At 46.5% G+C, this 103884-nt stretch overlaps 1 protein-coding gene across 1 annotated transcript; it reads right to left on the reverse strand.

Annotated features, from left to right (window-relative positions):
- Nucleotides 1–4864: 4864 nt before the first annotated feature.
- Nucleotides 4865–67709, reverse strand: podxl2 (podocalyxin-like 2). Its single transcript, XM_070894944.1, has 8 exons — nucleotides 67674–67709; nucleotides 57568–57847; nucleotides 42392–43038; nucleotides 38044–38121; nucleotides 21707–21863; nucleotides 9915–9976; nucleotides 7960–8139; nucleotides 4865–5071 (listed from the first exon to the last, which is right to left on the reverse strand). Exons 1-8 carry the CDS (start codon nucleotides 67707–67709, stop codon nucleotides 4865–4867), a joined length of 1647 nt encoding a protein of 548 aa, XP_070751045.1.
- Nucleotides 67710–103884: the final 36175 nt, after the last annotated feature.

Consider the following 103884-nt stretch of genomic DNA (forward strand, 5'->3'; position numbering starts at 1 on the left):
GGTTCCAGTCCCACTCCAGAGACTTGAGCACTTAAATCTAGGCTGACACTCCAGTGCAGTGCTGAAGGAGTGCTGCACTGTTGGAGATGCCGTCTTTTGGATGAGACGTTAAACTGAGGCCCCGTCTGCCCTCTTAGATGGATGTAAAACATTCCATGGCACTATTTCGAAGAACAGCATGGGTGTTATCCCGGTATCTTGGCCGTCACAAAAACAGATTATCACATTGTTGTTTGGGGGAGCTTGGTGTGCACAAATTGGCTGCTGCATTTTCCCACTGTATAACAGTGACTACATTTCAAAAGTACTTCAATGGCTGTAAAGCACTTTGAGGTCATGAAATGCGCTATAGAAATGCAGGTCTTTCTTTTTTTTCAGACTCATTTTACACCCAGAGGAAAAACAACTGTGTCTTAAAATCCCGGTGTCATCTTTCCTGGACAAAGGGATCAGTTGCTCCACTAATAGAACAATCTCCATCTGATCATTCTGTCTTTTTAACAATACTACAAAGCAATTGCACATGCTCAGCAGATGCTAATTTGGCATCAATAATCAAAAAGGTCAATGGAATGCTGGCCTTTATATCTAGAGGACTAGAGCACAAGAGGGTAGACGTTATGCTGCAGCTGTACAAAACCCTGGTTTGACCACACCTGAAGCAGTATGAGCAGTTTGTGGCACCACACCTTAGGATGAATAAATTGGCCATGGAGGGAGTGCAGTGTAGGTTTACCAGAAAGATACCCGGACTTCGTGTTAAGTTACGAGGAGAAATTATATAAATTCGGGTAATATTCTCTGGGATTTAGGTTATGGGGTAATCTGAATTAAATATTCAAGATATTAAGGGGAACTGATAGGGTAGATAGAGAAACTATTTCCGCTGGTTAACGAGTCTAGGACTAGGGGGCATAGTTTAAAAATTAGAGCCAGACCTTTCAGGAGTGAAATTCGGAAGCACTTCTACACACAAAGGGTGGTAGAAGGTTGGAACTCTCTTCCACAAATGGCAATTGATGCTGGATCAATTATTAATTTTAAATCGGAGATTGACAGATTTTTGTCTGTCACTAAAGGTATTAAGGGATATGGGGCAAAGGCAGTTATATCGAGTTAGGTCACAGATCAGCCACGATCGCATTAAATGGCAGAACAGGCTCAAGGAACTCAGTGGCCTGCTCCTGTTCTTGTGTTAGTGACATGAAAACAATTGTCATTTCTTCCCCCCACCCTCCCGTCTCACATTTAATTGCAAATACAACACGTATCTTCTGGCCTTCCATTTACATCCGCCTCTGTGCCACGCTGGGGCTGCTGCACTTGCTCAAAGCCGCCCTTCTCTTGGGCATGCCGTGCGTAATTTCCACGCTGTTTGCTTTGAATGTGGTGGAACTATAAGGGTGTATATTTTAGTTTGTACATTTGTACCAGCCCAGTTGTGAGCAGAGCAGCGTCATGGTGCTTCGCTGGGACTAATTCCTTCGGACAATATTTATCTTAAAGTGAATCACAGCCCCGTGCCCACTCTTCTACCCTGGCTCGTGCAGCTACTAAATCTACCATCGACATCTAGTGGGAGGCATCGGTATGGCACCAAGTTTATTTCAATTGAAGTGATTGACTCCAATAGGAACATAGGAATTGCTGCACCTTCTACCATCCTGGTAGTCGCATGATACAACGATAATGGAGTTGTTGACTGATCACAGCGATCAATCTCTATCAACAATTCTACAACAGACCCAGACATGAGGCGAGGAAAACCCCCAGTGATGGAAGAGCTTTGGAGAACTTTTGACCCTATTTGAACATCAGTGCTCCATTTGAAACTGGCCAAATCATAACATTTGCCCGTGAGCTTCCATCGACCATAATTATTAATTATGCAGGTCTGGAAAAATCCAATAAATGTAAATTACACAAGACACAGAAAAAAAAATCTAGCAGCAAAAGTCATCATAAAACAGAGTCCAAACGAATGATTGATAACCAGCTCGAGAAACCCAATGATGCAGACCTCCAGGTCTCAACTCCATAAAGAAAATTGATCTGTGCTATCAATGCAACACTTTGATTACAAATTCCTACCCTGAATGGGTGCAGCATACACAGTTTCATAAATCCAAACCCATTTAGCAAACATTGGGACTGTGCACAATAGACAATTGATTAACTGTCGATTAACTGTGATCAGCAATCTATCAAGATCTTTTTTCGGAAAGGGTAATGAATGTTGCTACTTTTCAATTGCTCCAGTGTCAGCTGTGGCTCAGTAGGTAGCACTCTTGCCTCTGGGTTTGAAGATTGTGAGTTCACTCCAGGGACTTGAGCGCAAAAAAAAAATCTAAGCTGACACTCCCAGTGCAGTGCTGAGTGAGTGCCACACTGTCGGATGTTAAACCGAGGCCCTGTCTACCCTCTCAGGTGGATGTAAAAGATCCCATGGCACTATTTTGAAAAAGAGCAGAGGGGTTCTCCCTGGTATCCTGGCCAATATTTATCCCTCTATCAAAAAAACAGATTATCTGGTCATTATCACTTTAATGTTTGGGGGAGCTTGCTGTGTGCAAATTGGCTGCCGTGTTTCCTACATTACAACGGTGACTACACTCCAAAAGTACTTCATTGGCTGTAAAGCGCTTTGGGACGTCCAGTGGTGGTGAAAGGCGCTATATAAATCCAAGTCTTTATTTCTTTCTTTTCTATTTTATCCATCTTTCCCCAATGGAGTCGTATCTCGCCCCACACTCTGCCCAGTCTGTAACCAAGAGACTAGGCGTCAACTGCGCCCGTTCGTCTGTCTTTGCAGGTGTGAAATCAATCAATCATTGGGAGGTCCACTGGAGCAGATGTGTGAGGACTCTTCCATCTAATCCAACCTGGAGGAGAACAGTTGGCCTCCGCTCAGTACTTTCCCCCAGGAGTGGCCTGGTCGAAATTGGGAAGAGGGTGAGCAGACGCTCGTAAATCCGCGTCTGTCTGGTCTGTTCCACCATGCAACATCGCTCCATCTATCTCACCAGAGGTTTAAGGCTACAATAACTACAGTCAGATTTTGGACCACATCAGGCATCCATTTTTCACCATAAAAACTGAGCTTTAATAAACTTCTTAAACTGCGGTGTACTGTTATTTTATGCCCGCTAACTGCTGCTTACTGGCTTTTGTATATATGCTACCCCAACCAATGTTATAAATCTCTCAGTTACACTAACTCTGCTAAAAGGCAAAAAGGGACCATGAATCCCACCCACTGATGTGTGCACCTCGTTATCACATTTGGATGTTGCTACTTTGACTTTGCAGTTTCTTTTTTTTCCGTTCCTTTTGTGGTGAGAATTGTGTTGGCCAAGGAGAGGGATTGGAGAATGGGCTGATTTCCCAATGGAAGAGCCCACTGTCAGCTGCAAACATGCTCATGGTCAGGTACCGCACTGGTGAGAAAAAGAATCAACCTCTCTGAGCACCGAACGGCCAACAATGGCCTAAGTCTCCCAATTGTCATGCCGACGGTGACCCATTCACCTTGATGGGCAACACTGGGAAAACCCAGGCCAATATGTGTTAACTTCAACTTTAACAAAGTACTAACCCCTCCCCGCAACCCTCCCCCACTCCTTACCCCTCCAACTCCTTGTAGCCTTGGTATAGGCCAGTTGATATGCAGCCAGTTAAGAACATTAGAATTAGGAACTGGAGTAGGCCATAAGGCCTCTCAAGATCAATAAGATCATCACGCATCTTCAACCTCAACTCCACTTTCCCGCCCGATCCCCAGTTATGAGCAATTTTGCGCTGTGTGCTGGGAAATAGATCAAAACTACCCTTAATGTTACACTAATGGAGCCTTGCAACTCAACAATGGATTGGACTCAAACTTGGGTCGCAGCAGTGAAAAGGGGCCCTGTCTACGATCTACTGTGCCAGTTCATCGCCGTATGATACATGGAAAGTGATCTGTCACTGGGCGAGCCCCACTTTATTTTCTGATGGTTCTACCCGTGATATGTACCAAACAAATTCGGCCGGCCCGTTTTTATTGTACGTGTGGGGCTTTTCTTCTTGTTTTGTTGAACCGTGGTCCGATGGTACTATCATGGGCTGGATTTTCCGGTATTTTGCACTTGTGTTTTCTGCCCCGGAGCGGCAGCTAATGGCGGCGGTGAGGTCTTCTGGGCAGGCGGTCAGCCTCCAGCGCCCCGTGGGGGTTGTCGGGGCCGGTTTTGTGGCAGCGCGAAGCATTACCGCTCGGAAGTGGCGAGCCGTTGTGCAATGCCCCTGGTCGCGACACCGACGTGCTTTTTGAGACCTTCCTGACCTGTACGCCCTGCAGCACGCCCTGCTGGGACCGCCTTGGAAAAAGGGTGGTTCAACTTATACTGACTGCAGTGAGGTAAGTAATGTCCACCTCAGGTAAGTGTGATTGTTTCTCTTTTAATTTTTTTTTTGCGATTTATGATGTGGTGGCATGGGCTATGTTTTGGGTGTTTTTTTCAGTGTTTTATTTTCTCCCCAGACCTCCCTTAGAGCGCTTCCAGGCCGGCTGTTTAGTTCGGAATTTTCACTTTCTCAGCTGGCCTGTCACCCTAAGAGAGGTGTGCAACACCTCCCTCAGTGCCCCGCCCCACACTCAGGGCCCAGCTGCCCAATTTTGATGACTGAGGCGCAAACTGTTGCTGGACGCAAACTTTACTGTCCCACCGCCATTACTGCCCCGAAAGCCAAAAATCTAGCCCATTTTAGCTTTAGAATGCAGCATTAGGTCATTCCTTATGAAGCAACGATGCCTCTGCGCAAAGTACAGGGGTCCATCAAAAAATATATCCTCTATTCTAAATCAAAAAACAAGTGGTGAAGAATCTTAAAGGTGGGTGTCTTCTTCAAAACTATCCGGCTCGTCTTTCGACCCTTTGGTGATGAGCGCGTTCCAGCCTCCGGAACGTTCCATGGCATCACCGTTCACGCTGGGCTTCTTCTCCTGCATCTCCGACGTGCTGTCGATCGTTATGTCTAAGGTGGGGTTGTCGTGGCAACCGTTCTCAACAAAATGGAGTTCCTCGCCGTGAGACTGGTGGGGGAGAAATTAAATAATTAGCGTGCTTGTTACCGGTATTAAAAAGAACATAAGAACATGAGAAATAGGAGTAGGAGTAGGTCATTTGGCCCCTCGAGCCTGCTCCGCCATTCAATAAGATTATGGCTGATCTGATCTTGGTCTCAACTCCACTTCCCTGCACGCTCCCCATAACCCTTGACTCCCTTATACTTCAAAAATCTGTTAATCTCCACCTTAAATATATGACATTACACATAGTGACTAGGTATTCTGTTTAGTGATGTTGATTGAGGCTTTGAAAGAGCTATCCAATTAGTCCCACTCTCCCTGCTCCATAGCCCTGCAAATTCTTCCTTTTCAAGTATTTATCCAATTCCCCATTGAAAATTATTATTGAATCTGCTTACAACAACAACTTATATTTATACAGTTCCTCTACCATAGTAAAACGTCCAAAGGCATTTCACTGGAACAGTAGGGAAATAACATTTGACATGAAGCCTCACATGGAAATATTGGGGCAGGTGACCAAAAGCTTGTTCAAAAAGGTAGGTTTTAAGGAGGGTCTTAAAGGAGAAAAGGGAGGTGGAGAGATTTAGTGAGGGAATTCCAGGGCTTGGGGCCGAGGCAACTGAAGGCACGGCCGCCAATGATTGAGCGATTATAAACAGAGATGCTCAAGAATCTAGAATTGGAGGAGCGCAGAGATCTCGGAGGGTTGTGGGGCTGGAGGAGATTACAGAGATAGGGAAAGACGAGGCCATAGAAGGATTTGAAAACAAGGATGAGAATTTTAAAATCGAGGCGCTGCTTAACCAGGAGCCAATGCTGCACCGCCCTTTCAGGTAGTGCATTCCAGATCATAACAGCTCGCTGTGTAACTAAATTCTCCTCATTATCCCTATGGTTCTTTTAGTTTAATTGTCCTAAAGCTGTCACCTCTGGTTACCGACCCTCCTTTCTAACCTTCAGGCAGCAAATATTTGGAACTTGTGGACTTTACAGAGAATTGTACAACACAGAAACAGGCCATTCGGCCCACCTGCTCCGTGCCGGTGTTTATGCTCCACACGAGCCTCCTCCCACCCTACCTCATCTCACCCCATCAACATATCCTTCTGTTCCTTTCTCCATTGTGTGTTTATCCGGCTTCCCTTTAAATGCATCTGTGCTGCTCGCTTCAACCACTCCCTGTGGTAGCGAGTTCCACATCCGACATGATTTCTTGTTAAGTTGCTGATTTTCTATTTTCTGTGAAGCACCTTGGGACATTGTTTTTTGTTAAATGTGCTATATAAATGCAAGTGGTTGTTCTTGCATATGTGCTTTGAGACTTCGTCATGCCTTTTTGTCATGATTTAGTGACACTTTTGTGACATGGGTAAAACCTCTTTCAATTCAATCCAAATGCAATCCCTGCCATTTAGTCTTCCCACCACTAGTGGCACTGTGGGTGAGTCATAAAAACATAAGAATTAGGAGCAGGAGTAGGCCATTCAACTCCTCGAGCCTGCTCCGCCATTCAATAAGATCATGGCTGATCTTCGACCTCAACGCCACTTTCCTGCACTGTCCCCATATCCCTTGATTCCTTTAATATCCAAAAATCTATCGATCTCTGTCTTGAATATACTCAGAAGACTGAGCCTCCACAACCCTCTGGAGTAGAGAATTCCAAAGATTCGCCACCTTCTGAGTGAAGATGTTTCTCCTCATCTCAGTCCTAAATGGCCGATCCTTTATTCTGAGACTGTGGCCCATGGTTCTAGACTCCCCAGACAGAGGAAACATCCTCCCTGCACCTACCCTGTCAAGTCCCGTAAGAATTTGGTATGTTTCAATGAGATCACCTCTCATTCTTCCAAACTCCAGAGAATATAGGCCTAGTCTGCTCAATCTCTCCTCATAGGACAATCCCCCCGTCCCAGGAATCAGTCTAGTGAACCTTCGTTGCACTCCCTCGATGGCAAGTATATCCTTCCTTAGGTAAGGAGACCAAAAATGTACACAATACTCCAGGTGCGGTCTCACCAGGGCCCGATATAATTACAGTAAGACATCTTTACTCATATACTCAAATCCTCTTGTAATAAAGGCCAACATAGCATTTGCATGCTTTAATGCTTGCTGTACCTGCATGTTAACTTTCAGTTGCCCACCATTCTGTCCTATTCTGACAAGCACGGCTAAAAGAAAGAAATAGCATTTTCTTCCGATTACCCGTGAGCGAAGCCAAGGGAAAGTTACTAGTTTATAGAAATTATCTTTCTTTCAACACATTGGAAACGTAGGGGAAGGGCTATGACCCATTGTGTAGCACAGGGCCAAGGTTACAAAGAGCAGGAGAGCAGGCAAGATTAACTGAGTAGGTGTGATTAGGTGAAAGAAAGACTTGCATTTATACAGAGCCTTTCACAACCTCAGGATGTCCCACAGTGCTTTACAGCCAATGAAATACTTTTGAAGTGTAGTCACTGTTGTAATGTAGAGAAACGCGGCAGCCCCCATTTGTGCACAGTAAGCTCCCACAATCAGTAATGTAATAAATGGCCAGATCATATGTTTTAGGTGTTGGGTGAAGGATAAATATTGGCCAGGACACCAGGAGAACTCAACTGCTCTTCTTTAAATAGTTCCATGGAATCTTTTGCAACAACCTGGGAATGACGGCCTAGATTACATGCTCAAGTGTCTGGAGTGGGGCTCGAGCACGCGACTTTGAATGGCATCAAGCTTAGGATTCAAACTTCCTCCCCTTGTAAATGTTTCGAACTGGTCTCCTCGAAGTTTCTTTGCCTAAAAACGAGAAAAAGCTGGACTTCCCCCTAACCTTTCCTCGTAACTTGGGTTCGTAATACCTGCTACCATTTACTACCGTGAGGTTTTGGCACAGCGCTGACCATGTTCTTTAGCTTTGGGAGCCGCCGCTGCCAGCAGATGTAGACCAGGCCCGAGACAATGATGACGGCGCAGATTGAGCCGATGATGACCAGCACGATGAACAGCTTCCCGTAATCTCCACGGGGCTGGCTGGGCCTCCCTTGGCAACCCGTGGCAGACGTGACGTTGTGGATCCCAATCTGCAAAGAGACTGTCATTAGGAATGTAATGTATGCGCCCGTGAGTATGCTCACAACTTGGTAGAGATGTTGAGTTGGGAGTGGCTTAGGCAGTCATGTGATGTTCACAAGACTCAATAAAACCCCAGCCAGTTGGATTCAGGTGGATGAACTGTAATGTGTCGTGTGATGGTTAAACCTTTGCTAATAAATCAACTAGTTCTTAATAGCAATGCGTTGCCTTTGGCCCATATACCTTAATACCTTTGGTTAACAAAAATCTATCAATCTCAGATTTAGAATTAACAATTGATCCAGCATCAATTACCATTTGCAGAAGAGAATTGCAAAATTATATCACCCTTTGTGTGTAGAAGTGTTTCCTAACTTCACCCCTGAAAGACCTGGCTCTAATTTTTAGACTATGCCTAGACTCCCCAACCAGCGGAAAAAGTTGTTTCTATCTACCCTATCTGTTCCCGTTAAGATCTTGAAAACGTCAATCAAATCAACAACAACAACTTTTATTTATACTACGCCTTTAACATAGTAAAACGTCCCAAGTGCTTCACAGCAGTGTTATAAGACACCGAGCCACATAAGAAGACATTACAGCAGATGACAAAACTTGGTCAAAGAGGTAGGTTTTAAGGAGTGTCTTCAAAGAGAAAAGATAGGTAGAGAGGCGGAGAGATTCAGGGAGGAGAGATTTAGGGCCCAAGCAGCTGAAGGCATGGCCACCACTGATTATAATCAGGGATGCTCACGAGGGCAGAATTAGAGGAGTGCAGACATCTCAGGGGGTTGTGGGGCTGGAGGAGATTGCAGAGATAGGGAGGGGCGAGGCCATGGAGAGATTTGAAAATAAGGAGGAGAATTCTGAAATTGTGGCGTTGCTTAACTGGGAGCCAATGTAGGTCAGCGAGCACAGGGGTGATGGGTGATCGGGACTTAGTGCAAGTGAGGACACGGGCAGCCGAGTTTTGGATGACCTCAAGTTTACGTAGGGTAGAATGTGGGAGACCAGCCAGGAGTGTGTTGGAGTAGTGAAGTCTAGAGGTAACAAAGGCATGCATGAGGGCTTCAGCAGCAGATGAGGTGAGGCAGGGGCAGAAACAGGCAATGTTACGGAGATGGAAATAGGCAGTTAGAAATAAGTAGAATTACATGGAATATACAGCACAGAAACAGACCATTCGGCCCATCAAGCCTGTGCTGGCTCTCAGCTAGTCCCACTCCCCCGCCCTTTCCCCTTGGCCATGCAATTTTTTTTTCTTTCAGGTACTTATCCAATTCCCTTTTGAAAGCTGTGATTGAGTCTGATTCGACCACCCTTTCCGGCAGTGCATTCCAGATCCTAACCACTCGCTGTGTAAAAAAGTTTTTTCTTATGTCGCCTTTGCTTCTTTTGCCAATCACCTTAGATCTGCGACCTCTGATTCTCGACCCTTCCACCAATGAGTCTCCACTCATTCCATCTGGCACTTCTCAGACTTTCAGGCTATCTTTCTCTCTTGTACTCGTCTAGTTTTCCTTTTGAAAGTACCTAAGCTATTTTCCTCAACCACTCCCTGTGGTAGCGAGTTCCACATTCTACATAAGAACATAAGAAATAGGAGGAGGAGTAGGCCATACGGCCCCCTGAGCCTGCTCCGCCATTCAATAAGATCATGGCTGATCATTGACCACAACTCCACTTTCCCACCGATTTCCGTATCCCTAGACCCCAAAAATCTAACCGCTCTCTGAGTAAAGACATTTCCCTGTTAAAGGCAGTTGAGTATGTGAAGACTCACCTCTTTCAAACTTTCCTTGACGTCTCCCAGCATCGCAAGGACCTCCTTTGCTGGTATTGTACCTGGATTACCAAAATAAAGATGTATTATTTAGGACATGAATATTACATAGAATCACACAGAATGTACAGCACAGAAACGGGCCATTCAGACCAACTGGTCCGTGCCGGTGTTTATGCACCTCTCAAGCCTCCTCCCACCCATATCATCTCACTCCATCCTTCTATTCCTTTCTCTCTCATGTGTTTATCCAGCTTCCCCTTAAATGCATCTGTGCTGTTTGCTTCAACCCCTCCCTGTGGTCGCGAATTCCACATTCTCACCACTCTCTGGGTAAAGAAGTTTCTTCTGAATTCCCTGTTGGATTTATTAGAGACTATCTTATATTGATGGCCCCTAGTTTTGGACTCCTCAGAAATGGAAGCATCTTCTCTACATCAACCCGATCGAACCCTTTCATAATCTTAAAGACCTCTATCAGGTAACCCCTGAGCCTTCTCTTTTCTAGAGAAAATAGCTCCAGCCTGTTGTCTTTCCTGATAGTTATAGCCTCTCAGTCATGGTATCATCCTTGTAAATCTTTCTTGGCATTTACTCCCGTTCATCTATTTTTTTTGTAATATGGAGACACAACTGCGCACGGCACTCCATGTGGAGCTTCTTTGGGCCTCCCGTGTGGTGATGAGGAGGGTCAATTTAAAATTGTCACTGCGAGTGTGAGGAGGGGGTTTAGGAGAAATTGCTTTACACAGGGTTGATGGAGCTTGAAGTGCATTGCCACAGCAAGTGCTTGAAGCAGAGACCACTACATCTTTTAAGGGAAAACTGGATACATATTTGAAGCAGAGAAAGATACAGGGCTATGGGATGAGAGTGGGGCAGATGGATTAATTCTGGATTGCTCTAGCAAGGACCCAGCAAAGAGATGGGCCGAATGGCCTCCTTCTGTGCTGTACGCTTCGATTGTCCGACATCTATTATACGTCTTTCGTATGAGATGTCAAACTGAGTTCCACATTCTCACCACTCTCTGGGTAAAGACGTTTCTCCTGAATTCCCTATGGATTTATTTAAGCAGTAAAGCCATCTGTTCTCTCAGGAGAACATAAAAGATCCCATGGCACTATTTCGAAAAGGAACAGGGGAGTTATCCCCAGTGTCCTGGCCAATACTTATCCTTCAAATCAACATAACAAAAACAGATTATTTGGTCATTATCACATTGTTGTTTGTGGGAGCTTGCTGTGCGCAAATTGGCTGCCGCATTTCCCACATTACAACAGTGACTGTGCTTCAAAATTACTTCATTGGATCTAAAGCGCTTTGAGACATCCGGTGGTCATGAAAGGCGCTATAGAAATGCAAGTTTGTTCTTTCTTCTTTACAACCCTTCTCCTGCGACGAAAACATGCAGAGGAGCCTGCTCCCGGTCCCCTGTAGACTTGCTAACTTTTGCCAACGTAAGAATTAGGAGCAGGAGTAGGCCATTCGGCCCCTCAAGCCTGCTCAGCCACTCAAGATCAGGCTCATTTCCTACCTCAATTCCACTTTCCTGCACTATCCCCATATCCCTTAATTCCTCCAAATTTATCAACCCGTCTTGAATATACTCAACAACTGAGCCTCCACAGTCCTCTAGGGTAGAGAATTCCAAAGATTCACCACCCTTAGTGAAGAAATTCCTCCTCATCTCAGTCCTAAATGGCCAACCCCTTATTCTGAGACAGTGCCTCCTGGTTCTAGGCTTCTCAACCTGGCGTTAGCAGGAACCTTGATGCAGCTCTCATTTTTTGTTAGAAAGGGACATTTCAAAGAAGTTCAAGGTTGTTGTAAGTTGCTAACCTTCAGCAGCCGGTCACAAGACACGTGTGATTACAGTAGTGCAGTAGTTACAGTACTGGACTAGCAACCCAGGGATCGGGAGTTCAAATCATATCATATGCTGGCAAGGCCGGCATCTATTGCCCATCCCTAGTTGCCCTGAGAAGGTGGTGGTGGGCCTTCCTCTTGAGCAGCTTGATTACAACTCTGACTTCCTAGGTCACCCCGGACGCAATTATCTTGGTGTGGGATTGGAGTCACATATAGGCCCAGACGGCAGGTTTCGTTCCCTAAGGGACACTGGTGAACCAGTTGGGTTTTTAACAATTCAACAGCGTCAGGGTCACTAGGTGTCAGCAGCACAGTTGCCTCTGAGTCAGAAGGTTGTGGGTTCCGTCTCACTCCAGGGAATTGAGCACAAAAATCTCGGCTGACACTCCAGTGCAGTGCTGAGGGAGCGCTGCACTGTCGGAGATTCTGTCTTTCGGATGAGATGTTAAACCGAGGCCCCAACTGCCCTTTCAAGTGGATGTAAAAGATCCCATGGCACTATTTCGAAGAAGAGCAGGGGAATTATCCCTGGTGTCTTGGCCAATATTTATCCCTCAATCAATATCATTTAAAAAAAAGATTATCTGGTCATTATCACATTGCTGTTTGTGGGAGCTTGCTGTGCGCAATTTGGCTGCCGCATTTCCTACATAACAGTGATTACACTCTAAAAGTATTTCATTGGCTGTAAAACACTTTGAGACGTTCAGTGGCCGTGAAAGGCGCTATATAAATGTAAGTCTTTCTTTCTTCACTGAGACCAGCTTTGTATTTACATTTTTTTTTTCATATTCTGAATTCAAATTCTCAAACTCACACTTTCCCTGGGTCACTATTCCAGTAACATAACCACTGTGTTATTGGTCTAGTAACCTTCTGGACCTTCTGATGAAGGATCACCGACCTGAAATATTAACTTGGGCCACAACTTTCCCAACCTGGGCGGGTCCGATGGTGTCACGACCCGTGGCGGGTGCGAGGCCGCTGCTGCCGTCATCCCGCGGCAAGAGAAATCTTTCCCTTAATGGGCCTTATTAAGCCCACCCAGCGCATGACCCGGCCCCAATTAGAAGGAGCGGGTCTGGTGACGTCAGCACTGACGCGTTTGGTGCCGGTATATTTAAAGGGACCATGGGCCACATTGAATTTGAAGCTGAATCTAGAATCCTATTCAGGACAGTGGAGATTTGTAATGCTTTTGGGCTACAGTGATGGCTGGAACAACGCAGAGGACTGCACCCAGGCTGCATAAGAACATAAGAATTAAGAGCAGGAGTAGGCCATACGGCCCCTCGAGCCTGCTCCGCCATTTAATACGATCATGGCTGATCCGATCATGGACTCAAGTCCACTTCCCTGCCCGCTCCCCACAACCTCTTATTCCCTTATCAGTTCTCCGATCACTCCCTCCATGTGCTTGTCGAGGGAGTCTAGGCATGCAGGGAGGTTCTCTTCCCTGCCAGTGAGTGGAAGAGACCTCCCCAGGACACCAAGAGCATCTGGTTAGAGATTTCAGAGGAAATTAATAGCAGGGCTGTTGTAAGGAGGACCTGGGTGCAGGGCCAAAAACGTTTTAATGATCTTCTGAGATCAGGAAAGGTGAGCACAAAGCCACACTTACATTCATCCTGCTGTGCCTCTCGTCACATCCACATCACTCTGCCTTCCCAGCCCTACTCCTGCACATCCTTCCTCACACCAACATTCCTTGCACCTCCACCCATCCCTCTCTCTCTATCTACATCCCCATCTCACAAGCCACCCCTCATGCTCACTCTCATCCTAGTGCTATCATATCAACACACAAGGAGGCCACTTCGTACTACCACCCCACTTCCTCATCGTCACATTCTACACATGTAACCCTTCCAGTTCTTGCACTCATTCCATCAATCTCACTCAACCTTCTCTTCTTTCCCAACTGTCAGCTGTGGCTCAGTGGGTAGCACCCTCTCCTCTAAGTCAGAAGTTTGTGGGTTCATAATCCCACTCCAGGGATTTGAACACAAAAAAATCCAGGCTGACACTCCAATGCAGTACTGAAGGAATGCTGCACTGTCGGAGGTGCCGTCTTTCAGATGAGATGTTACTCAGATGGATGTAAAAGATCTCCTGGCTCTCTTTTGAAGAGCAGGGGAGTTATCCCCGGTGTCCTTGGGCCAATATTTATCCCTCAATTAACATAACACAAAAAAACAGATTATCTGCTCATTATCACATTGCTGTTTGTGGGAGCTTGCTGTGTGCAAATTGGCTGCCGCGCTTCCCACATTACAACAGGAACTCCAAAAAGTACTTCATTGAGTGTAAAGCGCTTTGAGATGTCCGGTGGTCGTGAAAGGCGCTATATAAATATAAGTCTTTCTTTCTTTCACCTTGCAGGAGAAGGGAGCCCACATTGACAGAGAGACAAACATCGGGAGGAGGCTGCATTAACAAGTGCGGGGGAGAATGCCTTGGAAGTTTCAGGAGCGGGCGAGCGGATGGAAGTGGGGGATGGAGAGAGGGGCTCAGCAGACCAACACGACTGAATCAGTTACCATTCAGCTACATGACATTCATCACTCACTCATATGGAGGCTGATGTTAGATTACATTGAATGGTCAAAATATGTACATAATGGTATCTGTACGCAATGTGCAGTGATGTATCGAACTGATCTCTTTACTCTCCCACAGGTCCATCAAGAGCTCGCCCCCACTTTCGAGACCCAAGAGGAGGACGACTCCCCAGAGGTGCCTCCAGCCCCTGAGGGTGCAGCGGCACCAGGGAGGTGCCTCCAGCCCCTGAGAGTGCAGCGGCACCAGGGAGGTGCCTCCAGCCCCTGAGAGTGCAGCGGCACCAGGGAGGTGCCTCCAGCCCCTGAGAGTGCAGCGGCACCAGGGAGGGGCCTCCAGCCCCTGAGGGTGCAGCGGCACCAGGGAGGTGGCTCCAGCCCCTGAGAGTGCAGCGGCACCAGGGAGGTGCCTCCAGCCCCTGAGGGCGCAGCGGCACCAGGGAGGTGCCTCCAGCCCCTGAGAGTGCAGCGGCACCAGGGAGGTGCCTCCAGCCCCTGAGGGCGCAGCGGCACCAGGGAGGTGCCTCCAGCCCCTGAGAGCGCAGCGGCACCAGGGAGGTGCCTCCAGCCCCTGAGAGTGCAGCGGCACCAGGGAGGTGCCTCCAGCCCCTGAGAGTGCAGCGGCACCAGGGAGGAGCCTCCAGCCTGAGGGCGCAGCGGCACCAGGGAGGTGCCTCCAGCCCCTGAGAATGCAGCGGCACCAGGGAGGTGCCTCCAGCCCCTGAGAGTGCAGCGGCACCAGGGAGGTGCCTCCAGCCCCTGAGAGTGCAGCGGCACCAGGGAGGAGCCTCCAGCCTGAGGGCGCAGCGGCACCAGGGAAGGGCCTCCAGCCCCTGAGAATGCAGCGGCACCAGGGAGGTGCCTCCAGCCCCTGAGAGTGCAGCGGCACCAGGGAGGTGCCTCCAGCCCCTGAGAGTGCAGCGGCACCAAGGAGGTGCCTCCAGCCTGAGGGCGCAGCGGCACCAGGGAGGGGCCTCCAGCCCCTGAGGGTGCAGCGGCACCAAGGATGAGCACACCCAGCACCAGTGTAGAGACCCGCACCTCGGCGGCTCCTTCGTGAGATAAAGTACTGTTGTCACCTGCTATCTCACAAATCACAATCGAGCAAGAGAAGATGGTAGAGACAGGGACAGCAGTGGAAACTTCTCGCTGGAGGGCGAAGGACGCTCCTAGCTCTGCTCAGCTGCATGCAGACGCTGAGCTCGTGGGCCATCCCGAAAGAGGGCGATCCTGGAGCTGCAGGAACAAGTTTAGGAGACTCTGACAGGTTTCGCAACCGCGGTGAGTACTAGTGTGCAGATAATGGAGGAGGCCTTCTCCAACATGACCACCACCTTGGTGCATGCACTCACGGCTGGAGGTTCCTCCATGGATAGGATGGCCACGTGCAGGGAGGATCTAATGTGCCTGTTGCAGCAGCACATGGTGTCAATGCAAAATAGATTGCCATCTATGGATGATAAATGGCCATCTATGGAGAATAGATGGCAGAGACTCAGAGACCTCCTGTCTAGGAGGGATCTCAGGGTAGGCTTGGGTCCTCATGGCCCCAATGATGTGCAGCCAGGTGCTCTCCAGCCCCTTGCTAGCAGGGAGGTGCAGGTGGCCCATGGGAGGGATGATGGAAGTGAGGGCTCCTCTGCAAACACACACGCTTCTTCCCCTTTGCTAACCCCTCGCTCAGAGCCCCAGATACCTCCCTGGACAGCGATGGCGGAGTCTGCCCCCGCACAGTCGCAGGAGGAGCAGACTTTGGTGGAGCCCTCAGAGCCTCCAAAACCCAAAGGCGTCAAAGCAGGCGCAGTTGGGAAGTGGAGTCTGCCTCCACCTCTGCTGAAGCCAAAGGGGTAACACTTCGTAGAAGCATGCGGAAAAGAAAGAAGCCTCACAAGTAATTTCACAAGGGTATTCAGTTGGACAAGATAATGTCAAGCTTGTCTTCATTTAATTTGTTGTATAAAGTTATTTATTTTTGGAACCTTTCCAGTCTTGGAGATATGTGTGTGCACAATGGGAAGGTGGTTTAGATAGTTGGAGTGAAGTGTCAGACCCAGCGGTTCCTGCAGCAATGGTGCTGACTGTGAAAGGAATGGATTGCTGAATGCAGGGATGCTTGATGGTGTTTCTGTGGGGTGTTGGAAACCTGGTGAGGTATGTGGCAGCCACATGGGTATAGTGAGTTAGCTTAAGTGAATCTGACCATGATGAGACCACCCCTGGCCTCATGGGCAGCAACGTGTTCGCGTGGTGGTGGGATATGGGCTGTAGCTTCCTCCATGTCCTCCTCCTCCTTTTCTTTCACCTCATGCTGCTCCTCCTCCGAAGAGGCTGTGCGCTCTGTTCTTCATTAAGAACTAATCCCCGTTGCTGTGCCATGTTGGGGAGACACAGCACACCACGACGATGCTGGAGATCCAGGCTGGTGCGTATTGCAGGGCTCCTCCAGACCCATCAAGGCATCGAAAGCGCATTTTCAGGATGCCTATTGTCTGTTCAATGAGACTTCTGGTGGAGATGTGGCTTTGATTGTAGCGCTCCTTGGCCTCAGTACTTGGCCTCCTCAAGGGTGTCATGAGTGGATAGCCCTTAGTTCCAAGCAGCCAGCCGGAAAATCTGTTTGGAGGGGTGAAGAGCTGAGGGAGGGTTCACTGGTGCAAGATGAAAGAGTCATGGCAGCTGCCAGGGAATCCGGCACATACATGCATGATGATCTTACTATGGTTGGAGAAGAGCTGGACATTGAGGGAGTTAGAGTCCTTGCGGTTGATGAAGACTGCTGGGTGATGATGGGGTGCCCTGATGGCCATATATGTGCAGTCGATGATGCACTGCATCATGAGATTGATCTTCAATTCCTGGAGGGTTGGCAACCCTCAACTGCAAGGGCCATTAATATTCAGACTAACAAATGTGACCATTTATAATTCAACATCATAGCTGCAGCTGTCAGTTACAGAAGTTTCAGTGTAACAGCCACTTTGTGCCACCAGAACAATGTATTTCCATTCCTCAGCAGCTTTTACAGAAATCTATGATCCTGTATTTCTTTTAATTGCCAGTGTACTGTAGTTTGCTATGTTGGTAAGTTTATATATTTACTATATCTGAAAGTCTTATTTTTCCCTCTCCCTTCCTCTCCTGAAGGCTGGAGTATGGTTCGCAGTCTGTTGCTCTCCAGGCTGGTGCGTATTGCAGGGCTAGACCCATCAAGGCATCGGTTCCTGCCAGAAACCAGAATAGAGGGTGGGACTTTTTAAAATGTGACTTTTTGATGACTTAGATCATCCGGAAGTAACTCAAGGGTCGGTACTTGTTAAAAGTGTTACAGGTCTGATCTACAATGCTACTAACATCTTGCTCCTGTTCAATGCCCATAGAATTCTTTTATAGAGAGGGAACCATGAAACAAGAACACCTGACCATGATCTCTTATCCCAGGATACAATAAAGTCAAACTGCATCAATTAACACAATTGTTGCTCGTCGCCAAGAGCATGCAGAAACCAAGCGCAGGCAGCGGAAGGAGCGTGCGGCAAACCAGTCCCACCCACCCTTTCCTTGAACCATTGTCTGTCCCACCTGTGACACAGACTGTTATTCCCGTATTGGACTGTTCAGTCACCTAAGAACTCACTTTTAGAGTGGAAGCGAGCCTTCCTCAATTTCGAGGGGCTGCCTATGATGGTGATGATGATGATAATGCACCCATGGGGAACCAGCCAGAGCAGCAAAGCCAAGCGCCTGCTCAGTAACACTGGCTTCATCAGTGGCAAAGTTGATGTAATTGCCAGACTTGTCAAACAGGGCATCAGTGACCTGCCTGATACATACATGGGCGGCCGACTGCGAGATGCCACAAATGCCTGCTGCACATCCCTGGATGGAGCCTGAGGTGAAGAAGTTGTTTGACAGCCACTGGTAAGCGTGGTCACCCGCTCCTCTGGGCTGCAGGTCTTGCTCTAGCAATCTGCAAATGTCTGCAACGATCTGGCTGGATAGCCTGAGCCTCCTTTGGCACTGCTGCTCCGTCATGTTGAGGAGGTTGACCCTCTGCCTGTATACCCTGTGTTTCGGGTATCGCCTCCGTGCAGCCCTGTGCTGATGGCCTCTGCCCTGTGGGGCATCAAGTGGTTGAGGAGAAAGTTGGTAGTATTGTTGTTGTCGCTGCTGATGTTGGGGTTCATCATAGTCAACGTCTGAGGACCAACGTGACAGAGTGTAAATGGTACCTGTAATGTATGCACCTGTGAGTACGCTCAGAGGTCAGTAGAACAGTTGACAAAAAAAATAGTTGTAGAGCAGTTGAGTTGTGAGTGGCTTAGCCAGTCATGTGATGTTCACAAGACTCAATAAAACCCCAGCCAGTTGGGTTCAGGTGATGAGGCAGGTGGTTGTGAGCCTGGTGAATGAACTGGTAATGTGTAGTGTGATTGTTAAACCTTTTCTAATAAACTAACTAGTTCTTAATAGCAATGGTTTGCTGTGAATTCTCCATGATCCATGAAGCAAATACATTACAGCTGGCACCCATGCTGATGGGGGTAGATAGCAGTTGAAGTTAAGATGACAGATGCGATCTGCCGATGGTGAGAGAGGTTGTTGCAATCAGGTGACACTGGATAGAGCTTGCTCCAAACACAATGCAGCCTGCATAAAGCTCAATCTGTGTCCCAAAGGGAGAAAGCAACAGCCTCTGCTTGGAACGTGAACAGGTGTGAAGTGGGAGCTTTTATACTAGATTTCAAGCTGTCACTCATCAGCTGATTCAATGGCCAACAACTTCCACCTCAGAGTAACAGACAGGGTCCAGGAGCATCGTGGAAGCCGTGGGCGAGCTGTTACATTGAACGGTGAGGTTAAATTCAACCAGCCAATAATTGTTTAAATGAGGTCTCCCTCCGCTGACTCTTGGGTCTGCTCAGCACTGGCAGACCCGACATTGGGAAAGTCCAGGGTTCCCAACTCGCTGTCAATCATTTTAAGTTTTAACAGCTGACCCGCCACCCAAGCCGTCTGCTAAGCGCCGGCAAAATTCCGACCTCGGTTTTTTCCTCTCTCTCCGCAGATGCTGTCTGACATGCTGAGTATTTCCAGCATTTTCTGTTTTTATTTCAGATTTCCAGCATCTGCAGTATTTTCCCTTTGTAACATAACCGGTTCACTACCGTACCCTAAGGCAAAAACGTTGACCATGAAATCTGTCGGATTGTCGTAAAACCCCAACAACAACAACTTGTATTTATATAGCGCCTTTAAAAGTAGTAAAATGTCCCAAGGCGCTTCTCAGGCATGTCATACAACAAAAAATTTGACACCGAGCCACATAAGGAGAAATTAGCACAGGTGACCAAAACTTGGTCAATGAGGTAGGTTTTATGGAGCATCTTTAAGGAGGAAAGAGAGGTAGAGAGGTGGAGAGGTTTAGGCAGGGAATTCCAGAGCTTACAACCTGGGCAGCTGAAGACATGGCCACCAATTATGGAGTGATTATAACTAGGGATGCTCAACAGGGCAGAATTAGAGAAGCGCAGACATCTTGCGGGGGGGGGGGGGGTGGGGACTGGAGGAGAATACAGAGATAGCGAGGGGTGAGGCCATGGAAGGATTTGAAAACAAGGATGAGAATTGTGAAGTTGAGGCATTGCTTAACCGGGAGCCAATTTGGTCAGCGAGCACAGGTGGGTGAGCAGGACTTGGTGCGAGTTAGGACACGGGCAGCCGAGTTTTGGATTACCTTAAGTTTATGTAGGGTAGAATGTGGGAGGCCAGCCAGGAGTGCGTTGGAATAATCAAGTTTAGAGGTAACAAAAGCATGATGGATGAGGGCTTCAGCAGCGGATGAGCTGAGGCAGGGGCGGAGACAGGCGATGTTACGGAGGTGGAAATAGGCGGTTAGTTATGCGGGAAGGGACCAGCTAGTCCGAAAGTGGCTTGGTGTTTCACATGACTCTAGTCCTACATTATATTGCTCAGTATCACTGCCCTCTTAAGTGGCCTAACAAACCATTCAGTTGTGTAAAAGTAATCATTGGAACACATGTAAAGAGCCCAACACCACCCCTTCGCAGGGCAACTCATGCAGGGCCAGCAATGTGGTCTTCTTAGCATCACCCAGGTGCCAGGAGAACAAATAATTTAAAAATCAGATTATCCCATACACTCCGAGGTAGCACAAGGATCTCAGGTACCATGGTCCAAAAGAAGTGGAAGAAACAGCCTTCCCTTTTCTACTCTGGATGTCTTTCTTCAACAAAAAACAGACTGTCCACAACCAGATGGGGGTGGCAACAGTGCCACTTACCTGAAGTTGGCCTGGAGGAGGGGGAGGGGGGCAGGGGGAAGAGAGGGTGGAACTTCACCCTCTTGACTGCTCCTCACTTACTGGCCGTTGCTTTATGTGCCTCCCCCACCGCCCCCCACCGGAGGAAGGTCTGATATCATCTTCACATTGGGGAATCACAATGGGGGCGGGCCAAGAGACAGAGGTTGAAAACCACAGGTACACCATCTCTGGTTGGACGTATTCCTGGAGGTTTCATCACATGACCTCCCGCCTCCAACTGCTCCATCTCCACCATTGGTTGACCAACACTTCCCACCGCATTCCCAAGCCAATTGAGAAGCAAACAGACTCTTCATTACCCGATTCAATGATTCCCAACTTCAGTCAAACAACCCTATTTCCCATCTCCAACTGTTCCTTCATACCTAACAAGCAAAAGCGTTTAAATAAATTTAAAAACCACAATTTTTTTTAATGTCCCGATGATTTTTCTCCCGGGTGTGTCCAGGAGATTAATCTTCAATTCCTGGAGAATCCGGAGCAACCCTGGAGGGTTGGCGACCCTATGGAAACCTAGTGGTACCATGGGTGTGGGATTAGTTACGTGGAGTGTCTGGAGTTCTTCTTGGAGCAGAGAAAGAGAAGGAGGTTTTATAGAGGTGTTCAAAATGATGAAGGATTTAGATAGAGTAAATAAGGAGAAACTGATTCCAGTGGCTGAAGAGTCGGTAACCAGAGGACACAGATTTAAGGTGTTTGGCAAAAGAACCAGAGGTGACACGAGGAAAAACCTTTTCACATAATGAGTGGTTAGGATTTGGAATGCACTGCCTGAAAGTGTGATGGAAACAGATTCAATCGTAGCCTTCGAACGGGAATTAGATCACCATGTGAAGGAGAAAAAAATTGCAGGATATGGGGAAAGAGCGGGGTGGGTGGGACTAACTGGATTGCTCTTCGAAGGAGCTGACACAGACTCAATGGGACGAATGGCCTCCTTCTGTGCTGTACTATTCTACGATTCAATGATTCGCGTGCCCTATCAAACCAGAGTGTTGACAGTGTCACTGAACAATCACCTCGATCGCTCGCCAGCATCATCAGCAGATGCTTGTCGTCCTCACTGGGCTTGCTGAGTGATATTCGCCAGGAATCGGCGGGGGTGCTAAGTTTGCTGGAGAAAGACTCAGCCACCATCTCCAGCAGCTGCAGTCCTTTGTGAGATCGGAACACTTCCTGAAAAACACAGTTTGTAAAAATCAAAAAGATCACTGTTAATCTCAAGTGTCCTTGGACAGAGAGGAAGACAACAAGAAGTTGCATTTACACAGCACTTGTAATGTATTTGCTTCATGGGTTCTTGGCTTAAGAATTCATAGCAACACATTGCTATTAAGAACCAGTTGGTTTATAAGCAAAAGTTTAACAATCACACTACACATTACCAGTTCATCCACCAAGTTCACAAGCACCTGCCTCATTGTGGATCCCCCAAACCCAACTGGCTGGGGTTTTGTTGAATTTTGTAAACATCACATGACTGGCTAAGCCACTCACAACACTACAACTATTTTAATTAACAGATAAAGCCGAGTGCCCCTTATTAAAGGGACACTAGAACCCACAAATTAACAATAAAGTTTTAAAGGAACCTTAACCGATTCAACAGCTCCACAACTATTTGTGTAAAACTTTAAAATCAAGTGCCCCTTTTTTAAGGACACAATCAATAGGTCTACACTACAGCTATTTTTTGTAGACAATAAACAAGTGTCCCCTGATTAAAGGAGGGGGTCACACTCCAAAAACATTTCAAGTGTCCCCTTGGTTTTTTTTGAGGGCACCAAAAACACAAATTATACAAGTGCCCCCTGGCTAAAAGAGGGGGTGGGGGGAACCAAAACCGACAAACTTAAGACAAATAAAACTTTAGACATGTGGTTCAAATTAAAATTTGGCTCTGGCGCCCACCTCTCGCGGAAGGCCGCGAGCGTACCAGTGGACACCGCGTGCTCCATCTCCAGGGACACCCTGGCTCAGATGTAACCGCGGAAGAGAGGCAGGCAGTCAGGCTGAACGACCCCCTCAGCCACCTGCTGCCTAGACCGGTTGATGGCCACCTTGGCCATGCCCAGGAGCAGTCCTACGAGGAGGCCCTCGGACCTACCTGCTCCCCTCCGCACAGGGTGCCCAAAGATCAGGAGTGTGGGACTGAATTTGAGGAGCAGCCCCTTCAAATAATGGAACAGGGGCTGCAACCTCACACAAACAACATAAACATGGAACATGGACTCCTCTAGACCATAGAAATTGCAGGTGGCTTGTGAGTCCATGAACCGACTTAAAAACTTATTGCACGGGACTGCTCCGTGCAACACCCTCCAGGCCAAGTCCCCAATAAATAAAGGGAGGACTCCCACGTAGAGTGCATTCCATTGGGGACTCCCGCCTCCTCCAGATGGCAACATAGGGCGCCATGGCGTATCCGGACGGCAGATGAGGATGGCAACATGGAGAGTGTGCAAGAACAGCGCGTACAGGAATCCCCTCCACGCAGAACTGAAAGGCACGGAGGGGATTTCCCGGAGGAGGCTCAAGTTGTGAGGTGCCGGCTCCCGAGGGAGGTTTCGGGGCTTGGCGCCGATGAGGAATTCCGTCTGGACAGGGTTCAGTTCGGACGGGATCACCCCACGTGCTTGAGCCTCCTCGACACATCCAACGGAGTCAGGGCCCAGCGCTGATTTTAGCGACTCAATGGCATTGGCCGCGCGGCGGATGTCGGGCCGGGATAGGCGCCGTGCCAGCTCCTCTGATGCCATCCAGCCCGCTCCTCCGCCATCGAGCAGGTCCCTGACCCTGGTCACCTTGCCAAACATAGCCCTCTCGTCCGCCTGCCACCTAAAAGCTCGGTCGTGGAGGTACGGATTCCTGAGCAGCGGCTCCCGAAGGTCAGACGCCACTCCAGATGGGGGAGAGCTGCGCTTGGTGGTGACTTTGATCCAGACCCTGATGAGTTCCTGGTAAAAGACAGGCAGCCCCCGCACGGCGGTCCTGACGCACCCCAGGCTCACAAATAGGAGCTGCGTGTCATAATTAAGGCAGCGTTGTTGGCGGACAACATCCAGGAGGGTGCTTGGTATACAGGTATCTCTGCAGGGTCTGAAGACGGAAAGTCTCAGCCTGGGTGCTCACACACACCAACGGCTGACCGCCCTCCCTAAGCGAGAGACTCAGAACCGCAACAGAGACCCAGTGCTTCCTGTTGTTCCAGAAGAAGTCAACCAGCTTCTTCTGTATCTTGGTGACAAACGCAGGGGGAGGGGTCAAAGTGACCAGCCGGTACCACAGTATAGCGCCCACCAGCTGGTTTATGACTAGCGCTTGACCTCTATAGGACAGCACTTGGAGCAGTCCTGTCCAGTGCCCGAGGCGAGCGGCGACTTTGGCCTCCAGCTCCTGTCAGTTCGCTGGCCAAGCTTCCTCGTCAGGGCTAAGGTAGACTCCCAGATAGAGGAGATGGGTCGTGCTCAACAGCTCTATGAACCTGTGAGCATACTCACAGGTGCACAGATTACAGCGCCTTTAACATAGGAAAACATCTAAAGGAGCTTCACCGAGCCATAGGGGAATGGATACCAAGATAAAGGAGAGATTAGGAGGGCTTGGTCAAAGCGGTTGGCCTTAAACGAGGAGAGGAAGATAGAGAAACAGAGGGGTTTAAGGAATTCTAGACTGTGGGCTGAAGATGCCTGAAGGAATGGCTACCAATGGAGGGAGGCAGGGTGGTGGAGGGGGGCTGGAGTCAGAGGCAGAGGGACCTTGTGGGCATGGGGGATGTTGTACGACTGGAAGAGGTTACAGTGACAGGGATGGGAGAGGCCGCGGAGGGAATTTTAAAGGTATTGGAGGATCAGGAGGCAATATAGGGCAGTGAGAACGGGATTGGTGATTGATAGCGTGGGACTGGACACAGAAATGGAAAGAGCACAATAAATCAGGATTCATGCATTGCTGGCAAGATCAGGGATCTGCTGAACATAAGATTCATGAACAAAAAGATCTAAGATCTCCATAAACTTGAGCTCATCCAAAACTCTGTTGCCCATATCTTAACTTGCACCAAGTCCCGCTCAACCATCACTCCTGTGCTCGCTGACCTACATTGGCTCCCGGTACAGCAACGCCTCAAATTTAAAATTCTCATCCTTGTTTCCAAATCCCTCCATGGCCTCGCCCCCTCCCGATCTCTGTAACCTCCTCCAACCCTCCGAGATAAGAATATAAGAATTAGGAGTAGGCCATTCAGCCACTCCAGCCTGCTCCGCCATTCAATATGATCATGGCTGATCTTCTACCTCAACTCCACTTTCCTGAACCATCCCCATAATCCCTTGATTCCCTTAACATCCAAAAATTGTATCGATCTCTGCGCTCCTCCAATTCTGGCCTCTTGAGCATTCCCCGCTCCCTTTGCTCCACCTTCGGCTGCCTGAGCCCTAAGCTCAGGAATTCCCTCCTTAAACCTCCCCACCTCTCTACCTCTCTCTCCTCCTTGAAGACCATCCTTACAACCTACATCGTTGGCCAAACATTTGGTCACCTGATGTCTCTTTCTTTGGCTCGGTGTCAAGTTTTGTCTGATTTACGTTCCTGTGAAGCACTATGGAACGTTTTACTAGGTTAAAGGTGCTATATAAATGCAAGATGCTGTTTAGACAGGTTTAAACAGAATGCTGTTTCTTTTTCAGGCTGAGAGACGAGTGTGGCTTGGCAGGTACATTCCTGCTCACGGCTCAGTGACGATGAATTGTCTGGGAGACTCCAGTGACGTTAGGATCTAGTTTGGAAATGACAGACCTTAGAGACCGGAATTTGCGCTTGGGTAATAACGGCGAACAAACAGCGCTTGCTGTTATTTCCCCTGTGAAACTAACCGGGACTTGAGCGCATAAATCTAGGTTGAAACTCCAGTGCAGTACTGAGGGAGCGCTGCACTGTTGAAGGGGCAGTACTGATGGAGCGCTGCACTGTCAGAGGGGCAGTACTGAGGGAGTGCTGCACTGTCGGAGGGGCGGTATTGAGGGAACCGCTGCACTGTTGGAGGGGCAGTACTGAGGGAGCCACTGCACTGTTGGAGGGGCAGTACTGAGGGAGTGCTGCACTGTTGGAGGGGCAGTACTAAGGGAGTGCTGCACTGTTGGAGGGGCAGTACTGAGGGAGCCACTGCACTGTTGGAGGGGCAGTACTGAGGGAGCCGCACTGTTGGAGATACCGTCTTTTGGATGAGACGTTAAACCGAGGCCCCGTCTGTTCTCTCAGGTGGACATACAAGATCCTAAGGCACTATTTCAAAGAAGAGCAGGAGAGTTCTTCCCGGTGTCCTGGACAATATTTATCCCTCAATCAACATCACTAAAAACAGATTATCTGGTCATGATCACTGCTGTTTGTGGGAGCTTGCTGGGTGCAAATTGGCTGCCGTGTTTCCTACATTACAACAGTGACTACACTCCCACAATATTTCATTGGCTGTAAAGTGCTTTGGGACATCCAGTGGTCGTGAAAGGCGCTTTATAAATGTAAGTCTTTTAATCGCAACTTCAGGATGTAGCGCTTGTGCCTCCTAACGTGGAAATCCTGAAGTTGCATTCAGTCATTCACTGGTCCGACACTGGCTGGGATTTGAAGCCCCCATAGCTAGCAATCAGTGAAACTTGCGAAACCTTGGGCTTTTCCATGCTAATATCACCTTGTTGGATTAGCTGTAACGGGGGTTTTAACAGCGTATTGACTGCCAAACAAACGTTATGGACCTGAGAGACTAATTATAATTTTGTGGAGTGTCAAATTTTAAATTTTTTTACACAAATCACAATTTTTAAGAAACTTTTAAAAGTATATATATATTTTTAAAGTTTGTTTATCTTTATTTCATGTTTGCTTTTTCCGCATGTGGTAGCCCCAATCTTGGTTTTGCTCTCTGTAACATTTTTTAAAAGTCAGAATAAAAGGAGCTTCTTCACTTCCTCGTTCGCGGTCTGTGGGAATCCTGCATTTGATTGGGTGCGGAGACGGCGTGTTGATGTCACGTAGCTCGTGCTGTAGGATTCCCCACAACACTGTGCTGATCTGACTTACTTAAGAACATAAGAAATAGGAGCAGGAGTAGGCCATATGGCCCCTCGAGCCTGTTCCGCCATTTAATAAGATCATGGCTGATCTGATCATGGACTCAGCTCTACTTCCCCGCCCGCTCCCCATAACCTCTTATCGTTTAAGAAACTGTCTATTTCTGTCAAATTTATTCAATGTCCCAGCTTCCACAACTCTCTGAGGCAGCGAATTCCACAGATTTACAACCCTCTGAGAGAAGAAATTTCTCCTCATCTCTGTTTTAAACGAGTGGCCCCTTATTCTAAGATCATGCTCTCTAGTTCTAGTCTCCCCCATCAGTGGAAACATCCTCTCTGCATCCATTTTATCAAGCCCCCTCATAATCTTATATGTTTCGATAAGATCACCTCTCATTCTTCTGAATTCCAATGAGTAGAGGCCCAACCTACTCAACCTTTCCTCATAAGTCAACCTCCTCATCCCCGGAATCAACCTAGTGAACCTTCTTTGAACTGCCTCCAAAACAAGTATATCCTTTCGTAAATATGGAAACTAAAACTGCACACAGTATTCCAGGTGTGGCCTCACCAATACCTTATATAGCTGTAGTAAGACTTCCCTGCTTTTATCATCCATCCCCTTTGCAATAAAGGCCAAGATACCATCAAGCAAGCCAAACTTCTCACTGCAGAGGTCACGGGGGCTCTACGGGCGGCTTTCTTCGGGGCTGCCAGTGAACATCTTTGCTTCGCCACTGACCGCAAATTCCGGCCCATTTGCGATGGTGTAACTGCATTGTAGTACCACTTAAGACCTGCTGGTGGCGCTACACATCAGTGCAGCTGATAATACCAATGGCGCCACTTGTGGGTGGTTAACAGGACTGCAGCTTATTGTCACAACATTCAACACAATGAATCATGATAGAACTCGCACAGACATTTGCGGTCAAATTAGTAACTTTATTGCAACAGTACTTGCTTGGACTGTTAACACCTTTGTCTATAGAATCAACGCTGATGCCCTCCCTTTCTCTCCCTCCCACCTTCTCCCTCCTTCCCTCCCTCCCTCTCCCTCCTTCCCTCCCTCCCTCTCCCTCCAAACTCCTCCCACCCTCTCCCTCCAACTCTCTCTCACTCTCCCTCCCTCTTCCTCCTATCCTCTCCCTCCCTCCCTCTCCCTCCGACACTCTCCCTTACTCTCTCTCTCCCCCTTCCCCCATTGCTCCCCGCCCTGATTGCTCATTGGTCGGTGCAACTGTCACTACTCAACCTTTCCTCATAAGACAACCCCTTCATGTCAGGAATCAACCTAGTGAACCTTCTCTGCACTGCCTCCAATGCAAGTATTGTTTCTCTCTATCTACGTGGTCCAGACCCCTCGTGATTTTGAACACCTCTATCAATATCCCTCTCTTCCTTTCTCTCTCATGTGTTCGAGAGCTTCCCCTTAAATGCGTCTATGCTATTCACCTAAACCATTTCCTGTGGTAGCGAGTTTCACATTCTCACCACTCTCTGGGTAAAGAAGTTTCTCCTGATTTCCCGATTGGATTTATTTGGTGACCACCTTATTTTTATGGCCCCTAGTTCTGATCTCGCTCGCAAGTGGAAGAAACATCTCAACGTCCATCCTGTCAAACCCTTTCATAATCTTAAAGACCTCTATCAGGTCGCCCCTACCTTCCCTTTTCTAGAGAAAAGAGCGACAGCCTGTTCAATCTTTCCTGATACTTACAGCTTCTCAGTTCTGACAGGAAATAGGAGCAGGAGTCGGCCACACAGCCCCCGGAAGAATTTTAATTCAAAAATCAGCGATATAGACCCTAACTGTGAAGAGTGAAGTGAACGCTGCCTTGAGCTGCTGCTAGAAATTGTTCCAAGAAACCATCCCGCATACACTCTATCAACTCTTCCTCAAGGCTAGCTTTGCCAATTTGATTTGTCCAATCAATAGGAAGACTAAAATTGCCCATGATTATTGCTGTAGGCTTGTAAGAAAGGTACAGCAATAATCATGGGTGATTTTAATCTTCATATTGATTGGACAAATCAAATTGGCAAAGGTAGCCTTGAGGAAGAGTTCATAGAGTGTATGCGGGATGGTTTCTTAGAACAACACGCTGTGGAACCAACCAGTGAGCAGGCTATTTTAGGTCTGGTAATGTGTACAAGTCTGGATTAATTAATGATCTTGTAATGAAGGATCCTCTTGGGAAGAATGATCATAGCATGGTAGAATTTCAAATTAAGTTTGAGGATGAGAAAGCTAGGTATCAAACTTGTGTCCTGAAAAATAAAGGTAATTACAAAAATATGAAGACAGCGTTGGTTAAAGTGGACTGGGAAAATAAATTAAAGGGTAAGACTGTAGAAAAGTAGTGGCAAACATTTAAGGAGATATTTCATAACTCTCAGCAAAGATTTATTCCAGTGAGGAAAAAAGATGCTAAGAGAAGGATGAACCATTCCTGGCTAACTAAGGAAGTAAAGGATGGTGTCAAATTGAAAACAAAGGCATACAATGTTGCAAAGAAGAGTGTAAGGCCAGAGGATTGGAACATTTTTCAGAAACCAGCACTAAAAAAATGATAGAGAAGATAGCATTTGAGAGCAAATTAGCAAGAAATCTAAAAACAGACAATAAGAGCATCTATAAGTATATAAAAAGGAAGTGAGTAGCTAAAGTAAACGTTGGTCCCTTAGAGGATGAGACTGGAGAATTAATAATGGGAAACAGGGAAATGGCAGAGACTTTGAACAAATACTTTGTATCGGTCTTCACGGTAGAAGATACTAAAAGCATCCCAATAATTGATAATCAAGGGGCTATTGGGGGCGGGGGGGGGGGGGAATCTTCAAACAATCACTATCAATAGAGAAAAAGTACTAGGCAAACTAATGGGACTAAAGGCAGACAAGTCCCCTTGACCTGATGGCCTGCATCTTAGGGTCTTAAAAGAAGTGGATGCATTGGTTGTAATCTCCCAAAATTCCTTGAATTCTGGAGAGATCCCAGCAGACTGGAAAACCGCAAATGTAACACCTCTATTTAAGAAAGGAGTCAGACAGAAAGCAGGAAACTATAGACCAGTTAGCTTAACATCTGTCATTGGAAAATTGCTGGAGTCCATCATTAAGGAAGTAGCAGCAGGACATTTAGAAAATCATAAGGCAGTCAAACAGAGTCAGCATGATTTTATGAAAGGGAAATCATGTTTGACAAATTTGCTGGAGTTCTTTGAGGATGTAACAAGCAGAAAGGATAAAGAGGAACCAGTAGATGTTGTATATTTGGATTTGCAGAAAGCATGCGATAAGGTGTCACACAAAAGGTTACTGCACAAGATAAGAGCTCACAGGGTTGGGAGTAATATATTAGCGTGGATAGAGGATTAGCTAACTAACAGAAAACAGAGAGTCGGGATAAATGGGTCATTTTCAGGTTGGCAAATTGTAACTAGCAGGGTGCCACAGGGATCAGTGCAGGGGCCTAAACTATTAACAATTTATATTAATGACTTGGATGAAGGGACTGAGTGTAACGTAGGCAAATTTGCTGATGATACAAAGATAGGTGGGAAAGCAAGTTGTGAGGAGGACGCAAAGAGATATGATAGCATCCGTGAGTGGGCAAAAATTTGTCAGATAGAAACATAGAAACATAGAAAATAGGTGGAGGAGTAGGCCATTCGGCCCTTCGAGCCTGCACCACCATTCAATATCATCATGGCTGATCATGCAACTTCAGTACCCCATTCCTGCTTTCTCTCCATACCCCTTGATCCCTTTAGCCAGAAGGGCCACATCTAACTCCCTTTTGAATATATCTAACAAACTGGCCTCAACAACTTTCTGTGATAGAGAATTCCACAGATTCACAATTCTCTGAGTGAAGAAGTTTTTCCTCATCTCGGTCCTCAATGACTTACCCCTTATCCTTAGACTGTGACCCCCTGGTTCTGGACTTCTCCAACATCGGGAACATTCTTCCTGCATCTAACCTATCAAATCCCTTCAGAATTTTATATATTTCTATGAGATCCCCTCTCATTCTTCTAAATTCCAGTGAATATAAGCCAAGTCGATCCAGTCTTTCTTCATATGTCAGTCCAACCATCCCGGGAATCAGTCTGCTGAACCTTCGCTGCACTCCCTCAATAACAAGGATGTCCTTCCTCAGATTAGGAGACCAAAACTGTACACAATACTCAAGGTGTGGTCTCACCAAGGCCCTGTACAACTGCAGTAATAACTCCCTGCTCCTATACTCAAATCCTTTCGCTTTGAAGGCCAGCATGCATTTTGTTTTCTTTACTACCTGCTGTACCTGCATGCCTACCTTCAGTGACTGATGTACCATGACACCCAGGTCTCGTTGTACCTCGCCTTTTACTAATCTGTCACCATTCAGATAATAATCTGCCTTCCTGTTTTTGTCACCAAAGTGGATAACCTCATACTTATCCACATTATACTGCATCTGCCATGCATTTGCCCATTCACCTAACCTGTCCAAGTCCCCCTGCAGTCTCCTAGCATCCTCCTCGCAACTTGCACTGCCACCCAGCTTAGTGTCATCTGCAAACTTGGAGATATTACAGTCAATTCCTTCGTCTAAATCATTAATGTATATTATAAATAGTTGGGTCCCAGCAGTGAACTCTGCGGCACCCCACTAGTCACTGCCTGCCATTCTGAAAAGGACCCGTTTATTCCCACTCTTTGCTTTCTGTCTGCCAACTAGTTCTCTATCCATGTCAATACATTACCCCCAATACCATGTGCCTTAATTTTGCACACTAATTTCTTGTGTGGGACCTTGTCAAAAGCCTTTTGAAAGTCCAAATACACCACATCCACTGGTTCTCCCTTGTCCACTCTACTAGTTACATTCTCAAAACACTCTAGAAGATTTGTCAAGCATGATTTCCCTTTCATAAATCCATGCTGACTTGGACCGATCCTGTCACTGCTTTCCCAATGCACTGCTATTACATCTTTAATAAATTGATTCCAGCATTTTCCCCACCACCGATGTCAGGCTAACCGGTCTATAATTACCTGTTTTCTCTCTTCCTCCTTTTTTAAAAAGTGGGGTTACATTTGCTACCCTCCAATCCATAGGAACTGAACCAGAGTCCATGGAATGTTGGAAAATGACCACCAATGCATCCACTATTTCAAGGGCCACTTCCTTAAGTACTCTGGGATGCAGACTATCAGGCCCTGGGGATTTATCGGCCTTCAATCCCATCAATTTCCCTAACACCATTTCCTGACTAATAAGGATTTCCCTCAGTTCCCCCTTCTTACTAGACCCTCGGTCCCCTAGTATTTTCGGGAGGTTATTCATGTCTTCCTTAGTGAAGACAGAACCAAAGTATTTGTTCAGTTGGTCTGCCATTTCTTTGTTCCCCATTATGAATTCACCTGATTCTGACTGCAAGGGACCTACATTAGTCTTCACTAATCTTTTTCTCTTCACATATCTATAGAAGCTTTTGCAGTCAGTTTTTATGTTCCCTGCAAGCTTACTCTCATACTCTATTTCCCCCTCCTTATTAAACCCTCAGTCTTCCTCTGCTGAATTCTAAATTTCTCCTAGTCTTCAGGTTTGCCGCTTTTTCTGGCCAATTTAGATGCCTCTTCCTTGGATTTAACACTTTCCCTAATTTCCCTTGTTAGCCACAGTTGAGCCACCGTCCCTTTTTTATTCTTACGACTATCGACTATAATGTGGAAAAATGTGAGGTTATCCACTTTGGTAGGAAAAATAAAAAAGCGAATTATTATTTACTTGGGGACAAAATGCTGCAGTAAAGAGGGATCTGGGGGTTCTTGTACATGAAACGCAAAAAGTTAGTATGCAGGTACATCAAGTAATCAGGAACCAAATGGAATGTTGGCCTTTATTGCAAGGGGAATGGAGTATAAAAGTAGGGAAGTCCTGCTCCAACTGTACAGGGCATTGGTAAGACCACACCTGGAGTACTGCGTACAGTTTTGGTCTCCTTATTTAAGGTGGGATATACTTGGATTGGAGGCAGTTCAGAGAAGGTTGATTCCTGAGATGAAGGTGGTTGTCTTATGAAGAAATGTTGAGTAGGTTGGGCCTGTACACATTGGAGTTTAGAAAAACGAGAGGTGATCTTATCGAAACATATAAGCTTCTGAGGGGGCTTGACAGGGTAGATGCAGAGAGGATGTTTCCCCTCGTAGGGGAATCTAGAACTAGGGGGCATAGTTTCAGAATAAGGGGCTGCCCATTTAAAACAGAAATGAGAAGGAATTTCTTCTCAGAGGGTTGTGAATCTTTGGAATTCTCTGCCCCAGAGAGCTGAAGAGGCTGGGTCATTGAATATATTTAAGGTGGAGACAGACAGATTTTTGAATGATAAGGGAGTCAAGGGTTATGGGGAGCGGGCGGGAAAGTGGAGTTGAGGCCAGGATCAGTTCAGCCATGATCTTATTGAATGGCGGAGCAGGCGCGAGGGACCAAATGGCCTACTCCTGCTCCTATTTCTTATATTCTTATGTAAGAAAAGGCACCAGGAATGCTCCGTCTGTATGCCCACCGATTGCCTGGTTGGACATCCAGTGACGTTCAAACAAAAACCTCCCCAAACCCCTTTCTTGTGGCCCTCCCGTCCACAACCATCTCCACTTTTCCGAGACAATGTTTATCCCTCGGCCAACAGCAATGAAACAGATTATCAGGTCACATTGCTGTTTGTGGGAGCTTGCTGTGCTTGCCGGGTTTCCTACATTATAATTTCAAAAGTACTTCATTGGCTGTGAAGTGCTTTGGGACAGCCTGAGGTCATGAAAGGTGCTGTGTGGACGCAAGTTCATGCTTTCTCTTTTTTGAAACACATGCTGAAAATGCGTGCAATTCGCAACAAGTTTACAAGATGATATTTATGAGAAATTAAAAATCTTGGGCATTGCATGCACTTCCTGTAAGTGTCTTGCTAACTTCCTGTAACACTTGTCACACATTGTTGACAGCTGCCCCATTGCTACAAATCATGACTCTCTGAGATCAGGGCCATGTAGGATCTGCTCGTACAGACGCAAAGAAAGACTTGCATTTGTCTAGCACTGTTCACGACCACGGGATGTCTCAAAGCACTTTACAGCCAATTAAGTACTTTTTGGAGTGTAGTCACTGTTGTAATGTGGAAAACTTGGCAGCCAATTTGCACACAGCAAGCTCCCACAAACAGCAATGTGATAATGACCACATAATCTGTTCTGGTGATGTTGATTGAAGGATATATAGAACTCCCTGCTCTTCTTCAAAATAGTGCCATGGGATCTTTTACCTGAGAGAGCAGACAGGGCCTTGGTTTAACATCTGATCTGAAAGATGGCACCTCCAACAGTGCAGCATTCCCTTGGTACTACACTGGAGTGTTCGCCTAGCACTATGTGCTCAGGTCCCTGGTGTGGGATTTGAACCCACAACCTACATGACTCAGAGGCGAGTGTTCTACCCACTGAGCCACAGCTGACAGCTGGCCCAGAAATTCCGACATCCCGGGCCCATACGAAATTTCGATGGATCTGGGAAGGCATCGGAAAAGCCGGTTTTCAGCGCGCATTACGCATGCGCTGAAAACCAGCTTTTCCGATCTGTCACGCTGGAGCTTGACAGATCATCCGCAGATCGGGAGCGAGGACATTTGCACGGGCAAGATTGTGGTATTTATGCATATCTTGCCCAGCAAATGTCCTCAAAACTCTTGTACCTGATAAAAGCAAGCGCATAGCCTACTTTTACAGGCGCAAGTGTTTTAAAAGACACTTAAAACATTAAAAATTACATTTAAAATACACATTATTTTTAAAAACCCTGCCCAATGCATTACATTTATTTTTAACCAGAATTAAAACTTTTATTAAAAATCGGCAATTTTTTTCATTGAAAAACATTTCTAACAACGTTAATTTCTATTCGTGTATTTATGTGAGGTGTTTTTTTTAATGTTTTACGTAGTGTTTGTGTGTTTTGGGGTGTTTCTCATTCATTGTAATAGGAGCTTCAGATCTACGAAACTCCTATTACTATGAATGAGAAAATACTTACCTGTGATTGGATGTCCAGGTGCACGTGACTCCTGCGCACGTCCCGACGTGCACGTGCTGCGACACGCAGTTAGGAGAGGCCTTCGGACCGGGATCTCGAGCGGGCCCAGCAGCTTCAGGTAAGTGCGCATTTTCTGTCCTGAAGTCAGTGGTTTGCCCCCGGGAAGACCTCGATCGGGATTTCTAGGCCATTGTATCTAGCGGGGTTTTACGTCCATCACACTTTGTTGCAGATGCAAAGCAATCTTAAAAAAGAGAGTCACTTGATGCTGGGCACGGCTAACCCGGGACCTGAGATTTACCAGGGTTTCCCAATCTGCAACATTTCCCCACCAAACAACTATGTAAAACATTCCACGGCACTTCACAGGAGCGTTGTCAAATTCTCAAGGTGCCGTGATGGATTTTGAAATCACATCCTCTGGATTATTAGTCCTATAACATAACCATTACACCAGTAAAAATTGAATTAACTGAATTTAAATTCTCCAGTTACCGTGGTGAGATTTGAACACATGTCCCTAGGTTACTCATCCAGGAACATAACCACTATGCTACCATACAACTCTTTTGGGTGGGAACAAAATAAACGTTAGATCAAGTGCCCCCGATCTGGGGGACACTCCTATGCTACCATACAAACAAGATTTGATATAACCACCTGATTGTGATGATTGCCTTAAATGCTTAACATAACAACACCTTGTACTTATATAGCGCCTTTAACGTAGTGAGCTGTCCCAACCCCTTCACAATATTATGAGAGTTTAAAAAATTGACACCGAGCCACATAAGGAGAAATTAGGGCAAGTGACCACAAGCTTGGTCAAAGAGGTAGGTTTTAATCGGCGTCTTGAGGGAGGAAAGAGAGGTAAAAAGGTTTAGGCAGGGAGTTCCAGAGCTTAGGGCCGAGGCCACCGATGGTTGAGCAATTATAATCAGGGATTGTCAAGAGGGCCGAATTAGAGGAGCGCAGACATCCCGCGGATTGTGGGGCTGGAGGTGATTACAGAGATAGCGAGGGGTGAGGCCCATGGAGGGATTTGGAAACAAGGATGGGAATTTTGAAATCACGGCGTTGCTTAACCGGGAGCCAATGTAGGTCAGACATTGGACTTTGCATCAGCGCTCTTATCTCGAAGACAAACGTTTGGGGGTTCAAGCACAGAATTGAGGCTGATACTTCATTGCAGTACTGAGGGAATGCTGCATTGTCAGAGGCGCCGTCTTTCAAGTGAGATATTTTGTTGTCTGCTCAGGTGGATGTAAAAGATCCCACGGCAATACTGGACAAAGAGTATCAGAGTTCTCTCTAGTAACCTGCCTAATTGTCAGCTGTGGCTCAGTCAGAAGGTTCTGGGTTCAGGTTCCACTCCAGGGACATCAGCGCATAAATCCAGGTTGCACTTCCAGTGCCAGTACTGAGGGAGCGCTGCACTGTCAGAGATGCCATCTTTCAGATGGGATGTTAAACTGAGGCTCTGTCTGCTCTCTCAGGTGGATATAAAAGATCCTACTGCATTTTTTTCGAAGAAGAGCGGGGGAGTTATTCCTGGTGTCCTGGCCAATATTTATCCCTCAATCAACATCAAAAAACACAGATTATCTGGTCATTATCACATAGCTGTTTGTGGAAGCTTGCTGTGCGTTAATGGATATCTAGCTGGCTGCAAGACAGAAAGTTAAGAGAGGGGGGAAAAGGTGGCAGAAGGTGGGTAGTGGTGTTCCACAAGGATCAGTGGTGGGACCACTGTTCTTCACAATTTATATTAACGATTTAGACTTTGGAATTAAAAACACAATTTCTAAATTTGTGGACGACACCAAATTGTGGGGGGCGGGGGGGGAAGGGGTGGATAGTCAATACTGAGGAGGACTGCAACAAATTACAGGAGGACATGAATAAGCTTATAATTTGCTAATGAAATTCAACACCGATAAGCGTGAGTTATTATATTTTGGTTAAAAAAAATAAGGAGGTCACAAATTACTTGGAAAATAAGATCCTAAATGGGGTAAAGGAGCAAAGGGATCTTGGAGTACAAATACGCAAATCACTAGAAGTTGCGACACAGGTTAGCAAGGCCAAAACAAAAGCAAACCAAGCACTAGGGTTTATTTCTAGAGGATAGAATTGAAAAGTAGGGAAGTTATGCTAAACCTGAATCGAACCTTGGAGCACTGAGTACAATTCTGGTCGCCATATTAGAAAAAGGATATAGAAGCACTGGGGAGGGTGCAGAGAAGATTTATATACCTATCATGAAAGAACTGGCCTGTTTCTGTGCTGTATATTCTGGCTAATTCTAAGTAAAATTGGCTGCCACATTTCCTACATCATAACGCTTCAAAAGTGTTTCATTGGCTGTAAAGCGCTTTGGGATATCCTGAGGACGTGAAAGGCGTTATAGAAATGCAACTTCTTTCTTGCTTTGTGGTGTTAAAGGAACACAGCTTCCACCGTAGCAAAAAAATAATAAGAACATAAGAACATAAGAAATAGGAGCAGGAGTAGGCTATATGGCCTATCGAGCCTGCTTCACCATTCAATAAGATCATGGCTGATCATATACATTATGCCCTTCATGATATAATCATCCTTGTAAAATATCATCTGAAGAAAAGAAAGACTTTTCTATAGCACCTATCATGACCTCAGGATGTCGCAAAATGCTTCTGGAGTGTAGTCACTGTTGTAATGTAGAAAATGCAGCAACCAATTTGCTCACAGCAAACTCCCACAAATAGCAATCTGACAATGAGCAGATAAATCAGTTTTTAGTGATGTTGATTGAGGGATAAATATTGGCTCAGGCCACTGGGGGATAACTCCCCTATTCTTCTTCAAAATAGCACCCTGGGATCATTTACATCCATCTAAGAGGACAGACAGGGCCTCGGTTTAACATCTCATCCAAAAGATAGCACCCCAACAGTGCAGCACTCCCGCAGTACTTGCAGCCTAGATTTTTGGGCTCAAGTCTCTGGAATGGGACTTGAACCCACAACCCTCTGACTCCAGAGGCAAGAGTGCTACCCACTGAGCCACAGCTGACACATTATTGTGAGTGACGCCACATGAGATCCTCGAGGGTGAGGTTTGATTTCAAGATATCGGATGGCATATCAGGAGCTAAGGGGGAGCAAGAGAGTTAATTTCCAAGGACCATCAAATATCGAATGGATAGATAGTTTGGATGTTTAATACTCACACATTCAGTGTTTTCAGTCATGTTTAGGATAACGTAACTCTTTCCGGCTAGTTTGCTCCAGTCTCTACAGACAACCTGCTAAAGTAAGGCACAAGAATGGTGTCAGGTTAAACAGAATGAGGGAGGGACGATGTGTGAGCCGTAGACTTTTGAGATAAAAACAGAAATTGCTGGAAATCTCCGCGGGTCAGGCAGCATCTGTGCAGAGAAAAACAGAGTCAAGGTTTCAGGTCTGTGACCCTTCGTCAGAACTGGAAAAGTTTGAGATGTAACGTATTATTCAGCGGTACCGAAAGCGAGGGGAGGAAAGAACAAAAGGGAAGGTCTGCGATAGGGTGGAAGACAGGAGTCATTTAAGAGACAAAAGGGATGGTGGGCAAAAATGAGATGGTAATGGCACAAATTAGGAAACAAAAGATGAGTCTAGATGGAGTGTGAATGGTGGAATCATCACCAGCTGCCATGGGAAACAGAGAGAAAATAATAAAAGGGGCGGGGTTTGAGAGCTCTGTATGCACGATAAGGGTGCAGCTTTAAGAAATTGTATAAATTGAGAGGATAGATTGAGTAGATTGGGTCTATTAGGTGATCTCATTGAGTGAGCTAGATGCTGAGAGGTTGTTTCCCCTGAGATTAAGGACTGAGATGAGGAGGAATTTCTTCACTCAGAGGGTTGTGAATTTTTGGAATTCTCGACCCCAGACGGCTGTGGAGTACATTCAAGGCTGAGATCGATAGATTTTTGGGTACTAGGGGAAATCAAGGGATATGGAGATCAGGTTGGAAAGTGGAGGTGAGGCCGAAGATCAGCCATGATCTTAATGAATGGTGGAGCAGGCTCGAGGGGCTGTATGGCCAATTCCTCTTCCGAATTCTTATGTTCATAAGGTCAGAATAGCCAAAGCAAGGCGGCATAGATTTAAACAAAATGTAAAGGCAATTAAGGACAAATTAGGAATGATTCCCAGCCTGGGAGGAAAAACGGCAGGGAAATGGTTCATGAAGTTAGAAACAGATGATACGGACTCGACGGGCTGAACATAAGAACATAAGAAATAGGAGCAGGAGTAGGCCATTTGGCCCCTCGAGCCTGCTCCGCCACTGAATAAGATCATGGCTGATCTGATCATAGATTCAGCTCCACTTCCCTCCCTGCCCACTCCCCATAAACTTTTATTCCCTTATCGCTTAAAAATCTGTCTATCTCCTCCTTAAATATATTCAATGACCCAGCCTCCACAGCTCTCTGGGGCAGAGAATTCTACAGATTTACAACCCTCAGAGAAGAAATTCCTCCTCATCTCAGTTTTAAATGGGCGGCCCCTTATTTTGAAACTCTGCCCCCTAGTTCTGGTTTCCCCTATGAGTGGAAATATCCTCTCTGCATCCACCTTGTCGAGCCCCCTCATTACCTTATATGTTTCGATATGATCACCTCTCATTCTTCTGAACTCCAATGAGTATAGGGCCCAACCTACTCAACCTATCTTCATAAGTCAACCCCCTCATCTCCGGAATCAACCTCGTGAACCTTCTCTGCACTGCCTCGAATGCAAGTATATCCTTTAAGTACGCAGTACTCCAGGTGTGGCCTCACCAATACCCTGTACAGTTGTAGCAGGACTTCTCTGCTTTTATACTCTATCCCCCTTGCAATAAAAGGCCAACATTCCATTTGCCTTCCTGATTACTTGCTGTACCTGCATACTAACTTTTTGTGTTTCATGCACAAGGACACCCAGGTCCCTCTGTACTGCAGCACTTTGCAATATTTCTCCATTTAAAAAATAATTTGGTTTTCTATTTTTTCTGCCAAAGTTGATAACCTCACATTTTCCCACGTTATTCTCCATCTGCCAAATTTTTGCCAATTCACTTAGCCTGTCTATATCCCTCTGCAAATTTTTTGTGTCCTCCTCACAATTTGCTTTCCCACCCATCTTTGTATCATCAGCAAACAGGGCTACATTACACTCAGTCCCTTCATCCAAGTCATTAATGTAGATTGTAAATAGTTGAGGCCTCAGCACCGATCCCTGCGGCACCCCACTAGTTACTGTTTGCCAACCGGAAAATGACCGATTTATCCTGAGTCTTTGTTTTCTGTTAGTTAGTTCCTCTATCCATGCTAATATATTACCCCCAACCCAGTGAACTTTTATCTTGTGCAGTAACCTTTTATGTGGCACCTTATCGAATGCCTTCTAGAAATCCAAATACACCACAGGGGTTATGGGGAGCAGGCAGGGAAGTGGACCTGAGTCCATGATCGGATCAGCCATGATCGCATTAAATGGCGGAGCAGGCTCAAGAGGGACTGTATGGCCTTCTCCTGCTTCTATTTCTTCAGTATTATATACTTGAAAAGGTAACATTTGCAGGGCTACGGGGCAAAGAGCAGGGCGGGGGGGAGTGGGACTAATCGGACAAAGAGCCGGCATAGGCACGAGGGCCCGAAAGGCCTCTTACTGTGCTGCACGACGCTGTGATTCAGCCTCCAGTGGACGGAGTCAGGTGCACAGTGCCAGTTATGTCACGGGGCTGTTGCATTTGGAGAGAGCGCAAAGTCCGCCTCTTCGTCACCACAGCAAAACTGATGGCGGTAACCATGGCGACAATCTGGGCCTACACTGCTCTGGAGGAAGGACTGCAGCAGGCGACGGCGGGGTAGGGATTCTAAATGAGGTGGCCCAATAAACAAAAAAAAACCACACGAGTAATTAAATAAAGGAATTGAAGCGCGGGAGTAGGACCAGACTAGACCGCGTCATTACGGCAGTAAATCGAATCCTTGTCAGCCTGTCGGAGATAAGAGAGAGGGAGGAGGGAAATCAAGCTGAGGTAAATGGGCCTTTTTTTAAAAAAAAACGTTATTCCCAGCTGTACTCACACAATACAACAGCTGACCTTGATTATTGTGACCGAAAAAAACTCACAAAAGCAAACGCATGCAGTGTGTCTCCTGAAGATGTGTTTTTTTTTGTGGTCCAGTAATAGATCTTTCAGGAAACGAGGGCCCATTTAATTAACGCAAGTCAGAAAAAAAGCCTAAGGTACTTGCCAGCCCTCCAGGATTGCCCTGGTGTCTTCAGGAATTAAAAGATTAATCTCCTGGACTCTATGCAAAAAAAAACCCGGGGGGAAAAATCTATGGGAGGAGCGGCTGCATTATCAAAAAAAGTGTGAAATTTGAGCATTTCTTAGTTGTAAAAATAATTGGAGATTGGGGACAAAAATGGCTGTTTGATGAACAAACAAGAATCATCCTTCACACAGTGAGAGTTAAGGGGAGATTAACTGGAATAGGGGACAGGCATGAGGGATTTCGGTTATGTGGAGAGACTAGAGAAGCTGGGGTTGTTATCCTTAAAGCAGAGACGATTAAGGGGAGGTGTTCAAAATTACAAAGGGTTTTGATAGAGCAAGTAACAACTTGTATTTATATAGCGCCTTCAATGTAGTGAGACGTCCCAAGGCACTTCAGAGGAGTATTATCCACTGAAAATTTGACACGGTGCCACACAAGTAGGAATTAGCGCAGATGACCAAAGCTTGGTCAAAGAGGTAGGTTTTAAGGAGCGCCTTGAAGAAGGAAAGAGAGGCGGAGAGTCGGAGAGGTATAGGCAGGAAGTTCCAGAGCTTGGGGCCTAGGCAACAGAAGGCACAGCCACCAATGGATGGACCGATTATAATTTAGGATGCTCAGGAGAGCAGAATTATTGGAGCGCAGACATCTCCGGGGGTTGTGGGGCTGGAGGAGATTCCAGAGATAGGGAGGGGCGAGGCCATGGAGGGATTTGAAAACAAGGATGAGAATTTTGAAATCGAGGCTTTGCCTAACCGGAAGCCAATGTAGGTCAGTGAGCACAGGGGTGATGGGTGAGCGGGACTTGGTGCGAGTTAGGACACGGGCAGCCGAGTTTTGGATCACCTCTAGTTTACATAGGGTACAATGTGGGAGGCCAGTCAGAAGTGCATTGGAATAAGGAGGAACTGTATCCAGTGGCAGGAGGGTCGGCAACAAAAGGGCAAAGATTTAAGGTAATTGGCAAAAGGACCAGGTGGGGAGATAAGGAAAAATGCTTTTATGCAACGAGGTGATCAAGAGCGCTCTGCCTGAAAGGGCGGTGGAAGCAGATTCAATAGTAACTTTCAAAAGAGATTTGGATAAATACTTGAAAAGGAAAAAAACTTACAGAACTATGGGGGAAAGAGCAGGGGGAGTGAGACTAATCGGATAGCTCTACCAACGAACTGGCACAGGCCCAATGGGCCGAGTGGCCCCCTTCTGTGCTGCATGATTCGATGATTCTACGAAATGTGACAGGTTAGCATTAACGATCATTACCTGCGTGGTCTCCGGAGGTTCTCCTCTGGCCGCGGTGGGTTTGGTACCACTGGTGTCCTCGGGAATGAAACCCGGCTCCTCCATCTTGGATTCCGCTTCCACCGCGGTCGTGTGGTCCGGGTCCGGCGTGGCAAAACCCGTCCCCTTCTCGCCAGTGATCGGCAAGCCCTGAGTCAGCGCGGCGTCGCTGCCCGTGGTGGCCGTGGTGGGAGGCGTGATGGCTCCAGCGGGCCCCACGTGGTCCGGGAGTTGTGGTGGCGGCGAGGAGGAGGAGGAAGCGGGAATGGCGGCGGGAGAACCTGAGGCGTTGGCCGGCAGCACATCTGCCACATTCGTCCCAGTCGGCGGAGCATCCGGCTCGTCCCTTCGACCGCCCGAGTCCGATTCCGCCGTTGGGTCGACGGCAGGGTCATCTAAATCATCCGCGGTGCCGCCGCGCAGGCTGACAGGCGGCATGCTGGGTCTTGAGAACGTGGCGTTGGTGGGCGATGTGGCTGGCTCTGCCGGGCGGCCTGACGGCATGGATTCGGCGCCTGGGGAAACCATTGGCTGCGGCAAGGAAGTAAATGGATATACTGCGTCCGATTCACCAGTTACAGCTACAGGCAACGGGGCTGATGGAAGTAGAGGAACAGAGGAACTGCCGTCTGAAACAAGAGATTAGACGTGACTGTTTTGGTGGGAAAGACAACACTTACGTTGAATCATACAGCAAAGCAGGGGACCATTCAGCCCATCGTGTCTCTGCCGGCTCTTTGAAAGAACTATCCAATCAGCCTCACTCCTCAGCCTTTTCCCCATTACCCTGCACATTAATTCTCTTCAAATATCCGTCCAATTGCCTTTTGAAAGTTCCTGTGGTATCTGATTCCACCGCCCTTTCAGGTAGAGCATTTCCAATCATAACCTTCTGTGTGAAATAATTTCTCCTCATTTCCCCTCTTGTCCTTTTGCCAATTATTTTAAATCTAAGACCGCTGGATATATAGAAAGACTTGCATTTATATAGCACCTTTCACCACCTCAGGACCTCCCAAAGTGCTTTACTTTTTGAAGTGCAGTCACTTTGTTGTAATGTGGGAAACGCAGCAGCCAATTTGTGCTCAGCAAGCTCCCACAAACAGCAGATAATCTGTTTTTTTAAATGTTGATTGAGGGATAAATATTGGCCAGGACACCGGGGATAACTCCCCTGCTCTTCTTCAAAATATTGGCATAGGATCTTTTACTTCTACCTGAGAGGGCAGACTCAGTTTATCGTCTCATCCGAAAGACGGGATTTACCTGAGTTAGATTTATGACCTAAATGCATTGCCAACTGCGAGTGGGACGATGAAAGTGATTCTTTTTTGGCAGGAAATATCCAATAATCGGTGGAGGAACCCAGCCATCCCACTGCTCTTTGTAAACAATTTCCTTGCAAATCAATGTTGCCATCTTTCAGAGACCATCAGAATGACCTTCAAATTAACCGTGCTGAAGAACAATCCAAGTGACACACTCCCTGGGGACAGTCAACAGAATCTTCTCCAAATGAGAGCTTGCGGCATTTGCATTGGGCTTAGAATTTTTATATTATTCATTCAGGGGATGTGGGTGTTGCTGGCAGCCAGCATTTATTGCCCAGCCCTAATTGCTGAAGGGGATTGATAGTGTAGATGCTGAGAGATTGTGTCCCCTGGCTGGAGTGTCCAGAACTAAGGGGGCATAGGCTCAGGATAAGCGCTCGGCCATTTAAGACTGAGATGAGGAGGAGTTTCTTCACTCAGAGAATCTTTGGAATTCTCTACCCCAGGGAGCTGTGGAGGCTGGGTCTTTGAATATAATTAAGGCTGAGATAGATTTTTGGTGTCTAGAGGAATCGAGGGATATGAGGATTGGGCGAGAAAGTGGAGTTGAGGTCGATGATCAGCCATGATCCTATTGAATGGCGGAGCAGGCTTGGGGGGGTTACATGGCCTAAGCCTGCTCCTATTTCTGATGCTTTCGAGAAGGTGGTGGTGAGCTGCCGCGGTCCTTCAGGTGAAGGTCTGATTATATTTTCTTGTAGTGCTTTGGGATAACTGAATGGTTTGCTAGGCCATTCCAGAGCCAACCATATTGGAGTCACACGTAGGCCATACCAGGTAAGGGCAGCAGATTTCCTTCCTTAAAGGACATTAGTGAACCAGACAATCTGGTAGTTTCATGGTCACCATTTCTGTAGACTAGTTTTTCATTCCAGATATTTTTTTATTTAACTGAATTTTAAATTCCCCAGCTGCCATGGTGGAATTTGAACTCGCGTTTTTAAGATCAATAGTCCAGGCCTCTGGATTACTAATCCAGTAACATAACCACTAAGCTACCGTACCCTTTAATGAATGATACAGCACAGAAGGAGGCCATTCGTCCCATCGTACCCCTGCTGGCTCCTTTGAAAGAGCTATCCAATTAGGCCCACTCCCCTCCCCTCCCCCACCCCTGCTCTTTCCCCGCAGCCCAGCAAACGGTCCTTCCAGAAAGTTCCGCAGCTCGAGCCCTCAGACTGTCACATGCCATTTGCTGGCGATCATTGTTTAGTGAGTTGGTCTTATCGCAGGAAAAGGTTACTCAGACAGATAGGGATGGATGACCAACAGGAAGAGCAGTGGAAGGAAAACAGATACACCGCTTTAGGTACTGTTGAGGGGGATGACTCATCAGGGGAGAGCAGCAGCAGCCAAGTTCATGGCACCATGGGTGGCTCTGCTGCACAGGAGGGCAGGAAAAAGAGTAGGAGAGCTATAGTGATAGGGGATTCAATTGTAAGGGGAATAGATAGACGTTTCTGCGGCCGCAACCGAGACTCCAGGATGGTATGTTGCCTCCCTGGTGCAAGGGTCAAGGATGTCTCGGAGCGGGTGCAGGGCATTCTGAAAAGGGAGGGTGAACAGCCAGTTGTCGTGGTGCATATAGGTACCAACGATATAGGTTAAAAAAAGGGATGAGATCCTACAAGACGAATTTAGGGAGCTAGGAGCTAAATTAAAAAGTAGGACCACAAAAGTAGTAATCTCAGGATTGCTACCAGTGCCACATGCTAGTCAGAGTAAGAATCGCAGGATAGCTCAGATGAATACGTAGCTTGAGGAGTGGTGCAGCAGGGAGGAATTCAAATTCCTGGGACATTGGAACCGGTTCTGGGGGAGGTGGGACTAGTACAAACCGGACGGTCTGCACCTGGGCAGGACCGGAACCAATGTCCTAGGGGGAGTGTTTGCTAGTGCTGTTGGGGAGGAGTTAAACTAATACGACAGGGGGATGGGAACCAATGCAGGGAGACAGAGGGAAGTAGAATGGGGGCAGAAGCAAAAGATAGAAAGAAGAAAAGTAAAAGTGGAGGGCAGAGAAACCTGAGGCAAAAAGCAAAAAGGGCCACATTATAGCAAAATTCTAAAGGGGCAAAGTGTGTTAGAAAGACAAGCCTGAAGGCTCTGTGCCTCAATGCGAGGAGTATTCGGAATAAGGTGGACGAATTAACTGCGTAGATAGCAGTTAACGGATATGATGTAATTGGCATCACGGAGACATGGCTCCAGGGTGACCAAGGCTGGGAACTCAACATCCAGGGGTATTCAACATTTAGGAAGGATAGTCAGAAAGGAAAAGGAGGTGGGGTGGCATTGCTGGTTAAAGAGGAAATTAATGCAATAGTAAGAAAGGACATTAGCTTGGATGATGTGGAGCTGCGGAATTCCAAAGGGCAGAAAACACTAGTGGGAGTTGTGTACAGACCACCAAATAGTAGTAGTAAGGTTGGGGACAGCATCAAACAAGAAATAAGGGATGTGTGCAATAAAGGTACAGCAGTTATCATAGGTGACTTTAATCTACATATTGATTGGGCTAACCAAACTGGTAGCAATGCGGTGGAGGGGGATTTCCTGGAGTGTATTAGGGATGGTTTTCTGGACCAATATGTCGAGGAACCAACCAGGGAGCTGGCCATCCTAGACTGGGTGATGTGTAATGAGAAAGGACTAATTAGCAATCTTGTTGTGCGAGACCCCTTGGGAAAGAGTGACCATAACATGGTAGAATTCTTTATTAGGATGGATAGTGACACAGTTAATTCAGAAACTAGGGTCCTGAACTTAAGGAAAGGTAACTTCGATGGTTTGAGGCGTGAAATGGCGCGAATAGACTGACAAATGATACTTGAAGGGTTGACAGTGGATAGGCAATGGCAAACATTTAAAGATCACATGGATGAACTTCAGCAATTGTACATCCCTGTCTGGAGTAAAAATAAAACAGGAAAGGTGGCTCAACCGTGGCTAACAAAGGAAATTAAGGATAGTGTTAACATAGAAACATAGAAACATAGAAAATAGATGCAGGAGTAGGCCATTCGGCCCTTCTAGCCTGCACCGCCATTCAATGAGTTCATGGCTGAACATGCAACTTCAGTACCCCATTCCTGCTTTTTCGCCATACCCCTTGATCCCTCTAGTAGTAAGGACTACATCTAACTCCTTTTTGAATATATTTAGTGAATTGGCCTCAACAACTTTCTGTGGTAGAGAATTCCACAGGTTCACCACTCTCTGGGTGAAGAAGTTTCTCCTCATCTCGGTCCGAAATGGCTTACCCCTTATCCTTAGGCTGTGACTCCTGGTTCTGGACTTCCCCAACATTGGGAACATTCTTCCTGCATCTAACCTGTCTAAACCCGTCAGAATTTTAAACGTTTCTATGAGGTCCCCTCTCATTCTTCTGAACTCCAGTGAATACAAGCCCAGTTGATCCAGTCTTTCTTGATAGGTCAGTCCCGCCATCCCGGGAATCAGTCTGGTGAACCTTCGCTGCACTCCCTCAATAGCAAGAATGTCCTTCCTCAGGTTAGGAGACCAAAACTGTACACAATACTCCAGGTGTGGCCTCACCAAGGCCCTGTACAACTGTAGCAACACCTCCCTGCCCCTGTACTCAAATCCCCTCGCTATGAAGGCCAACATGCCATTTGCTTTCTTAACCGCCTGCTGTACCTGCATGTCAACCTTCAATGACTCATGTACCATGACATCCAGGTCTCGTTGCACCTCCCCTTTTCCTAATCTGTCACCATTCAGATAATAGTCTGTCTCTCTGTTTTTACCACCAAAGTGGATAACCTCACATTTATCCACGTTATACTTCATCTGCCATGCATTTGCCCACTCACCTAACCTATCCAAGTCGCTCTGCAGCCTCATAGCATCCTCCTCGCAGCTCAAACTGCCACCTAACTTAGTGTCATCCGCAAATTTGGAGATACTACATTTAATCCCCTTGTCTAAATCATTAATGTACAGTGTAAACAACTGGGGCCCCAGCAGAGAACCTTGAGGTACCCCACTAGTCACTGCCTGCCATTCTGAAAAGTACCCATTTACTCCGGCTCTTTGCTTCCTGTCTGACAACCAGTTCTCAATCCATGTCAGCACACTACCCCCAATCCCATGTGCTTTAACTTTGCACATTAATCTCTTGTGTGGGACCTTGTCGAAAGCCTTCTGAAAGTCCAAATATACCACATTTAAATCCAAATTCCTTAAATCCAAGGAAGAGGCATATAAATTAGCCAGAAAAAGCAGCAAACCTGAGGACTGGGAGAAATTTAGAATTCAGCAGAGGAGGACAAAGGGTTAATTAAGAGGGGGAAAATAGAGAACGAGAAGAAGCTTGCCGGGAACATAAAAACTGACTGCAAAAGCTTCTGTAGATATGTGAAGAGAAAAAGATTAGTGAAGACAAACATTGCTACTTGCAGTCGGATTCAGGTGAATTTATAATGGGGCACAAATAAATGGCAGACCAATTGAACAAATACTTTGGTTCTGTCTTCACGAAGGAAGGCACAAATAACCTTCCGAAAGTACTAGGGGACCGAGGGTCTGGTGAGAAGGAGGAACTGAAGGGTATCCTTATTGGGCGGGAAATTGATGGGATTGAAGGCCGATAAATCCCCGGAGCCTGATAGCCTGCATCCCAGAGTACTTAAGGAAGTGGTCCGAGAAATAGTGGATGCATTGGTGATAATTTTCCAACAGTCTATTGACTCGATATCAGTTCCTATGGACTGGAGGGTAGCTAATGTAACACCACTTTTTAAAATGGGAGGGAGAGAGAAAGTGGGTAATTATAGACCGGTTAGCCTGACATCAGTGGTGGGGAAAATGTTGGAATCAATTAAGGATGAAATAGCAGCGCATTTGGAAAGCAGTGACAGGATCGGTCCAAGTCAGCATGGATTTATGAAGGGGAAATCATGCTTGACAAATCTTCTGGAATTTTTTGAGGATGTAACTAGTAGAGTGGACAAGGGAGAACCAATGGATGTGGTGTATTTGGACTTTCAAAAGGCTTTTGACAAGGTCCCACACAAGAGATTGGTGTACAAAATCAAAGCATATGGTATTGGGGGTAATATACTGACCTGGATAGAGAACTGGTTGGCAGACAGGAAGCAAAGAGTCGGGATAAACGGGTCCTTTTCAGAATGGCAGGCAGTGACTAGTGGGGTGCCGCAGGGCTCAGTGCTGGGACACCAGCTCTTTACAATATACATCAATGATTCAGATGAAAGAATTGAGTGTAATATCTCCAAGTTTGGAGATGACACTAAACTGGGTGGCCGTGTGAGCTGTGAGAGGGATGCTAAGAGGCTGCAGGGTGACTTAGACGGGTTAGGTGAGTGGGCAAATGCATGGCAGATGCAGTATAATGTGGATAAATGCAAAGACAGAATATTACCTGAATGGTGGCAGATTAGGAAAAGGGGAGGTGCAATGAGACCTGGGTGTCATGGTTCATCAGTCATTGAAAGTTGGCATACAGATACAGCAGGCAGTAAAGAAAGCAAATGGCACGCTTGCCTTCATAGCGAGGGGATTTGTGTATAGGAGCAGGGAGGTCTTACTGCAGTTGTACAGGGCCTTGGTGAGGCCTCACCTGGAATATTGTGTTCAGTTTTGATCTCCTAATCTGAGGAAGGACGTTCTTGCTATTGAGGGAGTGCAGCGAAGGTTTACCAGACTGATTCCCGGGATGGCCGGACTGACACATGAGGAGAGACTGGATCAACTGGGCCTTTATACATTGGAGTTTAGAAGGATGAGAGGGGATCTCACAGAAACATACAAGATTCTGATGGGACCGGGACAGGTTAGATGCGGGTAGATTGTTCCTGATGTTGGGGAAGTCCAGACCAGGGGACACAGTCTTAGGATAAGGGGTAGGCCATTTAGAACTGAGATGAGGAGAAACTTCTTCACTCAGAGAGTTGTTAATCTGTGGAATTCCCTGCCGCAGAGAGTTGTTGATGCCAGTTCATTGGAGATATTCAAGAGGGAGTTAGATATGGCTCTTACGGCTCAAGGGATCAAAGGGTATGGAGAGAAAGCAGGAAAGGGGTACTGAGGGAACGATCAGCCATGATCTTATCGAATGGTGGTGCAGGCTCGAAGGGCTGAATGGCCTACTCATGCACCTATTTTCTATGTTTCTATGTTTCGCAGGGTTCAATAGTTCAGTTAAACCCTCCTGCAAGTATTCTGCCTTGAGGCTGGCCTCGCTCCCTGGTGCTTTCAAACTGCATAGAATCAAGCGCTGTCTCACAGCAGACTGAGTGAGTCTCCCTAATTCGGACTGATTCAGTGTTCATTCCAGCTCACTTAAATCTGACCAACTCTATCAATATTACAGCGAGTTAGCTCAGAATCCCAAGGCCCTGTGATCCAGTCTCTTATTTTTAAAGAAATACAGCGCCTTTCATGACCGCCGGATGTCCCAAAGCGCTTTACAGCCAATGAACTATTTCTGGAGTGTAGTCACTGTTGTAATATGATAAACGCGGCAGCCAATTTGCACACAGCAAACTCCCACACACAGCAATGTGATAATGACCAGATAATCTGTTTTTTTGTTATGTTGATTGAGGGATAAATATTGGTCAGGACACCGGGGAGAACTCCCCTGTTTTCCTTCCAAAATAGTGCCATGGGATCTTTTATGTTCACCTGAGAGAGCAGACGGGGCCTCGGTTTAAGATCTCATTTGAAAGACGGCACATTCGACAGCGAAGCACTCCCTCAACATTGCACTGGCGGTGTCAGCCTAGGTTTATGTGCTCCAGTCTCTGGAGTGGGACTTCAACCCACTGAGCCACAGCTAACACCTGTAGATGTCCCCTCCTTCAATATGTTGCTGCAATCTCGGAGTGGCTCCCGGCCAGTGAGAGTAGGAGGCCCAAGGCCCTTTGCAGGCTAAAGACCAAGTTAGAACAGTTGTCACCCCCACCGCACCCCCCCACCCCCATAGCAAACTTAGGCTGGCACGCTGAAGGGTCTCGATCCCCTTGGGATCTCTCGCTGATCAACTATCTTTTTAGGTGTCAGCTGTGGTTTAGTGGGTAGCAATCCCATCTCTGAGTCAGGAGGTATGGGTTCAAGTTCCACTCCAGGAGACTTGAGCACATAATGCTAGGCTGACACTCTAGGGCAGTAATGAGGGAGTGCTGCACTGTCGGAGGTGCCGTCTTTCAGCTGAGGCCTCGTCTGCTCTCTGAGGTGGACACAAAAGATCCCATGGTACTATTTTGAAGTAAAGCAGGGTAGTTCTTCCCGGTGTCCTGGACCAATATTTATCCCCCAACCAACATAACAAAACAGATTATCTGGTCGTTATCACATTGCTGTTTGTGGGAGCTTGCTGCCCACAAATTGGCTGCCGCGTTTCCTACATTGCAACAGTGACTACACTCCAATAGTACTTCACTGGCTGTAAAGTGCTTTGGGACGTCTGGTGGTGGTGAAAGGTGCTGCAGAAATGCAAGTCTTTCTTTCTTTCTTGACAGTCAATCAAAGAACGATTGTTTTTCTCCCTAATCTCCAAAATATATTTTTTAATAACTAAGAAATTGAAGTGTTCACAGAAACTGAAAATAGCACACTTAACGCCTCGATGATTTTTCTCCCGGGGACTTTTGCTCGCAGCAGTGACCCGGAGATTAACTCCTGGAGGGTTGGCAACACGAGGTGGGAATTGTTGTTCCGTCTGTTTAAATTAACGATGATTTTCTGCTTTCCTCCAGATAAGACCCTTTGCCTCCTGGCCTATATACAAAAAAAACATTTAATTAAAAGGCGCTCTCTTAGGATCATGGAAAACAAGCTCAGAGGCTCCAAATCTTCGATAGAGGTGCCAATATCTAAATGTAGGTCAGTTGTTATTAGTTGTGTCTGGGCAGTACTATGGTTTGCTTTGATTACACCATCTATTTATTGTGCTAAACACAGGGCTGAGATAAGGATTAGACGCTGGCTGAGATTTTATTCTTGTTAAGTAGCTTAACTGAGCGTTGCGTGAAGACTAGTACCCAGAGAAAAGCTAAGAGGATGAACTCGATTGTTAGCGAGAAAAGCTCCCAAGCACAATTCGATAAGCTGAGGACTCTTTAGTTTTGAATAGAGACGTAAGAAATAGGAGCAGGAGCAAGCCATTTGGCCCTTCAAGCCTGCGCCACCATTCAATATGATCATGGCTGATCCTCTATCTCAACACCATATTTGCAATTTCTCCCCATACCCCTTAATGTCTTTTGTGTCTAGAAATCTATCTATCTCCTTCTTAAATATATTCAGTGACTTGGCCTCTGCAGCCTTCTGTGGTAGAGAATTCCACAGGTTCACCACCCTCTGAGTGAAGAAATTTCTCCTCATCGCAGTCCTAAATTTCCTACCCCTGAGACTGTGACCCCTTGTTCTAGACTTCCCAGCCAGGGGAAACATCCTCCCCACATCCAGTCTGTTCAACTCCATCAGAATTTTATATGTTTCAATGAGATCCCCTCTCATTCTTCTAAACTCGAGTGAATACAGGCCCAGTTGACCCAGTCTCTCCTCATACGACAGTCCTGCCATCCCAGAAATCAGTCGGTTGAAACTTCGCTGCACTCCCTCTATGGCAAGTTTATCCTTTCTTAGGTAAAGAGACCAAAACTGCACGCAATACTCCAGGTGTGGTCTTACCAAGGCCCTGTATAACTGTAGTCAGACATCCTTGCTCCTGTACGCAAATCCTCTTGCAATGAAGGTCAACATACCATTTGCCTTCTTAACTGCTTGCTGCACCTGCATGTTTGCTTTCAATGACTGGTGTACAAGGACACCCAGGTCCCTCTGTACATTGACATTTCCCAAGCTATCACCATTTAAATAATACTTTGTCTTTATGTTTTCCCACCAAAGTGGATAACTTCACATGTATTCACGTTATATTGCATCTGCCGTGTGTTTGCCCACTCACTCAACCTATCTAAATCACCTTGCAGCATCTTTGCATCCTCACAACTCACAATCCCAGCTAGTTTTGTGTCGTCAGCAAACTTGGAAATATTACATTTGGTTCCGTCATCCAAATCATTGATATCTATATTGTGAATAGCTGGGGTCCAAGCACTGATCCCTGTGGTACCCCACTAGTCACTGCCCGCCACCCCAAAAAAGACCCGTTTATTCCTACTCTCTATTTCCTGTCAGTTAACCAATTTTCAATCCATGCCAGTATATTAACCCCAATCCTATGTGCTTTAATTTTGTACACTAACATCTTATGTGGGATCTGAAAATCGAAATACACTACATCCACTGGTTTTCCCTTAACCTCTCAGTTGCATCCTCAAAAAACTCCAGTAGGTTTGTGAAACACGATTTTCTTTTCATAAATCCATGTTGACTTTGTCTAATCCCGTTGATATTATCTAAGTGTCTCATTATCACATCCTTTATAAGACTCTAGCATTTTCCCTTCTACTGATGTTAGGCTAACCGGTCTGTAGTTCCCCGTTTTCTCTCTCCCTCCTTTTTTAAATAGTGGGGTTACATTTGCCACCCTCCAATCTGCAGGAACTGTTCCATAATCTGTAGAATTTTGGAAGATGACAACCAATGCATCTACTATTTCCATGGCTACCTCTTTTAGTGCTCTGAGATGCAAATCATCAGGCCCTGGGGATTTATCAGCTTTCAGTCCCATTTGGTTCTTCAGCACTATTTTCTTATTAATAATCATTTCCTTTAATTCCTCTTGCCCACTGGACCCTTGGTTTCCTAGCATTTCTGGGACGTTTTTTGTGTCCTCTTCCGTGAAGACAGAACCAAAATGTTTATTTAATTATAAGGACACCCTCAAAGCCTCCCTAATAAAGTGCACCATCCCCACTGATACCTGGGAGTCCCTGGCCAAAGACCACCCTAAGTGGAGGAAGTGCATCCGGGAGGGCGCTGAGCACCTCAAGTCTCATCGCCGAGAGCATGCAGAAATCAAGCGCAGGCAGCGGAAAGAGCATGCGGCAAACCAGTCCCACCCATCCTTTTCCTCAAACACTATCTGTCCCACCTGTGACAGGGACTGTGATTCTCATATTGTACTGTTCAGCCACCTACGAACTCATTTTTAGAGTGGAAGCAAGTCTTCCTCGATTCCGAGGGACTGCCTATGATGATGATGATGATTTATTTAATTGTTCTGCCATTTCCTTGTTCCCCATTATAAATTCTCTTGTTTCTGACTATAAAGGACCTACATTTGGCTTCACTAATCTTTTTCTTTTTACATACTTGTAGAAACCTTTGCAGTCGGTTTTAATGTTCCTTGCAAGTTTACTCTATTTTTCCCCTCAATCAATCTCTTGGTCCTTTTTTGCTGAATTCTAAACTGCTCCCAAATCCTCAGGCTTGCTACTTTTTCTCGCAACTTTTGTATGACTTCTCTTTGGATCTAATACTATCCTCAATTTCTTTTGTTCGTCATGGTCGGGCCACTTTTCCTTTTGTGTTTGTGCACCAGAAAGAAATGTATAACTGTTGCAATTCATGCATTCGTTCCTTAAATGTTAGCCACTGCCTATCCACCGTCAAACATTTTAATGAATTTTCCTAATCTATCATAGCCAATTCATATGTTAATTTTAAAGAAAAACTTAGCCCAGAATCACTACCAATCACTTACCTGCCTTACCTGTGATATCACACTGCAGAATTCTCCCCACCCGGAGCCATGCGATCTCCTGGGAGAGGCAAAAACCCAGATAAAAACCCATGCTAATTGGGGAAAAAATCTGGGAAAATTCCTCTCCTACTCAACCAGGCAATGGAAACTAGTCCAGGAGATCACACTGGCCGTATTAGATTCCTTGAAGTTGCAGGTCTGCTCCCGCTCAAACACTCAGTTTCCCACTCTGTGCTGCTGCACAATCAATAAGATCATGGCTGATCTGATCCCGGCCTCAACTCCACTTCCCTGCCTGTTCCCCATAAACCTTGACTCAATTATCGTTCAAAAATCTGTCTATCTCCATCTTAAATATATTCAATGACCCAGCCTCCACTGTCCTCTGGGGCAGAGAATTCCAAAGATTCACAACCGTCTGAGAGAAGAAATTCCTCCTCTTCTCCGTTTTAAATGGGCGACCCCTTATTCTTGAAACTATGCCCCCTAGTTCTTGATTCCCCCATGAGGGGAAACATCCTCTCTGCATCTACCCTGTCAAGCCCCCTCAGAATCTTATATGTTTCGATAAGATCACCTGTCATTCTTCTAAACGCTAATAAGTATAGATCCAACCTGCTCAACCTTTCAACATAAGTCAACCCCTTCATCCCAGAGAATTTAAATTTGAAACAATACTTCCACATGTACTAAGGCATCAGCACAAGGTTCAGGGTTGTGAAAGCCAAGTTTAGGACAAGCACCGGGAAACATTTCTTTGCACAGCAGGTGGGGGGTTGTTTAACAGCTGGAGTGAGCTACCAGGGATGCTTGGTTGAAGCCAAGACATTGGACTCATTTAAGAACATCAGAACTAGGAGCAGGACAAGGCCATTCGGCCCCTCGAGCCTGCTCTGCCATTCAATAAGATCATGGCTGATCTTCTACTTCAACTCCACCTTCCTGCCTGATCTTCACATCCCTTGGTTCCCTTTGTATCCAAAAATCTAGCGATCTCCATCTTGAATATACTCAATGACTGTACATCCACAGCTATCTTGGGTAAAGAATTCCACAGATTCACATCTCTCTGAGTGAAGACATTTCTCCTCATCTCAGTCCTAAATGACCAGCATTTTATTCTGAGACTGTGACCCCTGGTTCTAGACTCCCCAGCCAGGGGAAACATCCTCCCAGCATTTATCCTGTCAAGCCCTGCAAGAATTGTATATGTTTGAATGAGATCACCTCTTGTTCTTCTAAACTAAAGGGAATATAGGCCTAGTCTACTCAATCTCTCCTCATAGGACAATCCCCCCATCCCAGGAATCAGACTGGTGAACCTTCATTGCACTTCCTCCATGGCAAGTATATCCTTCCTTGGGTAAGGAGACCAAAACTGTACACAGTATTGCAGGTGCGGTCTCACCAGGGCCTTATATAATTGCAGTAAGATGTCTTTATTCTCATACTCAAATCCTCTTATAATAAAGGCCAACAAACCATTTGGTTTCCTAATTGCTTGCTGTACCTGCATGTGAACTTTCTGTGATTCGTGTACAAGGACACCCAGGTCCCTCTGAACACCAACATTTCCCAAACTCACAATTAAAAAAAATATTTTCCCTATCAAAGTGGATAACTTCACATTTCTCCACATTATATTCCATCTACCATGTTCTTGCCCACTCACTTAACCTGTGTACACCCCTTTGCATTCTCCTCACAGCTTACTTTCCCATCTAGCTTCGTACCATGATCAAACTTAGATACATTAAAATCAGTCCCTTCATCTAAGTCATTGATATAGATCGGAAATAGCTGAGAAACAGATGTTGTAACAGGCAGACAGTAAGACTGGAATTCTGGAAGGATGAGATTAGATGAACCAAGGGCCTTCTTCAGCTCAAGCCATCTCGTGATTTTTTCATCACTATCTGATCCTCTGCCTTTTGATCACCTGTTCCCTCGCCTACCATCTCTCCTTGCCCCACCATTGGTGGCAGAGCTTTCTGCCGCCTTGGCCCCACTCTCTGGAGATCTGTTCCTAAACCTCTCCCCTCTCCACCTTTATGTCTTCTGAAAGCGTATGGGATAAAAATTCGGTTGCGCCCGTTTGTGGGGGTGGGGCGGGGGGGTAACCGAGGGGGGATAACCGAGGTGGGATTCCTTGCGCCTGGCGCAGAAATCTCGCCCCGGCCACAAAATTGGGAGTACCAACCCCCAGAGGAAGTGGAGTGCAATGTCGGGCGCTCCACTTCGGGCAGGACTGAGGCGCTATGCCTAGAAATTTTCCAGCGCTACGCGGAGCGCCACATAGCGCTGGCCGAGATCACAGGGCCCTCCCATTCTATTAAAGGGGAGGGCACGCAGAGAGCTCTGCAGTGGGCCTCCACTTCTCCACCAGGAGAGCGGAGTGCCGGCCTGCAACATCGTGGCACGGACCCCGCAAAATCTTCAGCGAAAAGCCGGTAAGTTGGCCGTTTTTCAAAATGTCGGCGGCATGCACCACCCCTTTATTTTTAGCCCCGCAAGCGGAGTGCAGCCCGGTTCGCGACCCATGAAGCTAGTGCTGTCATCGCACGCGGCGGCCTCATGGGGCGCTACAGAGTTTCTGCTCTGGTGCGAAAACAGGTTGCTGCGCATGTCATCGTCGCCGGGCACAGCGGCCTGGGGCGCTGCCGGGGGGAGCGGGGCGCTATCGGTTTTGTGCCTCCGCAAACTCTGGCAGAATTTTGCGGTAGGCACTCGCGGCCCTGCGCGAGAAATCGTTCGTGCCCCATTAGTAACGGGAGTCACAAACTATATGGATTTCTCCCCCTATATCTTTAACCAAACTTTCAGTCACCCCTCTTAATCTTTTCCTCATGGCTCGACATCCTTTCTTTCTACTTGTACTTTTCACCAACCTTTGGTAAAGTGACTTGGGGGCATTTTCTATGTTCAAGAGGCTGCATCTATGCAAGTTGCATGACCAATACAACATAATAGGACCAGAGTGGCATCACAATACTCCTTGCTTAGGCTTGTGTCTGATTGGCCAATGCCCCGTGAGATGGTCAGTCAGCCACCTGCTCACTCTCATAGTTGGTGAATGTGGACCATGGAATAGCCGTTACATCTCCCGCCCACCCCCCCCCCGCATCACCACCCTCCGAAATGCCGATGGTTTCCGACAGACAAACCTGAGGAGGCTCCTGGCTCTTCCGGGCTCTCAGCATTCCAAGATGGTTCAGATTGTGAGCTGTTTGATTCTTCCCGAAAACCTTCAGTCCCCGGTGACAGTTCAACCGCTGGTCCGCCCACAATCGGCCCCTCTTTCCGTAATCCGTCTGTTTCCACTTCTGCCGACATAAGGTCCAAATAAGACACTATGGTGGGGTCGATCCCTGGAACAGCTGTGAATACGCCCGTGTCTGCCTCTTCAGCCAGCGCAAGAAAAAGGCATAATGAGCCTAAATAAAAATAAGGGATGGGGGGTATGGGGGGCAGATTTTGAACAAAATCAGCACCAGATTGAGAATAACAACAGGTCACATGCACCCTACTATCTCCAGTGCACAATCTACCTTCAAATAGATTTTACCAAACCCATTCAATCTTCTGCAGACCAAGAAAGTCAGTGGGCTGGATTTTCCGCTCATGGCCACTTCTGTTTTCACCCCGAGTGGGCAGCAATGGCGGTGGTGAGCTTTTCCGGGTGGGCAGCCAGCTTCCAGCGCCCCGCCGGGGTTTTCAGGACCGGTTTCGGCGGGGCGTGGAGTATTATCGCAATGCCCCTGGTTGCGACACCGGCTGGATTTTTGACTCCTGCCCGACCTGTACCACTGCACAGCGCCCCCTGGTGGGACCACCTGTGGAAGCGGGCAGTCCGAGCTGTAATGGCCGCAGCGAGGTAAGTAATGTCCGCCTCAGGTAAGTGTGATTGTTATTTATTTAATTTTATTTGCGATTTATATTGTGGTGGCGTGGGCTATGTATTGGAATGTTTTTGGTGCTTTTTTTTGCAGGTTTTCTTTTCTCCCCAGGCCTCTCTTGGAGCGCTCCCAGGCCGGCTGCTAAGCTCGGGATTTTCACATGTTCAGCTGGCCTAGCACCCAAAGAGAGGTGTGCAACGTCTCCCTCAGCGCTCCGCCCCACACTCAGGGCCCAGCTGCCCAATTTTGCTGACTAAGGCGCAAACTTTTCCCAGACGGCATCAGAACCGTCCCATCGCCATTAACGCCCCGAAATCCTAAAAGCCGAAAATCCAGCCCTTAAAATCATAGAATGGTTACAGCACGGAAGGCCATTTGGCCTGTGAGCCCGTGCTGACTCTCAGCTAGTCCCACTCCCCCGCCCTTTTCCCATTGCCCTGCAAATCTTTTTCCTTCAGAAACTTACCCACTTGCATTTCTATAGCGCCTTTCATGACCACAGGACGTCCCAAAACGCTTTACAGCCAATGAAGTCCTTTTGAAGTGTAGACGCTGTTGTATTATAGGAAATGCGGCAACTAATTTAGGCTGAGCAAGTTCCCACATACAGCAATGTGATAATGATCAGATAATATGTTTTAGTTGCTGACGAAAGGCCATCGACCTGAAACGTTAACTCTGTTCCTCTCTCCACAGATGCTGCCTGACCTGCTGAGTATTTCCAGCATCTTCTGTTTTTATTTCAGATTCCAGTATCCGCAGTATTTTGCTTTTGTAATCTGTTTTCGTGACGTTGATTAAGGGACAAATATTGGGCAGGACACCGGGGAGAACTCCCCTGCTCTTCTTTGAAGTAGTGCCGTGTGATCTTTTACGTCCACCTGAGAGGGCAGACTCGGTTTAACACTGGGGATAACTCCTTCAAAATAGTGGCATGGGGTCTTTGACGTCCATCTGAGAGAGCTGACGAAATCTCCGTTTAACAGCTCATCCAAAAGATGGCACCTCCGACAGTGCAGCGCTCCCTCAGCTCTGCACTGGGTATGTCAGCCTAGATTTTTGTGCTCAAGTCTCTGGGAGTGGGACTTGAACTCACAACCTTCTGACTCAGAGGCAACGTTCTACCCACTGAGCCGGTATCAAAATGTCAACAAGAAAATATAAAGAAAAACAAGATCCTTTCTAAGATGCATTGATAGACTATGGAACTGAGCTGTGTGGGTAGAATCCTATGATGCGGGGAAGCTGAAAGGTCACTCGGTATTACAGCCTGTTTTGTTTGCCTGCACACGAGCAACACTGTGGGTGTTTGAGAATCGCACCCAGAGAGAGGGCACAAGGTGTGATGCCAGTGAGCATCTCCTTTGTAAAGCAGCACTCAGAGGGGCCTTTACTGTGACTGCTTCTTCACATCAATTCTCAAGTGGGCAACTTTAAACAGAAAAAACATTAGCTTGAATAAAATGACAATATGAAAGATTCAAAGTGTAAAACAAAATGAGTTTTGCTCAGATGCACCCCGATTTGCAAAGGGGTATTGAAAGGGGCGTAAAGGGGCAGTCCCACACTTCCCGGGAATAATTAAAGGGGCAGTGCCACATTTCTCGAGGTAAATGAAGGGGCAATCCCACTCTTCACAGGGATAATTGAAGGGGCAGTCCCACATTTCCCGGGGGTAATTAAAGGGGCAGTCCCACAGTTCTAGAACATAAGAACATAAGAATTAGGAACAGGAGTAGGCCATCTAGCCCCCCGAGCCTGCTCCGCCATTCAATAAGATCATGGCTGATCTGGTCGTGGACTCAGCTCCACTTACCTGCCCTCTCCCCGTAACCCTTAATTCCCTTATTGGTTAAAAATCTATCTATCTTTGACTTGAAAACATTCAATGAGCCAGCCTCAACTGCTTCCTTGGGCAGAGAATTCCACAGATTTACAACCCTCTGGGAGAAGAAATTCTTTCTCAACTCGGTTTTAAATTGGCTCCTCCGTATTTTGAGGCTGTGCCCCCTAGTTCTAGTCTCCCCCACCAATGGAAACAACCTCTCTGCCTCTATCTTGTCTATTCCTTTCATGATTTTAAATGTTTCTATAAGATCACCCCTCATCCTTCTGAACTCCAAGGAGTAATGACCCAGTCTACTCAATCTATCATCATAAGGTAACCCCCTCATTTCTGGAATCAGCCCAGTGAATCGTCTCTGTACCCCTTCCAAAGCTAGTATATCCTTCCTTAAGTAAGGTGACCAAAACTGCACGCAGTACTCCAGGTGCGGCCTTACCAATACCTTATACAGTTGCAGCAAGACCTCCCTGCTTTTGTACGCCATCCCTCTCGCAATGAAGGCCAACATTCCATTTGCCTTCCTGATTACCTGCTGCACCTGCAAACTAACCTTTTGGGATTCATGCACAAGGACTCCAAAAGAGTTTCATGCACAAGGACCCCCAGGTCCCTCTGCACCGCAGCATGTTGTAATTTCTCCCTATTCAAATAATATTCCCTTTTACTGTTTTTTCATGGGTAATTAAAGGGGCAGTCCCACACTTCTCAGCTGTAATTAAAGGGGCAATATCACAGATCTCGGGGTAATTAAAAGGGGCAGTCCCACACTTCTCAGCTGTAATTAAAGGGGCAGTACCGAGAGGCGGGAGTGCGTGGTTGGTGAGACCTATAAAGGCTCAGCGGCAGCGAGAGGCGGCGGCAGTCCGAGAGGCGGGAGTGCGTGGTTGGTGAGGCCTATAAAGGCTCAGCGGCAGCGAGAGGCGGCGGCAGTCCGAGAGGCGGGAGTGCGTGGTTGGTGAGGCCTATAAAGGCCCAGCGGCAGCGAGAGGCGGCGGCAGTCCGAGAGGCGTGAGTGCATGGTTGGTGAGGCCTATAAAGGCCCAGCGGCAGCGAGAGGCGGCGGCAGTCCGAGAGGCGTGAGTGCGTGGTTGGTGAGGCCTATAAAGGCCCAGCGGCAGCGAGAGGCGGCGGCAGTCCGAGAGGCGTACACCGGTGCAGCTGCAGCGGGGAGAGAAGGCAAAAAAGAAGTAGAAAGAAATCAAAAGGTGACGTCACAGCCAAGTGGGTAAGTGATTGGCTGGTGATTGGTGAGTAGTTTTTCTCTTTTTCTCTTTTCTTTTTCTCTTCTATAACAGTGAGTAACTTTTAACATTTATTGTTGCCAAATTAAGTATATCTAAGGGTTAAGTCATGGCAGGAGAGCTCGGTCGGGTGTTATGCTCCTCCTGTACCATGTGGGAACTCAGGGACGACACCAGTGTCCCTGACGACTATATCTGCAGGAAGTGTATCCACCTCAAGCTCCTGACGATCCGCGTTGCGGAGTTGGAGCTGAGGGTGGATTCACTCTGGAGCATCTACGATGCTGAGAATGATGTGAGTATCACGTGTAGCGAGTTGGTCTTACCGCAGGAGAAGGGTCCACAGCCAGCTAGGGAATGGAAGACCAGCAGGAAGAGTAGTGCAAGGAAGGTAGTGCAGGAGTCCCATGTGGTCATCCCCCTGCAAAACAGATACACTGCTTTGGGTACTGTTGAGGGGGATGACTCATCAGGGGAGGGCAGCAGCAGCCAGGTTCATGGCACCGTGGCTGGCTCTGTTGCCCAGGAGGGCAGGAAAAAGAGTGGGAGAGCGATAGTGATAGGGGATTCAATTGTAAAGGGAATAGATAGGCGTTTCTGCGGCCGCAACCGAGACTCCAGGATGGTATGTTGCCTCCCTGGTCAAGGGTCAAGGATGTCTCGGAGCGGGTGCAGGACATTCTAAAAAGGGAGGGAGATCAGCCAGTTGTCGTGGTGCACATTGGTACCAACGACATAGGTAAAAAAAGGGATGAGGTCCTACGAAACGAATTTAAGGAGCTAGGAGCTAAATTAAAAAGTAGGACCTCAAAAGTAGTAATCTCGGGATTGCTACCAGTGCCACGTGATAGTCAGAGTAGGAATCGCAGGATAGCGTAGATGAATACGTGGCTTGAGCAGTGGTGCAGCAGGGAGGGATTCAAATTCCTGGGGCATTGGAACCGGTTCTGGGGGAGGTGGGACCAGTACAAACCGGACGGTCTGCACCTGGGCAGGACCGGAACCAATGTCCTCGGGGGAGTGTTTGCTAGTGCTGTTGGGGAGGATTTAAACTAATATGGCAGGGGGGTGGGAACCAATGCAGGGAGACAGAGGGAAACAAAAAGGAGGCAAAAGCAAAAGACAGAAAGGAGATGAGGAAAAGTGGAGGGCAGAGAAACCCAAGGCAAAGAACAAAAAGGGCCACTGTACAGCAAAATTCTAAAAGGACAAAGGGTGTTAAAAAAACAAGCCTGAAGGCTTTGTGTCTTAATGCAAGGAGTATCCGCAATAAGGTGGATGAATTAACTGTGCAAGTAGATGTTAACAAATATGATGTGATTGGGATTACGGAGACGTGGCTCCAGGATGATCAGGGTTGGGAACTCAACATCCAGGGGTATTCAACATTCAGGAAAGATAGAATAAAAGGAAAAGGAGGAGGGGTAGCATTGCTGGTTAAGGAGGAAATTAAGGCAATAGTTCGGAAGGACATTAGCTTGGATGATGTGGAATCTATATGGGTAGAGCTGCAGAACACCAAAGGGCAAAAAACGTTAGTGGGAGTTGTGTACAGACCTCCAAACAGTAGTAGTGATGTTGGGGAGGGCATCAAACATGAAATTAGGGGTGCGTGCAATAAAGGTGCAGCAGTTATAATGAGTGACTTTAATATGCACATAGATTGGGTTAACCAAACTGGAAGCAATACGATGGAGGAGGATTTCCTGGAGTGCATAAGGGATGGTTTTCTAGACCAATATGTCGAGGAACCAACTAGGGGGGAGGCCATCTTAGACTGGGTGTTGTGTAATGAGAGAGGATTAATTAGCAATCTCGTTGTGCGAGACCCCTTGGGGAAGAGTGACCATAATATGGTGGAATTCTGCATTAGGATGGAGAATGAAACAGTTAATTCAGAGACCATAGTCCAGAACTTAAAGAAGGGTAACTTTGAAGGTATGAGGCGTGAATTGGCTAGGATAGATTGGCGAATGATACTTAAGGGGTTGACTGTGGATGGGCAATGGCAGACATTTAGAGACTGCATGGATGAACTACAACAATTGTACATTCCTGTCTGGCGTAAAAATAAAAAAGGGAAGGTGGCTCAACCGTGGCTATCAAGGGAAATCAGGGATAGTATTAAAGCCAAGGAAGTGGCATACAAATTGGCCAGAAATAGCAGCGAACCTGGGGACTGGGAGAAATTTAGAACTCAGCAGAGGAGGACAAAGGGTTTGATTAGGGCAGGGAAAATGGAGTACGAGAAGAAGCTTGCAGGGAACATTAAGGCGGATTGCAAAAGTTTCTATAGATATGTAAAGAGAAAAAGGTTAGTAAAGACAAACGTAGGTTCCCTGCAGTCAGAATCAGAGGAAGTCATAACGGGGAACAAAGAAATGGCGGACCAATTGAACAAGTACTTTGGTTCGGTATTCACTGAGGAGGACACAAACAACCTTCCGGATATAAAAGGGGTCGGGGGGTCTAGTAAGGAGGAGGAACTGAGGGAAATCCTTATTAGTCGGGAAATTGTGTTGGGGAAATTGATGGGATTGAAGGCCGATAAATCCCCAGGGCCTGATGAACTGCATCCCAGAGTACTTAAGGAGGTGGCCTTGGAAATAGTGGATGCATTGACAGTCATTTTCCAACATTCCATTGACTCTGGATCAGTTCCTATCGAGTGGAGGGTAACCCCACTTTTTAAAAAAGGAGGGAGAGAGATAACAGGGAATTATAGACCGGTCAGCCTGACATCGGTAGTGGGTAAAATGATGGAATCAATTATTAAGGATGTCATAGCAGTGCATTTGGAAAGAGGTGATATGATAGGTCCAAGTCAGCATGGATTTGTGAAAGGGAAATCATGCTTGACAAATCTGGAATTTTTTGAGGATGTTTCCAGTCGAGTGGACAAGGGAGAACCAGTTGATGTGATATATTTGGACTTTCAGAAGGCTTTCGACATGGTCCCACACATGAGATTAATGTGCAAAGTTAAAGCACATGGGATTGGGGGTAGTGTGCTGACATGGATTGAGAACTGGTTGTCAGACAGGAAGCAAAGAGTAGGAGTAAATGGGGACTTTTCAGAATGGCAGGCAGTGACTAGTGGGGTACTGCAAGGTTCTGTGCTGGGGCCCCAGCTGTTTACACTGTATATTAATGATTTAGACGAGGGGATTAAATGTAGTATCTCCAAATTTGCAGATGACACTAAGTTGGGTGGCAGTGTGAGCTGCGAGGAGGATGCTATGAGGCTGCAGAGCGACTTGGATAGGTTAGGTGAGTGGGCAAATGCATGGCAGATGAAGTATAATGTGGATAAATGTGAGGTTATCCACTTTGGTGGTAAAAACAGAGAGACAGACTATTATCTGAATGGTGACAGATTAGGAAAAGGGGAGGTGCAAAGAGACCTGGGTGTCATGGTACATCAGTCATTGAAGGTTGGCATGCAGGTACAGCAGGCGGTTAAGAAAGCAAATGGCATGTTGGCCTTCATAGCGAGGGGATTTGAGTACAGGGGCAGGGAGGTGTTGCTACAGTTGTACAGGACCTTGGTGAGGCCACACCTGGAGTATTGTGTACAGTTTTGGTCTCCTAACCTGAGGAAGGACATTCTTGCTATTGAGGGAGTGCAGCGAAGGTTCACCAGACTGATTCCCGGGATGGCGGGACTGACCTATCAAGAAAGACTGGATCAACTGGGCTTGTATTCACTGGAGTTCAGAAGAATGAGAGGGGACCTCATAGAAACGTTTAAAATTCTGACGGGGTTAGACAGGTTAGATGCAGGAAGAATGTTCCCAATGTTGGGGAAGTCCAGAACCAGGGGACACAGTCTAAGGATAAGGGGTAAGCCATTTAGGACCGAGATGAGGAGGAATTTCTTCACCCAGAGAGTGGTGAACCTGTGGAATTCTCTACCACAGAAAGTTGTTGAGGCCAATTCACTAAATATATTCAAAAAGGAGTTAGATGTAGTCCTTACTACTAGGGGGATCAAGGGGTATGGTGAGAAAGCAGGAATGGGGTACTGAAGTTGCATGTTCAGCCATGAACTCATTGAATGGCGGTGCAGGCTCGAAGGGCCGAATGGCCTACTCCTGCACCTATTTTCTATGTATCTATAAGTACCACAGTTCTCGGGATAATTAAAAGGGGCAGTCCCACACTTCTCGAGGTAACTAAAAGGGCTGCTGTGCCACGCTTCTCATGGCTCATTGGGCTTCTTTCTGGGATCAGCCAGAATCAGGGTAAGCTCACCTTAAACACTCCACTTGGACAGGCACTGAGCAACAGTTTGAGCTACGAGCTCAACACCCTCTGATGCATCTCAAAACCTAAGCATTCTTTTAATAAACATATATATAAATATTTGAATATATCAGGGTTAATTAAAGGGACAGTACCACATTTCTTGGGGTTAATTATTATATTGATAAACAGAGGACACAGATTTAAGATAACTGGCAAAAGAACCAGAGGTGAGATGAGAATTTTTTTTAGGCAGCGAGTTGTTATGATCTGGAACACACTGCCTGAAACGGGTGGTTGAAGCAGATTCAACAGTAACTTTCAAAAAGGAATTGGATATATACTTGAAAAGGAAAAATATGCACGGCTATGGGCCTATATTCTCTGGAGTTTAGAAACATATACAATTCTGTGGGGGATTGACAGGGTAGATGCTGAGAGGTTGTTTCCCCCTGGCTGGAGAGTCTAGAACTCGGGGGCATAGTCTCAGAATAAGCGGTCGGCCATTTAGGACTGAGATGAGGAGGAATTTCTTCACTCAGAGGGTTGTGAATCTTTGCAATTATGTACCCCAAAGGGCTGTGAGTGCTCAGTTGTTGAGTATATTTAAGACTGAGATCGATGGATTCTTGGACATTAAGGGAATCAAAGGTTATGGAGATCGGGCGGGAAAGTAGAGTTGAGGTCGAAGATCAGCCATGATCTTATTGAATGGTGGAGCAGGCTCAAGAGGGCGAATGGTCTACTCCTGCTTCTATTTCTTATGTTCTTAAACTCTAAGAACAGGGCATGAGGGCTAATTTTACAGCTCCATCAAAGAGTCGCAACAGGCTCGATGGGCCGAATGGATGATCTTATTATATTAAATTTGTGACATACTTTACCATGGCAACAACGCCACTTTTAGTGTTAAATGCAGATAATAACAGCTGATCGACTGGCAATCTCTTCTCAGAAATCACTGATTGTTCCAGAACTCTAATTACTTGTGTGTCAAATAATGTTTTATTTGTGTGTGTGGATTGAATGACTGAATGGGCTTATATGGTGTCGCATAAGGATGGTGTCAGCTGTGCCTCAGTGGGTAGCACACTTGCCTCTGAGTCAGAAGGTTGTGGGTTCAGGTCCCACTCCAGGGACTTGAACACAAAAATCTAGGCTGACACTCCCAGTGCAGTGCTGAGGGAGTGCTGCACTGTCGGAGGTGCCGTATTTCGGATGAGACGTGAAACTGAAGTCCCATCTGCTCTCTCAGGTGGACATAAAAGATCCCCTGGCACTATTTCGCACGGGAGTTCTCCCTGTTATCCTGGCCAACATTTATCCCTCAATCAACATAACAAAAACAGATTATCTGGTCATTATCACATTGCTGTTTGTGGGAGCTTGCTTATGCACAAATTGGTTGCTGCATTTCCCACATTACAACAGTGATTACACTCCAAAAGTACTTCATTGGCTGTAAAGGGCTTTGAGACGTCCGGTGGTCGTGAAAGGCGCTATATAAATGTAAGTCTTTCTTTCTTTCTTATAGCACATTGATTCAGAAAATTGATTTTTTGTGCATGGTACATATAGATTTTACGATGGCAGCTCAGTTTCTGGTCTGCCCTGTTCCGAGTTTATCACGTTTCCTGTGAGGTACGGAGCCTCGTACATAAGACACTCAGAGTCTCGATCCCACATCTGTGCGGTTCACAGGATTCCGTTTACAAAAAGGATTTGGACGCAGGCACGATGGGAATGAAGTGGAAACTTGCTGATAATAGCAAATTGCTGGGACACAGGAAACTCCGAGGGAGAGGTAAGCAGAGTGAGAGGGTAGGTGGCAGCAAGTCTTTGGTTATTGTACAGTATCAGTATAGGGTGCGTTACATGTAGATCGGTAGAGGAAAAAAAAATTGCTGTTTGACTTACAGTCAAGAAAAAAGACTTTCATTTCGACAGCGTCTTTCATGACCACTTGACGTCCCAAAGCGCTTTATAGTCAATGCTGTACTTTTGAAGTCTAGTCACTTCTGCAATGTATGAAACATGGCAGCTAATTTGCCACACAGCAAGCTCTGATGAAGGGTCATCGAGCTGAAACGTTAACTCTGTTTCTCTCTCTGCATATGCTGCCTGACCCGCTGAGATTTGCTGCATTTTCTGTTTTTAATCCCACAAACAGCAATATGATAATAACCAGATAATCTGTGTTTTGTTATGTTAATCGAGGAATAAATATTGGCCAGGACACCAGAGAGAACTTCCCTGTTCTTCTTCGAAATAGTGCCGTGGGATCTTTTACGTCCACCTGAGAGGGCAGACAGGGTCTTGGTTTAATGTCTCATCTGAAGGACTGCACTCCCTCAGCACTGCACTGGGAGTGTCAGCCTCGATTTTTGTGCTCAAGTTTCTGGAGTGGGACTTGAACATACAACCCTCCAATTCAGAGGCAAGGGTGCTACCCACTGAGCCACAGCTGTAGTAATACTGTACCATCTGACCCACACTGTGACAATGGGGGGAAAATTACAGCTGTGGGCTTCCTGCCAGCGGACGTCTCCGACTGAAAAATGATTTGCGAAAATACCTGGTGGTCCCGGAAGAATAAGATTTTGCTCTAAGGATTAGTTTCGCAGTGAAGCGACGGGAACATGTCTTCCAGGGATCACATGGGCCTGGACCACCAATCATAATGTAGTATTCGCATTCACAGTAATGTGAGCACTGCGCTCCCATCACTATCAATGAGAATACCCCTAAAATCAAATAAAACGCAAACACTAAAAAAAACACTTCACTTTTTTTAAATGAATAGAAATTGCATCAAGTTTTAGAGAAAAATTTATTTTTTGAAATTAAAAAAAAACTTTTAATAGTGTTAAAAATAAACACCTTCATAGACAGGATTTTTAATATAAAAATAAGTACCAACATTTAATTTTTCTATGTTTTAAAACTCTTACGCTGGTAAAAGTAGGCTATACCCCTGCTTTTACTAGATGTAAGAGTTTGAAGGACATTCGTTGGGCAAGACATTGGGCCTGAAATTCCGGCTTCACCGGGTCTGTGCCTGAAATTCCGGCTTCACCGGGTCTGTACGAAGTGCACACGGACCCAGCGAGGCCTCGCAAAAGCCGGTTTTCGGGGCGCGATGCACATGCACCGAAAACCGCCTTTTCTGATCTGTCCCGATTTCTCCGTACAGATCCTCCACATCCCTGGGAGAAGGACATCCGCGCGGGAGAGATTGGGCTATTTGCCCAACTCATGCCCAGCGAATGTCCTTCAAACTTTTATGCCTGGTAAAAGCAGGCACATAGCTTACTTTTGCCAGCATAAGAGTTTTAAAACATATAAAAATTACATTTAATCATACATTTTTATGTTTAAAAACCCTGTCCATTAAGGTAAGTTTATTTTAAACCCTATTAAAACACATAGAAAAATTCCCCAAAATATATATATTTTTTAAAAACATTTAATTAACTTTAATTTCAATTAATTTTAAATATGTGAGGTGTTTTTTTAAAATATTTATTATGTTGCGTTTCTTGTCTTAGGGGGTTATTGTCATTGGTAGTAATGAGAACTCGTACAAACGTTGATCCCATTTTTATCAATGAGAACACTACTGAGTGATTGATGGTCCAGGCCCATGTGACTCCAGCATTTCCGTACGTACGGGGAAGTCATCTCCCCGTACGGTGCACATCGAATGAAGGCCGCCGACCGCAATCGAAGGTGCCTCCGTGATCACCAGGTATTTTCGCAAATTTTTTTTCAGGACGGTGACTTTCATCCGAAGGAAGCCTCCAACCAGAATTTCCTCCCCAATAGCTCAAATCTCCGCCCGCGAATGACCTTCTCCAAGGGATGCGTTGGAACTGTCACAAGAAGTTTTGACAGATCGCAAAAGCCGGTTCTTGCCGCATTGTGCACCGAGAATCGGCTTTTGCGAGGCCTCTTTGGGTGCATGCGCACATCGTGTGCACCCAGAGAGGTCGCAATTTTCGGTCCAATATTGCTCCACGTGACCTGGACACTAATACTTTACCATGTGACTTAGGGCAGTAACATTGTACCATCATCATCATCATAGGCAGTCTCTCGAAATCGAGAAAGACTTGCTCCCACGCTAAAAGTGAGTTTTTAGGTGACTGTACAGTCCAATACGGGAATTACAGTCTCTGTCACAGGTGGGACAGACGGTCGTTGAATGAAAGTGAGGGTGGGTAGTCTGGTTTGCCACACGCTCCTCCTTCATACTGTACCGCGTGCCCCATACTGTGCACGATAGTACGGTCTGTACAATTTTAAAGGGTGGGGGAAAGAGTACATTTTAAAGCAACAGTAAGCTTCGGAAACGCATCACAAATGTCTCGCTATAACTTACTCCAATTTATCCTGTTTAAAGAAAGTACTGGTAACAGCCTCCACAGCACCGTGTCCCCATTCGGCCCCTCAAGCCTGCTCGATCATGGCTTGATTCAATAAGATCATGGCTGATCTTCTACCTCAACTCCACTTTCCTGCACAATCCCCATATCCCTTGATTCCCTTAATATTCAAAAATCTAGTGGTGGTAAGGAGTCTCCTTGAACCGCTGCAGTCCATATGGTTAAGGTGCTCCCACAGTGCTGTTAGGGAGGGAGTTCCAGGATTTTGAAGTAATTAGTGTCTCCTAATCTCATGGGTAAACAGGGCAGAGTGTAATTTTTTGAGAGCCAATTAAATTTATTGGGTTGAAGAAGACAGGATTACACTTCCTATGAGGTTAAACCAAACAATGTCATTATTTTTCATGGTTTAATCATAACCCAAGGTGAAACACTCCATTGTGACAAGGCAAACCCAACATGCAATGGGGATAATTTTGACTGTGGGTGATAGCATCAAGTGGACAAATAAGAACATAAGAATTAGGAGCAGGAGCTGGCCATTCGGCCCCTCGAGCCTGCTCCGCCATTCAATGAGATCATGGCTGATCTTCTACCTCAACTCCACTTTCCTGCACTATCCCCATATCCCTTGATTTCCTTAATATCCAAAAATCTATTGATCTCAGCCTTGAATATACTCAACAACTGAGCCTCCACAGTCCTCTGGGGTAAAGAATTCCAAAGATTCATAACCCTCTGAATGAAGAGGTTTCTTCTCATCTCAGCTCTCAGTGGCCGATCCCTTATTCTGAGACTGTGACCCCTGGTTCTAGACACCCCAGCCAGGGAAAACATCCTCCCTGTCAAGTCCTGTAAGAATTTGGTATGATTTCAATGAATTCACCTCTCATTCTTCTAAACTCTAGAGATTATAGGCCTAGTCTACTCAATCTCTCCTCATAGGACAATCCCCCCATCCCAGGAATCAGTCTGCTGAACCTTCGTTGCACTCCCTCCATGGCGGAATGTCGATTCAGACGCCCGGTAAACATCTCTCCAGTTCATTATTTCCATTGACGTCAAAATCCAAATTTCCATTGGCTTCAAAATTACTCCCACTGGGTTTCGATTCCGAAGCACTGAGAATACAGGGAAGTGGAACCGAAGAATTAGGAGCAGGTGTAGGACATAGGGGGCCACGAGCCTACTCCACCATTCAATAAGATCCTAGAATCATAGAATGGTCACAGCACAGAAGGAGGCCATTCGGCCCGTTGAGCCCGTGCCAGCTCTCTGCAAGAGCACTTCAGCTAATCCCACTCCCCCCACCATTTCCTCACAGACTGCAAATTTTTTCCTTCAGGTACTTATCCAATTCCCTTTTGAAAGCTGTGATTGAGTCTGCCTCCACCATCCTCTCAGGCAGTGCATTCCAGATCCTAACCACTCGCTGCGAAAAAAGTTTTTTTCCTCATGTCGCCTTTGGTTATTCTGCCAATCACCTTAAATCTGTGTCCTCTGATTCTCGACTCTTCCACCAATGGGAACAGTTTCTCTCTATCTACTCTGTCCAGACCCCTCATGAACACCTCTGTCAGATCTCCTCTCAAACTTCTCTGCTCCAAGGAGAACAACCCCAGCTTCTCTAGTCTATCCACGCAACTGAAGCTCCACAACCCTGGAACCATTCTCGTAAACCTTTTCTGCACCCTCACATCCTTCCTAATGTGCAGTGCCCAGAATTGGACACAATATACCGGTTGAGGTCATAAGAACATAAGAAATAGGAGCAGAAGTAGGCCATTTGGCCCCTCGAGCCTGCTCCACCATTCAATAAGATCATGGCTGATCTGACCAGTGTTTTATAAAGGTGCATCATAACTTTCTTGCATTTGTACGCTGTACCTCTATCTATAAAGCTCAGGATTCCGTAAGCATTTTTTAACCCCTTTCTCAATCTGCCCTGTCACCTTTAACAATTTGCGCACATATACCACCAGGTCCCTCTGTTCATGCACACCCTTTAGAATTGTATCCTTTAGTTTATATTAACTCTCCTCAATCTTTCCCACCCGATCTCCATGGGGAGGATTTTCGGCTGCTCTCCACTTCATTTTTTTGTCCCGGAGTGGCGGCAATGGCGGCAGTGAGGTGTTCTGGGTAGGCGGTCAGCCTCCAGCGCCCCGCAGCGATCCTCAGGTCCGGTTTTGGGGCAGCACTGAGCGGCACTGCCATGAAGAGCTGCACCAGTGTGCAACACCCCTGGTTGCGACACCGGTGCGAGTTTGGACTATTGCCCGACCCGTCCGCCGCAAAGCACGCCCCGCAATGAATGTCTGGGAAATCAGGCAGTCCAACGATACTGACAGCGGAAGGTAAATGTGATTGTTTTTCCTTAAAATTTTTTTTGCGATTTTTCTTGTGTTGGCGTGGGCAATGTTTTGGGAATGCTTTTGTGCTTTTTTATTTGTTCCTCCACCCCCTCCCTACCACCCAGGCGTCTCTCGGAGCGGTCCCGGCCTGGCTCTTTAGCTCGGGATTGTCATCCCAGCGCCCAAGAGAGGTGTACAACGCCTCCCTTTGCGCTGTGCCCCCTGACCTGGCCCAGGTATTCAATTTTACTTACTGAGGTGCAAACTGTTTCCGGGGTGCAGTGTTACCGCCCAGCCACCATTACCGCCCCGAAATCATCAAAGCCGAAAATCCAACCCATGCATATACCTTGATTCCTCTAGAGTCCAAAAATCTATCGATCTCAGCCTTGAAGAACATGCAAGGACAGCTTGCTGTGATCATAGCTCCTCGTTAGGCCCGTCTACTCTCGTACACTTTTCACCTTAAGTGGTGTTTACAAACTGCTGTCCTTCGCCGAGGTTTCCCACAAAATAACCCCCCACCCACCCCGGCTAGCTGCCACTCAAATGAAAGGTTACTGGAGTTCGCTGGTGAGGGGCCGTCAGTACTTTACCTCAGCCAGCAATAGTAACCCATGGATTAAGCGTTTTCTTAGACCAGGCTGAGAATCTCATCGTAATCCCTGGCATCACGGTTCTCTAGACCTGGCCGCACTGAAGTGCTGTTGTGTGAGGGCTCGGACAATAAAAGACTGGCCTCAGGCTTTCTTTCTCCTCTCCCCTGAGCCACTTAGCATTTGAGAAGGATCGAAAGAAATGCAGAATCATACCATAGATAACATTTTCCTTTTTATCCTGTTGCCACTTCCCTGATCTCCCTGCCGTCCTCCCTCAGTGTTGCACGTTTAACTCTTGAACAACAGCTTGTATTTACATAGCACCTTCAACTTGATAAAACTTCCCAAGGTGCTTCACAGGAGCGTTAGCCAACAAAATGTGACACTGAGTCACATAAGGAGATATTAGGATAGGTGACCAAAAGCTTGGTCAAAGAGGTTTTAAGGAACGTCTTAAAGGATGAGAGAGAGGTAGAGAGGCGGGGAGCTTCATGGAAGGAGCTCCAGAGTTTAGTGCCTAGGCAGCTGAAGGCATGGCCACCAATGGTGGAGTGATGAAAATAGGAGTTGCGCAAAGGGCCAGAATTTGAGGAACACAGTGATCTTGAAGGGTTTTGTGGGGCTGAAGCAGGTTACTTAGATAGGGAGGGGCGAGGCCATGGAGGGATTTGAAAACAAGGATGAGAATTGTAAAATCGTGGCATTGCTTTTAGGTCAGCGAGCACAGGGGTGATGGTTAACTGGACTTGCTGCAATTTTGGATGTGGGCAGCAGGGTTTTGGATGAGCTCAGGTTAATGGAGGGTGGAAGATGGGAGTCCGGCCAGGAGAGCGGACGATTGGTTCCATACACGCTTGTGCTCATCGGAATGATGTATGGGGACAAAACAATTACCAGCTCTCAGGTCGGATGGGTTAAATGTACATAGAAACATAGAAACATAGAAAAATAGGTGCAGGAGTAGGCCATTCGGCCCTTCTAGCCTGCACCGCCATTCAATGAGTTCATGGCTGAACATTCAACTTCAGTACCCCATTCCTGCTTTCTCGCCATACCCCTTGATCCCCCTAGTAGTAAGGATCTCATCTAACTCCTTTTTGAATATATTTAGTGAATTGGCCTCAACAACTTTCTGTGGTAGAGAATTCCACAGGTTCACCACTCTCTGGGTGAAGAAGTTCCTCCGCATCTCGGTCCTAAATGGCTTATCCTTAGATCATGACCTCTGGTTCTGGACTTCCCCAACATTGGGAACATTCTTCCTGCATCTAACCTGTCTAACCCCGTCAGAATTTTAAATGTTTCTATGAGGTCCCCTCTCATTCTTCTGAACTCCAGTGAATACAAGCCCAGTTGATCCAGTCTTTCTTGATAGGTCAGTCCCGCCATCCCGGGAATCAGTCTGGTGAACCTTCGCTGCACTCCCTCAATAGCAAGAATGTCCTTCCTCAGGTTAGGAGACCAAAACTGTACACAATACTCCAGGTGTGGCCTCACCAATGCCCTGTACAACTGTAGCAACACCTCCCTGCCCCTGTACTCAAATCCCCTTGCTATGAAGGCCAACATGCCATTTGCTTTCTTAACCGCCTGCTGTACCTGCATGCCAACCTTCAATGACTGATGTACCATGACACCCAGGTCTCTTTGCACCTCCCCTTTTCCTAATCTGTCACCATTCAGATAATAGTCTGTCTCTCTGTTTTTACCACCAAGTATAAAGTATCCACATTATACTTCATCTGCCATGCATTTGCCCACTCACCTAACCTATCCAAGTCGCTCTGCAGCCTCACAGCATCCTCCTCGCAGCTCACACTGCCACCCAACTTAGTGTCATCCGCAAATTTGGAGATACTACATTTAATCCCCTCATCTAAATCATTAATGTACAGTGTAAACAGCTGGGGCCCCAGCACAGAACCTTGCGGTACCCCACTAGTCACTGCCTGCCATTCTGAAAAGTACCCATTTACTCCTACTCTTTGCTTCCTGTCTGACAACCAGTTCTCAATCCATGTCAGTACACTACCCCCAATCCCATGTGCTCTAACTTTGCACATCAATCTCTTGTGTGGGACCTTGTCGAACGCCTTCTGAAAGTCCAAATATACCACATCAACTGGTTCTCCCTTATCCACTCTACTGGAAACATCCTCAAAAAATTCCAGAAGATTTGTCAAGCATGATTTCCCTTTCACAAATCCATGCTGACTTGGACCTATCATGTCACCTCTTTCCAAATGCACTGCTATGACATCCTTAATAATTGATTCCATCATTTTACCCACTACCGATGTCAGGCTGACCGGTCTATAATTCCCTGTTTTCTCTCTCCCTTCTTTTTTAAAAAGTGGGGTTACATTGGCTACCCTCCACTCCATAGGAACGGATCCAGAGTCAATGGAATGTTGGAAAATGACTGTCAACGCATCCACTATTTCCAAGGCCACCTCCTTAAGTACTCTGGGATGCAGTCCATCAGGCCCTGGGGATTTATCGGCCTTCAATCCCATCAATTTCCCCAACACAATTTCCCGGCTAATAAGGATTTCCCTCAGTTCCTCATCCTTACTAGACCGCCCCGACCCCTTTTATAACCGGAAGGTTGTTCGTGTCCTCCTTCGTGAATACCGAACCAAAGTACTTGTTCAATTGGTCCGCCATTTCTTTGTTCCCCGTTATGACTTCCCCTGATTCTGACTGCAGCGGACCTACGTTTGTCTTTACTAACCTTTTTCTCTTTACATATCTCCCTCCATTCTTCCCCCATCCACCACACACAACGTGCCTCAGATCCAACCACAAAAACGGCACCAGAATGACATTGGTCCACTTCTCACACCATCCACCCTGTGCCCTCTTCACGGGCTATTGAGTGTTGAACTGCCAGTTAGTGCTGGGGGCGGTGGGGTCAGTTTTATGCTGTCTGTCTATGTTCACTTGGAGCTGGATTAAGACTGACTAACCTACATTTCATTTAGGAGCCTCACAGCCAGCAGAGAGCAAGATTTCCATCCCATTAATCTGGGTTGGATTGGAATTGGAATCCAAATGATGTATATGAAAGAGCAGTGTGTAATCCCTTCTTTCCCTATTTTTACAAAGTATTACTAAGTATTTACAGCACAGAACAGGCCATTCAGTCCAACAGGTCTATGCCGGTGTTTATGCTCCACACAAGCCTCTTCTTCATCTCACCCCATCACTATATCCTTCTATTTCTTTCTCCCTCATGTGTTTATCTAGCTTCCCCTTGAATGCATCTTTGCTATTTACTTCAACTACTTCCTGTGGTAGCGAGTTCCACATTCTCACCACTCTCTGGGTAAAGAAGTTTCTCCTGAATTCCCGATTGGATTTATTAGTGACGATCTTATATTTATGGCCCCTAGTTCTGATCTAGCCAGCAAGTGGAAACATCTTCTCTACGTCTACCCTTTTGAACCCCTTCATTATCTTAAAGACCTCTGTCGGGTCACCCCTCAGCCTTGTCTTTTCTAAAGAAAAGAACCTCAGCATGTTCAATCTTTATTTTTGTTTTATTTTTATTTGGACTGGTTATTTTTTTATTCTTTACTTTTAGGCCGAGTGGGCAGGCAAGTGACCAGGTGTCAAGCCACTGCCAACACAGCTGTATAATGACTGCTGGGAGCTGACTCCTCTGAAGATGCGAACCAAATTTCTCTCCCCTCTCTCGGAATAAGTTGACTTCCGTAGGATTACATACATAGGCCACACAGCCCAACCAGTCCATGTCGGTTTTTATGCTCCACTCGAGTCTCCTCCTGTCTTTTCTCATCTAACTATCAGCATAACCCTCTATTCCCTTCTCCCTCTGGTGCTTATCTAGCCTCCCCTTAAATGCATCTATGCTATTCGCTTCAATCACTCCCTGTGGTAGTAAGTTCCACATTCTCACCACTCTCTGGGTAAAGAAATTTCTTCTGAATTCCATCATTGACTCCTTTGGTAACTATCTTATATTGATAGCCTCTAGTTATGCTCTTCACCACAAGTGTAAACACTCTCTCTCTGTCTATAAACGTTTCATAATTTTTAAGAACTCCATTAAGTCACACCTCAGCCTTCTCTTTTCAAGAGAAAAGATCCCTAGCCTGTTCATCCTTTCCTGATAGGTATAACCTCGTAACATCCTTGTAAATCATTTTTGCACCCTCTCCAGTAACTCTATATCCTTTTTATAATATGGCGACCAGAATTGCACACAGTCTCCACTTGTCCACAGATACTTGTCACCACTCAGTGGCTCTCCCATGCAGAGGGGCAGCAACAGCTTCTCCACATTAATTTTCTGTTTCAGGGCGGCCCTTTTTGTTTTTAAGGGGCCTTCTCCTGCTCCCATTACTTGGGTCTACCTGCCTCACGTGTCACTTTTGGGTAGCTGGATGCTCCCAAACTCAGCTAATCGAAAGGCGTTGTCGCCTCTCGGATGAGACGTTAAACCGAGGCCCCGTCAGCTCTCTCAGGTGGACGTGGAAGATCCTACGGTCACTTTTTGAAGAAGAGCAGGGAAGTTCTCTCCCGGTGTCCTCAATCAACATCACTGAAAAGAATCAGTATCACACTGCTGTTTGTGGGAGCTTGCTGTGCGCAAATTGCCGGCCACATTTCCCACATTACAACAGTGGCTACACTCCAAAAAATGACTTCATTGGCTATAAAGCACTTTGGGGTGTTCCCCATAAAAAGGTAATTTAATACTTAGTACATTCAGTTTAGCACAGAAATAGATTCTTTATCAACCGACGCTCTTCTGTCAAGGTTTATTTTGTCGCTATATAAATGCAACTTGTTGTTGTTTGTTTTTATGTTATTATCAGCTCGCCAGCTCTCCCAGTGGCTCAGATGGTGAGAGCAGGGCGTGGCGGAGACCAGCTGAGTTAGCTGAACCATAGGCCATCGGTAGGGCGCTCTATATTGGCCTCAATGCCCCGACCTGAGCCTCGGAGGAGGAAATTGGACAGGGTACCTGCTCCTGCTCATTATGCAGTGATCCCTGCTCCTGGTTGCTCTTCATTGGCCCTCCTGCTGGAAGGTTAGGGTTGCCAACTCTGGTTTGACGTAGTCCTGGAGGTTTGATCACGTGACCCGCTCATGTGATGCTTGATGACATGACACTTGTCCATGGTTTGCACTTACCTTAGTTAAGTGTCTCAATGTCACCAAGCCCCGAACATAATATTTGACTTTCTGTTTTGTAGTGAGGTGAATAACATAATTTATAAATTAAAGAAAGAACACAAATGAATAGTCCAATGTATGCACCTGTGAGTATGCTCACAGGTTTTAGAGTTGTTGAGGCAGGTTGGAAGGCCTCCTCGTAGGACTGCTCCTGGGCACAGTCCAGGCAGCGGGCGGTCGAGGGGGTCATTCAGCCCGACTGCCTGCCTCTCTTCCGCAGTTATGTTCAAGCCAGGGTATCCCTGGAGATGGAGCACGTGGTGTCCACTGGTACGCTCGCGGCCTTCCGCGAGAGGTGGGCACCCGAGGGACTGGACTACATCAGCACCCCCGGCAAACAAATTTTAATTTGGACCATCAATGTAAAAAGTTAATTTGTTTAATTTGTTGGTTTTAGTGCCCCTTTAATAAGGAGGCACTTGATTTATTGTTTTACAAAAATAGTTGTAGAGCTGTTGAGTTGTTAGTGGCTTAGCCAGTCACGTGATGTTCACAAGACTCAATAAAACCCCAGCCAGTTGAATTCAGGAGATCCATGAGGTAGGTGGTTGTGAGCCTAGTGGATGAACTGGTAATGTGTCGTGTGATTGTTAAACCTTTGCTAATAAACCAACTAGTTCTTAATAGAATAATGTTGCAATGGATTCTTAAGCAAAGAACCCATGAAGCAAATACATTACAAATAGATTAAAGGATAGCTAATGTTCAAATAAAAGCTGCTGCTGTGATGTTTCTACAGTATCGACCGCACTGAGAAACACCAAGTAAATCCCACTGATTCAATAAAAACACCAACAAAAACATCGATATCAGTCACTCTGAACTAAGGTTTTGTACCATTTTCTGACTTTTTACAACACACAGCAAAAATATTAACAAAGACCAAAAGCAAACCTAATTCAATTCACTGATTCCCACACCCCAACGCTGGAACCTAGCTTTGGGGAAGGGGGCTCAGTCTTCAGGGGGAATCACTAAAGCTGCCCGAATCCCGGAATCAAACACATTGTACAACAGTGCACAGCACAGGCCGACATGGAGTCTCCCTACCTACAGTTTGTTTCGCCCTCCCTCAGCCTGTGTTTCTCTCTCTCTCTCCCTCCCCCAGTTTGTATGTTTCTCTCTCTCCCTCCCTCAGTCTGTGTTTCTCTCTCTCTCTCCCTCCCCCAGTTTGTATGTTTCTCTCTCTCCCTCCCTCAGTCTGTGTTTCTCTCTCTCTCTCTCCCTCCCCCAGTTTGTATGTTTCTCTCTCTCCCTCCCTCAGTCTGTGTTTCTCTCTCCCTTCCCAGTGTGTGCTTCCCTCTCTTGGTGGAGGGGAGATGGCTGCAGCCACGACAGCCGTGTGTTGCGTGGACACGAACCGCGCACACAGGGACCGTTTCTCCCCAGTCGCCAGCAGCAGCGCCCGGGAGACCAAGCGCCCGTTCCGGGAGACTCCCTCCCAAAGTGGGAGGGTTGGGAAAACTGAGTAGTGCTGAAGTCCCCTGAAGGTGGAACCATCTGCCATAAACTTTCTCAGCTCACACAATGAAGATTGGTTGAGGCACAAACCCTCCAGGATTGCCCGGGAGTCTCCGGGAATTAAGGATTCATTAAAGATAAACTCAGCGAGAAAAATCATAGCGCGTTAAAAAAAAGTGTTTTTTTTATTTTCTTCGAACACATTTGTTTATTATTATGAAAACATTGAAGATTGCGAGAAAAATAAGGTCTGTTTGACTGGATGAGGCAGTTTGATTGGGAGGTCAGGTGATGCAACCTCCAGGTACACAGCCAACCGGAGTTGGCACCCTATGATGGGGCCGGGGCAATGTGCAGGCGGGGCTGAGACAGGAGTGTCAGCTGTGGCTCAGCGGGTAGCTCTCTCTCTCTTGCCTCTGAATCAGAATGTCCCACTCCAGGGACTTGAGCACATAACTCTAGGCTGACACTCCCAGTACAATGCTAAAGGAGTGCTGCCCTGTCAGAGGTGCCATCTTTCAGATGAGACGTTTAACCGAGACCCCGTCGGCCACTCTCAGCACCATTTCGAGGAAGAGCAGGGGAGTTTTCCCTGGTGTTCGGCCAATATATATCCCTCAATAAACATAACAAAAAAAGATTATCTGGTCATTATCATATTGCTGTTTGTGGGATCTTGCTTGTGCGCAAATTGGCTGCCACATTTCCTGCATTACAACAGTGATTACACACCTATCAGGAAAGTACTTCATTGGCTGGAAAGCGCTTTGAGACGTCCGGTGGTCATGAAGGCCGCTATATAAATGCAAGTCTTTCTTTCAAGATGTCTGCGCTCCTCTAATTCTACCCTCTTGAGCATCCCTGAATATCTTTTCCTGCCTAGGCCCCAAACTCTGGAACTCCCTGGGGCAAGGCTGAGGATCAGCAGAAGGGAAAACTGACGGGAAAAATAGTTTGATGTTTATGGGGCCGAGAGGGACAAAGGGGAAGTGTCTGAATATTGCATTATATAACGGACGACCCACGTCAGATCCCGTCATCTGTCTCCTCTAATATCTCAAATGTGACTGAACAGGGAGGCTGCACACTGCCCTGGGCGTTACATTAAATAAATAGAGCTGCCTGCTGTTTGCTTGTCTTATTTCCCTGCCGACAAGTAGGGTGGTTTTGTGCTGGAGATTTTAATCATTGGGAAAGCCCTACAACCCTCCGAGATCTCTGCGCTCCTCCAATTCTGCCCTCTTGAGCATCCCTGATTTTAATCGCTCCACCATTGGCGGCCGTACCTTCAGTTGCCTGGGCCCCAAGCTCTGGAATTTCCTCCCGAAACCTCTCTGCCTCTCTACCTCTCTCTCCTCCTTTAAGACGCTCCTGAAATTCTCCCTCTTTGACCAAGCTTTTGGTCACCTGCCCTAATATCTCCTTATGTGGCTTGGTGTCAAATTTTGCTCCTGTGAAGCGCCTTGGGTCGTTTTACTACACTTGGTTTATTTCATATCGCTTCTAAGTGTATTTGAGACAAGATCTTCATTTTCATTGTATCCCAGGATTTATAGAATCATGGAATGATTACAACACAGTCGGAGGTCATTCGACCCGTCGAGCCCGTGCCAGCTCTCTGCTGGAGCACTTCAGCTAGTCCACTTCCCCATCCCTTTCCCCATAGCCCTGCAATTTTTTTTTCCTTCAGGTATTTATCCAATTCCCTTTTGGAAGCCATGATTGATCTGCCTCCGCCACCCTCTCGGGCAGTGCATTCCAGATCCTAACCACTCGCTGCCTAAAAAAGTTTTGCCTCATGTCGCCTTTGGTTCTTCTGCCAATCACCTTAAATCTGTGTCCTCTGGTTCTCCACCCTTCTGCCAATGGGAACATTCGATCCTCTATTCCGGACGTAAGAGGCCAGCATTATTTTTTTTCTCAATTTTAGTTATATGGAGAGACTGGGGTTGTTCTCCTTAGAGCAGAGAAAGTTAAGGGAAGATTTAATAGAAGTTTTCAAAATAATGAGAGGTTTAGATAGAGTAAATAAGGAGAAACTGTTTCCACTGGCAAGAGTGTTGGTATCCAGAGGTCACAGATTTAAGGTGATTGGCAAATGAAGCAGAGGGGAGATGAGGAGAATCTGATCTGGAATGCATTGTCTGAAGGGACGGTGGAATCAGATTCAACAGTAATTTTCTAAAAGGAATTGAATAGCTAATAGGAAAACAAAAAATTGCTGGGCTACGGCGAAAAAACAGGGCAGTGTGGGATTGATTGGATAACTCTTTCAAAGAGCCAGCACAGGCACGATGGGACGAATGGCCTCCTGTGCTGCAGGGTTCTATGAATTTTCTACCTTCTTGATAGTGCTGGTTCTTGCTTGGGTGTCAGGTGGTCTCTGATACTTATATCTTTATGTGTGAGACTTGATAGTAAGTGTCTGCAGATATGGGACTGTACCCCATTCGCTCACCCAGGCACAGACAGCACAAGTGTGTTCATCCTCTGTGCTGGGGTAGGAGGCTCTGTATGCTTCTCCCTTTAGGAAACACGGAGTGACTGCTGCCAATGAATCACCTCATCGGTGACCAGAAACGCCTTCGAAATTACTGGAAGCCGCCAGTATCTTTACTTTTAATAATTACAAAGATGATTTATTTCAGGAAGCTGCTGGAAGCTGCACAGAAGCATACTGCGCATAAATGTCAACTTTCGTTAAGCCGATAGAAACACCAATACAACATAAGCTGGTAGAAATTCAACATAAGCCAACAGAAACACCAATTCAAATTTGAATTTTGAGTTTTCTTTTCAGCTCAGTTCGGCAGCACATAATTGTTAACTTTCTCTCTGGGCTCAGTTTGGCAGCAGCGATCTCCTTTCCCCACCCCCATCAGATTTGTGGACACTAAGGGAATCAAGGGATATGGGGATCAGGCAGGAAAGCGGAGTTGAGGGCGAAGATCAGCCATGATCTTATTGAATGACAGAGCAGGCTCGAGGGGCCGTATGGCCTACTCCTGCTCCTAATTCTTATGCTCCTATGTTCTTATGCTTACCGTCAATTAAGTACTTTTTGAAGTGTAGTCACTGTTGTAATGGGGGGAGGGGGGAAATCCAGCAGTCAATTTTACACACAGCAAGATTCCACAAACAGCAATGTGGTAACGATCAGATAATCTGTTTTAGTGATGTTGGTTGAGAGATAAATATTGATCAGGATACTGGGGATAACTCCCCTGCTTCAAATTAGTGCCATGGGATCTTTTATGTCCACCCTGAGAGGGCTGGACAGGTCCTCGGTTTAACGTGTCATCTGAAAGAAGGCATCTCCGACAGTGGAGTGGGCTTTGAGCCCACAAGCTTCTGACTCAGAGGGGAGTGTGTTACCCACTGAGCCACAGCTGCCATCTAATGGATGCATCTGGTGTGCAACGATAGCCAACTGCGGGGGGGTTTGGGGGGGAAAGAGAGCTGTCATGGGAAATACAGCCCTGGCTTGCCGTTAGGAATGAGAGCGTATTCCAGACAGTTTTGGAAACATCAGGGGATGGATTTTCCGGTCCTTTGCACTCCGTGTTTCACCCCGGAGCGACGTGAAAGGCGGCATTCAGGTCCCCGCCGCGATCCTCCGGTCGGGTTTTGCGGCGACGCCAAGCAGCACCGCCGGGAAGAGCTGCGCCGGGTGTGCAACGCCTCTGGTTGCGACACCGACAGGAGTTTGGCGACTTGCCCGATCCGTCCGCCCGGAAGTGTGCCCACAATGACCACCTGGGAAATCAGTACGGTCCAGCATAGCCGGCGGTGCAGAGGAAGTTAAAGTACTCCGCAGGTAAGTGTGAGTGTTTGTTCTTTTAATTTTTTTAGCGATTTTTTGTGGTGGCGTGAGCAATGTTTTCGGAATGTTTTTGTGGTTTTTTTAAGGTTCCCCCCCAACCCCTCTCCCCCCCCGGCCTTTCTTGGAGTGCACACGGCCCAGCACTTTAGTTCGTGAGTTTCCCATCCTTGCGCCACGAAAAGTGTACAACGCCTCCCTTTGCGCTGCGCCCACTGACGCAGGGCCCAGGTGCCCAAACTTCCTGACTAAAGTGCAAACTATTCCCACCGGTAACTTTCCCGACCCGCCTCCAGTTTCGCCCCGAAAACAGAAAAGCCTAAATTCCAGCCCAGAATCTATGTCAGCAGTGGAGAGCAACACTTTTGCAATCTCCCAGCATCTCCTCAAATCCCCTCTCTGAATGGAAACCAGTGATGTGGTCGGACAGCATATTGTTGATTGGCACAATGGGACCTCCACTTTCTTTATCCCAACAAAGAGAGGCACAATCCGTTGCTTCTTCCTTGTTACTTGGTAACGCTGAGATAATGCCCCGATGGGGTGAGTTGGAGATCACCCACTGGCCTCCCCGACACGGGGCGGAGAAGCTGAAATCTCCTCATACACCCATCACATTCCTCTGCTGTGTGACAGATTCTCGGTGTAGACTTTGCTCTTTGCCTCCTTCTCGCTGCCCTCTTGCCCCGTTGGCGGGGGGGGGGGGGGGAAGTGTCCCAGAATCTCCAGAGCCCTGGAGTTACAAGGTATTCCCCATTCACCGTCTTCAACAGCAGATCAGTCAGTGTTTGATCAGCTTCACTGGAAACCGCCTCTGTTGGAGCTTAGTCAATTAAAAATTCTACCGGGCTCCCCCAGATTGCTCAGCAAGAAATTGCAACAAACGGCGCAGGATTCTCCAGCGCGGGACCAGAGTCCCTCCTCGATCCGTGCCTCGTTTGTGGGACTCAGTCGGGACCAGCGGTGGGCTGCTTCTGTGGGCCTCAGTGCCCCTCAGCCAGCATTCCTGCTTACCTGAACCCTGGCTAGGATCAGTGCCTTAAGGAGAGGAAGTTAGAATGAGAGAAAGAGTGAGGAAAAGAGAAAGAGAGAAACAGAGCGCGATGGAAAGAGAGAAAGAGAGAACAAGAAATAAAGAGGGAAGAGAGAAAGAGAAAAAGAAGAGGGGAAAAGAAAGAAGGAGAAAGAAAGAGGGAGATAGAAAGAAAGAACTTGCATTTATATAGCACCTTTCACTACCTCAGGACGTCCCAAAGTGCTGTATAGCCAATTAAATGGTGCTTAAGAGGAGGAAAGGGGCTCTCTCTGGGTGGGGGTGGAGAGAAAAGCAGCTACGTGATTTTCCACCTATTATTGTGCTCAGAGCTTTGGATCGGAGCGACCACTTTCCCCGTCCGTGGCACAATATTGCTCCCGTCAGCAAACCAGTCCGTAAGGGCCAGTCAACGGAACCACTTCAGCTTCCAACAATGCTCTCCTGCTCCGGCCCCATCCGTCACACGTTTTCTTGACAACCAGCGGCGGCCAAGTGGATGATAGACATCAATGGCTCTGCGGTATGTGAGGCTGCAGTCTGTGGGTAATGGGTTCATAGCATTCATCACCATCCCCTCCCCGCTGCTCGTCTGGAAGCTTCCTGCCAAAAGCAGCAAGGCTCTACACAGCAAAGTGGACATCCGTTAAATGACAAATAAGACACAAATGATCTACTATTTTAATTATTTTTGGGGGGAGGGGGAAGGTAATAATTTGCTTTGCTAATGGCTCGATGGTTAAATGCACCACTTGATGCTGATGAAAAAGACTGAATTTATTTAGCGCCTTTCACAACTACCGAATATCCCAATTTGCACACAGCAAGATCCCACAAACAGCAATGAGATAACGGCCAGATCATTTGTTTTAGTGATGTTGATTGAGGAATAAATATTGGCCAAGACACCGGGGAGAATTCCCCTGCCAAGGAAGTACTTTTTGAAGTGTAGGCACTGTTACAATGTCGGAAAATGTGGTATCTAGTTTGCGCACAGCAAATGCCCACAGGCTGCAATATGATAATGACCAGATAATGCTGTGTCCTAATTCGATGCCTAGGTCACAGCCAAGTGAGCCGTCCAGTTTTATTCTTATTCTTTGTAAGGGTTTTGATACAACTGAGTGGCTTCTGAGGGAACTTGCCTGGTTGAGTGCAGCTCCAACAACATTCAAGAAGCTCAACAACATCCAGGACAAAGCAACCCGCTTGATTGGCACCCCATCCGCCACCTTAAATATTCACTCTCTCCACCACCGGCACACCGTGGCTGCAGTGTGTACCATTGACAAGATGCACTGCAGCAACTCGCCAAGGCTTCTTCGGCAGCATCTCCAAAACGCATGGCATCTACCACCTAGGGCAGTAGGCGATTGGAACACCATCACCTCCAAATTCCCCTCCATGTCATAACCATCCTGACTTGGAAATATACCGTCGTTCCTTCACCTTCGCTGGGTCAAAATCCTGGAACTCCCTCCCTAACAACACTGTGGGAGCACCTTCACCACATGGACTGAAGCGATTCAAAAAGGTGGCTCACCACCACCTTCTCAATGGCAACTAGGGACAGGCAATAAATGCTGGCCTTGCCAGCGACGCCCACATCCCGAGAATGAAAAGAAAATGTTAAGAGTCAACAACTTTGCTGTGGCATTGAAGTCACATATAGACCCAGGCCAGGTAAGGACGGCTAGGAACCAGTTAAAAGAAAGAAAGACTTGCATCTATATACAGAGTAGTGCCTTTCACGACCACCGGACATCTCAAAGCACTTTACAGCCAATGAAGTACTTTTGGAGTGTAGTCACTGTTGCAATATAGGAAACACAGCAGCCAATTTGCACACAACAAGCTCCTACAAACAATAATGTGGTAATGACCAGATAATCAGTTTTTGTTTTGTTGATTGAGGGATAAATAATGATCCCAGGACACTGGGGATAACTCTCCTGCTCTTCTTCGAAATAGTGCCATGGGATCTTTTACGTCCACCTGAGAGAGCAGACGGGGCCTCGGTTTAACATCTGATCCAAAAGACAACAGCTCATCTGACAGTGCAGCGCATTGGAGTGTCCACCTAGATTGTATGTGCTTTAGTCTCGGGAGGAGAACTTGAACCCACAACTTTCTGACTCAGAGACAAGTGTGCTAATCACCGAGCCACAGAGAGATAGTTGAGTTTTTAACGACAATCCGACAGCTTCATGGTCACTTTTACTGATACGTCTATCTACATCATTCATCTTTGATTGGTTGATAAAACATCACACTGTCAAAAATTCCATTTGCTGGATAATGCAGTTTTACATTCATCAATGCCTCGATTTTAAAATTCTCCATGGCCTCGCCCCTCCCTATCTCTGTAATCCCCTCCAGCCCCACAACCCCCCCGAGATGTCTGCGCTCCTCTAATTCTGCCTTCTTGAGCACCCGTGATTTTAATTGCTCAACCATTGGTGGCCGTGCCTTCAGATACCTGGGCCCTAAGCTTTGGAACTCCCTGCCTAAACCTGTCCGCCTCTCTATCTCTATCTCCTCCCTTAAGGCGCTCCTTAAAACCTACCTCTTTGAACAAGCATTTGGTCATCTGCGCTAATTTATCTTTGTGCGGCTCAGTGTCAAATCTTGTCTGATTACACTCCTGTGAAGCGCCTTCGTACATTTTACTATGTTGAAGGTGCTATATAAATACAAGTTCTTGCTCTAAATATTGGAGGATTTGGCTGCATCGCAAGACTTTCCAAATTAGCCTTGACTCTGACAGCTACAGAAATTAAATTAACAACCATCAGAGCCCTGGTAGGCACTGAATTTACTGACACAATCACCGCAAAACCCAGCCTCTTTGGCTAATACGCTGCTGAATCTATAGTTACCCCACATGGCCGTACTTCCCCAGACATCACTCTGCTATGTATGTGTTTAAATTTGTCTTTAATATCATGAAGGGTTTAGATAGAGTAAATAAAGAGAAACTGTTTCCAATGGCTGAAGAATCGATAACCAGAGGGCACAGATTTAAGGTGATTGGTAAAAGAACCAGAGGTGACATGAGGAACATTTTTTTTACACAACGAGTGGTTAGGATTTCGAATACAGTGCCCGATAGGGTGGTAGATACAGATTCAATATTAGCCTTCAAAAGAGAATTGGATAAATATTGAAAGAGAAAAAATGGCAGGGATATGGGGAACTAAGCTAGAAGGACCTAGCTTCGATTCTCATATCTGTGCTATGCTGAGCTGATCTGAGCTGGCCCCAGCTGGGACGATAGTAATGGTGCTGCAAGTGGTTCCAGTGCCCCTGGTGTGTATCTGGAGAGGTTACACCTATCAGGGAAGATTGAACACGCTGGGCCTTTTTGCCTGGATAAGAGGAGTGACCTGATAGAGGTCTTCAAGATTATTGTAATGTATTTGCTTCATGGGTTCTTTGCTTAAAATGCATAGCAACACATTGAACTAGTTGGTTTATTAAGAACTAATTGGTTTATTAGCAAAAGGTTTAACAATCACACTACACATTACCAGTTCATCCACCAGACTCACAACCACCTGCCTCATCATGGACCCCTGAACTAGCTGGGGTTTTATTGAGTCTTGTGAACATCACGTGGCTGGCTAAGCCACTCCCAACTCAACACCTCGACCAACCTGTGAGCATACTCACAAGTGCATACATTACAATTATTAAAAGGGCTTGATAGGGTAGAGAAGATGTTTCCACTTGCGGGCGAGACTAAAACTCGGAGCCATAAATATAAGACAATAGGGAATTCAGGAGAAACATCTTTACCCAGAGAGTGTTTAGAATGTGGAACTCGCTACCACAGGGAGTGGTTGAGGTGAATAGTGTAGATGCATTTAAGGAGAAGCTAGATAAACACATGATGGAGAATAGAATAGAAGGATATGGTGATGGGGTTAGATGAAGAGGGGTAGGAGGAGGCTTGTGTGCAGAATAAACACCAACATCGACCAGTTGGGTCGAATGGTCTGTTTCTGTGCTGTAAATACTGTGTAATACTTTGCAGTACCTTCCAACTGTTATTCAGAAAATATGTTCAAAAGAGCGTCTGTGTGGGCACCAGGAGAGAACACAATTGTGCTTGGCCAGAATGCCGCCTAGTGACCCCAATACAAGTTACCAATAATATAAATCATAGACTCTTACAGCACAGAAGGAGGCCATTCGGCCCATCATGCCTGTGTCTTTGTAAGAGCGATCCAATTAGTTTCACTCCCTTGCTCTTTCCCCATAGCCTTGCAAATTATTCCCTCTCAATTATATCCATCCTTGGCCCCCTTCTATTTCTCATCTACATGTTGCCCCTTGGCGACATCATCCGACAACATAGCATTAGTTTCCACTTGTATGCTAATGACACCCAGCTCTACCTCACCACCACTCTTGTTAACCCCTTCCACTGTCTCTAAATTGTCAGACTGCTTGTCCGACATCCAGTACTGGAGCAACAGAAATTTCCTCTAACTAAATATTGGGAAGACCAAAGCCATTGTTTTCGGTCCACGCCACAAACTCCGTTCCCTAGCCACTGACTCCATCACTCTCCACAACTCCTGTCTGAGGCTGAACCAGACTGTTCACAACCTTGTTGTCATATTTAACCTGGAGATGATCTTCTGAACCTATACTGCTCCATTACCAAGACCGCCCATAACATCGCCCGTCTCCTCCCCTGCCTCAACTCATGCTGCTGGAACCCTCATCCATGCCTTTATTACCTCTAGACTTAACTATTCCAACCACTTCTGGCTGGCCTACCACCTTGCACCCTCCATAAACTTGAGCTCATTCAAATCCATGCTGTCCTTGTCCTAACTCGCATCATCCAGTTCACCCATCACCCCTGTCTCGCTGACCTACATTGGCAATTCTCATCCTTGTTTTCAAATCCCTCCGTGGCTTCATCCCTTCCCATCTCTGTAACCACCTCAGAGACCTTTGCGCTCCGCCAATTCCAGCCTCTTGCGCATACCCCGATTTTAATCGCTCCATCATTGGCGGCCGTGCCTTCAGCTGCCTGGGCCCTAAACTCTGGAATTCCCTTCCTAAACCTCCCTGCCTCTTCACCGCTCTCTGCTCCTTTAAGACGCTCCTTAAAACCTACCTCTTTGAACAAGCTTTTGGTCATCTGTCCTAATATCTCCTTAATGTGGCTCGGTGTCAAATTTTGCTTGATATCACTCCTGTGAAGCACTGTGGGATGTTTTACTGCTGCTATAATGTCAGCTGTGACTCAGTGGGTAGCACACTTGTCTCTGAGTCAGAAGGTTGTGGGTTTAAGTCCCACTCCAGAAACATGAGCACATAACTCGAGGCTGACACTCACTGTGCATCGCTAAAGGATTGCTGCACTGTCGGAGGTACTTTCTTTTGGATGAGACATTAAACCGAGGCCTCGTCTTCCCTTTCAGGTGGATGTAAAAGATCCCATGACATTATCTCGAAGACGAGCAGGGGAGTTATCCACGGTGTCCTGGCCAATATTTAGCCCTCAATCAACATAACAAAAAAACAGATTATCTGGTCATTATCACATTCTGTGCACAAGTTGGCTGCTGCATTTCCTACATTAGAACAGTGACTACACTCCAAAAGTACTTAATTGGCTGTAAAGCGCTTTGAGACGTCCGGTGGTCATGAAAGGCACTATAAAATTCAAGTTTTTCTCTCTATATAAATGCAAGTTGTTGTTGTTGTAAGAAGAACAATCCCAGCTTCTCTAGTCTCTCTGCATAACTGATATCCCCCATCCCTGGTATCATTCTGGTAATATGGCAGTGATTTATAATGCAGAGCTTATGGTACATGGTGCAATGTGGTGACAACATAGGTTTACTCGTTACTTTCAGTGTCGCTCCCAGCTTAAAGAGTCTGCACAAAGTCCCAATGTCTTGTGAAGGAAGATTAGAATTAAAAACACCAACAGGAATGAAACATTTACACTGATGCATGAATGTCCCTGTTTGCCAGGTTTTGATGTAAGTTCCAGAGACAGTGCCCGCAGTTCCCTCCAGCTATGGATTATCCTGCCAACCTCATGCCATCAAGCTAATGAGCTCAGACCTGCCAGCCAGTATTGAGAATGGTCATTATTTCCATGCAGGAGGAGCTATGGAATGTACTGCACACTGCGCCCTCAGAGTACTTGAATGCCCTTTGTTGCTGTTATATTAATTATTGACAAGATTAAGAACAAAAGAATTAGGAGCAGGAGTAGGCCATTCGGCCCCTCGAGCCTGCTCCACCATTCAATAAGATCATGGCTGATCTTCTACCTCAACTCCACTTTCCTGCACTATCCCCATATCCCTTGATTCCCTTAATATCCAAAAATCTATCGATCTCTGTCTTGAATATACTCAACAACTGATCCTCCACAGCCCTCTGGGGTAGAGAATTCCAAAGGTTGACCACCGTCTGCGTGAAAAAATTTCTCCTCATCACGTTCCTAAATGACCGACCCCTTTATTCTGAGACTGTGACCCCTGGTTCTAGATTCTCCAGCCAGAGGAAACATCCTCCCCACATCTACGCTGTCAAGCCCTGTAAGAATTTTGCACATTTCAATGAGATCACCTCACTCTTCTAAACTCTAGAGAACATAGACCTAGTCTACTCAGTCTCTGCTCATGGGACAATCCCCCCATCCCAGGAATCGGTCTGGTGAACCTTCGTTGACTCCAGGTGCAGTCTCACCTGGGCCCTATATAATTGCAGTAAGATTTACAAGAATGATTCCAGGGATGAGGGACTTCAGTTACGTGGATAGACTGGAGAAGCTGGGATTGTTCTCCTTCAAGCAGAGAAGGTTGTGAGGAGATTTGATAGAGGTATTCAAAATCATGAGGAGTCTAGATAGAATAGATAGAGGCAAACTGTTCCCATTGGCAGAAGGGTCGAGAACCAGGGGACATAGATTTAAGGTGATTGGCAGAAGAACCAAAGGCGACATGAGAAAAAACATTTTTACGCAGCGAATGGTTAGGATCTGGAATGCACTGCCTGAAAAGGTGGTGAAGGCAGACTCGATCATGGCTTTCAAAAAGGAATTGGATAAGTACCTGATGTAACAAAATTTGCAGGGCTATGGGGAAAGGGCAGGGGAGTGGGACTAGCTGAAATGCTCTTGCAGATAGCCTGCACGGGCTCGACGAGCCAAATGGTCTCCTTCTGTGCTGTAACCATTCTATGATTCTACTTCATTGGCTGTAAAGTGTTTTGGGACGTGTGGTGGCCGTGAAAGGCGCTATATAAATGAAAGTCTTTTCATTGTAAGCAAGGTTTTCGTTTACCCCAATCGGAGGTCCTGTTGTAGGTTCTTTCGCCTTCTGGATGAGTAATCTGTTGGGGTGCAGGTCCGTGGGCCATGCCAGAAACTCTCGCAAGTTCCCATTCTTCGTGCGTGAGTCTGCAAAGTGAGTGTCATCAGGCTGTTCGACCGTAGAGGGTATCGCGGCCAGGCAACACATTTTCAGCAGCAGTCATTGGCAAGCAATCAAGAACAGTGACCCCCCCATCTCTTCCCCCGTTCCCTAGCCCAAGAGATTAAGGCTTTGTAGCAGCCTTGCCTTGCCGGAAAACCGCTAACTCAATGCAGACCGAGTTTCGAATCTGGGACTTTATAACGATTTATACATAATGCAAACAAAATATCACACAGCATAATGATAAGCAGCCAGCCATTAAAAATAATTGAAGGAAATTCTATCAACTAAATGGATTTCACTTAATGTAGCTAAACATGAATTCTGTCAGTGAGTGCTGGCAGTAATTGGAACCTTCCCCAATACCAGGATGGTAGCTGGCGATCTCGATGGAGCTTGGTCTTTTTCCGTCTATGACACTATGAATTTGCAAAAGAAGTCTGGTGACACTAGCACGCTCCTCACTAAAAGTGATTGAATCACAGGAACTTGGAGCATCACAAGAGAGCCAGACCATTGAGCTCACTCCTTCCGTAGACCATTGCCAGGTTGTAAATCTGTAGAATTCTCTGCCCCAGAGAGCTGTGGAGGCTGGGTCACTGAATATATTTAAGGTGGGGATAGACAGATTTTTGAGCGATAAGGGAGTAAAGGATTATGGGGCGTGGGCAGGGAAGTGGAGTTGAGTCCATGATCAGATCAGCCATGATCTTATTGAATGGTGGAGCAGGCTCGAGGGGCTGGGTGGCCGAGTCCTGCTCCTATTTCTTATGTTCGTATGTTGAGAGAGTTGGATAATCAGTGCTGTCCCCTCTTCTCTTGATCTCCAGTGAGGGAACAGCAAGAGAATGCTCTTGGAAGGTGGTTTATTACACAATCACTAGTGCCAGTGAATAGTCCCGAACTGACTACAGGACTTGCGGGTTTAACAACTTGCGTGGGTTTTTTTTAACCCCACCTGCTCCTGTGGCACAACTGGAATGAGGTGGTCTTCACTGTGTAGGGAATTCACAGTCACAAACCCTCAACCAGCACCCCATGGCAAAGTAAAAGTAAACAGCAAGTAAAACTGTTTATACTGAACCTGAAAGAAAAAGAGTTACATTTATACAGCGCCTTTCACGACCACTAGACTTCCCAGGCTTTACAGCCAATTAAGTACTTTTTAAGTTTAGTCACTGCCGAAATAAATTTCGCAACACGAAAAAACCCTTTAAAACATCTTACTGATTATCTCCATCATAACTTTCTTTAAGCTTACATTTCAAATTTCTCTGTAAAAATGCAATATCGTTTAGGTATCAGCTGTGGCTCAGTGGGTAGCACTGTTGCTTCTGAGTCAGTAGGTTGTGGGTTCAAATCCCACTTCAGAGACTTGAACATAAAAATCTAGGCTGACACTCCAGTGCAGTGCTGAGGGAGTGCTGCACTGTCAGAGGTGTCACCTTTCGGATGAGATGTTAAACTGAGGCCCCGTCTACTCTCTCAGGTGGATGCAAAAGATCCCATGACACTATTTTGAAGAGCAGGGGTGTTCTCCCCGGTGTCCTGGCCAATATTTATCCCTCAATCGACATCACTAAAACAGATTATCTGTTCATTATAATCAATGCTGTTTGTGGGAGCTTGCTGTGCGCCAGGTTGCCTACATTACAACAGTGACTACACCTCAAAAAAGTACTTCACTGGCTGTAAAGCGCTTTGGGACATCCTGTGGTTGTAAAAGGCGCTATAGAAATGCAAGTTCTTTAATTCATGTATCAACAAAATAATCCCATGCTCCATCTCCTGTGGTTTTGAGCCTTGAAATACGAAATCTTACCTTTAATTAAATAAATCTCAGCAACATTTTTACAGACTCCTCTCAATTTTTTTCCACCTCCAGATCTGTAAACTTTCCTTGTTTAAAAAAAGCATCTCTCTCCCCTCCAAAAAAGGGAGAGAGGGAAAAAAAGAGAATTTGACTCACCCAATGCACAAAGGAGATACTGTGTGAGGCTCATGGTTGCGATGGAGAGAGGAGGGGAGAGGATGATTTTTTTCTGCCTTTTCCTTGTTGCTGAGTAAATCTGTCTGGGAAGGTTCTTGAACGTAAGATCTCTTCCTGCAACGGTTTGAACAGCTGCCTCTGATCGCTTGGTGCCTCGCCCTTTCTGTCCTTGCAAAAAAACCCACAATTGCATAGAGATAAGATCATTTAAAATGTACATATATATATATTTATATTTCAATCAGTCACAGGCGCGCAGACTCCCAAATATCTCCAGGGCAATTGCAGACTGGATGAATGAAACTTACATGCAAATAATGTCACAAATGCATCTTTCCCCCTCCCCAACACCAGCTCCCCACCCTGTCTCCTCTCTGTTTGTTGTTAGGGGGTGGGAGGAAAAAAAACTATTGCAAATAAGTTGTCCTCTTCTGCCCCTCCACGGCGAGTTTCTGTAGAAATGCTGATCCCTGGGATTTGTAGACTGGCAAGCAGAATAATTCTACTGATGATTGCGCAGTGTCTGTCCTCCCGGTCAGATTTTATCCGCTTCTGGGTCCTAAGTTCCTCTCGTCACCAATACGCTGCGCAAAATATGGGATGTGACTGCCCCAAGTGACATGCAATGACTTTGCAATGTCAATATAGCTGTCACATTAATCCTTTCTTCGTGCCTCGTCCGCGCCCCCCCCAAAAAAAAACCAAGGTTTTGTTCGCACATATAACATATAAGATTCTGAAGAGGGATTGACAGGGTAGATGCTGAGCGGTTGTTTCTCCTGGCTGGAGAGGCTAGAACTAGGGGGCATAGTCTCAGGATAAGGGGTCATCCATTTAAGACTGAGATAAGAAGGAATTTCTTCACTCAAAGGATTGTGAATCTCTGGAAGTGTGTCCAATTCTGGGCACCGTGCTTTCGGAAGGATGTGAAGGCTTTAGCGAGGGTACAGAAAAGATTTATGAGATTGGTTAGAAACAGAGAAACATAGAAAATAGGTGCAGGAGTAGGCCATTCGGCCCTTCAAGCCTGCACCACCATGCAATATGATTATGGCTGATCATGTAACTTCAGCACTCCATTCCTGTTTTCTCACCATACCCCTTGATCCCTTTAGCCATAAGGGCCACATCTAACTCCCTTTTGAATATATCTAACGAACTGGCCTCAACAACTTTCTGTGGTAGAGAATTCCACAGGTTCACAATTCTCTGAGCTAAGAAGTTTCTCCTCACCTCGGTCCTAAATGGCTTACCCCTTATCCTTAGACTGTGGCCCCTGGTTCTGGACTTCCCCAACATCGGGAACATTCTTCCTGCATCTAACCTGTCTAATCCCATCAGAATTTTATATGTTTCTATGAGATCCCCTCTCATTCTTCTAAATTCCAGTGAATAAAGGCCAGTCTTTCGTTATATGTCAGTCCTTCCATCCCGGGAATCAGTCTGGTGAACCTTCGCTGCACTCCCTCAATAGCAAGAATGTGCTTCCTCAGATTAGGAGACCAAAACTGTACACAATATTCAAGGTATGGTCTCACTAAGGCCGCTGTACAACTGCAGTAAGACCTCCCTGCTCCTATACTCAAATCCTCTCGCTATGAAGGCCAACATGCCATTTGCTTTCTTCACCGCCTGCTGTATCTGCATGCCAACTTTCAATGACTGATGAACCATGACACCCAGGTCTCATTGCACCTCCCCTTTTCCTAATCTGTCACCATTCTTATAATATTCTGCCTTCCTGTTTTTGCCATCAAAGTGGATAACCTCACATTTATCTACATTATACTACATCTGCCATACGTTTGCCCACTCACCATACCTATCCAAGTCACACTGCAGCCTCTTAGCATCCTCCTCACAGCTCACACTGCCTCCCAGCTTAGATTGCAGGGATGAGGGACTTCAGTTACGTGGGTAGACTGGAGAAGCTGGGATTGTTCTCCTTGGAGCAGAGAAGGTTGAGAGGAGATTTGATAGAGGTGTTCAAAATCATCAGGGATCTAGACAAAGTAGATAGAGAGAAAATGTTCCCATTAGCGGAAGGGTCAAGCATCAGAGGACACAGATTTAAGGTGATTGATAAAAGAACAAAAAACGACATGAGGAAAAACCTTTTTACACAGCGAGTGGTTAGGATCTGGAATGCACTGTTTGAGAGGGTGGTGAAGGCAGACTCAATCACGGCTTTCAAAAAGGAATTGGATAAGTACCTGAAGGCAAAATAAATTGCAGGGCTACAGGGAAAGGGCGGGGGAGTGGGACTAGCTGAAATGCTCTTGCAGAGAGCCGGCTCGGGCTCGACGGACCAAATGGCCTCCTTCTGTGCTGTAACCATTCTAAGGTTCTATACCCCAGAGGGCTGTGGATGCTCAGCCATTGAGTATATTCAAGCTAGTGATCGATCAATTTTTGGACTCTAGGGGAATCAAGGGATATGGAGATCTGGCGGGGAAAGTGCAGTTGAGGTAGAAGATCAGCCATGATCTTATTGAATGGCGGAGCAGACTTGAGGAGCCATGTGGCCTACTCCTGTTCCTAATTCTCATGTTCTTATATTGGAACTTTTACTTCATCTGACATTTTTGGTTTTCATTTAGAAAGTGGTAGAAAATCCTAAAGTCAAAATCCTCCCTGTGTAATAATAACAGCATTTGACTTATTCAGCCACCCTAAATCAGTAACCTTGGCGACAACGGTCACACCATTTGGACATGCACAGAAGGAGGCCATTCAGCCCATCGTTCCTGTGCCGGCTCTTTGGTAGAGCTATCCAATTATTCCCACTCCCCCCTGCTCTTTCCCCACAGCCCAGCAAATTTTGCCCCTTCAAGTATTTATCCAATTCTCTTTTGAAAATTACTATTGAATCTCCTTCCACCGCTCTTTCAAGCAGTCCATTCCAGATCATAAAAATTTGCAGCGTAAAATAAATTCTTCCTCATCTCGTCTCTCTGGTTCTTTGGCCGATGACTTTAAATCAGTGTCGTCTAGTTATCGACCTGCTATCTGATTGCAGACACTAAGCTGGTATCTATAATGGCCATCCCATCAAGGAATCCTACCAATCACATTCTCACTGTTTTGCTTTGTCATTGAGGCGATTGAATTGTCTGAGTTAGGATTCTGAAAGATCAACATTGGGCATTTGAAATCTATTTCTGATTAGATAGTATAGATAGGAAGGACCTATTTCCTTTAGCAGAGAGGTCAATAACCAGAGGGACATAGATTTAAAGTCATTGGTAGAAAGATTAGAGGGAGATTGAGGAGAACTGTTTTCACCCAAAGGGTGGTGGCGGTTTGTAGCTCACTACCTGAAAGGGCGTGTAATGACTCAAGAGTCTGGTTACTGTAAACTCACTCAGGTGCAACCTGATCTATCTTTATTCCAGCCCAAGAGTGCCTGTGTGACAAAGACACCCAGCTTATATACAGGTGAACAAGCACACATGCCACATGCGTAGAGCCCGATGACCTCCGACCGCGGTGCCCTCTGGTGTCTGGTGACCCTCAAGCATTAATACATAACAACATCCCCCTTTAAAATCTTAACAACAGTCTTTTTACAAATTAAGACGGTCTGGGGCTTTTCTCTCATGAGTTGATCATCCCAGTTCAACTTTGGCTCTGGGCGAGCGTTCTGAGTCCGTTGAGACTGAGGGCTGAGTAGCCGATCTGATGGGAGTGGTCATGACCACATCAGAGACTGAAGGTTCAGAGACAGTAATGTCAGCAGGGTCCTCTGATGAGTGAACAATGATTGGTTGATCACTGACTGCATCTTTCTCACTCGGTTCCAGTTCATCCGTGTGCTACAGTTTAACCTGGTCAAGGTGTTTCCTGCATGTTTGCCCATTCTTGAGCACAAAAATAAACACTCTGTTACCCTCCTTGGCTGTAACAGTGCCGGTGATCCACTTTAGACCTTGACCATAGTTCAGTACATAAACCGGATCGTTGACTGAGATGTCACGTGACACGGCAACACGATCATGACACCATTGCTGACTTTGACATCTGTTTTCAACACGATCATTAAAATCAGGATAAACAAGAGAAAGCCTGGTCTTGAGATTTCTCTTCATCAGTAGTTCAGTAGGAGGAACCGCAGTAAGCGAATGAGGTCTAGAATGAGCAAACATGCAGGAAACACCTTGACCAGGTTAAACTGCGGCACACGGATGAACTGGAACTGAGTGAGGAAGATGCAGTCAGTGACCAACCAACCATTGTTCACTCATCATGTACGGAAAAGACCAAGCTTTGTGATAGACAGACCTTGCATTGGAGTCCAGGTGAATCTGCACCTTGGCTCCCTTAAAATTATCAATGCCCAGTTCAAACAAAGAAGGAAATTTTTTCAATACTTGAGCACACGAAGTATCGTCCACCAAGAACAACATCTTGATATCATTCCAGTTCAGCTTGATTTTCTCGAGCCAATTCCTGCCGAACAGCATTAGACCATTACCTGGGACGATCCATAATGGTAGCTCATGAACCACACTGTCATATGATACCTCGATTGCTGCACTGCCGAGCACCGGTATGAGTTCCTTAGTATAAGTACGCAACCTGGCATTGACTGGACTCAGCTTCGGTTTCACAGCCTTAGTGTCCCACAGCTTGTCGAATGTCCTTTGGCTCATTATTGACTGGCTCGCACTTGTGTCCAGCTCCATTGATACAGGCACGCCATTCAGCTTCACATTATAGACTATCGGCTGGCTCTTGCTCAGGAATGAATACACTGCCTTCTCATATCCGGGCCATCACTGAACTGGTCCTCATCAACCACGTGGTGAGCCGCACCACGCTTGCTCCATTGTGGAACATCCTGTGAAGATGCCCCACTTTCGAACATCCATTGCATGGGTATTGTCTAAACCGATACTGATGAGGCCAATGATTGCCCCCACAACGCCAACAGGGTGAAATCTGGTTTGAACCAGTTGGAGGGCTCTGAGCAGCGGCAGGTTTCGCGTAAGCAGCTCTGCCCGAAAACGACGCCACCTTGTTTACAGTACTTGCAGTGGAACTCCGACTCGTTGATGATATCTGCCTCAATTTTTCATCCGTTGTCATGCATGCCTGGGCAGTCGCTATAGCCTTTTTCAAATCCAGCGTCTCTGCAGCCAACAGCTTCCTGAGGATCGCATCATGGCTGATGCCTATCACGAAGACATCACGCAGCATATCTTCCAGCATGTTCCCGAACTTACACGGCGCAGCAAGACATCGCAAGTCGGCAACAAATCCCATCACAACTTGGCCCTCAGCACGAACATGCGTGTAGAAACGGTAGTGTGATATGATGATCCCCTCTTGTAGCTTCAGATGGTTACCCACCAACGTACACAATTCCTCGTACCCTTTTTCCGCCAGACGTTCAGGCGAGAGAAGATTCTTCATGAGGCCGTAAATATTCGGACCACAAACGGTGAGAACTGCCCTGTGCTTAACTGCGTAGGCCTCTGCCTCCATGCTGTTGGCCACAAAATATTGATCCAGGCGGTCGACAAAATCCGCCCAATCCTCGCCCTCCACGAATCTCTTCAGGATTCCAATCGTGCCCATTGTGCATGCAAAGGTTCTTAAATTACCTTGTTACCAATTGTAATGACTCAAGAGTCTGGTTATTGTAAACTCACTCAGGTGCAACCTGATCCATCTTTATTCCAGCCCAAGAGTGCCTGCGTGACAAGACACCCAGCTTATATACAGGTGACCAAGCACACATGCCACATGCGTGCAACCCGTTGACCTCCGACCACAGCGCCCTCTCGTGTCTAGTGACCCCCAAGCATTAATACATAACAGGGCGGTAGAGGCAGAAATCTTCAACACACTTCAAATGTGCTTGGATTTGCACCTGAAATAACCTGCAAGAGCTAGAAAGTGGGATTAGGCTGGATAGCTCTTTTTCAGTCAGCACAGTCAAGATGGGCCGAAAGGCCTTCTTCCATGCTGTAAATTTCTAAGATGCTGTGATAGTTTTAATCAACTGTTAAGGTACCTGTTTAAAAAAAATCTTCCTTATACTAGCTTATAGATATAAGGGAAGTGAGGGCTGGGATCCCTTGTTCTTCATTGCTTTCCTACTTTTCACTTCTGTAGCTCTCTGGGTAGCACCCTTGCCTCTGAATTAGAGAGGTTGTGGGTGCAAGTCCCACTCCAGAGTTTTGAGCACAAAAATCTAGGCTGACATTCCAGTGCAGTATCGAGGGAGTGCTGAACTGTTGGAGGTGCTGTCTTTTGGATGAGACATTAACCGGGGCTCCATCTGCTCTCAGGTGGACGTAAAAGATCCTAGGGCCACTATTTCGAAGATCAGGGGAGTTCTCCCCAGTTTCCTGGCCAATATTTATCCCTCAACCAATATGCCTTTTAAGCTGCATGGTTGTGCAGGTCTCTGGAAGACCTGCACCAGCTTTGATAGGGAAAAACTGCGCATGCACGCAATTTTGAATGGCCCGCGCAGCTTGTTATAGGGGCTAAAAAAAAATTAGCGGGAACATTGCCCTCAACTAAAACAGATGATCTGGTCATTATCTCATTTGCTATTTTGGGGATCTTGCTGTGCACAAATTGGATGCTACGTTTCCCACATTACAACAGCTGTGAAGCACTTTGGGACATTCTACGGTCCTGAAATGCAAGCTCTCTCTTTCTTTGGTTTGAAGATACTGTATCAGTGCCAAGTTACTATTGGCTCCAGCCTCTTTCTCTCTCGCAACTTTTCTCATCTCTCTCTATCTTTTGGATGCCACCATGCTCAGTGTTCCTCCCAAGCTGCAAATACCACATCCTACACACACTTCCCTCCTCTCGAGCTACTGCACTGACTCATTGCACCGCCTCCCTGCTCTAACCCACTCTTTCCCAGAACCCAGAAAAACATTCCCTAACTACCTCAGTCTCCCCTTTCATAAAAGCCAAGCTTGGTGCCAGCTAACCACCATGACCTGAATATTCCACTGAATGGTCTCAACATTGTGATGCTTTACCCAGAGGCTGACACTCCCAGTGCAGTGCTGAGGGAATGCCGCACTGTCGGAGGTGCCATCTTTCGGATGAGGTGTTAAACCGAGGCCCCTTCTGCTCTCTCAGGTGGATGTAAAACATCCCATGGCACTAATCTGAAGAAGAACAGGGGAGTTCTCCCCGGTGTCCTGGCCAATATTTGTCCCTTAGCCAATGTCTCCTGCACTAATGCTTTTCTAAAATCCAAGGCTGTCGTCAGCTGACTGATACGACCTCCGACCGAATGGTCTCAATTTTTCACGTTACCGTCCTTGCTTCATTCAGTAAATCAGCAATCGCTGTTTGAATATAAAGATTGCAACAAAAAAAAATCATTCGAATAGGATCAGGAGGAGGCCATTCAGCCCCTCGAGCCTGTTCCGCCATTTGAATTAGATCACGGCTGATCTGTATCTCAACTCCATCTACCCACCTTGGTCCCATAACCCTTAATACCCTTGGCTGATTAAGGCATACCAGTCAAGCAACTCTTCAACCTTTAAAATGGTGTTGAACACTCTAGGGTCCCTAGACCCTGTGGGATCCGTGATGGGACTGTGCACATCCCCTAAGTCATCGGGTGCCTGTCTTTGTTGACTTTATTAGCACAGTATTTGTGTTACCTGTACTAACGCAGTGTTCTTCTGAGTAGCTGACACTTTCATTCCAAAGTCAAAACAGGACATCCTGAGGAAGAGTGTCAGTACTGACAGGAGGATTTCCCAGAGTCTGTCAATAACTGTGCCGGGAGGGCCTGGGAGATTTGTCAATTCTCTAGGGGCTCTCTCAGAGGACCAATACCACCAGGGGGACCCTGGAATGTACAAATACTTGCAGGAGGTCCCATACAGAGAAAAGTGTTCACATTCACTGAACAGAAAATATTTTAATGAAATGTTTGGATAATCTGGTCATTATCACATTGCTGTTTGTAGGAGCTTGCTATGTGCAAATTGGCAGCTGCATTTCCCACATTACAACAGTGACTACACTTCAAAAAGTACTTTAAAGGTGACATGAGGAAAAACTCATTGGCTGTAAAGCGCTTTGAGACGTCCGGTGGTCATGAAAGGCGCTATATAAATCCAAGTTTTTCTTTTGGAAAAGAGCCGTGGGATCTTTACATCTGATCCAAAAGACAGTACCCCTGACAGTGCAGCACTCCACTAAGAGCGTCAGCCTAGATTTTGTGCACAATTTTCTGGATCAAGACTTGAACCCCACGGCCTCCTGACTCGGAGGCAAGAGTGCTACCCACTGAGCCACGACTGACGTACAAGCCATTGTGTAAGGAAATCTAAGTGGGAATGGGGCTGAATTGCCTGGGATGAATTGTTAGGGCTTGGCAAAATCAATTGACCTGCGAGGTCTGCGGCAACAAAGCCCTGCACTTTGACAGCTTTCTGTAGGCAGCTGGAGCTCTTGCAAGTGTTTTCATCAGTGGGCAGGCTCAGTCTGGTCACAGCTCACTGGATCAAGGGCTTGGCAGAGGCTTTGAGCTCCAACAAAAGGTCCCATTGATGGAGCCCATCAATGGCTCGCAGCCTAGAAAGTAGGAACTCTCTCCATTGACGCACACGTACACACAGTTCGAGTGAGTTACCAGCAGACACAGAGACAACCTTGTTTCAGGCCCGTCTTGAAATAAGCAGGGAACCTCTTAAGAGTCTCAACAGTTTTACTCCTAGCAGATCGCACTTTGCGTTCTCAAGCATGACTTCACAAAGCTCAACTCTCCTACATGTACTATCAGTATAAACATTGCATTCCACCCCCTGTTAGCGCCCCACCCCCCAAAATAATGTACACTTGCTACTTTAAAAAGTGCAGATAGGTCAAATGTTTAACACACTGCCTGGACGGTTACAAGCAATAAATCATAGAAATCACAGAATCATAGAAATTTACAGTACTGAAGGAGCCCATCGTGTCTGTGCTGGTTGGCAAAGAGCTATCCAGCCTAATCCCACTTTCCAGCTCTTGGTCTGTAGCCCTGTAGGTTTAAAAAGTACATCAAAGTACTTTTTAAATGTGGTGAGGGTTTCTGCCTCTACCACCCTTTCAGGCAGTGAGTTCCAGACCCCCACCACCCTCTGGGTGAAAAGATTTCTCCTCAACTCACTTCTAATCCTTCCACTAATTGCTTTAAACTTTATGCTGGAGATCAACAGGAGTAGTGCATCTCTTCTGGTGTCTAAAATGAGATTCCCATCTCGAACACAAAGGACTGGAGGGTGGTGGATTTATCCCTCTGAATTTTTTTCTTGAGTCAGGGGAGGAGGTAGGGGAAAACAGTTTTTCCAGAAAGTGCCGGACTTACGATCGGGTACAGTTCCATGGTTTCCAGTCACTCTCTGGTACCTCAGCCAAGTGGTTACCCTTCAGTTGTCAGCTGTGGGTCACTCTCACCTCTGAGTCGGAAAGTTATGAGTTCAGGTCCCACTTGTTGTGTATGCAATAGCTCAGTAGACTGAATACTGTAAACTCCGAACAGGTATAAACCTGGCTCTACTTTATTAGGACCCAAAGTGATTACATTACAAGATGGCTGGCCTTTTATACCTGGGCCACACACACATGCGCACAGCCCAATGACCTCCGACAGTGGCGCCACCAGGTGGCTAGTAAACCCAAGCACACATACATGACAATATCCCCCTTTAAGATATTAGTAACGGTCTTTTTACAAATTGAGATGGTCCGGGACTTTCCGTTCCCGAGTTGAATGTCTCAGTTCAACTCCAGCCTTGGGCGAGCGTTCTGAGTCTGTTATGACTGGGGGCTGGGTAGCCGATCTATTGGGAGTGACAATGACCACGTCAGGGATTGAAAATCCAGATTCATTGACCATGTCAGTGATTGAAAGTCCAGATTCATTGACCATGTCAGTGATTGAAAGTCCAGATTCATTGATGACAGCGGAGTC

The sequence above is a fragment of the Pristiophorus japonicus genome, chromosome 12 (assembly GCF_044704955.1).
Source record: "Pristiophorus japonicus isolate sPriJap1 chromosome 12, sPriJap1.hap1, whole genome shotgun sequence".
Taxonomy (NCBI): domain Eukaryota; kingdom Metazoa; phylum Chordata; class Chondrichthyes; family Pristiophoridae; genus Pristiophorus; species Pristiophorus japonicus.

Bases quoted from the DNA above. Each gene is read 5' to 3' on its own strand.
- podxl2 (XM_070894944.1), bottom strand. From the start codon at position 67,709: ATGACCCTTCATCAGAGCTTGCTGTGTGGCAAATTA. The intron at 57,848-67,673 runs GCTGCCATGTTT...CCCATCCCTTAT, and splicing joins GCTTGCTGTGTGGCAAATTA to TTTTATTTAGGCTCATTATG. The intron at 43,039-57,567 runs GTTTGTCTGTCG...CTCTTGTTTCAG, and splicing joins AGAGCCAGGAGCCTCCTCAG to ACGGCAGTTCCTCTGTTCCT.